This window comes from Neophocaena asiaeorientalis, unplaced genomic scaffold, assembly GCF_003031525.2.
Source record: "Neophocaena asiaeorientalis asiaeorientalis breed wild unplaced genomic scaffold, Neophocaena_asiaeorientalis_V1.1 scaffold67, whole genome shotgun sequence".
In the NCBI taxonomy this organism is placed as follows: Eukaryota; Metazoa; Chordata; class Mammalia; order Artiodactyla; family Phocoenidae; genus Neophocaena; species Neophocaena asiaeorientalis.
This window is the reverse complement of record NW_020173731.1, coordinates 3,918,841-4,063,019: the sequence shown is the minus strand read 5'-3', so window position 1 is coordinate 4,063,019 and position 144,179 is coordinate 3,918,841.

The window sequence follows — 144,179 nt, the reverse complement described above, 5'->3', positions numbered from 1 at the left end:
ATGAGGACGGTACCACAGGAGAAGAAGCCAGCTTGTGGACATTGTCTTGGGGTTCCCCAGAAGCAACTTGGGGTCTCCCCAGAAGTCAGGGAGACTTCTGACAACAGGATTCCTTCACTCCTATGCTCTGAATCCACCAACAGTAATTCATTCCTCTTGGAAAAAAGTCCACAGTCCTTACAAAGACCTTTAATGAGACCCATACAGTCCAGGCCCCTGTTACCCCTATGACTTCATCTCCCTTCTCCAGCTACATGAACTGCCTTACTTTTCCTCAAATAAACTAGATACTGTCCTGCCTCAGGGCCTTTGCACTAGCTGTTGCCCATGCCTGGATTTCCTCCTGCCTTATTACTTTCACCCCCTTCAAGCCTTTGTTTAAATGTCACCTTTTCAAGGAGGTGTCCCTTTACTACTTCTCCTCTCGCCCAGCACTCCTGATTCACCTTCCCTTGCTCTGTCTTTTTCCATGTACTTGTCACCTTCTAATATATAATTTCATTGTTTTTTGTTTATTTTCAGTCTTTCCAGTTACAGAATGTAAACTATAACACAGAATTTCACCCTTTTATTTTCTAATGTTCTCCTGTGCCTAGATCACTACCCACTGTGTGCTCAATAAGTCTGTATTGAATGAGTGAGTGAATAAGAGGGTCTAGATTCATGGTAGGGTTAATCAGCTTTTTATATGACCCTGACTTCATTTGCACTCTTAGCTGGTTATGCTTGGGACATTCATATTAAAATTGTAACCAGGCTCTATCTTCACTTCTGACTGATTTTTAAAGTTCTTCACTTCTGACTGATTTTTAAAGTTATGTCTTAAGGCTCCATTACAAGATGTCTCTATTCCTTAGAGTCTCTGGAAGTAATTCATGGTCTATAAACCAAAATTTCAGTGCCCAGGGGAAGAACTTGGCAGGGAACTTCAGAGTGAGTATCTTTATAAAGGGAGAAATTCCTCTGTAACTTGAACAATTGCTGCCTCCATATTTGGAGCCAAGTAAGTCAACCTTTAGGGAAACAATTCTTGTCCCAGTTTAGGTTTTTTTTTAACCTGAGAAGACAACACATTCTCAGTGGCTGTAACTAGAGTCTCACAGCTCCCCCAGCCTGCTACTTAAGAAGCTGTTAATGGCTAGCTTATTAGCCTACTAGTAACTGCTTTAGCACATTAGTAGACCTTTAAGTGGTACAAACTGCTGGGAGTTCCAGCAGGGTGAGGGTTTGTTGACATCAGTGCGGTGACGGTGACTCATTGCTTTGGCAAATTATCTACGTAAAGGCAGGCTTCCTTATGTGGCATTTACTTGTAATGAGGGACACCTGTACTTCATTCCCATCTGGGGTAGAATTTTTAGGGCAATCATTTGGAAAGGGATAGTTTTGTACTTGGAAACTGTAAACACTCAGCTGCTGATGACCTGACCATTAGCCACCTACCTCTAATTGCCACTCCCTTCCCCTACCAGCTACTTCTACTGACGTAGGAATTAACTAAAAACCCTGGTGATTAGAAGAGATGTGCTCAAACCTGGTGGTGTGACCTGTGTGTAGACTGCAAGGAGTTGGCTTGCCGTGATTCTTTTTATTTTTTTAATTTTTAATAGCTCTTTATTGGAGTATAATTACTTCATAATACTGTGTTAGTTTCTGTGGCACAACAAAGTGAATCAGCCATATGCATACCCATGTCCCCATATCCCCTCCCTCTTGAGCCTCCCTCCCATCCTCCCTACCCCACCCCTCTAGGTCATCGCAAAGCACCGAGCTGATCTTCCCGTGCTATGCTGCTGCTTCCCACCAGCCAACTATTTTACTTTCAGTAGTATATGTATGTCGATGCTACTCTCACTTCACCCCAGCTTTGCCGTCCCACCCATGTCCTCAAGTCCATTTTCTATGTGTCTTTATTCCTGCCCTGCAGCTAGGTTCATCAGTACAATTATTATTATTATTTTAGATTCAATATATATGTGTTAGCATGTGGTATTTGTTGTTCTCTTTCTGACTGACTTCACTCTGTATCACAGACTCTAGGTCCATCCACCTCACTACAAATAACTCAATTTTGTTTCTTTTTAGGGCTGAGTAATATTCCATTGTATATATATGTTCTATCTTGTACCATTGATCTATAATTCTGTTTTTGTGCCAGTACCATACTGTCTTGATTACTGTAGCTTTGTGGTATAGTTTGAAGTTAGGGAGCCTGATTCCCGTTCTTCTTTCTCAAGATTGCTTTGGCTATTTGGGGCCTTCTGTGTTTCCACATGAATTGTAAAATTTTTTGTTCTAATTCTGTTAAGAATGCCATTGGTAGTTTGATAGGGATTGCATTGAATCTGTAGATTGCTTTGGGTAGTATAGTCATTTTCACAATGTTGATTCTACCAATCCAAGAGCATGGTGTATCTCCCCCTCTGTTTATGTCATCTTTGATTTCTTTCATCAGTGTTTTATAGTTTTCTGAGTACAAGTCTTTTGTCTCCTTAGGTAGGTTTATTCCTAGGTATTTTATTCTTTTTGTTGCAATGGTAAATGGGAGTGTTTCTTTAATTTCTCTTTCTGATTTTTTGTTGTTAGTGTATAGGAATGTCAGAGATTTCTGTGCATTAATTTTGTATTCTGCAACCTTACCAAATTCATTGATTAGTTTTAGTAGTTTTCTGTGGCATCTTTAGGATTTTCTATGTATAGTGTTACATCATTGGCAAACAGTGACAGTTTTACTTCTTCTTTTCCAATTTGGATTCCTTTCATTTCTTTTTCTTCTCTGATTGCTGTGGCTAAGACTTCCAAAACTATGTTGAATAAGAGTGGCAAGATCGGACATCGTTGTCTTCTTCCTGATCTTAGTGGAAATCCTTTTAGTTTTTCACCATTGAGTATGATGCTTGCCGTGGGTTTGTCATACATGGCCTTTATTATGTTGAGGTAGGTTCCCTCTCTGCCCATTTTCTGACGCGTTTTAATCATAAATGGGTGTTGAATTTTGTCAAAAGGTTTTTCTGGATCTATTGAGATGATCATATGGTTTTTATTCCTTAATTTGTTAATGTGGTGTATCACATTGATTGATTTGCATATATTGAAGAATCCTTGCATCACTGGGATAAATCCCACTTGATCGTGCTGTATGATCCTTTTAATATGCTGTTGGATTACGTTTTCTAGTATTTTGTTCAGGATTTTTGCATCTATGTTCATCAGTGATATTGGTCTATATTTTTCTTTTTTTGTGATATCTTTTTCTGGTTTTGGTATCAGGGTGATGGTGGCTTTGTAGAATGAATTTGGGAGTGCTTCTCCTTCTGCAATTTTTTGGAAGAGTTTGAGAAGGATCAGTGTTAGCTCTTCTCTAAATGTTTGGTAGAATTCGCCTGTGAAGCCATCTGGTCCTGGACTTTTGTTTGTTGGAAGATTTTCAATTATGGTTTCAATTTCATTACTTGTGAAAGATCTGCTTATATTTTCTAGTTCTTCCTGTTTCAGTCTTGGAAAATTGTATCTTTCCAAGAATTTGTCCATTTCTTCATGGTTGTCCATTTTATTGGCATGTAGTTGTTTGTAGTAGTCTCTTATAATCCTTTGTATTTCTGCAGTGTCAGTTGTGATTTCTCCTTTTTCATTTCTAATTTTATTATTTGCGTCATCTCCCTTTTTTCTTGATGAGTCTGGCTAAGGGTTTATCAATTTTGTTTATCTCCTGAAAGAACCAGCTTTTAGTTTTATTGATCTCTGCTTTTGTTTTCTTCGTTTCTATTTCATTTATTTCTGCTGTGATCTTTATTATTTCTTTCCTTCGACTGACACTGGGTTTTCTTTGTTCTTCTTTCTCCAGTTGTTTTAAGTGTAGGGTTAGATTGTTTGAGATTTTTCTTTTTTCTTGGGGTGAGACGGAATTGCTATAAACTTCCCTCTTAGAACTGCTTTTCCTGTGTCCCATAGGTTTTGGGATGTTGTGTTTTCATTGTCATTTGTTTCTATGTATTCTTTTATTTCTTCTTGGATTTCTTCAGTGATACTTGGTTATTTAGTAGCACACTGTTTAGCCTCCATGTATTTGTAGTTTTTACAGTTTTTTTCTTGTAATTGATTTCCAGTCTCACAGCGTTGTGGTAAGAGAAGATGCTTGGTATGATTTCAATTTTCTTAAATTTTCTAAGGCTTGATTTGTGACCCAAGATGTGATCTATCCTGGAGAATGTTCCGTGGGCACTTGAGAAACAAGTGTATTCTGCCACTTTTGGGCGGAATGTTCTATAAATATCAAGTAGATCTATCTGGTCTGTTGTATCATTTAAAGCTTGTGTTTCCTCATTTATTTTCTGTTTGGATGATCTGTCCATTGGTGTAAGTGGCGTGTTAAAGCCCCCTACTATTATTGTGTTACTGTCAATTTCTCCTTTCATGGTTGTTAGCATTCGCCTTATGTATTGAGGTGCTCCTATGTTGGGTGCATAAACATTTATAATTTTTATATCTTCTTTTTGGATTGATCCTTTGATCATTATGTAGTATGTCTCCTTAACTCTTGTAACAGTCTTTATTTTAAAGTCTATTTTATCAGATATGAATATTGCTGCTCCAGCTTTCTTTTGATTTCCATTTGCATGGAATATCTTTTTCCATCCCCTCACTTTCAGTCTGTATGTGTCCCTAGGTCTGAAGTGGGTCTCTTGTAGACAGCATATATATGCATCTTGTTTTTGTATCCATTCAGCCAGTCTGTGTCTTTTGGTTGAGGCATTTAATCCATTTACATTCAAGGTTATTATTGATATGTATGTTCCTATTACCATTTTCTTAATTGTTTTGGGTTTGTTTTTACGGGTCTTTTTCTTCTCTTGTGTTTCCTGTGTAGAGAAGTTTCTTTATCATTTGCTGTAAAGCTGGTTTGGTGGTGCTGAATTCTCTTAGCTTTTGCTTGTCTGCAAAGCTTTTGACTTCTCCATCGAATCTGAATGACATCCTTGCTGGGTGGAGTAATCTTGGTTGTAGGTTTTTCTCTTTCATCACTTTAAGTATATTCTGCCACTCCTTTCTGGCCTGCAGAGCTTCCACTGAAAAATCAGCTGATAACCTTCTGGGGATTCCTTTGTATGTTATTTTTTGTCTTTCCCTTGCTGCTTTTAATATTTTTTCTTGAATTTAATTTTTCTTAGTTTGATTAATATGTGTCTTGGTGTGTTTTTCCTAGGGTTTATCCTGTATGGGACTCTCTGTGCTTCCTGGACTTGGGTGACTATTTCCCATGTTAGGGAAGTTTTCAACTATAATCTCTTCAAATATTTTCTCAGAACCTTTCTTCTTCTCATCTTCTGGGACCCCTATAATTCGAATGTTGGTGCGTTTAGGGTTGTTCCAGAGGTCTCTGAGATTGTCTTCAATTCTTTTCATTCTTTTTTCTTTATCCTGCTCCTTAGCAGTTATTTCCACCATCGTCTTCCAGCTCACTTATTTGTTCTTCTGCCTCAGTTATTCTATTATTGATTCCTTCTAGTGTATTTTTCATTTCAGTTATTATGTTGTTCATCTCTGTTTGTTCTTTGGTTCTTCTAGATCTTTGTTAAATATTTCTTCTAATTTCTCTATCCGTGCCTCCATTTTGTTTCTGAGACTATGGATCATCTTTACTATCATTACTCTGAATTCTTTTTCAGGTAGATTGCCCATTTCCTCTTCATTTACTTGGTCTTGTAGGTTTTTTTTACCTTGCTCCTTCTTCTGTGACATATTTTTTTGCCATCTCATTTTTTTTTTTTTTTTTAATGAGTGGGATTGTTCCTGTCTTACTGGTTGTTTGGCCTGAGGTTTCCAACTCTGAGGTTTGTAGGCTATTGCATAGAGGTGGGTCTTGGTGCTGAGAAGAACTTGGTGAGACCTCACTCCGATGAATATTCCCTGGGGTTTGAGGTTCTTTGTTAGTTCAGTGGTTTGGACTTGGAGCTCCCACCTGCAGGAGCTTCGGCCCAACCCCGGGCTTGTGAACCAAGATCCTACAAGCTGCCTGGAGTGGGAAAAACAAAACAAAACAAAACAAACAAAAAACAATAACAAAGTAAAAAGTAAAATTGGACTAGGAAACTAACAGATATGTTAGGACGAATATAAAAATAAAAATATAGATGAATCAATAACTGAAAGGTACAACAGTACCACAATAGTAAAAAAGAAGAGTGAAAAAAAAAGGCAGGGGGGGATAGGCCTTGGCTGTGGAGTGGGGCGCCTAAGCAAGGGCAAGGTTTGGGCAGAGAGCGGGGCCAATGCTCAGGACCCACAGGGCTAGAAAAGGCCCTGGGGGCTGTCGGGGGTGGGCTTAGGCTCAAGGAACAGAAGGGGCCCAGGCGTGCCCCCCACCCCTGGTCTCAGAGGGCAGGGGGCCTCACCTGGGAGCCCGGCAGGCTTCCTAGACTCGAGTGGGTGGGGCAAACACCCTCCTCTCCTCTCCTGCTCTTCCGGTCTGGGAGGGCCCCTCCCACCTGCCTTTCCTGATCTCCCTGTCCTCCCTCCTCTGCCCCCAGGACCCACGTGGCCTGGATGGGGCTTTGGAGTGGGGGTACCGGCCTGGGAGCTCAGCGGGCTCCCTGGCCTGAGTGGGCCAGGCGATCGCCCCCTGCTTCTCTCCTGCTCTTCCCGGAGAGCCCCTCCTGCCTGCCTCTCCTGATCTCCCCAGCCTCAGGGGCACCGATCCTGTCTGGCCTCCACTTCTCCTCCCCCCTCAGTCCCCCTACATCCTACTGGTTCACTTTGGGGTTCCTCCCATCTCCTTGGGCATCAGAGTCCCCCCGCCCCCCAGCAGCTGGCAGCCGTCCTAGTTGTGGGGAGATGCTAACTCCACGTCTTCCCACACCACCCCTGCCATGATTCTTGATCTGTTTGGTTCCTGTGGTAGATAGAATAGCGACCCCCCAAAGATGACCATGTCTGAATCCTTGGAACCTGGGAGTATGTTACCTTACATGGCAAAAGGGAATTTATGGAAGTGATTAAGGACCCTGAGATGGGGAGATCAGCCTGTATTATCCTGATGGACCCAATGTAATCACAAAGGTCCTTACGTGTGGAAGAGAGAGGTAGAAGAGGAGGTTAGAGCGATGCTATGTGAGAAGACCTCTTTTGCTGGCTTGAAGACAGAGGGGGAGGGCCATGAGCCATGGAATCTTGACAGCCTCTAGAAGCTGGAGAGGACAAGGGAAAGGATTCTTTTTATAGAGCCTGCAGAAAGGAACACAGTCCTGCTGACACTTTATCTTGGCCCAGTGAGACACATTTCCAACTTCTGACTGAAACTGTAAGGTAATTTGTTTGTGCTGTTTTCAGCCATCACGTTTATGGAAATTTGTTGCAGCAGCATAGGAAACTGAGCAGTACCCAAGGTGGTTGGTAGACTTTGTGACAGGGCAGTTGAAGAGACAGAGAACGTAATCCCTTTTCTTAAGGTATTGGAGTGGCAGGACATGGGACCCAATATTTGGAGAGTACAAACTTAAACCTTCACCCCATTCTTTTTCCTTAATTAAAATGTAGTTGATTTACAATATCATATTAGTTTCAGGTGTACAACATAGTGATTCAATATTTTTAAAGATTATACTCCATTTAAAGTTACTATAAAATATTGGCTATATTCCCTGTGCTGTACAATATATCCTTGTATCTTATTTATTTTATACATAGTAGTTTGTGCCTCTTAATCCCTTATCCCTATTTTGCCCCTCCCCCATTCCTCTCCCTACTGGTAACTCATTTCTTAATATGTTGCTTTAACAGGAGCTAAAAAACAAAACAAAAATAAACAAAAAAACCTCCAAGCTTTCCAACCCAAACTCTGTGGCATGCACAGCATTTTAACAAGGGAGGAGATACACACTGACACCTGAAATAGCTTGGAACGTGAAGCTACATGATCAAGAGCAGCCATCACAAGAACAGAATAATATTGCCCAGAGTGCATGGTGAAGTGGTGCAGTGACACAAAGTAACACCAATACCAGTCCAGCCATCCTAACAGCCGTCAACAAAATACATCCCACGGTGGCCCTTGCTCCCGATATTTTGCACTCAAGTGCTCTGATATGTTGCCATGTCTTCCCTGTTGCTTATGGCTTGTTGACTGTTTTCACCCATTATATTAACTCTCATCTATTTGACTAGTTCTGAGCTGTTTCAGTGGTCTTCTCAATTCCAGTCATTCTTCTGTTTCCTCACTCTCCTGAGAATGCCTCTCATGTTTGGACTTTATTTTGGTCTTAGAGCCATTTTGAGAAATTCTAAGGTTTTTTTAATGACTTCTCAGCATTCTTACACCTGATTTGCCAATTTAAAATCTAACTTTTAACCTTTGATTAATAAATAAGTGCTGAGGGAAGTATATTTTCTTGTAAATAGTCTTTGGCATTGTATTAAGTTCAAATTGGTGATAAGTATCTAATATTGCACATACAAAAATTCTAAGCTTAATTTTATAAAACCTTTGGAAAAGCATGTTGTTATTATAGTGGGTTGAATGGTGGCCCCCCAAAAGATCCACATCTTAGCTTCCAGAACCTGTGAATATGACCTTATTTAGAAAAAGAGTCTTTGCAGATGTAATTAAGGCTCTCAAGATGAGCTCATCCTGGATTATCTAGTAGGCTTTAAATCCAATGACAAGTATTTCATAAGAGATAGAAAAAAAGACACAGATACAGCAGAAGACCATGTGAAGATGGAGGCAGAGATTGGAGCTATGCAGCTACAAACCAAGGAATGCCCGAAGCCACCTGAAGCTGGAAGAGGCAAGAAGTATTCTCCCCTAGAGCCTTTGGAGGGAGTACCACACTACTGACACCTTCATTTTAGACTTTTGGCCTCCAGACTGTGAGAGAATGAATTTCTGTTGTTTTAAGTCACTGAATTTTTGTTGATTTGTTACGGTGGCCACTGGAAACTCATATAGTCATAAAACATAGAGTAAGTACATGTTACCTATTAATGTCAACGTTTATAAATCATCAAGCATGGTTTTCATGAGATCATTGAATCACTGACCACACTCATTGGCCGGAATGGTTGTATGAAAAACCTCACCCAGCTAAACCTTTCAAAATTACCCTTAAGTGTTTTCATATATAGGAGAGCTGATATCAGTAAAGGTCAGAGTGTATTTTCACGCACATGTGCACATGTGTGGCCATGGAGTGGGGGTAAAGTTATTTTAGGAAAGGATGACTGTAGGTGAGTCCTGAGTAAGATGTACATTGTTATATCCCAGAGGGAGAAGAGGGAAATAGGAGTCCAGCTGATCCATTCATTTTATAGGAAAATTTAATTACTGGCCCCAGGAAGCATTTTCTTTGCATTTTATGTAACAACTGCATTCTCAGCAGATAGAGGGAGGCAGACCTTGGGGCAAGCAAATGGGAAAAATAATCTATAAAGTGTGTTCACAAAATATGACTGTTATTCCACCCTGGAACTTAATAGAAATCCTTTGACTGTTGTTCTGCAGTCAACAAGACTCATCTAGTTGGTGACCATGGTAACAAAATCAGGTCATAGGGAGGTTCATGCTGAGATCAAGCGTATGTAGATCTCCTAGTTCAAATATACATAAAGATAAGAACCTGTTGGTAAGAGTCTGAAACGTTAGGTTGAAGATGGGCTCTCCTCCACTGAGCTCATAATACTGAGAAAATGATCATTTGTTTGCAATAGCCATACCTTTTCCGGAAAAGGAAGAGATTTTTCAAATTCACTGGGGGAAAAAATAATTCACAAATGTGAGACCAGAATGAGTGCATATTGCTTCATAGATCTGTGTAATTTACTCCCTGGGGTTTGTAGTGTGTCTGACTTATATTTTAGACATAATTAAGTAATCAGCAGTGTACATTGTAAAATGAATGTTTAGGCTGCTTGAGGTTAAATTTTCACAGCCATAGCAGCTGTGCGGTACTAGCGACCACCCCTCTGCACAGCCAAATCCTCTCCCCTGCATACAGTCAGTTATTTAAAAATCTGTGAATGGGACTAAAATTATTTCCACAGTCACCGTTTTTCAGCAGATCTAAATAGCTACCACATAGTAACCACTGGATAACAGGATTACTGCACTTCATGCTCATAAGCATTCTCTGTTCTGGCTCAGTAGCTGGAGTGACAATAATCGTATCAATTATAGAATGAATAATATGTATACTTATGTAGGCTCTCATTTGATCCTCAGAAAGCCCTACGAGCTAGGAGGTTTCCTCCGTGATCCAGCGAAGAACACTGAGATGATGAGAGAAGTTACAGTTCTGGGAGGTCCCAGGGCTTCTGCTTTTTAAATGCAGAATTAGGGATTGAGATCCTTAATCTTGAGTTAATGTATGTAAAAGGGTCCAACCCAGGAGTCTGCACCTGATGATGGGAGTTGTTACTCTTATGGCTCTTGTGCTCTGTGTCCAAACCCGGGGCTCTTCTGCCAATCTCCTTGGCAGGTGCATCCTCATACCTGGATTCGCTTCTCTCTCACTCCTGAGGGCTCTTGCTCAGAGACTTTTGGAGGGACATACGGAGAGGAGAGGGAAATAGAAGGGCTCTCTTTCTTTCTTTTCTTCCTTTCCTCCTCCTCTGCACTTCCTTCCCCCTCTTCCTTTCTTTAGTTCTCTTCCTTCCTTCTTTTCATCAAACTTAACCCCTAGTCACTTTTTCTTCCCCACTAAATCCAAGAGAAGATGAAAGCAAGAGAGAGGGAAGGTTGGTGGCGAGGAATAATTTAGGATGGTTGTCTACTTGCTCCAAGGAAGCACAAACCTAGGATTAGTTTTTGTTCTGGGTTCATTGGGGGAATTTTAAGGAGATGGGTGGGTACTCTGTCTCTTCAAAAACAAAACAAAATATAAGATTCTTTCATTGACAAAGAAATAGTTACTGGATATAAAAAAAAATTCAAACAAAACAGACACCTAAGAAAAATAAAGGCCTTCTCCTCCATTTCTACCTCTTAGAGGTAACTATTTTTAATAGCTTGATGTATATAGTCTTGGATTCATTTCTGTGCTTAGTGAATTGTATAGAATATACCCAATATATAATATGCATATATGTTTAAAAAGCAAATCATCTTATACATTCTGTTCTGCAATTTACCTTTTTCACTTAATAACATATCTTTCCACATTAGTACATGTAAATCTACCTTGTTATCCATAAATAGCTGAATAGCATTTTATTTCAATAGATGTACCAAGATTCATTATGTATATGTATATGCATATGTACACGTACATGTATATCTTTGTTGACTTGTGCAAGTACTTGTAGGATCAGATCTTAGAGCTGGAATTGCTGGGTCAAACAATGCACACATTAAAAACTCTTTAGAGGTACTCTTGGCCTGGCTCCTGCATCCCAGTCCCATCCTTCACCATGCTCCAGATCGCTCTCAGTAATTCCTTTACTCTGGCCTCTCTTAGACCATGAATTTGTCACACTCACTCCCATCGTGGAGATGGCCCACTTCATTCTTCTCACTTGGAACATTCTTCCTTTTTTTTTGCCTTGTTAGCTCTTTAGCGTGGCAGCCTCATTGTCACTTCCTCAGTAAAGGTTGCCCTGATCTTTCCATCGAGGTGAAATCCCCCACTATATGCTCTCAAGGCATCGTGTACTTCCCTTTGATTGCACTTACAGTTGTAACTTTATACATATTTCTGCTCTTAACTGACTACCGTTTGTCTCTTCCAGTGGACCACAAGCTCCAGGAAGGCAAAAACTGTGCCTGATTTTGTTCAGTGATGTGGTCAGTGTGGTCCCAATGCCTGGTTCCCAGGGCCTGGCCCATTTTTCTGTAGAGAACTTGCATGAGCGAAGGAAGGAATGAATGCTTTGCTTTAATTACATTCCCAACACCAGTGCATTTTCCAGGAGACTTCTAACGGGCCACTGGATAATCAGTACCCCAAGTTTTTTCCTTCATCACTTCAGTAACCCAGAGCCATTGTGGTTTCTTTGTTGTTCATGCTCCTCAGTGATGAGGCTGTTGTGAGGACCCGGGGCAAACACCTGTCCGGCTCTGGGAGAGGAGGCACAGATGAACTGCAGAGTCAGAGATGGAGGAGCCTGGGATGTCACAAGCCAACCTCATGCTACAAATGAGGCCACTAAGGCATGGAAAGAGGAAAACACCACAGTGAGTGGTAGAAGCAGAATGACGGCCGAAGTTTCTCAATTTGGGGCCAATATCCTTTCTATTCTTTTTCCAGATGTCAAGTGGATTCAGAAGGGACTGAGGATAGGCCATGATTTGCAGAATGGGAATGTCCTGAGAATTGCGTTCAGTTTCTATTGAGTAATCTCTACCCTCCCCAGCAGGGTGTAGCTTCCTTAGCACCGTGCTGCCTACTCTTTGAATATATACTCCTCACCTGCTGCTTGTCTGCCTGAAGTCTGGGTTCTAGTTCCATGTGCCCGCAAACCCCATGAGGTGATGGAATGATGATAGGTCTGGGAAGAGGGCTCTGTCACTTACTGGTTCTGGGTCTCTGGACAAGCCTCGGTCTCCCTGTTCTGTAAAGTAGGATAAGCATCTCAGCTGTATTGAGGCTTTCCCCCACCACTCCACCAAAGAAGGCATACAATGACCCCACGCTGCCAAGTGCAATGTTAGCCCTCAGCTCTGTCCCACTTGGCCATCAGCCCCGCGTTGGCATTGATGATCAACCACTCCCTCTGTCAGGAAATCTTTGTTTCACTTGTAGCCTGAGAGACATTTTAAAAAAATTTATCTTATTGAAGTATAGTTGATTTACAATGTTGTGTTAATTTCTACGGTACAGCAAAGTGATTCCATTATGTATATAATGTATATATTCTTTTTCACATTCTTTTCCATTATGGTTTATTACAGGATATTGAATGTAGCTCCCTGTGCCATACGGTAGGACCTTGTTGTTTATCCATTCTATATATACTAGTTTGCATCTGCTAATCCCAAACTCCCAATCCATCCATCCCCCACCGACCCCCCTGGCAACCACAAGTCTCTTCTCTATGTCTGCGAGTCTCTTTCTGTTTCATAGATAAGTTCATTTGTGGCATATTTTAGATTCCACATATAAGTGATATCATATGGTGTTTGTCTTTCTCTTTCTGACCTGCTTCACTTAGCATGGTAATCTCTAGTTCCATCTGTGTTGCTGCACATGGCATTTTTTCATTCTTTGTTATGGCTGAGTACTATTCCACTGTGTATACATACCACATCTTTATGCATTCATCTGCTGAGACACATTTTCTCTCTAGCCTCCTGCCACCCTGGCTGCTCCACAGTAAGTGGTAGAGATGAGATTTATACTCTGGTCTTTGAAATTCCTAAGCCCAGAAAGGGCTTAGTTTTTGGACCTTCTCTCTTTATCCATTCCCAGTCTGTAATAATTTCATCTGACTTCTTATATCCCCAGCTGGTACCTCTCTCTGAAATCCAGACTTTCACATCCAGATACCTAGTTGATATCTTTAGTCGTATGACTAATTTCCCCTGGAATAAGGGACTCCTGGTTTCCTCCCATACCTGCTTTTCTCTTAGTCAGGAAATGGCAACTCCATCCTTACAGTTGCTGAGCGCTGCCCTTTGGGGCTCATCCTTAACTCCTCCCATTCTCTCCCACCCTCACAGCTGATCTTTCAGCAGATAACTGTCTCTCTACCTTCAAAATATATCCGGAATCCAAGTGCTTCTCTCCAACCCTGTTGCTACTCTGATCCAAGCTGCTACCTCTTGCCTGATTTATCATAGTGAACTTCTAACTGGTCTCTCTATTTTCACTTTGCCTCCATAGCAGCCAATGTGACCTATTCATTACCCAAGTTGAAATAATAATCATTATTATTACAGCAAATATTTACTGGGTGCCAGGCATTTTATTTATATTAATCTATTTAAATCTCATAACAACCCTACAAGGTAGGATTTATTATTATACATGTTTTGCAGATGCAAAAACAAAGGCAGAAAATGGTTAAATAACTTGCCCAAGGCCACACGGTAATTTAGGAGCACATTTAGTGCATGGTGACTATGAGAGACTCAAAGTGGGGGCTTTCAGTGCCATCTTCCCAAAATGATTGATTCTCCTTCCCCCATGTAGATCAATTTTATAGTAATAGCCATGCTACTGACCCTTCATGGAGTGCATGTGGTAGACACTGCAAAAAATGCTTTACACGTCATCTCTTTTATCCTCTTGGGAAAGTCTTGTGAGTAGATGGTATCAGCCCCATTTCACAGATGCGGAGGTTGAGGCTACTTCACAGTAAGTGATAGAGATGAGATTCATACATTGGTCTTTGAAACTCCTAAGCCCCGACTTTTCCCATTGGACAGACCGACACTCAGTGGGTGAGGTAGGGACTCGGGTGGAGGCAGGGAAGAGAGCCTCAGGTGTTGCTTCAACATTTTTTTCCTTTCTCAGAAGGGAGGTTAGTGGATGTGCTGAGTCAGAGACTGGCACCGTTGGGCTGGTGCCAGAGTTGGCTGTTCTTTCAGGGAAGTGGTGGAGCTGGCTGACGAGAGCCACGTGACCCTGTCAGACAGAAGTGAAAGCACCGTGGAGCTGGATGGCTGGGGCAGGACACTGACCGTGCCTCCTGGGTGATGGTGACGAGTGGGAAGGGACATGGAAAGTTCTGTTTTTTCCCAGGTTTGGCAGCGTGCCTGGGCTCTGCTGGCACTTAGGTGGCTTATGGATTCCAGATCATGGTGGAGTTGTGCTGGTGTCTCCAGCAGTCATCAGCCTGCTGTGGGCAGAAAAGCTGATTCTCCCAATCTTTTCTCAACCTCACACCCACACAGGAGGGAGCATAGATCTGTGTTTTCTTGCCTTCTGGGGCTTTCTGTTTCCATCTTTTGCCCTTTGGGAATCACCATCTGTCCTGTGGGGTTCAGCTTCTTGCCATGACTTTGGACGTGTCTTGAGGACTTGACACAAGCTGTTTCCCCTGCCTGGAGCCCTTGTCTCACCCACCCACTCACATCCCCTTACTCCCTTTGCCATTGTCAACACCTAAATAGCCCTCAGTTCTCAGCTTCAAGGCTGTTTCCTCAGATCCCCTGACCAAGTCAGGGCCCTAGTTTTCACTCTCAAATCACCATAAGTGACCTCTGCTTATCACTTACTGCTTTTCACAGTTTGAAATGATATTTTCTGTGCTTATATTTCATTACTCTCTCCCCACCTAAACTTTGCAACTAGCAATAATAATAAAGACCATGGTAAGGATAACAATGACAACAACAATAACAGCAGCTAACATTCCCTGAGCCTGCGTTCCGGGCGTACCGCTGCGCTTTCCCACATACACCTGATCTAGTTCTCACAACAACTCTTTGAATTATGTATTACTTTTTATTTATCTATTTTTTTGGCTGCGTTGGGTCTTTGTTGCTGCGCGCGGGCTTTCTCTAGTTACGGTGAATGGGGGCTACTCTTCATTGCGGTGCGCGGGCTTCTCATTGCGGTGGCTTCTCTTATTGCGGAGCACGGGCTCTAGGCGTGCAGGCTTCAGTAGTTGTGGCGTGCGGGCTTAGTAGTTGTGGCTTGCAGGCTCTAGAGCGCAGGCTCAGTAGTTGTGGCGCACGGGCTTAGTTGCTTCACGGCACGTGGGATCTTGCCGGACCAGGGATCGAACCCGTGTCCCTTGCATTGGCAGGTGGATTCTTAACCACTGTGCCACCAGGGAGGGAAGTCCCTGAGTTATGTATTACTTTTTATTCCCATTTTACAGATGGGGAGACTGAGCTTGTATAATTTGCTCAGGTTCACCCAGCTCCTCAGTGGCGTCGCTAGGCTCTGAATGCAGACTTCTTGACTTTAAGCTCCATGGGAGGCTGGGGGACTATGTTTTAGCTCACCATTGATCTCTAGAAAGAGACTCACAGGAGGACTATATTATATGTTTTGTGAATTGACTTGATTTCCTTATGGTGGGTCAGTTCTGCTCTGGCTGTCTTGTAGACATGAAAGCTAGATTCTTCTTGGGATTGGGTGTCCATCCGATCCACTCTGTTCAAGCACCCTTTGTCCCTCTTCAACCTTTTGTCCCCCTTGGAGCTTTAGGGGTCAGTACTCCATTGATAGCCCTGAGGCATCCAGGGACTGTCTCTATAAGAATTTTCTTCCACTTCCAAGATTCACGCCTCTATTCTCATCCCTGGCAGGTCCCATCTCTCTCCTTTTCACCTTGGGAAGCAGGTGGAGCTTTTCCTGTGTATTTTCTTCCAATCATTTTCTACTCTTTCTTTCCTTCTTCACATATGTCATTCAGTGCTTAGGACAGTTCCTCAGGAAAATCCTTTGGGGATCTCTGGCAGATCTGAAAGTCTTTCAGGCTTTCAGCTATGGACTTGAGATCTTATTCCTACACGTGATGTTCCAGCATCCAGGTCTGTCCCCAAGTATGCCATCCAACCTTAAAATCCAATGGGCCACCATTACAGTAGTGGCACGAAACTAGCAGGGTCAGACCAGCCACCCAAATAAACTTCTCACAGTTTCTAATGCAAACAAGTGTGTCTGGGTTAGTGAGACCTTCCATGATGGCCCCAAGCTGCAGTGCATGTGGGTCCTACTCTCAAGGACCTGATGGCAGGAGACAGGCCTGACAGATGTGGTCGGCACGTGAACACCAGCCAAACGAGGAAGGTAGAGGCAAATTAAAGCCATATTTCCCTGGAGCTGTTTGCTTATGTCTTGGTTGGTGCATCCATCCATTCTATCTTGTTTAAGGGTTATTTCAGCTTGTTTATGCCTCTTGCATGGAGAGACTGAAGGCAGGACTCATGCCCGTGTCACCCTCCCTCTTCCCAGCATGGCCATCGGCACATGGCAGGCACCCTAGAATAGCAAGCAAGAAGGTCAAGGATTTGGTGTAGGAGCGTCTTGTGTACATAGGTAGAGTTTCTAGGTAATGAAAATTCACTATGTACTTTCTTTCCTAATTTGAATTTTCCTAAGCAGGCGATGGGATGGTCTTGGTGAGCTGAGGTGGGGACAGAGTACAGAGCAAGGGCTGTTATTGGGGTGAGGAATTGACATGGGAGTGCAGAGATGGAAGGGGCCTTTTAGAAAGGGAACCCCAGTTTCCCTCTCTCCCATTTCCATCTCTTCTCCCTTTTCTCTCCCACTGTGTTTACCTTGCAATCTCTTCTGTTACTTAGTTCCAATGACTTAGTCCTAGACTGACATCTGTAATACCATTTGGCTCCTGTAACGCCTTTCCTATTTGGAATGGAGAATGAAGGAAGACAGGGAATGGCAAGGCACAAAAGGAAACTCAATTTGATGAGCACCTACTATGTGTTAGATACCACACTAGGCACCTGACTTATGTTGTCCTGTCTCACTCTTGTAGTAATCCAAGGAGGTAGGGGAGTTACTGCTATTTTAGAGAGAGAAGCCTGAGGCTCAGGTAAGGTCAGTAACTCACTGAAGATCACTCAGTCAGTTAGTGGAGCTGAGCTGTGAAGCCAGCTCTGTCTGACTCTGGAGCTGGACTCATGTCTTAGCTAGAAAATAGCAATTCTCTGAGACAGGTGAGGAATCGGAGGCCTCCAGTTGCGTTGGACATATCTTATCAGGGTTCAAAGTATTTTAGGCTGTTGGTGGAAAGAACTTTCCTAACCTTAACCTGCCCTTCTCTCTGCATCTCCTCTCTGGCTCGCAGTTAAGGCTTGTCTCTGTGTTGAATTGTGTCTGTGCTGCAGTCTCCCTGCTGGCTACCTTTTCCTTAGTGAGTGCAGATTGTGGTAGGGGATGTATTCCAGGGCCAGACAAAGCAGTTCCAGTGCCGGACACAGATGTGGCCTTGGGTCTGACTGACCAAATCTCTCTAGGTTCTGTCTGTCCCCACAAGGACACCCAAAGATGCTGGTGCTCTGAGAACGTCCTCTCCCACAACCCTTGTCCCTAGCTCAAGTATGCTTTTCTTGGCACTAGAGAGTCAACAGGTGTGAACAAGTGTATGGACCTGGCATGCCAGGGCTGGCACTGCTTACGGCCTTCACTCACCAGGGATGGCAACTGCCACCTTCTGCAGGCTGCCCATCAAAACACATTGTTGCCTGGCACCTCCATAGGCTCCAACCAACTTGTGAGCAGATGCCGTGCCATCCCAGCAGATAGGTTGAAGTGGTGGGGAGTGGCCAAGGCAGGCCCATCCTGGAGGTGCATGAAGTGGAGGTGGTGAGAGTTTGACTGTCACCTGAGGATGTCAGGACGATCTCTCCACCTTAGACTGACAGGACAGGAGTTAAAGGTGGATGAAGTCTATGGTTTCCTGGACCTTGCTGGCTGGGGTTTGTTTTGAGGAGGAAAACGTGACTTGAATCCTATCAAAATATTGTGGCTTTGACTCTAATGGCCTTAAAGGGAATTTGGGAACTCAGAGAACAACAATGAAGAATGTGGGAGATAAAGAAGGACAAGAGAGGCTTCTGAAGAGATTTTTACCTACTCTAACCTCTTTGCCAGCCCCTTCTCCACCACACGCCAACTATCCTAACAGCAGGCTAACCTCCACTGCCCCCAGGCCAAGACTAATCAGGGCTGTGGTCAAGGCTGGAGGAGCCCGTGCTGTGGGTGGTTGGTAGCACAGGCCAAGGGATCCTAGGAGGTAGGAGCAGGCTCCTTATAGCCCTTCAGAGGGAATGCACGCCCTCCTACTGCCCCAGGAACCGTGTCATGATTTTGGAGCTCAAGCAGGTGATTGTCAGCACATTCAAACATCCTGAAGGAGTCACCCAGGTCTGGCCTGCAGAGTCCACGGGAAAGGCCATCGAGGTGGGGGAACAGCCAAGCGAAGGCTCCTAGAGGAGAGAGTATGTCTCAGGAACAGCTTCTAGGATGTCCAGGGAGAGCAGAGGGGAAGGAAGTGGCAGCAATTAAGCCTGAAAGGTGGGTGGAGCCATACGGGACCCTTATATGCCAGGCTGGGAGCTCAGCTTCACTTGACAGACGGGTTGAACCATGGAAGGTTTTGAGTAGATAAGTGCTCCGATCAGAGCTTTCTCTGTGAAACCTAGAAAAAGTGGTGATGTGCCGAAAGACCAAGAGCCTGGAAGTTGGAGCTCAGAGGCTGCCATGATGGTTCATGCCTGAGTGAAGGCAATGGCAATGGGAATGGAAAGAAAAGTAGGGTAGGAAGGCCTTCACCAGGATACAGTGATGATGGGATGAGAACTTAGAGGAAGAGGGAAGAGAGAAAGAAGCCTTTAGAGTAATGGAGAGAATAGAGGGGCCGTCAATGGAGACAGGGGATTTAGAGGAGGCTCTGGCTTGTTGGGAAGATCTTTCAGCTGGGTTATTTTAATCAACATGGCGCATTTTACTTTGTACTGTTTGTGGACTTTCATGGGTAACTAAGTATTGACTTTCACTAATAGTTTATTATTCTTATAGGAACAAAGGTTCCTGGAGAGTGAGAACCCTCAGGCCTCTCTCCCAGGTCCGAGTTTCAGCTGTCCCCTTGTATTTCATCCCAAAGTATATTCTTCATGTGTATACAAGGTTGTTTGTGACTACCCTGGCTTCAAAGCCATCCTTTTGTTTCCCTCAAACGTTCTCTCCACTTCCATACATTGCTATAATCTTTTGGTTATCATGTTGAATAATTTACAGTCTCCGCCAATCTGAAATTACATGTGAGGTTGCTCTGTTTGTGGCCTACCCAGCAATTAGCCACACACCATTTTATCTCTGCAATTACACTGCAAAGGGAGAAAACAGTCCAGTCATTGTCCCAGGGGAAGCTGAGGAATAGCAGAATCTCAAAGCTGTGTGTCTGGAGGGGTCTGTCAGTCAAAGATAGTACCTGGAATGACATTGAAGGTCTTGTCCAGGCAGACTCCCTTCCTTTCCCTTGACCTCCTCACTGGTTTCTCACATCTGTTCATTAAGAATCACAGAATCACAGAATCTGTAAGATAATCTCTATGCAGGGTAAGGAATTGGTTTCAGTTCTTGTGCTGACTCTGAAAGACTGGCAATGGCTGCCTGGAGTATTGCCCTGGGAAAGATTTTGAGGCTATAACTGGACCCAGTAGGAGGGAGTGCTGTAATCGATTAGTGATGTCTGTTATGGGCAGAGAAACTACAGGCAGACCTCATTTTATTGTGCATTACTTTATTGCACTTAGAAGATACTGTGTTTTTGTTTTTACAAATTGAAGATTTGTGGCAACCCTGTATCAAGAAATTCTGTTGGTGCCATTTTTCCAACAGCATTTGTTCACTTTGTGTCTCTGTGTCACATTTTCGTAATTCTCACGATATTTCAGGCTTTTTCATTATTATATTTGTAATGGTGATCTGTGATCTTTGATGTTACTATTGTACTTGTTTTGGATGCCATGAACCATGCCCATATAAGATGGGGACTTCACCCATGAATGTTCTGTGTGTTATGACTATTCCACTGACCGGCCATTCCTCCATCTCTCTCCCTTCTCCTCAGGCCTCCTTATTTCTTGGGACACAACAGTATTGAAATTAGGCCAATTAATAGCCCTGCAATGGCCTCTAGGTGTTCAAGTGAAATATGTGTCTTACTTTAAATCAAAAGCTAGAAATAAGATTAAGCTTAGGGGCTTCCCTGGTGGCGCAGTGGTTGAGAGTCCGCCTGCCGATGCAGGGGACATGGGTTCGTGCCCTGGTCCGGGAGGATCCCACATGCCGCGGAGCGGCTGGTCCCGTGAGCCATGGCCGCTGAGCGTGTGCATCCGGAGCCTGTGCTCCGCAACGGGAGAGGCCACAACAGTGAGAGGCCCACATACTAAAAAAAAAAAAAAAAAAAAAGATTAAGCTTAGTGAGGAAGGCATATTGAAAGCCAAGACAGGCTGAAAGCTAAGCCTCTTATGCCAAATAGTTAGCCAAGTTGTGGATGCAAAGGAAAAGTTCCTGAAGGAAATTAAAAGTGCTACTACAGTGAACACGTGAATGGTAAGAAAGCAAAACAGCCTAACTGCTGATATGGAGAAAGTTTTAGTGGTCTAGATAGAAAGAGGAAACCAGCCACAACATTTCCTTCAGCCAAAACCTAGTCCAGGCAAGGCCCTAACTCTTTTCAATTCTATGAAGGTTGAGAGAGAAGGAGAAACTGCAGAAGGCAAGTTTGAAGCTAGTTCATGAGGTTTAAGGAAAGAAGCCATCTCCATGACATAAAAGTGCAAGGGGAATCAGCAAGTGCTGATGTAGAAGCAGTAACAAGTTATCCAGAAGATCTAGCTAAGATAATTAATGAAGGTGGTTACACTAAAAAACAGATTTTCACTGTAGATTGAAATCTGTTGGAAGGAGATGCCATCTAAGACTCTCATAGCTTGAGAGGAGAAGTCAATGCCTGGCTTCAGAGCTTCAATGGACTGGCTGACTCTTTTGTTAGGGACTAATGCAGCTGGTACCTTGATGTTGAGGTCAATGCTCATTTACCATTCTGAAAATCCCTAGGGCCCTTAGAAATTATTCTAAATCATACTGCCTGTGTTCTATAAATGGAACGATAAAGCCTGGACGACAGTACATCTGTTTACAACATGGTTTACTGAATATTTTAAGCCCATTGCCCAGAAAAAAGATTCCTCTCAAAGTATTACTGTCCGTTGACAATGCACCTGGTCACCCAAGAGCTCTGATGGAGATGTACAACCAGATTAATGTTATTTTCATGCCTGCTAATACAACATTCATTCTGTTGCCCATGGATCAAGAGTAATTTTGATATTGACATCTCATTATTTAAGAAATAAATTTCGTAAGGCTGTAGCTGCCATAGACAGTGATTCCTCTGATGGATCTTGGCAAGGTAAATTGAAAGCCTTCTGGAAAGAATTTACCATTCTAGATGCCATGAAGAACACTCACAGAGGTCAAAATATCAACATTAACAGAAGTTTGGGAGAAGTTGATTCCAACCCTCATTGATGACTTCGAGGGGTTCAAGACTTCAGTGAAGGAAGTAACTGCAGACGTGGTGGAAATAGCACGAGAACTAGCATTTGAAGTGGAGCCTGAAGATGTGACTGAATTGCTGAAATCTCATGATAAAACTTGAATAGATGAGGTTTGCTTATGGACGAGCAATGAAAGTGGTTTCTTGAGAAGGAATCTACTCCTGGTGAAGGTGCTGTGAAGATTGCTGAAATGACAGCAAAGGATTTAGAATAGTGCATAAACTTCGTTGATAAAGCAGCAATAGGTTTTGAGAAGATTGACTCTAATTTTGAAAGCCGTTCTACTGTGGGCAGAATGCTATCAAACAGCATCGCCTACTACGGAGAAATCATTTATGAAAGGAGGAGTCAATCTATGCAGTAAACTCCATTGTTGTCTTATTTAGAAATCTCCACAATCACCCCAGCCTTCAGCAACCACCACCCTTATCAATCAGTAGCCATCAACATCGAGGTAAGACCCTCCACCATCAAAGAGATTACTTCTCACTGAAGGTTCAGGTGATGGTTTGCATTTTTTTCAATAAAGTATTTCAAAATTAAGACAGGCACATTTGTTTTTTAGACATCATGCTATTTCACACTTAAGAGACTACAGTATAGTGTAAACATAACTTTTACATGCACTGGGAAACCAAAAAATTGGCGTGACTCATTTTATTGTGATAGTCCCCTTATTGAGGTAGTCTGGCACCAAATGCACAATATCTCTGAGGTGTGCCTGTAGCGATGAAAAGGTACCTATGTGGCATCTCTCATCTAGTTTGAACCTGACTCTTGAGAGGTGTAAAAATTAATGCCTAGGAACACTGTGACTGGTTAAAGATAATAAAAGCTAATATGAATGTTGATTATGTGCTAGGGAGTATTCTATCTAAATACTTCATATATGGTAACTCATTACATCCTCCCAACACCTCCTAGGTATTTACCCTCATATTACAGAGGAGGAAGCAGGAGACATAGAGATGTTAAATGGCTGCTGAAACACGCAGAGCAGGAAGAGGAGTCAGGGTTCAAATCCAAATAATCTGACTTAAGCTGCGTCCTTCAACTGCTGCTCTTTCGCTCTGCAGATCACGTAACTCCTGTTAGTGGGGCCCAGAGCCCGGGTCTCCTGATTCCAGCCCAGAGATCTTTTCTCCCGTGGAAACAAACTGATATGCTCCCAGTGTTCATAGTTATGTGTGGAAGGAGAACAAGGAATAGTGTTAAGAGGGAAGCAACACTTTATTGAGTATTTAGGGTGTACCAGGCTCTGTGCTAGAAGCTGAGGAGTCAGAAATCCATAAGTCCTGCCCGGTTGCTGTCCTTAAGAAGCTCACACCTCAGAAGAGAAAAGGCCCATCTGAAGTCCCGCTTCATTCACGAAGTCTCCGCCTTCAACAGTTGACCCTGATTTCAGCCCAGCCTGCGTTCCTGGGGCTGCTACTGATGGTCTCCTCTTCTGTATTCTCAGCCTCACTGCCACCCCCCTGTCATGGTTAATCGTCTGATTAAGTTCACTGAGGACATTTTCTGTTGACACTCAGTAGAGTTCTAAACAGTATCCTACTGACCCTGAAAGCTTGACTTCATGGGGATCTGTGTACTTGGCTTTGAGAAAGCCGATCAGCTTAGGTCAGCAGGCTCCATCTGGAGGTTCATTTTATTAATTCCTCTTTAGACACTGGTCCTATGGCTAGGTTATCAGTTCATTTATTTATACCTCATCTCTTCTCAGGAAGAATCTATGTAATGTACGGTAAGGTTAATAGAATAGAAAAATGTAAAATCTTGATTGAGACAAAGAAGAGGGAGAAATATTGCCAATCATGTAGCTTAATACAATTGTTGTATGAAGCAACAGTTTTCAGATTCTGCTTCCTAGCAGCCAGAGCAAGATGGAAAGCAGAGTAATACAGCCATCATTATTGGAAAGGAGACAGCGTAATAACTCCTCAGAGGGCCTCCAACTCATCTAAGTCAAGAGAGATGCCTCTATTACACTTGGCTGTTATGGTATAATACAAAATATATTTGGTGTTGTATTTTTTTTTTTTGGTCTTGTATTTTTTAATGGAAGTATAGTTGCTGTATCATATTATGTAAGTTACAGGTGTACCCAGCAATTCCACTCCTGGGTATATATCAGAAAAAAACAAAAACACTAATTCAAAAAGATGCATGTACCCCAGTGTTCATAGCAGCATTATTTACAATTGCTAAGATATGGAAGCAACCTAAGTGTCCATCAACAGATGAATGGATAAAGAAGATGTGATACACAGACACACACACACACACACACACACACACACACACACACACACACTGGACTACTACACAAAAAAAAAAAAGATTGAAATTTTGCCATTTGCAGCAACATGGATGGACTTGGAAGGCATTATCCTAAGTATATTTGCTCTTTATTCCTGGCTCCTGGCACAGAGCTCCTAAAACCCTTGGAATTCCCTGAGTGATAAGAGGAGGAGTGTTTTTTGTTATTTGTATTGAGCTTCTTTTGATCAGACCTGAGTTTATGCTAATGAGGCTAGTCACTGGAAAGACCAATGAATGTTGATTATGTGATTAGAGGGATGGAAGTTTCATTCCCACCCACTGACCTCCAGGAAACAGGGGTGGAGTGGGGCTGGAAATTAAGCTCTATAAAAACTCTTGAACAAGGAGACGTGATAAGCTTCTCGGTTGGTGAACACACTGAGGTGCTGGGAGGGCGATGCCCCTAGAGAGAGCACGGAAGCTTCGTTTGCTACCCGGCACTATAACGTGCCTCGTGCATCTCTTTTATTTGGCTGTTCCTGAGTTGTATTCTTTATAATAAACTGGTAAACATAAGTAAAGAGTCTTCCTGAGTTCTGTGAGCTGTTCTAGCAAATTACAAACCTGGGGAGGGGAGGTGGGAACTCCTAATTTGTAGCCCAGTTGGGCAAAAGTGTGGGTAAACTGGGGACCTACTACTTGCGATGGGTGTCTAAAGTTGGGGGGAGGGCTGTTTTGTGGGACTGAGCCCTTACCCTGTGGGTCTGTGCTAACTCTGGGTAGTTAGTGTCAGAATTGAATTGAATTGTAGGATACTTAGTGTCTGCCGAGGATTGGCTTTGAGTTGGCTGAATCTCTGAATTTGGGGTCCATCCACCTGGGTCAAGGGAATCCAAGGAAATGGGGGGGTGGCCACATCAGGGGGGATTTAATTCCCAGGCTAGGGCATACTTTCCTGCTCTTTGTGGGAGAAGTATGTCTCTTATTAGGGAATACTCACAGACTCAGAGCTGGACCCAGCATAACCTTGGGTTTAGGAGGACAGAAAACTTACCACGTGACCCCAACCATGCCAAGTGACAGTGTGAATGAGTGTGTGACCGTAGGCTGCAGACAATGTGCTCCCTGGTCAAGAAATGCCTGGCAAAGGAAGATTTTAAGAAGGGATGAGAAAATCATTTCATAGAAGCAGTGGGACTTGAAGTGGCCCTTCAAGGAAGATAGGGTGTAAGTGGCTAGAAAGATGAGGGGAAGGTGTTTTCAGAGTGAAGGAACAGCTTGAGCGGAGTTGTAGATGTAGGAACGAGTATGTCTTGAGGTGGGATGGCAGGAGGGTGATAACAACTACTAAGTATGAGTTTATTCTGTGCATTCCCCACAGTTCTAGATTCCTGCCTACAGAGAGCTTGCATTCTGCTAGAGGAGACAGACATTAAACAAAACAGGAATAGAAACAAAATACTTCTAGAGTATGATAAAGGCCATAAAGGAAAGAAATGGGGTGCTGTGAACACTGTGTTTACAAAGAGTTCTCTTATCCACTGTTTCATCCATACCACAACTCTGATGCGGGCAGGGCAGATATTATGATCCCCATCTTACAGACAAGGAGACTCTGAAAGTTGCGGTGACACACCAAAGGACACAGCCCTTGACTCTTTCCCCTCCAGTTGTTCTGCCTGCTGCAGTGTCAGGTAATTGAAGGTACTCAGTGAATGCAGACTACCCAGCGAGCCTCCTATTCCAGCATGTAATCTGCAAGAGGGCAAGACTGTTTTCTTTATTTGCCCTGGAACCCTCACCTCCGCCCTGACATCCATCCAGCTTCCTGGTGACAGAACCACCAAAAGTCGGTGATCAGCATTTTGTCACACTGAGCCCGGAGAGCGCTTCCATTCCATAAATGCACGATGACATTATAAACGGTTGAATAAATTGGCCTGGTTTCTTTGCAGAAAAATAAGCATATTCAAAAATGATAGAGGCTCCCTGTCAGTAAGAGGAATTATCATCCGTCTCTGTGGTTGGCACTGTTGCCTGACCCGAAGCACAGCGGTTTCTTTATCGCAAGCCATTCCAGTTGGAGAGCAGACGGGGTTTTGGGGGGGTGGGGGTCATCTTTCTGTGGGGCCTTGCTCCAGATCGAGCTCTCAGTTCTGCCTGTGGCATCTCCGCAGAGTGAGATGGGAAGGAGATGAACGCAGGGACAGGCTGCGGTCGTGCCGTTTGGAGCAAGGGATAGCAGAGCGTGATAAAGGGTGGATTGAGTATTGTTCTTACCTAGCATCCCAGCCACCTCTAGTGAAGACAGCAGGAGAGGAAGCGATGCTACTACCAGTAGGCATTGGAGCCCCTAGATCGATCCATTGGATCCATAAGCCCCACTGGACCTGTGATTGCGGCAACATGATGAAGAACTCTGAATCTCAGTTTACGCGGTAAGAAAACGTACACAGTGCTAATTGAGCTTTTAAAATCCATCATGCCTTGACACTGTCCTCTGAGGAAGCTTACAGTTTTATAACAACCCAAGTCAGGTTCAAAGCCCTGGGTAAAGCATTGAGAACCCAGAGTTATAATGGGGCTCAGGGCACTTGTTCAAGGAGTGCTGTGTCCAGTGGGAGAGACAGCTGTGTAGAAGCTAAGACTGGTATGAATCCCCTGCACGAGTATGGTAATAGTGCCTGCAGACAGATGGCACAAATGGGAGGACCTGGAAGAAACGTCACCAGAAAGTGTACCTTTAAATATGTTCTGAAGGCTGAGCAGAAGTTTTCCAGGTAGAGCAGGGGGTCCTGAGTTCTGGGGATGAAGCTTCTTGGACCAGTCACTTACCCTCTAAACCTCATTTTTCTCATCTGAAAAAGAAGAGGCTAGCCAGACCACTTCTGGGGCTTGTTGTGAACACTATACCAGTGGCTATTTTCATTCGTATCCAACAGAGCTCTTGAATTTGCCTGCAGCCATTACCAGCTTCTCAGAAGCAGAGACCACACCCAGATTTGCTTCTGCAGAAGCTTCTGGTGTGTTCAGGCCAGAACAGAGCAGGTAGCAGGGAGAGGAGTGCACAGCGGCACACAAGAGCCTGAGGTCATGGTTGTTTTCCCATTGAAAGGATTACGAGAGTGTGCTAAGCCATCGTTTATATAAACAGGACTCGCTGACAGCTCCATTTTAGGACTTGTGGCTCCTAGTGTTGTCCAGTTTAGGGTCTTGGCCAGAAAGCAGTGGGAGGCACTGGTGTAGGTGCTATGAAGTAAAATGCATGAGTGACATTGTGGTATCAGACCCAGGGAGAGAAGCACTATATATATTTTGTTTCTTACGAAATCCGCTCATAAGAGATCTTCTTTCCTTAAGCAGGTAAACACATTATCCTCCTAACGGGCCTTTTTCTTGTTGTGAGTAGGCCATTTGCTTTTGAGAGGTTCTCTTCTCGGAAGAAAGGTGCTAAAGGACATGACTTGAGATCATTTCAATATGTTAATACATCGTTTCCTTTCCCCAGTGCCTCCTGAGACTACAAACTGAATCTCGCCTTGCCACTCTGTATGCACCAGACCTCCACACCCGAGGCTTATCACAAGCAATTATCTTACCCAAATAAAAAATGAAAATGGAAAAGTTAAATAAATAACGGGACATCTTGATGGAATCGCAGTAATGCTCATCTTGGTTAACATTAGCCCTGACTTTTGGACAGCGAGATTTGTTAATGCGCTTGTCCTTTGTTTAGGCATCTATCTCTGTACATCTCCTGACTTTCCAAAATGATGGATGGCAGCCCTCTCTGCTCTCCCCTAAGAATACATTCTCCAGGAAACTGGGAGAAGCAGAATGGGCACTGTAGCCCTGACCTAAGTATTGTTCAGATTGGAGAAAACCCTCAAAACTGAATTCACCTAAAATGATTAATATTCTCCACAAAAGTTTCAGCCTTCCCTTGTTCCTGGTTTTCCTGCTCTGCATACCTGTACCAGTCTGGCCTCCGTGAACTTGAACTGGAAACTGTAACTTGGCATAGCAGTCAGGATGGACCAGTTTGGGCTTTGGTAGCAAACTAAACCTCGGGGGCTTCATACAGCAGAAGTTTTTATTTCTTCTCCATGCAGAGTCCCCTGTATATGCTACTGGTTTTCCACAGAAGTTGCCCTCCAGATCTCCAGCCTGCATCACAGACTGCTTTGACCTCTCAGGCCCTTCATCCCTCCCAATGTGCACTTCCCCCATGGCCACGGCAGGGGAAGGGAAGCCTGGAGATCCAGGCACTGACAATCCCATGCTTTGGCAAGGAAGTGACGCAGGCCGTTTCCAGGAACATTTCATTGGTCAGAACTGGTCCATGGTCAGCCAAACCACAAGAGGGTGGGAAAGTGCACCCGGAAGTAAATGAGCCGTCCACACGGCTCCACGAGAGAGAAAACTTTTGGACCACTGACAACTGTTTCTCTCTGCTCACCCTGAAGTGTTGGTCACTTAACCCAGATGTCAGCCATCTGGGAGCTCCTGTGGCCTACAGACTTCTGAAGTCACCCTTTTGAAATATAAATAAATAAATAAATTTAAATAGCCTTAATTTTTTTAGAGCAGTCTTAGGTTCACAGCAAAATGTAGCAGAAAGTACAGAGGTTTCCCATATACACTCCACCTCCCCAGCTATAAACATCGCCCACCAGAGTGGTACATTTATTATAATTGTTGAGCCTCCACTGACACATCATTATCACCCAAAGTCCATAGTTAGGGTTCACTCTTGGTGTTGTACATTCTGTGGGTTTTGACAAATGCAAAATGATGTGTATCCATCATTAATGGTATCATACAGAATAGTTTCACTGCCTTGAAAATCCTCTGTGTTCTGCCTGTTCATTCCTCCTTCCCCCTTACCCTTGGCAACCACTGATCTTTTTACTGTCTCCATAGTTTTGCCTTTTTCAGAACGTCATATAGTTGGAATCATATAGTATGTAGCCTGTTCAGATTGGCTTTTACATTTAGTAATATGTATTTGAGTTTCCTCCATATCTTTCATGGCTTAATTAGCTTGTTTCTTTTTAGTGCTGAATAATATTCCACTGTCTGGATGTACCACAGCTAATTTATTCATTCGCCTACTGAAGGACATCTTGGTTGCCTCCAAGTTTTGCAGTTACGAATAAAGCTATAATAAACATCTGTGTGTAGGTTTTGGTGTGGACCTAAATTTTCAGCTACTTCGGGTAAATACCGAGGAGCGTCGTTGCTGGGTCATATGGTAAGAGTATGTTTCGTTTTGTAAGAAACTTCCAACCTGTCTTCTGAAGTGGCTGCACCGTTTTGCATTCCCACCAGCAAGACCGAGCATTCCTGTTGCATCTGGTGTTGTCCTTTGTTTAGGCATCTATCCAGATGTTTTAGATTTTGGCTATTCTGATATATGCAGTGGTATCTTACTGTTGTTTTAATTTGAAATTCCCTAATGATGTATAATGTTGAACATCGTTTCTTACGTTTACTTGCCACTGTGTATCTTCTTTGGTGAGGTGTCTGTTTAGGTCTCTTGCCCATTTTTTAGCCAAGTTGTTTGCTTTCTTGCTGTTGAATTTTAAAAGTTCTTTGTGTATTTTTGATAACAGTTATTTAGCAGATATGTCTTTTGTATGTATTTTCTTGTAGTCTGTGACTTGTCTTTAACGTATTTTTAAAACAAAGTCTCAATTGCCATATGAAATCTAATATTCCCATCAATGCCTCTGAAGATTCTTGGAAGTGGAGGGACTTACATTTTTCTTAGTCACTTCTAGCTAATATTCCTGTATCCAGAGAATTTTTGACCTCTACTCTGAGTACAGTAGATGCAAACATGAAATGTGGCCTCTTTTTTCTTGTAATTCCTTTCATTTCCGCTGCCACTCCCTCCATCCCACCTCCCAGCACCGTGGGTCCACTGAAGGTTTGGGACATAGGAGGGAGGTTACAGCATGGTTCTGTGTAATAATTAAAAATGCAACATTAATTATAGCCATTCTTCAAAGTTTCTCAGCCATACCCAGCATCTGGAATATTTCAGTGGCCACCCTTTCCTCTCCCTGCATGTTGCATTTTCCCCCCACGTCTTTTCTCTCTGTTTGACTTCTTTTATATTCCCCGAAACTTCTCCAGGCTCTGAACCTTTTGGTCTTCCCCCTTTTCCGATAATAGGTACAAAAAATTTCCTCTCATTTCCTGACATAGAGATACTTACTCAGTTCTTTTTTGTTTTGGTCTCTCCTTTTAGAACATACTTTTCGTTCTATCTTTTCATACCCAAATAAGCCATTAGGCATTTCATCCAAACATAATATACTTTCTCTCGTTCAGAATTTCTAGTGCTCACCTTTAAAATATCCCCTCACTCACCTTTGTAGGATGATCTTCCCAAGTGTGATATGGGGATAGGTTAAAAAAAAAGTGTAGAAATAACCTACCTGATATGCCTTTAAGTAACTGTTGGTTGAATGACTGTGTAGTAGACATAAATCAAAAGGAACACTTACTTGGAAAAATAAGGTAATATTTTAAAATATTTAAAATATAATTTTTAAATCTAGCAAAATTGCCATCTGTCATTTATTGCCATCCATACACTTACATGCATACAGCTTTAGAAAGTCTTTAGACCCTGGAAAACCTGACTGTATATATATTTTTAAAGATACTATAGGATTCTTGATAAAGCCTGAGCCACAGAGTATACCTAATTAGGTCTCTGTGGCTACCTGGCCCTTACTGACCTCTATTCTAGATAAGTCTTGTGGGGATAGGTAAAGAGAGTGGATAGGTGTGGAACATTTGGGAATTTGCAGTGCTTCCCCTGCAGTCTCATTAGGGGACACTTTGTTTTAATCAACTTTTCTGAGATTGAGTTTGGCAGGGATAATTTTACTCTTAGGGAGATAATATGAGGGAAGGCAATTTCCTAGCCACATAAAAAAACTAATAACTAGCAACATAGCATCTTAGTGCATTCTAAACATTAATTTATCTATGTTAGTGAATTATGGTCCTTCTGTTTAGTCCAGGAAACCACCCTGTTCTAGATAGAGGAAAGTAAATATTGCCAATTGGGTCACCTCTCCCCTTGTTATTAGCCATGGCTGATCCCACAAAAAAAAAAAAAAAGAAATAACCCACTTGGGCTAGGCTGAGTGAACCCCACATCCAGCTTCAGGGACAGAAAGTGGTATATTTTATCCATGATGGCCCTTCACAACCACATCTATTCATGGAAGAAATCTCATCCTAAAATCAGGTCTTCAGCTTGTTTTAGGGACAGTCTACCCAGAAAGTCTAAGATCCTCCAAAGGGCTGCCACAAAGAAAAAAAAAAGGAAAATCTTGCAATTTGAAAGTGTCATTGAAGAGTCAAACAAACCAGGGGCCCATTCCCCTCATGCCCACCCTCCTCCCTGGCAGCAAGGTCCTTGGCAATTGACGGTTGTTGGCAAGAACACCCGATGGTCCAGCTCTTAGGAAGAGCGGCTGAAGATATCCATCTGTTGAGAACCGTCACACCATGCCATTTATACAATTTAGAATGCTGGGAAACTCTGGGATTGCTTGAATATTTCATGATTGCTTATTTCGTTATTTCTTATTAACGTTTACCAACATTCGGTTGATTGCTAATTGTGAATCGTATATATTTACCCTTTTTTCCTTTTCAGCAAGTCCTGATGCTGTGCTGAGTACTGGGAAATGTGGTTACTCCTAAGTGCACTTACAAGTCCAAGGAGGTGCTATTTTGGATTTGACATAAACTCACTCCACTTAACTCTCTCCAAGTGAAATCAACAGTTTACTTCTCCTCTACCACAGCGTCTTTCTCTTGAACTGTTTTAACCTTGCACCTCTTCTAACCCTGTCCCTGGTTCTCTTACCTTCACGCCATGATCTGGGAATGCTTGGGAAAGCCGGCTATGGGTTTTCTTCATCGCTGTGGCCAAAACAGGATACAAGACTCCGCGTCTTCAGTCTTCTCCCAGCTTAGTCTCCTTCAGAACTCTGAGCCACCACCTGGCATTTTATGTCCTCATTGTTTGGGACGTTATTCAAGACGATTGCAAGAGGACTAGGATAGTTGACACCTTGTAGCTAGAAGATCCAAAATATAATACAGGTAGTTCATTGGATATTTTCACTTTGGGGATAAATATATTGTCTTTAGACAGGGTTGAGATGGAATTTTAAGAAAGGAGCATTTATGGTTTTCATCTCCCTGTTTTCCTTGCCCTGCCCTGGACTATGTGGGGAAGAGGAGGCAGGGGAGGCAAAGTGGGAATGAAAAAAAAGGTGGAGAAATATGCAGAGAATGGGGGTTAGCTGTATTTACATATTAAAAACTTTTAACCTCTTAATGTGAAATGGAAAGAAATAAAGCGATAATAACGAGAATAAATTATTGAGGTGCTCACTATGTAATGATTACGGTGTTAGGCGCTTGGCACCAGCTGTCACGTCTGACCCTAGGAGTTAAGGAACGAGGGCTGTTAGATTTGTGTTGAGGGAGCAGGTGTGCTGCTCCACAGAAGTCGGCTGCTGCAGCGAGCCAGTGAAACTGCGTCAACGGATGGAACTTACAAGAAGGCAGATATTAAGAATATGAAGAAATTGCTGAGCAGTTAGCCTTGTCTGATAACTGAGGAGCCACCCTGGAGGAAAGTGACTTTCGGGCTGCAAATTTAGAAGTTTGTCCTAAGGATTGCTAACAAAACATGCCAGACATTATTACTACCTGAAAACATCTCTCAATCTTTTATACTTTTATGATTAGAAAAAATAATAAATATAATTTAAAAAGGCATCGATTGTCTCGTTGCCCACATGGAGCCATGCTAGGGAATGTGCTGTGGGAACATCCCAAGCACGAAGGCTGTTCCCTCTAGAAACTGTCAGGTTTGGAGGATAACCCTGAGATAGAGGAGGTCATTCATTATTGCCTTCAGTACCTCCTTCTTAGATTCAGTGGAGCTCAGGCTTAATCCACGTGGGTTGGGAACCAAACGGACTTACCTCCTCTCTAAGAATGGGGACACTCTTCTTAGAGAAGGTAGCATGTTTGTAATGGGGTGGACAGCGGAAGAGAGGACCATGCTTGGGTGGATAGGGGAGGAAGAGACACTTAGATCCATCTTAAGAGGTGGCCCAGGAGTGAAAGTGAGTGGCTGACATCAGCACTGCTCTTAGACCCAGCCAGAGGGATGCCCTTTTAGGGCCATGCTTTGTCTGTCTTCTGACTGTGCTCTATGGAGGATGAAGGATCGTGGCACTAGGGCGCGTGTCCACCCTGAGCTCATGCCTCTCCACCTCCACTTTCTAGATCATGCTCTGGGTTGAGAAATTCCAAGGTCTGGAATTCCTTGGCCCTTCAGAGCTGATGTAGCTTTTTTCCTGGGTCAGTCCTCCAGAGCACAGGATATAATACTTTCATGCACACCCTGGGCCTGCAGGTTTGCCAGGGGGGCTGTGGCTTAAAGAAGACATATTTGGGACTTGGGTATGTGGACTGGAGTAACTGTATATGAGAGGCTTGTGCTGTGCAGGACAGGATGGCAAGGGAAAAGGCAGCAGGTCGGAATCCTGGGATTGGCTTTCTCTGCACCTCTTCATCCCAGGCAGAGCTCTAAGGAGTCTGAGAATTCTCAATGCGAAACTGGCCTTCCAGGTTGATCTGGAAGTGTATGTGTAGGGTTTGAGGATAGAAAATATTTTATTTAACAGTTTATTAGCTTGGTACCTATTAGACACATCCTGTGTTGTCTCCATTTGTATACCTGCCTTGGGTGTGCAAATGTTCCCTCTCCTCCTCAAGATTATTGTGAAGGATTTTCCTTCAGAAGTTCATGGGGCGGAAGACAAAGGCAACGGAGGACAAAGGCATCTGGCCTCCTCTTCCCACTGACAAATCGGACTCATTCTGGGCAAAATGCAACATGAGTCCTCACAAGTAAGGCCCATCTCAATGAATTCTCTACTCTGCGCGTTTGGTTTGTCACAAGGCACCAGTCCTTATTTTGTGGAATGCATAAGAGAGGGGTGATGCTCATGTTCCCAAATTCCTCTAACCCTACAATTTGAGGCACTTCCTTCCCTGCCTTCCTCTCTCTACATTCAAGAGACTCCACGGAGGCCTTGCTTCCACCTGTTTGCATCAGCTACAAAAGGGGCTTGCAGAGAGAGTTGCCATGGCACATCTTTGCAGATAACAGGCGTTGGCAGATGTTTTTTAATGAAAGAAATTCAGGTTATGAAAACGATGTCATGGGTAGAGAGAATGGGAACTTGCCAGCCACCAACCCCAATGTGCAGCATCTGCTTCTGGATTGTATTAAATGCCACTGTCAGGAGTGGGAGGGAGGGGTGAGCAGGACACTGCCAGCACTTGATGACCTAGCATGTGGGGTACAGGGCCAAACCCGAATGATCTACATCCATGGAGAACACAAAACAACAGCGCAGCCGAGGGTTTTGACTTCATTCTTTGACAAACTATGCATTGGAGCTTTGTAGGACTTTTGGAGTCTTCTCCTTGACTCTCTCCTTTGTTTTAGGGCCAATGACAGCAAGGAAATGATGTGCAAAGGACAGAGAAGCAAGTGTTTTCAAGTCCTGTCCTTCCGCATAGCTCTCTCTGATTGTTTTTGCCTGCAAGCCATCACTTGTAGGTCTTCAGAAAGGAACTTTGAGGCCTTCTAGTTCTATCCTTCACTGTCATTGAGGGAATGGAAACCCACAGAGGGGAACTGACTTGCTTGAGGTCTCCCAGTGAAATCAGTGACAGAACTGGGTCTAGAACCAGGTCTCTTGACCCATGGCCACCACCATTCCCTTAAGGACTGCTTCCTTCTGAAGTTCTTACAGCCTTTTTGGGCCATGCAGGTTAACCTTTGGTTGAATGCTGTTCTTTGGTAGCCCTCCTATGTTAGTATCTTTTAATAAACCCAACGAAAGTATAGGTGTGACTACAAGAGTCACACAATCGAAATACAGAAGTCAGTGGGTAAAGTAAATGCATAAATGGACCAGGTGAAAAACAATGGGGAGTGGTGGGGCCTGAGGTATACTAGAAGGTACATACCCCTCTTGAAGGCATCTAAATAATAGAGAATTTGAACACTGTCCTGGCCAAACAAAATATTTGTAGGCAGGCAAGCCCACTCTTTGTCCCAGAGGGAGATATTATCTCATCCTTCAAGGTTACTTACTGCAAACACAAATCTGATAAACATTCCATGTAAAAAGCATGAGTGCCTCACATTCTTGGCATACTGCTATAGACTGAATGATTGTGTCCCCCACAATTCATATGTTGAAACCGAGTCCCCATTGTGATAGTATTTGGATGTGAGGTTTCTGGGGGGTGATTAGGTCATAAGAGTGGAGCCCTTATGAGTGGGATTAGTGCCCTTATAAAAATTCCCCCAGAGAGACCCTTCACACGCTTCTGCCACGTGATGACACAGCAGGAAGATGTCAGTCTGTGAAACAGGAAGCGGGCCCTCACCAGATACCAAATCTGCCAACACCTTGATCCTGGACTTCCAGGTGCCAGAACTGTGAGAAATAAATTTCTGTTGTTTAAGCCACCCAGTCTATGGTATTTTTGTTATAAAAGCCCCAAAGATATAACTCATACCAAGCAAAACACTCGGCAGTAAGAGAGGTTTGTGAAGGAGTATCTCCCAACTTCTCCATTTGGACCACCCACATTTCAAGTACTCAGTAGCCACATGTGGCTAGTGGCTAATAAATTGTACAGACGTAGAAACTACCAAATATTTGTTGAGAGGTTGATTGGAAAATTGAGAGTTGAATTCTGTGGCCTTTTATCAAAGTGATTGATACCTTCTCCTGAAGTTTAAAAGCTGTTAATGATGGGGAGGTTGGTCAATTAGTCTGGCTGGTGCCTAGGTGTAGAATTACTTTAGGGCAGAATCTGCTTGTCAGACTCATATGTAACTGTCTACTCACAGATATTATCCTCTAGAGGGGTATTTCTCACCCCCCCTTTTTTTAAATTGTTGCCCCCTTATGGAGCCTTTATAGACTTAAAATTTTCCCCTAGTTGTCTCCTCTCCCCCATGAAATTTTATATACTCTATGTCTATTTATGTGCTGTGGCCCTTTGGAAGGCTGTAAGTTGTAATATTTAAGTATTTTTACCCTCCCAATCAAATTTTGCCCCCTTGGGGGCGATATTGCCCCTGCTGAGAATATACACTCCAGAGAACTAGAGTTATATTCACCAAACTTGCCAGAGGCAGACCGATAAGTTAGGTTGCCACCATATTTCATTTAAGGTAGAATGATTTACTCTGCCATTTGTACAGGGATGCTCTCATGGTATGTCATGTTAGAGCAATGGGATGCTGGGGTGTGCAGATTAGGATCCAGAGAGCTAGACATCCTTGCTATTGTTGCCCTCAGTCCATGTTGCTGCATGAAGTGCACACTTACTTCCCTTTTCTAGACTCTTGTCCTGCCAGACTGGAACCCCTGCTCTAGGGCCTAGAACTTCAATAGAAGACAGGCTTATAGACCAGCACTGTCTCTTCTTGGGGACAGCTCTGGATGAACACTGAAGCATGTTTGTTCTTAGGGTTCCCCTCACCCATCAGTTACACACTCCAATCCCAGTGAGCATCCTCTTATCTCAAGTATTTTGGAGCACTGACAGCCCAATTCAGCTTTAAGACAGTAATTTTGTCCTTTGGAAGAGTGAAAGGGAAATTTTCCACCTGGATATGTCTTCTCCAGGTGACTATGAAAAGCCAAACTTTTCAGGTGAAAGTGCTTTTAAGTTTCTGGAAGTCAATTGTTGGGCAGACAAGCCTAGGGGAATCAAGATTGCACATTCAATATGCTTAGAGGCCAGGTTCTTTCTCTCTATTCTGCGGCCGCTAATTTCACTACTGAAAAGGGATATATTACCCATTTTACTTAGAAGCGTGCTTTTAACATCATCAAATATTTTTTGTAATTAACTTCTAACTTACTTGTGTAATGGTCAAGGCATTTGATCTGTATGATATCAATACTTTGGTATTTATTGAAACTTGCTTTGCAGCCTAGCATATGACCAAGTTTTATTAGTGTTTTATGTGTGTTTGAAAAAAATATATTCTGTAGGGTTGCCTGAAAAGTTCTTTATATGACTTTAGGTAAACTTTGTCAATTGTGTTGTTGAACCTTCTGTGTCATTATTGATTGTTCTATCCGCTTGATTTACTAATTTGAAAGAAGTATATTATCATCTCTTACTGTGATGATGCAGTTTTCAATTTCTTCTTGAATGTCTATTAATTTTTGTTTTGTATATTTCAAAGGTATGTCAACAGAAGTTTGTAAATTTTCTTAGTTTTCTGATGAATTGTTCTCTTTATCATTATAAAGTGTCGCTTTATCTCTAATAATTCTTGAAATCTATTTCATCTGATATTAACATGGTAACACCAGCATTCTATCAGATAGTATTTATCTGATGTCTTTTTCCCATCCTTTCACTTATAATATTTCTATGCTTTTATATGTCTTTTATGCAGTATATATAACTGATTTTTTGAAAAGACAACAAAAAATCTCATCTTTTACTTGGGAAGTTTATTTCATTTATATTTATTGGAATTACTAATATATTTAGATTTATTTCTCCCAAAGATTTTGTGTTTTCCATTTTTTTGTGGTTTAATTTTTTCTTTTTTCCTTCCGTTCCTACTTTATTTCGAGTTGATCAAGCTCTCTTTATACTTTTCACTATTCTACTGATTTTAAGACTGTTCATTTTATTTTTGTTATTTAGAGGCAACCTTAACATTATAGCACATTATATTAGAAGCTGTCATCCAAGATTCTGTTGTACACCTCCAGGGAGTACCAGTAATACTGTTTTCTGGATTGTTAGGTGGTAAGGCCTTGATCGCTGTCCTCCTTCCAAAAATACAAGGAGCTTAAAACATTTTAACATTTAACATTTCCTTCCATCCACCATATTATTGTCCAACATTTCAACTATGCTTTGCTTTTATACCACGAATTAGTGTTCTTAAAATCATTATTGATTTATACTGTCCTTTTTTATTTATATTTACTCATAAGTTTACCAGTTTTTTGGCTTACCATTTTTTTCTTTCATGTTATTTTTCCTTCTGGATTCATAGTTTTTTTTTGAAGGAAAGCACTTTAGTGGTTCTTGAGTTGAGAGTTTGTTAGTTATATATTCTCAGTATTTCATTGCCTAAAAAGTCTTTTTTTAAAAAATAGATGTTTATTGGAGTATAATTGCTTCATAATACTGTGTTAGTTTCTGTTGTACAGCAAAGTGAATCAGCCATATGCATACATATATCCCGATATCCCCCTCCCTCTTGGGCCTCCCTCCCACCCTCCCTATCCCACCTTCCCTATCCCACCTCTCTAGGTCATCGCAAAGCACCAAGCTGATCTCCCTGTGCTATGCTGCTGCTTTCCACTAGCTAACTATTTTACACGCGGTGTATATATGCTGATGCTAGTTTCACTTCACCCCAGCTTCCCCATCCCCACCTCTGTGTCCTCAAGTCCATTCTCTATATCTACGTCTTTATTCCTACCCTACCACTAGGTTCATCAGTACCATTTTTTTTTTTTTAGATTCCATATATATGTGTTAGCATACAGTAGTTGTTTTTCTCTTTCTGACTTACTTCACTCTGCATGACAGACTCTAGGTCCATCCACCTCACTACAAATAACTCAATTTCACTTCTTTTTATGGCTGGAAATATTCCGTTATATATATGTGACATATTTTCTTTATCCATTCATCTTTTGATGGACATTTAGGTTGGTTCCATGTGCTGGCTATTGTAAATAGTGCTACAGTGAACATTGTGGTACATGTCTCTTTTTGAATTATGGTTTTCTCAGGGCATATGCCCAATAGTGGGACTGCTGGGTCATATGGTATTTCTATTTTTAGTTTTTTAAGGAACCTCCATACTGTTTTCCTTAGTGGTTGTATCAATTTACATTCCCACCAACAGTGCAGGAGGGTTGCTTTTTCTCCACACCCTTTCCAGCATTTATTGTTTCTAGATTTTTAAATAATGGCCATTCTGACCAGTGTGAGGTGATACCTCATTGTAGTTTTGAGTTGCATTTCTCTAATAATTAGTGATATTAAGCATCTTTTCATGTGCCTCTTGGCCATCTGTATGTCTTTGGTGAAATGTCTATTTAGGTCTTCCACCCATTTTTTAATTGAATTGTTTTTTTTGACATGAGCTGTTTGTATATTTTGGAGATTAATCCTTTGTCCGTTATTTAATTTGCAAATATTTTCTCCCATTCTGAGGGTTGTCTTTTTGTCTTGTTTATGCTTTCCTTTGCTGTGCAAAAGCTTTGAAGTTTAATTAGGTCCCGTTTGTTTATTTTTGGCTTTATTTTCATTACTCTCGGAGGTGAGTCAAAAAAGATCTTGCTGTTGGTTTGTTAAAGAGTGTTTTTCCTATATTTTCCTTGTAAGAGTTTCATAGTGTCTGGTCTTACAATTAGGTCTTTAATCCATTTTGAGTTTATTTTTGTGTATGGTGTTAGGTAGTGTTCTAATTTCATTCTTTTACACTTAGCTGTCCAGTTTACCCAGCACCACTTATTGAAGAGGCTGTCTTTTCTCCATTGTATGTTCTTGCCTCCTTTGTTGTTGTAAATTAGGTGACCATATGTGCATGGGTTTATCTCTGGGCTTTCTATACTGTACCATTGATCTATATTTCTGTTTTTCTGCCAGTATCATACTGTCTAGATTAGTGTAGCTTTGTAGTATAGTTTGAAGTTGGGGAGCCTGATTCCTCCAACTCCATTTTTCTTTCTCAAGGTTGCTTTGGCTCTTTGGGGTCTTTTGTGTTTCCATATGAACTGTAAAATTTTTTGTTCTAATTCTGTGAAGAATGCCGTTGGTAGTTTGATAGGGATTGCACTGAATCTGTAGATTGCTTTGGGTACTATATCATTTTCACAATGTTGATTCTTCCAATCCAAGAACATGGCATATTTCTCCATCTGTTTATGTCATCTTTGATTTTTTTTCATCAGTGTTTTATAGTTTTCTGAGTACAAGTCTTTTGCCTCCTTAGGCAGGTTTATTCCTAGGTATTTTATTCTTTTTGTTTTGATGGTAAATGAGAGTGTTTCCTTAATTTCTCTTTCTGATTTTTCATTGTTAGTGTATAGGAATGCCAGAGATTTCTGTGCATTAATTTTGTATTCTGCAACCTTACCAAATTCATTGATTAGTTCTAGTAGGTTTCTGTGGCATCTTTAGGATTTTCTATGTATAGTATCATGTCATCTGCAAACAGTGACTGTTTTACTTCTTCTTTTCCAATTTGTATTCCTTTTATTTATTATTGTTAGGTGGTAAGGCCTTGATCGCTATCCTCCTTCCATTGCCGTGGCTAGGACTTGCAAAACTATGTTGAATAAGAGTGGTGAGAGTGGACATCCTTGTCTTGTTCCTGATTTTAGTTGAAATGGTTTCAGTTTTTCACCATTGAGTATGATGTTTGCTCTGGGTTTGTCATATATGGCCTTTATTATGTTGAGGTAGGTTCCCTCTATGCCCATTTTCTGGGGAGTTTTTATCCTAAATGGGTGTTGAATTTTGTTAAAAGCTTTTTCTGCGTCTATTGAGATGATCATATGGTTTTTATTCTTCAATTTGTTAATGTGGTGTATCACGTTGTTTGACTTGCACATATTGAAGAATCCTTGCATCCCTGGGATAAATCCTACTTGATCGTGCTGTATGATCCTTTTAATATGCTGTTGGATTACGTTTTCTAGTATTTTGTTCAGGATTTTTGCATATATGTTAATCAGTGATTTGGTCTATAATTTTCTTTTTTTGTGATATCTTTTTCTGGTTTTGATATCAGGGTGATAGTGGTTTTGTAGAATGAATTTGGGAGTGTTTCTCCCTCTGCAATGTTTTGGAAGAGTTTGAGAAGGATCAGTGTTAGCTCTTCTCTAAATGTTTGATAGAATTCGCCTGTGAAGCCATCTGGTCCTGGACTTTGGTTTGTTGGAAGATTTTTAATTATGGTTTCAATTTCATTACTTGTGAAAGGTCTGTTTATATTTTCTAGTTCTTCCTGGTTCAGTCTTGGAAAATTGTATCTTTCCAAGAATTTGTCCATTTCTTCGTGGTTGTCCATTTTATTGGCATATAGTTGTTTTTAGTAGTCTCTTATAATCCTTTGTATTTTTGTGGTATCAGTTGTGTGTTCTCCTTTTTCATTTCTAATTTTATTATTTGTGTCCTCTCCCTTTTTTTCTTGATGAGTCTGGCTAAGGGTTTATCAATATTGTTTATCTTCTCAAAGTACCAGATTTTATTTTATTGATCTCTGCTAATGTTTTCTTCATTTCTATTTCATTTATTTCTGCTGTGATCTTTATGATTTCTTTCCTTCTACTGACTTTGGGTTTTCTTTGGGTTTTCTTTTCTTCTTTCTCTAGTTTCTTTAGGTGTAGGGTTAGATTGTTTATTTGAGATTTTTCTTGTTTCTTGAGGTGAGATGGAATTGCTATAAACTTCCCTCTTAGAACTGCTTTTGCTGCATTCCATAGATTTTGGGTTGTTGTGTTTTAGTTGTCATTTGTTTCTATGTATCTTTTTATTTCTTCTTGGATTTCTTCAGTGATACCTTGATTATTTTGTAGTACACTGTTTAGCCTCCATGTATTTGTGGTTTTTTACAGGTTTTTTCGTGTAACTGACTTCTGATCTCATAGCGTTGTGGTCAGAAAAGATGCTTGATACAATTTCAATTTTCTTAAATTTTATGAGGCTTTATTTGTGACCCAAGATGTGAACTCTCCTGGAGAATATTCCGTGTATACTTGAGAAGAAAGTATATTCTGCCACTTTTGGTTGGACTGTCCTCTAAATATCAGTTAGATCTATCTGGTCTATTGTGTCATTTAAAGCTTGTGTTTCCTTATTTATTTTCTGTTTGGATGATTTGTCCATTGGTGTAAGGTGGGTGTTAAAGCCCCCTACTGAAAAAGTCTTAATTTACCTATCTGTTACATATTTTCTCTTGTATGTATTATATGAAGTATAACCAAAAAAAACCATTTTTAGTCATTGTTATGTCTTTACTCTTGAATGATAGGTTAACTGGGTATAGAATTCTAGGTTCACAGGTATTTCTTTTTCTCAGCACTTGGAAGATCTTTGTGCCTGTTTTTAATTTCTTGCCTCTCAGCTCCAAATCTACCCTTATTTTTCATACTTTGTGATATCACACCTGAACCCTGTAGATTATGTTTCTCCCTTGCCAGAAGGTTCCATGTTAGGTTCTGCCAAGAGAGGGCACCAGAGGGACATTACAATGCTGGAAGAGGAAGAGGAAAAGGAAACCTTTTTCCTTCTGGTGTTCTGTTTTTTGTCTCAACAGGATGAGCAGATCAAGGTGTAGAGATCCTTATTTATTTGTGGCACCCTCCAGCCAGCTTCTTTGTTACCACACTGGAGGGTGTCACTTAGCTTTAATGGCTCACTTGGTGGTCAGTTTCTTTGTTACCACTTCAATGGCATCCATACCCTCTCCTTAGAGGTCTAAATTTCAGCTCTGCAGGTTCCTGTCCTCTGAGATTTTATTATTATTTTTTTTTATTGACTGTCCTCTGGGATTTTAAATTACTTTCTTGTTCACTTTCCTTCAACCCCTAAGGGTAGCAAGTTTTTTTCTGTAGTTTCTGTCTATCTATGCCTTAGGGTTTGTTTTGCCTGTTTTAGTTGTTAACCACATTTTATTAGTTAATAATTCATTATGTTAAACTTTCACTGCTTAAATTGCTGTTGTGGTTTCTTACTGGACCCTCACTGATGAAATATTATTCTGTTGTTTTCTGTTTTAATTTGCTGCCATGCAAAAGACTGTTGTCAGCAAAAGATTTGAATAGATACTTCATAAAAAATAGACAACTGGCCAGTAGGCACATGAAAAAGTGTTCAACATTATTAGTCATCAGTGAAATGTAAACTAAAAGCACAATGAACTACCACTACACACCCACTAGATTGGCTAAAGTTAAAAAGACTGACAACAGTAAATGTTGACAAAGATGTGTACCAACTGGAACTCTCATACATCACTGAGAATGTAAACTTGTACAACCAATTTGGAGAAAGGTCTGGTAGTGTAATATAAATGCACACCCATTCTATGATCCCAGCAATTCCATTCTTAGGTTTTTACCCAAGAAAAACAAAAAAATACGTTCACAAAAAGGCTTGTTCATGGCAGCTTTTTTCATAATCTCTAAAATGTAAAGAAGTCAGGTGTCCATCAGTAGGAGGATAGAAAAACAAACTGGGGTATTCATATAATGGAAAACTATTTAGAAATAAAAAGGAATGAACTACTGATACAGGCAACATCATGGATGACAATGAAAATCAGTATGATAAGTGAAAGAAGCCTTATACAAAAAATGTAGGAGTTCCCTTATGTGTAATTTCAGAATAGGTAAAACTAATCTATGACAGAAAAAAAAAAAATCAGTATAATGGTTACCTTTGAGGGGATGGGGATGGGGATTGACTAGAAAGGCACATGAGGGAACTTTCTGGGGTGACGGCACTGTTTTATATTTGATAGAGGTTTAGGTCACACAGAAATTTACACTTACTATTTGTGCGTTTCATTGCATGTAAATTTGACATAAAAATAAGGCACCTGTGAACAAAGTTTGAACTCTATTTAATGATATTCTTACTGAAGCATTTAGGGAGAAGTGTAGTCATACCTGTAATTTACTTTGAAATGCACACATATGAGAAACATCCCCAAATGGAATAAAATAACAACAACAAAAAGCTAATGAGGGACTGATGGATGAATACAGAGATGGATAAAGGATAGATATGTGATAAAGCAAATATAGTTAAACTGAATAAAATATAAATGGTAGAATCTAAGTAATGGGAATATAGGTGTTCACTGTAAAGTACTACCAACTTTGCTCAGTTTGAAAAATTCATAAAAAAATGTTGGAAGAGCTGCTGTTCATCTAATAATAATTATTTTTAAAGTATTCTGTGTTTTTTCTATAGTTTTATTTAAAAATCTGTTTTTAATGTTATGCACTTTCACTGTAATGTGTTTAGGTATAAATTAATTTTTATTACACTCAAGGCTCATGAGCTTACATCTTTTTTTTTAATTCTTAAAACTTCTCAGCCCTTATTTCTTTTAATATTGTCTTCCTTTTCTTCTTCTGGAATTCCCATTAGATCTGTGTTGAAATTTCTCATCCTATCATCCTCAAATCTTAGCCTCTGTTTCACATATCTTTGTCTCTCTTGGCTGCAATTTGGGTGCCCTCACTTTGCACCTTCGAATAGCTCATCCTCATATTCATTGTTCAGTTTACTGATTCTCTCTTTGGCTATATCTAATTTTCTGGTTAAACTATGACTGTTTTTCATTTCTAGAAATTCTATTTAATTCTTTTCCCACAATAATCATCATTTTATTGTGTCTTTTAAAAAATTCTTTAATGTATTTAATGATTTTAAACATCTTTGGTTTTTAGCTTAATTCTGATAGTTTATTTTAGGTTAGGGTTATCAGGGGTTAAAATTCTGCTATTTGCTGAACTTGCTGACTTTAGCCCATTGTGGATTGCTTCCTTGTGTCCTTCATACGTTTGGATTGTCACTATGGTAGTGGACATTTATCTGAGGGACTATTCCAGCTTGAGAAAGATTATGTCCCTACAGGGAAATTTTTTTATTTGTTTCTGCCAGGCACATCAGAGTCGTAGGCCTTAATCACTTTCTGTATTAATTTTTCTATATCATGCATCTAGGGCAAAGTTGAACCCCAAACCCATATGAAGGCAAGCCTGTGCTCATGAATTATCAGAGGAGACTATTTCTTTTCTTTATCCAGGCTCAGTTTCAGATAGCTAAGCTACTTGATCATCTTCCTGAGTTTAAATATAGATTTTGTTTACTCCTTCCTACAACTAGGGTAGCATATCAAGGCTTCTGGCTTTCTGTAGGAAGAGGAGGGGAAGGTGTCTGCATTTCACTTCTTTGCATTATATGGACTCTAGGTCTAATCTCCTTGACCTCATGTGGATATGCACACCCAAGCCCTTGCATTACCAAATCTGGCAGCCTTCCCACTGGCAGCTACAGCATCAGCTCAGGGTTTCTACACTGGTTTTCAATTCTCTCTTCATTTTATGTCTCTGGAAATTTCCCTCGCTTTCTTATAAATCCAGTTATTGCTTTAAAAAAGATTTTTATTATAATCTATTCAGTATTTTCTAGGTGTTTCATATTGGGAGGATCTTCAAGTAATCTGATCTTCCATAATACCAGAAATGAAAGCTATGTTAGGCATTTCACATGGATTATTTTATTAATTCTTTACAACAACCCTATAATATACGTACTGTTAGTCCAGGAAATCTAGGCATAGAGGGATTAAGCAGTTTTTCCAGGTGTCACAAGCTGGAAAGCGTGAAGGAGTTGAGATTCCCTCAATGTCTAAATGATTCTGGTGTGTACGCTTTTGTTCTCTTATGTTGCAAGGATAGAGAAACTCACTTCCTGGCCTGGAAACATTGCTTTGCCTGGGTCGGCAGTGTCAGTAGATTAGCACTGTAACAACCTCACCTCTGGGTGTGCATTTGCTATCTTCTTATTCAGCAGCAAGGCCTGAAGAGTATTCTTTGTACCGTAAGAAAAAGGTGTCTTGAATTTCTTCCATTGCCTGTCATGTCCAGCCTGTGGGCCGTCTGAAAGAATGGTGTTTGAGGTCCCATATGAGGCCATCTCAAGTGACCCTGTGTTGCCTGTGACAAGGACACTCAGCCGCAGGAACATGGGACTCCTGTGTCTCAGATAGATTTTTGACTGAGTTTTATTTAAGTCACTTGCTCCTATCTGCAAATCTGAGAAGTTATGAGCTTTCTGTTTGTGTCTGAAACTACCTTGCAGACAGTGAGAGTGACCAACAGCTTTGGTTTACCTGGGATGAAGTGTTTCCAGGGATATGGGACTTTCAGTGCTAATACTGGGTGAATTCTGGGGAAACTGGGTTGTCAGTCAGTGCAGACCACTCTGGGACATTGTTAACCCAGATCAATCCCAGTACTCTGCCATAGGAGGCCAGAGCATCTTCTGGTTTCCAGATTTCCCCAGAGATGAAAGGAAGGGGGTTTAATGGTGAGAAGAGGAACATAGAGGACAGAAGATTCATTTCAAGGACATATGGAATGAAGCAAACCCTCGCCAGGTATTTCCCAGCTGTTCCTAGTTACATCCCAGCAGAAGGTGGAGCAGCTTATGAAGGACAGAAAGTAAGAGCAACAGGGAAGGGAACTAGGATTTACAGAGCCTGGGTGCATATGTCAGGCGTTTGATTAGATTCTTCCTTCCCTCCTTCCTTCCTTCCTTCCTTCCTTCCTTCCTTCCTTCCTTCCTTCCTTCCTTCCTTCCTTTCTTTCTCTCTTTCTTTCATTTATTCATTTTTGGCTGTGTTGGGTCTTCGTTGCTGCACGCAGGCTTTCTCTAGTTGCAGCGAGCAGGGGCTACTCATCCTTGCGGTGGGTTCTCATTGTGGTGGGTTCTCTTGTTGGGAGCATGGGCTCTAGGCGTGTGGGCTTCAGTAGTTGTGGTGCGTGGGCTCAGTAGTTGTGGCACTTGGGCTTAGTTGCTCCGCGGCATGTGTGATCTTCCCAGACCAGGGATCGAACCCGTGTCCCCTGCATTAGCAGGCAGATTCTCAACCACTGTGCCACCAGGGAAACCCCATGATTCTTAGTCTATATCTTAGCATTCAGTCCCGACTGGCATGCTATGAGGCAGATGATATTATGCCCATTTTGAAGAGAAGGAAAAGGAAGCTTTGCAAGATGAAGTCACTCGCTCAATATCACATGATTGCAAATAGTGATCCCTGAATTCAAACACAGGTGGACCTGACCCCAAAGCCAGGGCTTCTTCTAACTTGACCACAGTGAGGGGATGAGGAGTGCTTTTTATGCCGGCACTAATTTAGGGAGTTGGGGGTTGAAGAGGAAGGATGAAAAAGAGGCGGGCACTGAAAAGTGTCATGGGCCTTGCAAACACCACCTACTATTGGGAAGTAGCAGACAGTGGCCACTGCTCCAGTGGTACCATCAGGCCAGAGAGATTCAGGGAAGTGGGCAGGAGAGCACAGGGTGCTCTCTGCCAGTATCCAGCTCCCTTTTCTTTTTCCCCTCCGCAATATACTTCTACCCACTGTCGGCTTTGATGGAGTGGTTGAGATGCTGGGCTTGGAGATAAAAATTCCTTTCCTGTCAGCTCTGCTGTTTGTAGACTGTCATGCAGGCAGTCCCAGCCTGGGTCTTTGCTCCTTGCTGTTGGGTGACTTACTGCCTGGTCTGAAGTCATGAGCTTGGTCTCTCGTGTCCCCACTTGCTCATCTTTAGAAGAACGGCCTTCTCGTTGCCTGTCTGTTGCATTGTCAAATGCTATATCAATACTAAACATTATTAGGGTATCCTTGTCTAACAAACACATCCTAAGGATCCAGTGATCAGGGCTGCTTTTTATTTATTTATTTATTAACATCTTTACTGGAGTATAATTGCTTTACCATGGTGTGTTACTTTCTGCTTTATAACAAAGTGAATCAGCTATACATATAAATATGTCCCCATATCTCTTCCCTCTTGCATCTCTCTCCCTCCCACCCTCCCTATCCCACCCCTCTAGGTGGTCACAAAGCACTGAGCTGATCTCCCTGTGCTATGTGACTGCTTCCCACTAGCTGTCGGTTTTACATTTGGTAGTATATATATGGCCATGCCACTCTCTCACTTTGTCCCAGTTTACCCTTCCCCCCCCTTGTCCTCAAGTCCATTCTCTAGTAAGCCTGTGTCTTTATTCCCGTCCTGCCGCTAGGTTCTTCATGACCTTTTTTTTTTTTTTAGATTCCATATATGTGTGTTAGCATACGGTATTTGTTTTTCTCTTTCTGACTTACTTCACTCTGTAGGACAGACTCTGGTTCCATCCACCTCACTACAAATAGCTCCGTTTCGTTTCTTTTTATGGCTGAGTAATACTCCATTGTATATATGTGCCACATCTTCCTTATCCGTTCATCTGTCGATGGACACTTAGGTTGCCACAGTGTTCAATGCAGCTCTATTTACAATAGCCAGGGCTGCTTTTAAAAGCTCTTCTAATATTTACCTACCCGGCTTCCTTCTATACTCTTAGCTGTGTTTTTCTGAAACAGCTGTGTCCAGGACAGAAGGCTCTTTTGTGCAGACATAAGTCACCTGTCCTTATTTTGTGTATCCAGGGCTGTTACACTGTGCAGCAAGCTATTTTTATTTAAATAGGAGTGGGTATTTGATACAATAGATTATTACATATTCTACATATAAGTTCCTAGGTCTCAGAAACAAGAAATGAGTAATTTTGCCCTGAGGTAATGTTAACAGCTACTGCAGAGTCACTAAAATCAATTAAATAGATCATTTGTGGTCAGAGCAGAAGCATGGAGTTACTACCTCAATAGCATTTAGCAGTCCTTCCCTCATTTAATCATTCAGTAACAGGTTTGGAGAACCCAAGGTGAGTTTGAGACGTTATCTAAGTGGTGGGCAGGGCCACAAAGAAATATAAAACATGCAGAAGCTAACACAACATTGTAAAGCAACTATACTCCAATAAAAAAAATAAAAAGACATGCACACACATACACAAAAACTTGCAGCCTCAAGGAGACCAAAGACTTTATCAAATTCTTTCCATAAAAGGTGAATTGAAGTCATTGCCCTCTTTGATGGATCAATGTAAGCTTGAGGGAAGTGGGCTTCTTACGAAGTGACCGGACATGAAACCAGAAATAGAAGGGGTAACCTGCACAGTTTTGTTTAGGAGAGCATAGAGTGAGGAAGAGGAGGCAACGTGGATCAGACCCTGGAGACTCTGCCTCGAGAAGACCAGTTATGATGCAAGACATATTCAGAGCCAGGGAACTTGGTACTCAGCCCAGCTCTGTAGCTTATTAACTGAATGATTTGGGACAAGTTACTTAACCTCATTGAGTTCCAGTTTTTTCATCTGTCAAAAGGAATAATTGGACTATTTACTGCAGGGTGATTGTAAAGATTAAATGAGATACTGTATGTGAAACGCCTGGCACAGAGTGGGCTCTCAAAAAAAAAAGAATGGCCATGATGCTTGTAGTACAGGCCCACATGAAAGGACTGGGTGCCACTCTTACTGGGGGGATCAGCCCACTCTTCTCAGAAGACAGAGCTGTGAGCATTTAATCCTGCCCTTGCTATTGACCTGTCTACCCGCTGAAAAAGAGACCCCTGTTTTCTTATGGTCCTCAGAGAAGAATCCCATTGTGTGTGAGAGTCACGGAGATGATGGCATTCTCTGTGCAGGATAGAAGACTATTTGCTACCAGTTTTCTCCCTGAGAAATACTTCATTCTTTGCCAGCGAGGAATTTTTCATTTGCCTCTATAATCGAAGTGGAACCTCTGGGTTATTGGGTCAGTATCATCTGGCCTATGAATCATCCAGGGCAGTTGTCCACTTTTTAATCAAGTGAGTCAAGAATGTATTGACCTAGGGCAAATGGTGTGGAGGGTGAGAGATTATCCAATGAATCTGAGTGGTCTAGCCCCACCTCCTACACCACTTCCGGGGACACAACCCCCTTCAACCCTGATCCCACCCACTTCCTTGTCACTGTAAAACCCACCTAATGAGAATGGGTGGACCCCATTGGACTTCTTTAATTAAAGTATCAGTGAGTGAAAGATACTGTAAAGTCACTCTTCTGTCAGAAACCAAAGTCAAAATAATGTCTTACTCTGATAATTAATACTATCAGGCTTGACAGTGGAATATGCTAAATAAATTAGTCTTTAAATGCTTATGTTTCTTTCAATTATAGGTTATTGGTCTAATAATTGCTTCACTGAATAAATGAATTGCCTCAATATTCTGCTTACTTTTGCTTGTAAAGATGTGGCCTTTATAAACCAATATTCAATAGAAATACTTCTTTTCTCCTGGCCTTGATGTATAAAAGAGAGGATATTTTTGGAATGGCAATTCAAGGAACTCACGAGAATGACTTCGATTAGACTTAACTGATTTTTATTGGGTATCCTCTAAGCCTGAGGAACAGGGCCAGCCCCTGAAGGGAACATAGGGACAGAGAAGGGAAGGGGTTGAGGTGACTCTGAGAAAGCCCACATGCAGCAACAAAGACCCAGTGAAGCCTAAATAAATATATTAAAAAAAAAAAAAAAAAAGGAGGCAGAAAGGGCCTTGAGGAGTAGCATCAGAGGAAAACAGCCTTCTCAAAATGCCTTCTCTGGTAGATGGCCAGACCTTGGAAGCAGAGAGGAGAGTGGAAAAGTTTTCTGGGTTGAAGACATGGCAAGGACAGGGAAGGATAGAAGGAAAATCAGGGACCTCAGAGATGGCCATTCCCTGGGCTCTTTGAGGGGCCTTATTACACATAGTTCCCTGAATGTTAAGAATTTCTGGGTCCCTTTAGCTCATTTCTAAGCAGCTCAGTGTCACGGGCTAATAAGTAGAAACCAAAATTGCAAGTTGGGTCTGTCTGATACCTTTGAGCACGTCACTACTGGTTCTTAGACTTAAGGCGCAGCAGATCACTGTGGGCACTTTTGAGACACAGAATCCATGAATTCACTGCAGATCGTCCCCAAAACCTCAGGGTTGGAGCCTGGGCATGTGTACATTGAAGAGCTCCGGGGTAGCGCTTCTCAAAACTTATGTGCACACAGGTTTCCTAAGGAGCTTGTTAAAATGCAGATTCTGACTCAGTAGGTCTGGGGCAGGACCCGAGAGTCTGCATTTCCTACAAGCATCCAGGTGGGGCTGACACTCTGGGTCCCCGGTCCATCCTTCTACTAGGAGGGCCCTGGGTTTCTGAACTGCACTCAAGGTTGAGCATCATGGCACTGGTCTACAGGGTCTCCTGTTTAAGCTTCTCTAAATATGGATGTGACCACAGAGGCACAGAGCCGAGAGGCAGGAGGAAATCACAGAACCCATGCATAAGACGCTCAGAAGGACCCTCTGATTAAATAAATGTGTTCTTAATGTAGGAGGAAAACCCCAGGTTTAAAACTAATTTCCCTTCTGTGAGGCTCTTCCTCCTTTCCCCAGTGTAGATACACATTGATGTTCTCAGAGGAAATAACTGGGTGTCTTGAAACAAACCCACATGAGGGAGGCACATACAGGCTTTGATAGAAAGATGGCCCTCTTGATAGACTCTGGTTCCCAGACTGGGGAAATGTTATTCAGTTATGTTGAAATGAAACACATTTTAAAGTTTTTTTTTTTAATAATGGATAAAGCAGGTAATCCAAAGAAGTGAATGTAATTCCTTTAAACAATTTAAAAAATAAGTGAATTTATTATTTTAAAAAATTTTTAATAAGGAAATGGCTTCATTGTTTGAGTTTAGATATAATTAAACCCTTGATTTGGCCTCATTAGAAAGTGAATGTTTATCAAAGAGACAGAGACACTGTGAAGTGAAGTGGATGGTAGGGAGTAGCAGACTTTATCCAAATACATACTGTTAATTTCTTTATAAAAAGATAAAAATTAGGATTAGTGAATGGCATCGATGGGTAGTGTAGCAAATGTCTTCTTATTTTCCGAAGAGCCCCCATCTTGGCAATATTGTGTTGCTTAGGAACTAACAAAACATGTCTCTGTGTGTGTGTGTGTGTGTGTGTGTGTGTGTGTGTGTGTGTGTGTGTGTGTTTCTCTCTCTCTTTCTTTTTTTTTAATGGTCCCTTTGTGTCCTGATATTTTTCCAAGTTGGCAGCTGTGAGGAAAAACAATGTGATTTGGTGAGATGCAGGCTCCCTCTCTCAAGTCTGGAGCAGAATAGATAAGAACTTGTATGTCAGAATACAAAGTTTACTCAGCACCAGTCAAAAGCTTTTGATGTTGCCTGCCCAATCTGGCCTTGCATCTTTGAAGTTCTATTACACATGCTAGGGTTCCGTCAATAAGAAACAGACCTTTCTTTCCCCTGCTGGTTAAAACATCTGCCTCCTGGAAACGCCCCATATTCAAGCAGGTTACAATAGTTCCAGGGCTAGTGGAGACCCGAGTTTGGTCGCATCAGTGACTAGAAGAGAAATGTTTAAGGAATGGAAGTCTTTTAAGAAAACCCTCAAGGACATGGGGGTGATGATATTTTCCCATTCGAAGATAGGAAGGAAAAAGAGTCAGCTTGGTTGGGTGTCTCATCAGGGCAGTGGCTGACCAGGGTGGTCTCTTCCTATGGCTCTTTATCCAGTGCTGTATTCATGTTAAAAGTCACATGTGATCTACATTCTTTATCTGGGACATTAGCTGTTTCTTGGTGAATAGGACCAGAGAAAACAGGCTCATCGGTCTGTAGTGTCACTCTTTGCAATGTCATTTAAACTGCTCTGCAAATGGCTTATTTGTCAAAGAATATTGCTTTTTCCTGGAATAAAACCCAGTTACTGATTGCTGAAGCCTATGGATATCAGAAATGATATCATGATGCGTTTCTGCTGCTACATAGTGGTGCCCTTTGAAGGGACAGAGAGGAGAGGTGGGGGTGGGAGAGCCTTTGTTCCTGGAAATGAAAGCATCTAAACAATGGATTATCTGAAGGACCTCAGATGCCAGGCTCCGTGCCCCAAACTCTGGCTTGCAGCAAAAGCCTTCACCTCAGAGAGTTCATTTCTGGAAATGTCAGAGGTGGGTGGAGGTCCAAGGAATGTTGGTGAAGGGCAGGTGGGCAGACAAGCAGATGGGCTGCAAACCAATGGCTGGTAGTCCCAGTTGCAAGTCCTGACTCTGTGGCTGTAGATCTGATGCATCAGCTGTTAGGGGAGTGGGGAGTGAAGGTTGGAAGGAAAAAGAACATGAGCCTGCACCTAGGAAATCTTTGCCAAAATGCTGAGCTCAACGAGTCAGTGATAGTGCAGGGGCAAGTTGGTGTGCTATGGGGCAACAAAATCATTGGGCAGATTAGTTGCTCTGCGACCTCACTAGCCTCCCCTTCCTGTGTCTTTTCCTCTCGTTGTTACCTTTCTTTTCTCCCAATTCCTAAATTTGGTGCTTATACTCTTCTGTGCTCCTTATTGTCCTCCCTTCCTTCAAATGCTGATGCAGGATTAGAATCTTTTCAGCTTACCCATTCTAAGAATAATGGCTAGAAATGCTCAATTGGTAACTCCTACTAAGAGCCTATTCATTTTAAGGGAAGAGGGAAGACAAAGTTTAAGTCAAAGAAATGAATCTCTAATGGTGGAATTTTAGGCATTCAAGGGCAGAATTTAATTTCCCTGGAATTATACTAACCTTGCTGAGGAAAGATAAACAGTCCTTTTCTTCAGTCGGTTTGAAAAATAATAGGGAAGAAAACCATAAGAGACCCAGAATTCTTATCTGAAACATTTATGGATAAACCAGGTCATGGTCCTATTATGATATGAATAGTGGAAGGTCTATGATAAGGAGGGCATATGGGCACTTCTAGAAGTGGCATGTGGGTGAACCTGGTGGCAGAGCCAGACAAACCATGCGAAGGTTCTGGACGAGGAAAGGGAGAAGGGGGTCCTGATCCCCATGCCTGGAGTGTGGGACTGGCAGGACCAAGCCATTGTGGGCTCCAGCCCAGAGAGGAACACGATGACATTTCTGTCTGTTGAGAGCCACAGTGCACAGTCTAGACTGGAGGAGGTAATGGGACGGGGGAGATAGGGAGACGGGCTGGGGAAGGTCCTCAAAGGCAGTGAGATGTTGGGAGCACAACTCTACAGCCTGACTGCCAGCTTCAAACCCAGCCCTGCCATCCTATAGTTGGGTGACTTTGGGCAGATTATTTAACCTGAGTCACAGCATCTCTGTAAGATGGGGATGATACTGGTATCTATCTCTCAGTGTTCTTGTGATGATGAAATGAATTTTAGTATATGTATTTTTTATCATGTAAATCATCTGATCTGTGCCTGGCACACAGTACATGTGATGTCAGTGTTAGCATTTATTGCTGTATCCAAATGTGAGGAGGGGAAGCACAGGCCCCCGGTGTCCACCAGGGGTGATGCTGATGAAACAGCCTCATACGACCTGAAATCGGGACTTCACATCCTACACGGGGAACTCCATGGATCTGGCTGAGGAGGGGCATGCTGCCACAGAAGCCCGATGCAGCCTATGAACTGTCAGTGGACATTTTTGTCAGAGTTTAGCACCGAGCTCAGTAGGAAGTCACTGATCTTCAATTCTGTCCTCACATTCCCACCTGGGGAAAAATAGGTAGAAATGGGCTCAATCTGCAGTTAGACACAGGAAGTACAGGCTGCAGGACGTGTTTCCCAAGAGTGAATGGGGAGTGTTAGACCGTCAGTCCCAAGAAGGAAATGGGTTGCCAGCCCCTTGGGGGTGGGCTGGCTGAGGACTGGCTGAAGGGTGGGGTGGGGTGAGTGGGACTGGCTCACTCAGCTGCCTGGTCTCATGTCCCAAGGCAGGGCATGGTGACAACATGGGCCGAGGGATGCTTTCTGCACCTGAAGCCTCCACTTTCTGCTCACAGCTCCAAAGCACCAATGACAGGTCAACTGTCACCCTCTGAAAGAGAACTGTCCTCAAGGCGTCCACTTCTGCTCATCTCTGCCACCTTCCTCCCCCTCCCCTTCAACCACTCCCCACCCCACCTGTCATTAAAATGACATTTTATTGTTGCATTTTTCCTTAGTTGCCAGTCAGAGTCTATCCACTTGTCTACATTGTTTTTGGTCATAAGACAACCTCTTATGGGGCTGAAAAGCCAGGAAAAGGAACTATTTATCTAAGGAAGGAAACAAGGTCCCTTTTCTTTTTCTTTTTTTTTGCGGTACGCGGGCCTCTCACTGCTGTGGCCTCTCCCGTTGCGGAGCACAGGCTCTGGACGCGCAGGCTCAGCGGCCATGGCTCACGGGCCCAGCCGCTCCGCGGCATGTGGGATCTTCCCGTACCGGGGCACAAACCCGTGTCCCCTGCATCGGCAGGCGGACTCTCAACCACTGTGCCACCAGGGAAGCCAACAAGGTCCCTTTTTTTGAGAAATTTTAAGATCGACTCTCTTAGCAACTTTCAAATACACAATACAGTATTATTAATTATAGTCACTGTGCTCTACATTACATCCCCATGATTTATTTATTTTAAAACTGGAAGTTTGTACATTTTGACCACTTTCGCTCATTTTGCCTACCTGCATCCCCCAATCAAGGCAACCACCAGTCTGCTCTCTGTGTCTGTCAGTTTGGCCTTTTTTTTTTTTCGTTTCATTTCCACATGTAAGTGAGATCATATGGTATTTGTCTTTCTCTGTGTGGCTTATTTAGCATAATGCCCTCAAGGTCCATCCATGTTGCCACAAATGGCAAGATTCTTCTTTGTGGCTGAATAATATTCCACGGTATATGTATATACCACATTTCCTTTATCCTTTTATCCATCAAGGAACACTTAGGTTGTTTCCATATCTTGGCTATTGTAAACAATGCTGCAATGAACATGGGAGTGCAGATTGTTTCTTTCAAGTTAGTGTTTTTGTTTCTTTTGGCTAAATATCCAGCAGTGGAATTTCTGGATCATATGGTAGTTCTCGTTTTATTGTTTGAGGAACCTCCATACTGTTTTCCTTAGTGGCTGCACCAACAGTGCACAAGTGTTCCCTTTTATCCACATCTGCACCAACACTTGTTGTCTCCTGTCTTTTTCATGATAACCATTCTGACAGGTGTGAGGTGACATCTCATTGTAGTTTTGATTTGCATTTCTCTGTGATTAGTGATGTTCACCATCTTTTCATGTTCCTATTGGCCATGTGTCAGTCTTCTTTGGAAAAATGTCTGTTAAAGTCCTCTGCCCATTTTTTAATCAGATTAGTTGTTTTTTTGCCATTAAATTATTGCATTCTTTATATATTTTGGATATTAATCTGTTATTAAGGAGTTACATACTGAGGTAGTTTGACTGTCACAGTTGTCCTAGGTGGGGAGAGAAGCTTGAGGGAAAACACAGAGGAAGGAAGTTCTAGATGGTGTTTGCTGAGTAACAACTCGTGCCATTTGGCTGGAACATAATTGATCAAGTACTTTAAATTGGCCTAGCCATTTAGTTCGCTTTTTGTTCACCCTTAGAAACCACCAAAGATAGATATTTTATTGCCATTTTATAGATAAGTATACTGAGTTACAGAAAGTATCAGTAATTGGTCCAAGGTGATACAGCTACTACATGCCCCAAACTTTCCTCACCAGTATACCTCTACTCAATGGTTTGTATCAGGAAATAGTAGGGGAGAAACTGGAAGGATATATTGTGGCAAGATTGAAAAGGGACTTGAAAGGTCAAGTCACCTTAAGGTGATGGCAGCAGGCAGCTAGCAGAGGTTCTTAAGTAGAAGAGGGATGCGGCCAGAGACCTGCTTTAGAAAGGGCAGAGGGGAAACTAACGGAGAGGAGGAGAAGGGAATGGAAGCAGATGGCCAGACAGGTTGCGAGCCTGGCGGTGGAGGGACACACCAATGGCAGAAGTGAAATGGACAGAAGAGGGGTCAGGAGCTGAAGGGTTGGGAGGCGGAGGAGGGAAGGAGCGAGGGATGGTTTCAAGTGTCTGTCTGCAGAGAGATGGCAATCAGAAAGCCACGATCTAGAGTGGAGGCGACTCATTTCAGAGAAGTTCTTGTTTTCTCTCCACGGTGGGGTCTGCAGGGGGCACAGTGAGGGAAAAATGAAAGAAACCCACAAACGGTAAATATAGGCAGCCCTGGGCTATACAACAAAGGCACCAGTGCTGTGCTGTTTTGGTTAGAGACCGAAGCCCAGGGTCCTTGGCTTGGATTCTTAGGTTGGGTTTCCTTAAGCAGTATTCAAGTGATTTGTTGAGGAAGAGCTCTCAGAAGGGACCTGTAAGGGGCTGAAAGAAGCAGGATATGGCTGGAGAAGAAGCCAGACACAGATGTTTCAGGAGCTGTGCAACCCCTGTCTGATCCCAGGGGGCGCTCTGGAGCAAGAATTGCACCAAAGAGGAAGTTGTCCTGTCCAGAGGCAAGGCAGGTTAGCTACTGGCTGTGGGTCTTCCAGAGGTAGGGGCGTCTGAACGCCCAGGCATCTCTAGATGAGGCAGCGCCAATCAGCCAAGGGCAACCTCTAGCGAAGAGTGCAAGTGTGAGCACTTAAAAGCCATACTTTCTCTGCAGCAAGTGGGAACAGAGCAGCTCCCCGTGTTGGGTGGCCACCACCCTCATACAAGGCTTTTACCTGCTGTGGTCTACTTCCCTCTTCACTCCCACCATCAATTTTTTGCATTCCCTGGCTTTAGCAGGCTTTACCAGGCCTTTTCAGGCCTCTGAGCTCTTCCATGTGCTATTCCCTGTGCTCAGAAAGCTTCTTTCCCCTTTTCTCTGTCTGTTGCACATCTAATCATCATTTCAGATGAGGCTAAAGCGTCATTTCCTCCGTGGAGCCTTCCTTACTCCTCCCAAACAAGAGCTGAGCCTGACTTCCTCTGAAACCCACAGCATCTTGCATCTGCCTGTATCACAGCATTACAAAATATTGCTTTTATTTTTTTCTTATGTATCTGTGCTCTGAATACACTTTGAGCTCTTGGAGGGCAGGAAATATATATTTTTTAAAATTCATTTTTGGACCCCCAGTGGCTGTTCTTTGTGCCTGGCACATATTCTAAACATGTGCTTAATGAGAATGCATTAAGTACATGAATGAAGGGGCTGCAACCATAAGGTGCAAGTGAAAGGTGAAGGGAGCCCGTGTTTCCCGCATAGGGTGCTACCCATGTGGGCGTTGTGGGTAAATGGCTTAATTCTTCTGGGCTGTAATGCACTATCCATAAATATGTAAGCCCTTGGACAGCCGCAACTCAGTCCTGTTCTCCAGTGGCTTTGGGATCCTCCTGCCAGGCAAAATGAACCCCAAGCAAACATGGCCTCCGTCTACTATTGGCCAAAACACCTAAAATCCTTCCTGACAGCGTGCAACGCTACTGCCAAACTTTGTCAGCCAGGATCACATGATTGATGGTGAACACGTCCTTAAATCACCAAGAGCATTTAAAAAGTGATATAAACATTTGAACCGTGACACTTACCTATTTATTATAAAAGACAGCTTTATATAACCAATAGGGCTTCTAGAGTTTTAAAGTAGGAAGGATGATTTTAGGGTGAGAAGCACAATGGAATATTGGAAACTACTTTGGATTGGGATAAGGAGAAGGGAACAGGGAAATTGAGTAATTTGGTCAGAGTCACATAGTTCATAAATGATGGGGCTATTTGAACTTTAAAAAATATATAAAATCAATTTGAGTTATAATTCACATACAGTAAAGTGCACCCACTTTAAATGTAGAGGTTGATGAGTTTTAACAAATGCACTCACGTATGTAACACCTCCAAAATCAAGATACAAGACATTTTCATCCCCTTCAAAAGTTCCCTCATGTCCTTTTGCAGTCAGTTCTCCCATCCCTGACATAAGCATCCAGTGATCTGCTTTCTGTCACTAGAGATTAGTTTTGCTTTTTCTAGAATTTCATTTGAAAGGAATGATATAGTATGTAGTCATCCATATCTGGATTTTTTTCCACTTAGCGTATTGTTTTGGGATTCACCCTTTTGTATCAGTGGTTTGTTGGTTTTTCTTGCTGAGGAGCATTCCACTGTGTATCCACATTTGTTCATTCAGTAACCGGGTGATGGGCTCTGGGCTGCTCCAGATTTGGGGCTACTATGAGTAATGCTGCTCTGAACATTTGTGTACAAGTTTTTGTGTGAACATGTTTTCATTTCTCTTGGGTAACTTCCTAGGAGTGGAATTGCTGGGTTGTATGGTAAGGACATGTTTAATTTTACAAGAAACTGTCAAACTGCTTTTCCAAGTGGTTGCACTATTTTCTGTTCCAAGCAACAATATATGAGGGTTTGACTGTGGAGCTTCGCTCTGAGCTGAGGTCCATCTGATTGTGAAACCCAGGTCCTTTTCCCAGGTGTACCAGGTATATTCCCAAACCTGAGTGTATGTATGAATCATCCAGGGAGTTTGTTACAAATACAGATTCCAGGATCCCATCCCTCAGGGTAACCACTTCGGTAGGCCTGGAGTAGAGCTTCGGAATTTGCATTTTTAACAAACAGCCCCAGAAGTTTGGGGTGCTGGTGATCCATAGAACACTCTTTGAGAAAATGTGCTATGTGGTTCACCAGATTTTCCAGAGAAAATCCCCCAAAACAGAGACATCTGGTATTCTAACAGGGAAATGGCTGCAGTTAACAAATGCCAACATCTGGTTCATCCAGCTGTTTCTCTATTACCATTATCTATGGATGCTCTAGATGAAGAGATAAATGACAAAGATTGGTGGATAATTTCCAAACCTTTCTGAAGTGACTTTGAAACGTATGTTTATGCTTATCATTTCTAACGTTCTGCTCTAGGAATTCATGTCAAGCAAATAGAGAGCCTGCATTTTGAGGAGAGAAGTCAGGAATTGTTGGGAAACTGTGTCATCTCCCTTGCTGCTAAAGTGCTCCAGGACACCAACTACATGCTTTGAAAAGATGAGTGGTTCTCAAATGTTCAGTGAGGATGAATCTCCCAGGGCATGTGTTGATATGCAGAGCTTGGAAGGGCTCCCATCAGGAAACTGCCTTTGATTGGCATCCCAGTTACAGCCCATGATGGTGGTGGGCACTGGACCTCACTTTGAGAAACACTGAAATAAACCATTGTTTCTCAGTCTCCCTCCAGGGCAAGAGGAAATGGTCAACTGTCTGGGTTCCAGGGGATTATAGACAAACAGAAGCTTGGTATTTTATTATTATTATTACTATTATTATCTGTAGTCTTCTCAGCTGTTGTTAGGATGTAGTGGGTGAGAAACTGGACCTTAGAATTGGAACTTCAACTCCACCAGTTACTAGGTGTGTGGTCTTGGGCTAGTTCTGTAGTATCGTAAGCCTCAGTTATCGCATCTGTAAAATGGCAATAATAACATCCACTTCATTCACCTTTCTCAATTGTCCATGGCTGTGAAGGTTGACTGAGATCCTACCCAGAGCCTGGCATGTGCTTAGCACTGGGTGAATGTCAGTAGGAACAGCAATGTCACCTGCCTCTGCTGGTCCAGGGTTGCAAATGGTGAATCCTCATTGTGCAGACTCTCCCTCTGGAGAACCTGGGCCTTCAGAGATACACAAGGCTGGCCTTTCTCCCCTTCTGACGAGAGAGTACACGGGCAAAGCATTCATTCCACACCTCCCTCTTCTCCCAGGGGAATGAAAAGTGCCCCCCCCATCCCCCAAGCCCTCAGCCCTGTGGGCCTCAGCCATCTCCCTAGTGAGCCAGAGCTTATTGCTACTTGTCACTTCTTATCTGATCTCCAAATAACACAAAGGCAACTCCTGCCCAGTGAAAGTCTGATTGGAAGTGACCTTCAGACACCCGGGCGTGTGAATGTGTGAGAACAGCCCAGGCTGGCGCAAGGAATCTGTCTTCTCCCAGCTCCGCCTCACTCCGATGATGGGGTCCTGTCCTTCTCCTCCTCGTCGCCTCTGGGGGGCCTCCCAGAGCTGGGCAAACATGCCTTCCTTTCTGAGATTTCCCAAGCCCAGGAGACTGTCTGCAGGTAGAGAGGAGCAGACTTTTCAGGGTCTCTCTACCCAGACTTGGGGGCACAGCTCAACTTGCCCCGTGCAGTGAGTCCCTTGCCAACAAAGAGCGGATGCCCAGGATGATCTTCAGGGCAGGGGCCAGGGGCTGCGTTTTCTCAGGGCTTCTCAGCCTCAGAGGGAGTTGAGACGTGCTGAATTGAGAGCAAGGGGTCCCGCCCTTAGAACTCGACTCTGCCTTCCTCTCTCCAGTCCCCCCCAGACACCAGCCTCAGGTCCCTTTCTTGACAGTCACACCCCCGTCTCTCCAGGAGAACACTCTTTCTCTGGAATTCTTTGCTCCTGCTCTGAAGTGCATTCCCCTCCCCTCCCCTTTGCCATACACAGTGACCTTGGTGTGTCTGCCAACACTCAACATCGTGAGGCTTTATAAACCTCATATCTCAGAAGGGGCTGACATTACATTACAACAGGATCTGTAAACCTCCCCAGGATGACTGATGTCTTTTTTAAACAACAGACCAAGACTTCATTTAAATTAGTAACATGGAGATTAGAGGCACTCTCCCAGCCCCTGGCTCGGCCACGCTGCGACGCTGGGAATATCAGTCACATGAAAGCTGTTAAGTTTGAGATGGAAATAAATCTGGGAGCCTGTAAAAACTGTCAGCAGGTCAGGGAAGTTTATGAACTCTTGCTGTATCTAATCATAAATCATCAGAATAAGCTAAAACTGAGAAGAAAAATGTCCTCTTTTGTAATCTAATGCTGTCTGTTAGGGCAATAAAACTCAAATGAAATGCATGCTTTGCAATTTTTAGCTGATACTTTACATTATTAGCAAAGTGAAGGAAGAGACTCAAAAGAGTGAGACAGATGAGGGGAAGGCCACCATCCTTCTAAGGCTCCGGGCACTCAATCCTTTGGCTTTGTGGCTCTTCTTCCCCTCCCACCTCCTTGGGCCTCAAAACCAGGAAGTAGGTGATACAGATGCCAGGGACTTGGGTGCTGAGAGACAGGTAGTGAGCCTCCTGGTGATGGCCTTGAGAGGTCACATGGCCACTTCTCAGCTCCCAGGGGGATTCCCACACTGCCCTTATTGACCCAGTCGATGTTCCCACACTTTCAGAGGGTGGAAGGTGCGTGCCAACTCCCCTTGTTCCCATCAGCCTGGACGTGTGCCCTATTTCTCCAAACCCTTTGGGGGTGACTCACTTCCAAGCCAATTTCTCTGTATCCCTGGAAACCCTTGGTGATAACTCACGTGTCCTACACCTTTCTCCCATTGTCTGCGGTGTTTGATGTTAGGATCTCCTTCTGCCTTTATGTTTTCTGGGACCTGCCCAGGGATTGACAAAGCCCCAAGCAGGCATGGAAGTTGTGTGAGGAACCGGGCTGTTTTATTTATATCAGCTATTTATTGTGTGCCAGATCTGTCCTGAGTGCTTGAGACCCAAAGGGACATAAGTCAATACTCCACAAGAGGGTGGGGGGGGGGAGGAAGGGGGTGGCAGCCCTGGGTTCCTGCTGTAAATATCAAGTGTGGCATCCAGCTTGCTGTGGCCTCTCATTGATCTTCCTAAACACTGGGAAGGTATGAAAGGCTAAAGATGGAATGGAGCAAGAGGCACAGAGGTGGCACCCAAGATGCCGGGCAAGATGTCTTCAAGAAGACGAAGGGTTTTCATGAGGTAGACGGTGAGCTGCCATCATTCATGCCTGCCGATAACTCTGCAAGAGAAATAGCTCTCCTAATGCTTTGGCCTCTGCAGGCATTAGAGTGTTTCTTAATAAAAGAATGAATGAATTAAATGGGTTTAAGGTAAAGCAATCGAGATTTTTGATTGGCTAGATAGCTAGTAAGCAGCAAACCATGCCTAAAACCCGGCTCTCGTTGCTCTCAGATCATTGTGTTTTCCATTATGTTAAACCACCTGTTAGTCTCATAAGATTCTGTTGGTCATATGGGAGTCAAAGAATTAATGTGAACCAGAAAAGGGAATTGGCCTTGCTGCCCAGAGGCTGGAGGTTATCAGGCAATGGACTAAAAGATGGGTAGTAAGATGGAATTCACATATAGTCTGTGGGTATGTGTTTTTGCCTTATCTTTGTGATGAGTAGAGTGAGTGAGTGAGTATGTGTGTGTGTGTGTGTGTGTGTGTGTGTGTGTGTAGACCAGCAATGAGGGAGAGGGTATAACATTGCAAAATGTAAATCTTTATAAAGGATTAGAGAAACTTCTAGTACTCTCTTGGGAAGACCATTTGCCATACATATCACCTTCTGTTATATTTCCTGGGGCCAAACAAGAGAAACTGATGCTTTACTTTTAGGAAATGTGAAAAATAGGAGCTGTAAAGATCCCACAGCAATCCATTTATGTAGGTGTGGGTGTAGATCTTCTGCTAGTAGGTAGCATCCTGTTATCAGAAAATCCTCTCTTTCAAAGAGCAGTGACTAAGATAAGCTACCTTTACCCTTAAGGATTGGGAGGAAGAAGAGGGGTGTCCAGAGATGGAGGTAGAGGCCATCAGAGAGGTAGCAGGAATACAACATTTGAGAATTAAGGGGGACTTCAAGAAGGAAAAGTCAGCACGCGTCAGTGGCTGAATCTTCGGAGAAGTAGATCCTAAGAAGATTAACATCCAGGAGGATTTTGGAATTAACCCACCGGTAGAAGAGAAGATAAAGAAGCAGAATTGGACAGAGAGAGGCACTGAGCTGTGATGTGACCTTAGCTGAGGTTTCTGATGACATATGGGAGCGCTGAGCTGGGATGACCCTTCAGGGATGTCCTGGGTTGGAGTGAGGGGACTGAGCCTTTATACCCCTGTGCTGGTGAGTCACAGGAAGTGGGCTGCTCTGGGAAGGGATGTGACCCTGAGTGAGGTGGCTCTCTGCAGCTGAGGCCACACCCAGAGGTGACTGCCAGTCTGCTGGCAGCACGCCTGGCAGCTGGATGGTGCAGGTGGTGGCCAGTCCCTTCCTGAAGGGAGGTCTGGGCAGTGCATTACAGTGTCCACTACAGTCCACCCTGTGCCCTTTGGAATCACTGCATATATGTTCTCGGAGCAGCTCCTCCAGGAATCAATGGGAATTTCATCTCTTCCTGAGGAAAATTTGGAAGAGGACAGTTATGAGATAAATTGTAACCCCAGCCACTGCAGCTGGTTTCAGGGCTATAGCTGATACCCCACCTTTCCCCTGCTCCGTCGAGCCCAGATTCCCATTCACCATCATCTAGTGCTTCTGCTGGTCTTGTTGGCTTAGCTGATGCCTTGTCTCTGAGAATCTGAGCCACTGGACATCATGTCTTTCTCAGATGAGTGTTGCTGTATTTGTCCAGTTACTGTCAAAATTGGGCAAGAAAGAACCAAGACATGCTCAAATGCATCACGGGGGCCTAAGCATATTCTTCTCCGTCCCCATTCTGTAACAACAGCCCTACCTCCTCTTGCAGGTCAGGGTCTATTCCCCTTGCCAAGATGGTGACTCCTCTTCTTGCACACACGAAGCCCAAAGTGCCCATTCTCACAATCCAACTTTTACTATCTTTCTTCAGCGCCTCAACTGAACTTCCCAAGAGCCACCAAATTATACTGTTCCCATAATTAGTCTCTCAAATACCTGATTCATAACCCCAGCTAGCGTGTCCCCCTCTACAAGCACATCATCCTATTTCATCAGGTAGGAAATCTCTGACAGTGGCCCTGCAACCTCGTGCCAGGGGCTGTCTGTGCTTGGCCCAACACTGGGGATGGGGTCCTTGCTGCCAGCCAGGTGGTAAGAGATCTAGTCCACATTTTCGCTTCTTATACCAACAGTCATACTTGGGGTCCGCAAGGAGCAGACTCACACGAAGATTATGTGTAAAAATTGATTAGGGGGTGCTAATATTTATGAAAGGGAGGTTAATGAAACAGGGTTAGGTAGAGGGAAGGGTTGGGCTGTGCTGGCCTTACAACCGAGGCCTCCCCAGACCCTGTGGGGAGCTCCAAAATGGGTGTTCCCCTTCAGACATGTCCTGAGTTTGGGCAAGAGAGACAGGACTCTATACCTTTGTGGCAAACTGTCAGTAGACGTGGGCCGCCCACCAAGAAGGGGGCATGGCGTTGGGCAAGGCAGTTCTCTTCAACTTAGATAATACCCAAAGGAGGCTGAGAGCTAAGTGTTGTCTGCAGGCAATGCTCCCAGTAGTTTAGGGGTATAAACCTTCATTCCTGAAGGGGGATCTGGGTGGTGCCTTTCAGCAGCCACTACACGACTGAGGCCAAGGTCTAACATGATCAAAGAAGATGAGGATTGAAATCAAGGGTTATTGGATTTGGAACTCAAAAACCCAATGACTTCTGAGTTACTGAGTTGAAGGAAGCACTAGAAGGGGAATGTGAAAAAGAAAAGAGAAATTATGGGTCTCAGGTGCCCATAATTAAACCAAATGAAACCAAAGGCATTAGAATTCAGAGTTGCAAACTGGTAGGCTAAATAAATCCAGCAGACTTATTTTATTTTGTCTATATAATTTTAATAATTAAAACATTTTATTTAAAAAGTTGAATGTTTAGCTTTTCTTGAAAAATCAAAGGTTCAGGTCACACTAGGCCTGTATTCTGATGAGACCTTAATGATTGGAGCTGAATGATTTTGCCTCTTCTAAATGGAAACAGCACTCTCCTGTTGGACACAGTCCCCACCCCTCCCTACTGTGCCTTACTCATGTACTATTGCCAAGTCTCTGTAAGGACCTGAGTTTGCAACCACTGTTTTATCTACTTTGTGAATTGTGATATTGATTTAGCCCTCAATATATCATTGGGTTTTACCAGCTGTAGGAGTTACATGGGATTTTATATTCATTCATTAATTTGAAATATTAATTGAAGACTTCCATTTTGCTGAGCCTCTGGGCCCTACGGTACAGTAGTGAACAGAAGGGGTGAGCTGCCTGCTTACATCCTAGCGGAGAGGCAAACATTAAACAAGCCAGTCAATTAATGAACATTGATTTCAAATAGTTGTAAGAAAAGATCAACAGAGTTGTAAGAACAGATGAAGAAAATCAAACAGAGAGCTGTGAAAGAGTGTAAGTCTGGGGCTTCAGAGTGGGAGTGGAGACTAATGGGATGTCAGGTAAGACCTCACATATGACAAGACGAAACCAACTGAGCACAGTCTGGGGCTGGGGTGAGCATGAAAGACAGAGGGTCCAACAAGGGTACTGGCCCTGAGGTGGACATGAACTCGAGGTGCTCAAGCAGCAGAAGGAAGTCCAGTGTGGCTGGGCACCTGGGCACTGTGATGGGGGAGGCAATGAAGCCACAGAGGATGGCTGCCCCTGCCCCGCCCCCCCCAGTAAAGCTGTAGAGGCCAGGCTGAGAAATGTGCACTTCGTTTTAAGAAAAGCGGCAAGTCACCAGAAGGCTTTTAGCTGGGGAGATATATGATTATTTGTGTTTCCAACAGGGTCACTCTGGCTGCTGTGTGGAGGGTGGATTTTCAAGGGGGCCAGGGGAGGAAGTAGGGAGACCAGCTAGGAGGCTACTGTGATAGCCCAGGTGAGAGGAAAATGGTTTGTAATGCCAGGGATGCTCTCCTGAAGGGTTTACAGTCAAGTTGGGAACATAGAATACTCGCATGCATGTGTGCGCACACACACACACATACACGCTTAGCAAATAGATGCAAACGCGTTCATATTGCATATAACAGAGGCTTGAGCACACCAGGTTGGAGGGGATGCTGATATGTTCTAAGAGGAAGCTGCTGGGAAAGGCTTCATGATGGAGGTGACTTTGGAGTTGAAGGAGACCATGCATTAGAGGAGGGGAAGGCATTCCCAGTAAAGGGAAAGGTGTGAGCAGAGGCCCAGCATAGGCAGGAAGTAGTGCAGGGGAGTGAGGAGAGCAAGGCGGGGGCCAGGGTGTGCACGGGCCAGGCGGGACGTATGAGGGCATCGGAGGAAGTTGGTGGGCAGCTCAGACCTACCCAGTCCAATACACTGGCCACTAGGCACCCATGTCTACTGAGCACTTGATATGTAGCCAGTGAAACTAAGGAACTGAATTTGAAGTTTAATTAATTTAAATTCAAATTCAAATTTAAAACATGAAGCAATGAGGACCATTTTTTTTTCCCATTAAACAAAACTTCAGTGCTTTGGTAGGATTATATTTGACTTTAATCATTGAAAACCTAGCATCCAAACTGAGGTGTGCTGTATGTGTAGACTATACAGCAGATTTCTAAGACAAGGCATTCAAAAAAGTAAAATATCTCATTAAAAACTTTACACTGATTACATGTCAAAATGAGAATATTTTTGATTCATGGATAAAATAAAATATGTTATTAACATTAATTTCATCTTTTTATTTTTTACTTCAAAAAATGTGATTACTAGAAAATCTAACATTTCTATTTGACAGCACTGCTTTAGAGAGCCAAGGTGAAGAGATCCTGTAGTTTCTCATCCAGTAATTCAGAGTTGACTTTTAATCAAAGTCCTCAAGTAGTGATTGCTTATACCACCCCAGTCTTCATAACAATAATGCTCCATTCATTATCACCTCCTACAGTCCTATTGGTTAACATTTTTAGAATGCTTATTTATATGGTGTGGTTCTAAGTACTCTCCTTATACAGATACATGTACATTTAATCCTCAGTGCAACATGCAAACCCATTAAGGACCCTGGCACGGATGACCCAATAGGATGCATTACTCCTGGTAGGAAGGACCAGGCAGGACCAGGGATAAGTTGCTGGAAGGCAGAGAACTGCTGGCATAGAAGTGAGCAAGGGTAGAGAAGATGTCAAAGTGAAGCCCATTCTGCTTGGAGAAGTGGCCTGGGGCTGGTTTTGTTGAAAAAAATCTTGGCCCTCTTGGCCTCTGGGGGGTGGGGTGGGGTAATCCATTAGAAACATCAACTAGAAGAAGGAAGAGAGTCATTCCAGAACAATACTTCTTTATATCCCATCTTAAGCTGTGAAGAGAGAAATTTCCTGTTTATGAAAACAAAACTGGACTCCATTCTGGGGCTGTGATGACACCACCAACACCAGCTCCCAGACTTTTCCTCTTTTTCGTCTTTACTTTCAGGGTAAAACTCCACCGTGATCTGTATCATAAACGGTGACACAAATGGATGCCTGCGACCTCACCCATAGACCCAGACACAAGCACGTGGGTCAAAGAACTCCTTTGGCTTTCCTGCTAAAGTTTCCACCTCCAGCCATTGTACCCCGGAAGGAATGACCCAAGTTGGGTTAACGACAGCGACTTCCTCTTGCAGCCTCCAAAACACAGTGGACGCTTGCTCTCCAGTCCCCAGCGGGGCATCGGGGCAGAGGAAAAGGTGATGAAACAGCCTCTTGTCCACTTCTCCTCATTGTTGTGGTGAGAGGACATTCCAGCTGCATTTCCTCTGCAAAGGGCAGGCGGGAGAAAGGAGCAGACAGGCACACAGGTGTCCTTTTCCTGACCACGAATGGCCGGGACACAGACCATCAGTCCCCCGACGCTTTCTTCAGCTGCTTTGAGAAGCCGATGGCTTTATCCTGCCAGACCCTTGCTCAGAACACCATGTAACAGTTCTGCTGACTTTTTGCTGGACATGCACAAATCCTTTACTTTAGGAGACACAGTGAAGCCAAATTTGAACAGAGTGCTTATAATATGACATTGAACCATAGGACAGTCTCAATATTCAACCACTTTTGATCTGCCAAAATGGTAATTTCATAGATTTTTAACCTAATAACATCTGAAACCGGAGGGAGGGGATGGGATAAGCTGAGGGTATGGGATTAACAGAGGCACACTACCACATATAAAATAGATAAGCAACAAGAATTTACTGTATAGCACAGGGAACTATATTCAATATCTTGTAATAAACTATAATGGACAAGAATGGAAAGAAGAATATAGATATATACATATATATGCATAACCGAATCACTTTGCTGTACACCTGAAACTAACAGGATATTATAAATCAACTATACTTCAATAAAAATAAAATAAAATAACATCTGAAACTGTGTGTGGGAGCTATCACATTTTATAGAGATTCCTGAATGACATGGTAAAATGCCCAGTTCCCCCCTGATTGTGTTGTATGCAAGTTTTTTTCTTTCTTGTTTTATTTTGTTGTATTTTAAATACTGGAAAGAAAGAAATGTAGAGAGAAAAAGACATGGAAAAATAATTGTAGGAGGTAAATTAATTATAAATGCTAGATAGCTTAAGACTGTCTGAGTTATGGAAATGGTAGGAATTGGCAAAGGCTGGCTCGATCCAAAGGATGAAGACAACGACACTGCAAAGTAAACTGGAAAGCCTGGAAAATTCAGATAAGTGATGAGGAGGGAATAGAGAGGCTTAGGGCAACTTAGTGAAAAGGAGTAACGAGCTTTCTGTCGCTCCTCCATCATGCTCTGGGTGACAGCTCTGGGGGCGCTCTCCGTGGGCTGATGGGAGTCAGTGTGGGAGGGCCCTTCCTGCCTGGTGGCTCCATGGCCACACACGCTCCTGTGCTCCAGTAGTCCAGCAAGAGGTGGTCATCCTCCTGTCTTTGAAGGGCTTTCTCCACCAACCTTATAAGTGAGGTCCAGCTGGGGAAGAAACATTCACCTGTGTTTTCTTCTAGTTAAGAAAATGCAGGATGGGGAGGGATAAATTGGGAGTTTGGGATTAACATATACACACTACTATATATAAAACAGATAAACAACAAGGACCTACTATATAGCATAAGGAACTATACTCAATATATTGTAATAACCTATGATGGAAAAGAATCTGAATAAGGATATATATATATGTATAACTGAATCACTTTGCTGTATCCCTGAAACTAACACAGCATTGTAAATCAACTATATTTCAATTTGAAAAACTGGAAAAAAAAAAAAGAAAAAAATTCAGTGAGCTATATCTCAACCAAGAATTTCCTTAAAAAATGAATTTGATATATTCAGAGACACACAGAAAAAGAAAATGTGAAACTGATATTTGAATATCCACGTGATAACCTTCCAAAGACATGAAGAGATGCAGGTTAGTGCTCAGGTGTGAGTCGGGTTTGGGTCTCATCAGCCAGCATAGGAGTGAGAGAAGCAGGGCCAAGGTCACAGCTGGGAGAAGAAATCTTTCAGCGCATCAAGAGGAAGAAGGTTCAAAGAAGAAGATGGAGACCGACCAGGCAGGAGGACTCAGAGGAGAATGTTGTAGAAACCACGAGGAGGGGATTTGAGAAGAGAAGGGTAAATACATGCCTAGTTTAGCTGCACAGCCCATTTCAGATGAGACAGGAAGAAGAAACTGAAGAACAGAGAGGCTGCATGAGTCATCACTCAGAGGGTCAGTGGCAGTTTGGGACCAGCGCTGGGTGACCGAGACAGCTCTGACTTCTATACGCTTTTTTTTTTTTTGCGGTACGCGGGCCTCTCACTCTTGTGGTCTCTCCCGTTGCGGAGCACAGGCTCCGGACGCGTAGGCTCAGCAGCCGTGGCTCACGGGCCCAGCCACTCTGAGGCATGTGGGATCCTCCCAGACCGGGACACGAACCCGTGTCCCCTGCATCGGCAGGTGGACTCTCAACCACTGCGCCACCAGGGAAGCCCCTCTATATAACTTTTGAAGCTCACTGGTCTGTTTCACCTGAACCTGCTCCTTGCAGAGAGAAGCCAGAGCTACTTCAATGGAAAGACCCAATTACTTTGTTGTTAATTAGGAAATATACATATAGAACAATGTAGGAAATAAACAATGTGAAAACTAAAGGACAGGGTTGGGACCAGGGACAGGTGAACCCAGGGAGCATTTAAAGAGACACTGAATGCCTGCCCTGCTAAGTACATAGATGAGCTGATAATGTGATGATTATAAGCCCAATTCTAAAGGAAGATAGGCTTTAAGAAGTCACTTTTCAAACTCAAGGTTGTTTAAAAAAAAAAGTGACACAGAAAGATAGCTTGTCCCAAGATGCATGAAAACAAACAAAAAACTTCTAGAAACACAATCTTACCTGTGCCAGGAGAATATCCGTGAGGAAGTGTATCTTTGTCCTTCAGAGCTACGGATATCGTTATGACCCATCTTCTGTATTCCCTAGACGTGGATGGGGAGGTGGGAGAAAGAGCTAAGGAAGTCATAACATGTACGTTACCAGCTGGCTTAAAGGATGCACAATCTCATATTAAATAGAATTCTTGCTGTGCAAAGCCACCCCAAAATTGAACTGGCTTTTAACTCACCTAACCAGGGCACTGAGTCATCTAGAGTTAGATCTGAATTCTATTCCCAGCTCTGTAACTGGCTATCTATGTGACCTTGGAAAAGACACATCCTTTCTTTGGGGCCTCAGTTGTCCTACCTATAACATGAGTGGGTTGGATTAAATGATCTTCAGGGTCCCATTCACTTTTAGCCAACTACAGTTAGGGAAACCAAAAGATTAGAAAAAAATTCAGAACTCTCCTGGAGAAAAGGCTAATTTGGGGACTCTGTGTTTCGATCCTTCAAAACAGACTGCATCTTACATTTAGAATCTTGTGACATTTTTAGATTCTTATGATTCCCCAGATTCCGTATGAACAAAATGCATGGTGTTTCATCTGCCCTGCTTGGTGTTTGGCGGTGGAAACGGAGCCAGGATATGAGGGTAGCATGTCATTGTTTTGCACATTTATGATAGCTGGTTGCATTTGTTATAAACAGCTCTGTTCTATTTAGGGAGCTGGTGATCAATAAGGCAGATAATATTTTCATCATATTCAAAAAGACTAATGTTGTAAAGACAGCCTGTTGAGGGGGCCTCTGTTTTCTTAGCAGGTTTACAATTTCCTGCAGACTGTCTCCCATCCAGACTCTTTTCTTTGCTGGGTCTGTCCTCCGTTCCAAGCACCAGAAGAATCATACTCTGTCATTTGTTAACGCTGGAGAAAAAAAGTGTCACTTCTGGTAGAACTAGGGGAAAAAAAAAATTATGGCAAGATTTTCTTTTTCCATATTTCCAAACAGTGGGGGGAAAATACTGGAATGTTTGCCTTGAATTTTGTGTTGCCTTGGCTGCAATGAAGAGAGAGTTTCTTGAAGGCAAAAAATCTGTCTTTTGTCCTATTATTGCCATCTTCAATCACAGGGAAATCTGTTCTAGTTGGCGGTTTTGCATGATTACTTTTTTCCCTCAAATCTGTCGTTTGTGCCAGTTGTGGAGTTTCTTGACTCATATGTGGACTTGAAGCACATGGTAGAGAAAGCAGTTGTGACTCATGAAACAGATCAGAATTCTCTTTTTCTTCTCCCCCATTCCTCCTCTCCACAGCGGGGTCTGGGGAGACCCTGAACTGGCTCGGGATCATAGCTGTGTAGATGAAGGATGCTCAGCCGCATCTCAGAAGCTTCTTTCCATTTGGGGCAGAAAGCTCAGGACGGTCCACACACCGCAGAAGCATCCAGCAGGTCCCTCTCCACCAGTTGAAAATCACTTTTTAAACAGACATAGGGGCATAAAGTATTGTTATCATTTTGGTGATTCTTTTCTGGGAAAATAACTTGTTTTTCTACTCAGGCCTATGGCAGAGTGCACTTGAATCCTTTCTAACTCAGTTCTTTGGACCCTTGAGTCTCCTCTTTGCCTTTCCTTTCTTCCTTATAAAGCCCAAAGTGATGAGAGAGGTGCCTGTTTTAGGAGGTGGCAAAGCAAGAACGTTCCCCTATTCATTCCCTACTATTCCCCACTAGTAAGACACCCACCAGAATTTTGACTGGAATTTCCTGTACTTTTAAAATAAACCATAGTATGTATATTTTTGATAAGATCATTTTCCTTGATGAGATCCTCTTAAATATAATGGCTGGTACATACTAGTTACTCAGTAATGTTTGTTAAATGAATGCATGAATAAATAAATGAGTAAGGGGTAGGGCATTATATGGCTCCACCTGTTGGCTGGTTTTTTGGGAAACCAGGGAAAGATTCATGGCCTCCCAGGCTGGGAGGGAGGATGTGGCAGCGTGCCTTGCCTGTGAAGCACTCCGGGTGAAGCAGTGCTTTACAAGATGGAAGGAAATTGCGAGGCAAAAACAAAGAAGCAGCGAGAGAAGATGGTTGCCTCCTGAGCCCTTGCACCCTGGCATGGGGCCAGATTCAGGGTTTTCAGAAACAGGTGGAAAATTCCACAAAATGAGTTGATTTGCTTTTTCCAAAACAAAACTCTGATTCAGTCGACGTGAATTAAGTTCAAGGCGGTGGTTCACATTTCTATTTGAGTTGAATATGTTTATTTAAAAAGTCCTTAAGACCCATGAAAAGGTCTCAGATAGTCAAGAACTAAGAAGGCGGCCACAGATCCCAGGGCCTTGACTTCTCAGAGCTTAGGGATCAGGATTGAGAAGGAAGCTCTCTTCCATCCAGATGCAGGAGCTGTTGAGCTCACGCTGCTCCCACGCCTGGCCTGGGGCTGGGGCTTCAGGTCTGGGCTCTGAGCAGGCAGCGTGGGGCGCCCTGGGTCAGGCAGTGACTGAGTGTGTAGTAGAAGTGGGAACAGAAAGAGGTTGGGTGGGAGGTGGCTTAGGAGAGAGTCAAAATCTGGCAGGTTGCAGTTTGAGGGAAGTGGCTGGTGTTGGGTGTCTTCCGGGAAGCAAAGGCCGGAGGGAGGATGGAGCAGAGACTCTGGTCTGTTGGGTTAGTGACAGCTTTATTCTGAACCTCATGTGGCTCTCTGAGGGTGGAGTTCCTTGGCTGGGAAGCTTAATAGTTTCTCAGAACTTAATGGTTTTCTCTGAAAGTATTCTGAGAACTCCAAGCCCCCATATTGGATTCTGTCCACTTTTTATGGTTCTTGGTAGTTAAAATGGCCATATCCTTTCTTCTTCTTCTTTTTTTGTTCCTAAGGGACTAGAGAATAATTCTCATTCCTCCAAATAAAACTTCCTGTCTTCATGTGCTCATCATTTATTCATTTGTCTATTAATTCATTCATCTTTCAACATAAAATCTCTGAATTCAATGAGAGAATATTTGATGGCCTCCTTTGAGGCTTCTTAGGAACTCTGAAAGAAGAGGTCGTCTTAGACTTGATCTTTTCATTTAATCTTCTGAGGCTTTGTATTTCCCAGGTCATGACCTGAGGCTCTGATAAAGATTAGGATCATTGGAAAGCAGAGACGTATTGATGTCTTAGTTAGAAATATTGGATGCCAAGCCAACATGACCAAGGGCTTTTGTCATTCGTTTTTCTCTAGCTCTCTTATAGCTTCATAGTCTTGGGACTTTATTCTGTGGAATTTCCCTAATGGAGACAGAAGATTTAATTTACAAGGTAGAGGGCAACTTAACGTACACGATTTAAGAAACGTTCCCTATTTTCACACGGTCTTACAGAACATGTTTTTTTTATCCCTCACCTTATTCCACAGTGTAGTTTTACCATAATTTTTAAAATAATCCCCTACTTTTGGACATTAAAGTTGTTTCTGATTTTCTCCTATTATAAATAGACCACTTCCTCCCAGCTGGTCACTCTCAGCTCTGCTGCCTGTTCTTATAACTGGGCTCCAACTTTGTCCTTTGTCATTGAACCTCCACCCGGTGCCCCGTTTCTGGGAACTGTGTCCCTGCTTGGTTTCCTGCTTGGGGCCTCAGTTCCTTCCAGGGACTGGACTCCTGTCTCTGAAATCCAGTCTCTCCCTGGCCGGGTCTCTGTCACCTGCTGTCAGACCTGCCATGTGGGCTGCCAACACCCCGACTCTTGTCTGCCACCCGACACTCCTGGGCGACCATCTGCCTGGGCCCGCTCCAGTACGCTTGTCACATCTTTAGGTCCTGATTTTCCCTGCTCAGGTGTGAGCTCAGGCCTTGGAGGGAGGGGAGAGAGTGGGGCAGGCACTTGGGAAGGGGAGGGGTATGCAAATGTGTGAGTGAGTGGGCATGGGGCCGCCAGTGGCTGGGTGGAAGTGGTGGCTTCTGGATGGGGGGTGGGGGGGCAGGCGGAGAGCAGGAATCCAGGACATACTAGACAATTTACATTTCCTCTACTGCCCCTGTTCTCTCTCATATCTGGGCCTTGGACATCATGTTACTTGGCTTGGAACATTCTTTCCTCTCAGCCCAACTACCAAATCCTCATCCTTCAGGTCTCAGCTTAGATCAGAGATGCCCTAGCTTTCATGAGCTTTAGGCCAAGAGAAATCCCTAGCAATTATTCTGATTAAGTAATTAGGTCTGAACAATGCAGTATAAGTCATTATACCTTAATGCCTTAGTAACCCTTTGAAAAATGATTCTCACAAATAGAAGGAAATATAGTACTTAAAATTCATTCTTAGGTAACCACAATTACCCACTCATGGGATGTACAGAGCTGCCAGACAGTATCCACCTTCTTAAACTTTAGGATCAGATTAGGCACTGCATTTGATTTTTACGCAAGTGTCTCTTTTATCACAGCAAATGCTGAAAAAACCAGCTTTCTAGCTATATCCTTGAAAGGAGAGCGGTGTGATCTAATGTGGAAATAGATACTATCTCAAGCCAGTAGTTCATGTTGTATCCGGCAGATGGAGGGTAGTACTGTGTGACGCTCACAGACTTCAAATATCCCCAGAGCCCCGTGAGTTTGTTGTGATGGTCTGGGCTCTTCGGGCTCATCGCCCAGCATCCTCTGCTTACCTGTCTCTTTCTTGTTCACTTGTAAGCCCCACGAAGACAGGGAGCATATCTGTCTTGTTTATCTAGAAGAACGCTGGCACGCAGGAGGTGCTCAATAAATGCCCACGCAGTGGAGGAACAGAGCCCATCAATTTCTCATGCCTGATCTCTCTACAAGGCAAGCTTGGAGGGTTTAGAAGCAAACTAGCTGAAGTGCTGGCTTTGGTGAGTGCAAGGACAGCATTCCCAATTTAAAAGGCCTGGTGGATGATGAGGGGAACTAATCAAGGTTATAACAGAGGACATATACAAGGGATACAACGCCATGTGCTAAGGAGGTTGCTGCCGATTACAGAACGAGGGTGAGGGAGTGCAAACCATGATAAGAAAAGCCCAAGGAGAGGATGAAAAGAAGATTGCACAAGAGGTCAAGACAGATAATGAGAAACGCTTCCCATACATAAGGAATGTCCGCTCAGGGAGGATGGTGGCAGTGCCTCCTCTAAGATAGAGCAAAAGCAATTTATTGACAGACACAGTTTCTGAAAATTAAATGAATCTTTGCCTTGGTATGCTCACAAAAGAAGGGCAGAGGACAGACCCCACAAAGACACAAATTTCCCAAGGGACAGAGAAGAAATATCATGGAAGGCAAGAAGAGTGAGTGGAAAAGAGAGGAAAAAAAAAAACCCCTTATTTTCATAGTATGGCTGTGACCTTCTGGGGCTGCCAATTGAGGAAACCGATTTCTTCTCGCTGGCCCTGCTGGCCCCAAAGCTGCCAAGTGTTTGGTGCCCACATCAGTCCCCAGGGACTCATTTTTGTCACTTTCTGTTCCTGGGTCTGAGGTGAACTGCGCCAAACAGGCTTCCTTGCCAAGTCAGGGCAGTGAGAAAGCTGCACTTTGAAGTTGCTGTTAGTGTCTTCCTCAGCTGATTTCTATAAGGTATTGTTTTCCGGTAAAGGAGGAATAAGGGAAATACTTAAACAATAACTGCTCTGAGGGAGTGTGTACAGGGAAATCATTATCTCTTATTGTGCCAATAAGTTCCAAGGCAACAAGCCAAGCTTTTCTTAGGCCGATGGAGCCCGGGTTGCAGCTCTGAGGTCGATACCCCGTACCAAGTACGGAGTTTGTGCGCGACGCCTCCCAGAGACTCCCAAACTGTCGGAGGTGGATTTGACACCAACTGTTTTTCTCCTTGTGGGGATTATGGTTTTAAACTCTGTTCTTCAAGGAGAGAAAAGAAATTCTCACAATGGCAATAAAACATAAGAGCTGATGTTACCGAGCTCTTGTTCCGTGCTAGGCGTTGTAATAAACACTTGTGTATAATCTCATTTAAAACTCATTAAACAGTCATCTCCATTTACAAATGAGGGATCTGAGAGCAGGATTCACCCGAGGCCCGGCTTGTTTGCTAAGCTTAGGTTTTGCCTGGGAAGTGATGCTGAGACCATCCAGCCAGCCCGGTTAGGTTTCCTATTTCCTGAGCACGTATTATGGGTGAACAATGTTTTCAGCATTGAGGTGGCCACGCAGAGGAGAATGACATGTTCTCCTCTGAGCCCTCCCCTCCAGGAATTTACTGGGAAGACAAAACTAACTCAGAAGAAACAAGCATCAAATGAGGGGCTAAACCGGGCAGGCTGGAAATAAGTACAATTTCAGAAAAACTTTTAGAGCGTGGCTATATTATTACAAATTGGAAAATTGATCTCAGCTTTTAGAAAAAAAGGAAATAGGATACAAGCCATATTTAGGCTTAATGATATAGAGGAATAAAGGATTTGGAAATTTAGTATAATCCTTTGTTTTCTTAAGAGGCGGAAATTAGGGGTCCGAATGATTGTCACACGATTTTCCTGGTAGATATCTGTCACTGGTAGTCTGTATTCTAGCATTTACAAGTAACTTCCAGACGGACTCGTGACTCCTGGCCTGGCTGCCAAGAACCGGAAAGCGCAGGGGCTGATGAAGCCCTTGCCCAGAATTCTAAGGTGAGGCTCTGCGTGAGGTGGAGGGCGGTGAGTAGGAGGAAGCCCATACCAGGGGAAATCATAATAGGATGCTAGTCTGTTATTTGGAAGCGTTTCTAGAACACTGATAATGGTTAGAGCAATTACAATAAGAGACGCTCTCTTCTCTGGTCTCAACGTTTAGAAATGTCAGGTCCAGCTTGAGGGCTGGGAGTTCCCAGCAGTTCTCATCTGAATCTTTGTGCTTGATTTCTAGTTTGAGTAAGAGGCGTCTGGGCTCCGCTGGCGTGGCTTCCAGTTTCCGTTTTCTGATACTCAGGGGAGGTCTTCTCAATTCTGCATCCTCTAGGTCTTAGTGGCCTTCGCTGAAAGGAGGTGATTGACATGATTTGGTTTCCAGGTACCAGGTAGCTTGCTTCCCACTGCTGTTCCCAAATGTCTTTACATTCAGAAGTCATGTGTTGGACATCCTGCCTTCGGAGATTCCTTCCCTAGGCTAAGTGTGCCATCTCCCTGTTACAAATGAAATGCTTAGGAGGGTAAATGTTTGTGTGAAGTAATCGATCAGAACTTTTCCCAGGAAGTGAGAGATAATGAAAGTACCTGCATTGTGGAGTATGGGGAGGGAGGGGGTGGCAGTGGTGTGGGGAGCTGCGCTGTATGAAGCGGGATCTTCAACAGCTCATAGAGGCCAGGTTCCCACAGGGAGAAGGCAGGCGGGTCTGCTCGGCTTTTGTAAGAGCTTCCTGTAAGTGTTGCTTCCCTGGGGAGGCCACCCTCCTGGCTGCCCAGGTAAAAGGCACCTTCGTGATTAGGCTGAGGCCCCAGGGCTGCTCTAGGAATCCAAACGTTAGAAGGCACAGAAGGGAAATAGCACTTGGAAAGCAGGATTCCACGGTGGCAACAGGATGCAGGGTTCATTTGTAGATTACGTCAAAGGCCACCAGGGTATGGCTTCCTCATGGAAACACAAACCTGGACGCAGGGACAGACATGTTTAGACTTTTAAACAAGTTCTTCCTGATTATAAAAGTAACCCCTAATCATGGTAGGAAAACCCCCAAAATATAAAGAAAAAAATCCTCGTCCAGGATTTTATTTAACATAAGCATAGTTAATATCCTGGTGGTTTTCTATCTTTTACATATACATATCTCGTATATTTATACGTTAAATTATATTTATACTATATATTTTATAACTTCCTTTTCAGTTAATGTTGTATAGAACATTTTTCACTAAAATTCTTCATCAGCGTAACATGGATTTACTAATATAATTTTAAAGTATTTATCCACATGGTGTACCATAATTCATTTGGCTGTTTCCCCATTGTTTAGCATTTAGGTTATTTTAATTTCTAGATGCACAAATATTTGTCAACATTTCTAATAATTTTTTTAGATTAGATTCATAGACTTGGAATTACTAAAACAAAGAACATCAATTTGTTAGTATACAGTAAAAAATAAAAAAAGAACAGAGGGAGAGATAATAAATGATAGAGAGATAGAGAGGAGGGAGAGGAGGAAGGAGAGAAAGGGAGAGAGTGAGAGAATTAAAATATCCTTAATTCTACTATCCAAAACAGGTCCATCCCTAACACTCTTGTGGTCTGAGGTAAGTGTATAAGCGAAGGTCCACATACCATATTTAGAAAGTTGAGAAAGTCTAAATACTTAGAAGTTATAAACCCAGCTGACAGACTATTAAATATCTTCTATCCTTATGCTTGAAACAATCTGAAAGTACAGGTTCAAATTTAGAGTTCTGAAGTCCAGAGTAAGCGTGTGGTAGCCTGGGGAGAGCTGACCCCAGGCTCCTGGCCACCTCCTGTCTCGTCCCAGCCATGACTCAAGCCTTCACCACGAGGGCCCTGGGGTGCACGTGTGGATGCTGCAGTCCCAGGTGCAAGCACCATCTGCACCCCTGCAGACAGCTCCCTCCTGGCCACCCGTTGCGTCTGGGGTGTGATCACCAGTAACACAATCCACTCGGGGAAAAGGACTCAGGAAAAGCTTGTGCAGCCCTGGAAGTGGGAATTCCAGGGTCTCGGGTTTTAGAGCGTGTACTAGAATGAGAATGAGCTAGCTTCAGGTGGGTTCATCCCTTTTGCCTTGCAGAGTTTCTGCCTCAGGGAGAGGGGCAGATTGCAGAAGGGCCAGAGTGAGACCCTCTGAATGATGGGGCTCTGGGAAGGACCCAAGCCTAAGGGTAGTATAGAGCCAAAGAAAATCAGAACCAGAAGTTGGGAACTTATCCTTCCAAATACATTTCCACACACACACACACATTCCTGCACACCCACAGATAAGATTATTCTGTACATGCTATTTTATTTGGGGTTGGCCAAAAGGTTCATTCTGGGTTTTCCATAACATCTTATGGAAAATCCCGAACGAACTTTTTGGCCAACCCAATACAATCATCTTAAAAACCAGAGACCTTGTGAACATATTTCCAGGTTATTCAATACATACGCATGAACACTCTTACTAAGATTCTGTGAAATGTCTTCCAGTAAGGTGCGTACCAGTTTAAACCACACCCTGGCTCACAGCAAGCATTTAATGTCTGTTTAATTGCTAGTGTGATAAGCAAAATGGTGACTTTTTATTGAGTCGTAGGGAGGTTGAACACTTTTCCATATACTCACGAACCAGTCTTTTTTCAACGCGCTGTCTCTTCACATCCTTGGCCTATGGATTCAAAGGCGTTAGAGAATGCTTTCGAAGCCTGTAAAAAGGAGAGATGGCGGAGGGCTATTAATGGATGAGCAGCTGAGGCACCCCATCCTCACTGCTGGTCAAGAGCTATTGCTTTGCTGAAGAGCACGGAGGCATGGAAGGGTCCCCAGAGGGACACAAGAGGAACCAGGCGTCTCTGTGTAGGAGCAAGAAGGATATTGGGCTGAAGCTCCTACTATCAGGGGCACGAGACCTGCCTTCACAGAGGAAACGCTACTCGTCTCCTGACCCCTGGCCATCTTGGGGCTTCCTATATCATGATTCTGTCCTTCTCCCTCAGGAAAATAGAATTTGGCTTGAGGTTATTTGGATCACAGAAGGTGACTATGTCTGGAACACACTTCCCCGGGTGCAGGAATTGTTTCAGCGCTTCCCTCATCCTGGATTGCAGGAAGACAATACATGACAGATGTCGGCTGATGACCACGTGTGAGGCATTCAGGTAGGAAAACGTCATTCTCTGAGAGTTAATTTGCTTCCTGGGATCCTATTTGTTTGTGCGAGGAGGACTCCACAGATCCATCCTCTGGAGTCACCCGCATTTGCCAGCAGAAGCAGCTTAGGCGCTTTCCTGTTCAGGATCCCATCCGCGGGGGTGGTGCACCAGCCACCTCCACATGTGTAAAGCGTTTCCTGTGTATGACGACTCTCTTCTTGGGTTGCATGTAGGGGCTGACACCATCAGTGCTTTTATGATATCTTGCACTGCTTCCTGCATGAATCTTCCCTGATGGTCTTAAAGGCTCCTTGGGGGCAAGTCTCTGTCTGTTCGATTCTTGATCAGCTTTGTTGGTGGCGGGGCCAGAGGAGCTGTTCCTTCCCCGCCTTTTATGCCCAGGGAAGCTCCATTTGTGTAACACACCTGGCCTCCTTCTGCCTCCTCACTCACTCTTCTCCAGGTAAGGGGGGATGATCCATCTGCTTTGTAAATTTGAGAGAAATTTCTCCCTCCTTCTTCTTGAGATCCAGCTGCCCGCATGAAGCAGGTGTTCTGCTCTGCCCCTCCTCCCCTAACCCCCATGCCTTGGGTTTTACAAGACAGGCTCCCTATGTGTGTCCTTTGGGGAAGGGATGGTTGAGGAGTAAACTTGAAATTGAGGAATTATCCCGTCAACTCCATAAGATCTGCAGCTCACCCCTTAATGGGTGTATTTCCTAATGAGTATTTATCAGAAAGCTTTTACTCCATGAATGATAGGAAGCGTTATCAGGAAAAGAAAAGGAGGCTGTAGTCATGTAAAATTGGCAAGATCTATGTTAAAGTTAAACCAGTCTACATACTGCAGGACTTCTCAGAGCCTTGAGTGTACTAACGTGCGTTTTGAATCATGTGGGGAGGCTGGGGGACTATGGTATGGGATAGAATTTAGCCCCTGGAGCTACTTAGCCAAGTTAGTCCCGCGGCTAAAGCTTGGGTTCCTCATTTCTGCCTTAAAGTCTTTGATGTTTCTCAGAACCTACAGTGAAAGGTAGCAATTTATAATCATAAGCCATCAGGTTGGAATCTGACCACAATGGGGAAATGTCATCACTAGGATAGATATAAAGTATGTGGCAGGGAAGGAGGCCCATGGCATTCATAATACAGGCTCCTTCCTGGGAAAGCCTCAGAAATAGAGAGGCTAAGGGATGAGGCAACAATCTTGTGATAAACCTGTGCAGAGGCCAGATGGATGGACCAGACCACAGACAGATGCAGAGGGAGAGGGAAGACTTAGCTCTGTCCTTCAGGTGCTTTCAGTTGAAAATCCCTAGGTCAGTGGTTGTCCAGGTGTGTGACCTGGACTGGAAGCATGAGTATCACGTGGGAGCTTGTTGGAAATGCAAATTCTCTGGCTCCACCCCGGATCTTCTGAATCCGACACTCTGGGGGGTGAGGCCCAGCAATGTGGTTTAATAAGGCTCCAGGGGATTCTGATACACGCTTAAGTTTGAGAACCACTTGGTTCATATAATACCCAAGTCTGTATCCTGATTCAGTAAGAACCTCTACGTCTCACATTTCTATAATCAACGACTCTGGTCACTACCAGTTTCGAGATGAATTGTGTGAACAAAGGGACCTCAGAAATTTGAAAAACCACATGGCACAGAGGGAAGAACTGAGGGCTTGAGATAGGAGACCCCAATTAAAGCATTGGTTGCTGAGGGCCTCCAACAATTCATTTCATTTTCCTTGTCAATAAGGTCGAGGGATTAAAACCTGCCCTGCATGGCTCACCAGAATGTGTAAAAAAAGGTAATTGAAAAATGGAAGTAAAGTTACTGGACATCTGTAAAGCGCTTCCTGTGTGTAGAGATTGATGTTGGGTCAATACTCTCTGAATCTGATTTAGGCAAAATACAGTCTCCCTTTCCAATGAATAATTATAGTGTCTGTACAAAGTCCAAGGTTGTTATGGATTCAGGCATTCCTTTTACAGTGAGGCTTCACCTTACAATCATCACTTGGGTTTTAATGAGACTATTGGGAGACCTTTCCCTCCAACATCCATCATGGAGGATATTTGCTTTAGCAAGGGAAGGTGTAAAATATCTGTATCAAGTTATTCTTAATGTCATCTTTAGCTTCTCCTTTAGAGAATAAAGAGAAAATGCAGTTTCTCCCCTTTAACGCCATTTTCCAAACTGAACCCTCGGTGATGAAGATGGAGGAAATCAATATATATTTCCCCGGGGATGGTGACCATCATCACTTCTGTGTCTTTTGCCACTGTATAGATTGCTCATGTCATCAGCAACTATAACTGATTCTCCCACCTCACTCTCCCCAGCCACCCAAGAAGGCTTAAATTCAGTTAAGATGGTAACACAGCATGTTTACTCGGCTGGGCATTATTATGGATGGTGGAAATGAGCAAATTTGCCTTTAGTAGCAGGAAGGACCAGGTAGAATAACTACTGAGGTAATTCTCTCTATCCCAAATGGTCCCACCCGCCACACTGTGCTGGACTCTCCGCCACCAGATCATTCCTCCTGTAGGTTAATCTTTGTCACTCCTTACCATCCACCATGAAAAGGTAGCACCGGCACTAGCCCCCTCTTAGAGGGTGTTAGATTTGGGGCTACAGGAAACTTAGAGTGAGAGGAAGGGTCCTGGAGCAGGGTGCAGGATCCAGTTGAGGTGAATTGGGACAAAAAACATGGGGAAAATGTCCAGAAGGGGAAAATGGTGAGCTTTAGACTCCAGCCACTTGTCAAAGTCGTGAAAGACTATCTCTGGCTTTAGGACTGATAGGGTAACTGGTAGCAGACAGTGTTGCAGTAAAGATGTATCTATTAGCCTCCTTTTCTTCTGTCGATGGACATTTAGGTTGCTTCCATGTCCTGGCTATTGTAAATAGTGCTGCAATGGACATTGACTCTTTTTGAATTATGATGCCCTAATTTTAAAGGCAGGGGACCTCTGTTTACAAACAAGGGCTTGTGGAGTAACTGTAAGTTTGCTGCACATGAAGCCCTAGTGCCTCAGTGTCTCTGTGCCAGAATCACATCTCTGGGCAAAGGGTGATCAGGCTGGTGCCAGACAGGAGGTGCCCACTCCACTTGCCCAGGTAGGATTGCTCTCACCCAGCTCTTACCCAGCAAAGCCACCCCTAAGACCAATGTGGTTGGTTCATGTGTGAATGTTAGTTCAAGTTCAAGTCAGCTGTGCTCCATAATCCTTTGTGTTTCACCGGAAAACAGGCATTTCACTGTTTCAGGGAATAAATGTCCCAGACAGCAGGGAACTGGCTTTGATTGGGCTGGGTAGAGGAAAGATCTTTCCATCTTATGAGAATGACCTGTGAGAGTCTGTCTTATCCTCATTCTTTCTGGACATATGTCTGTCCTCAGCCAAGTTCACCAAGTTACAAAGCCATTTACTGGGTACAGTCACTTTTGTCCGCATTCCATGATCATAGCTGAAGGGCTATCTCTCAGAGAGGTGAAAGGTCTCACCCAAAGTCACGGAGCAAAATATGTCAGTCCCTGGGTAAAGTCTAGTCTTCTGGTCCCCATTCTAGTTTTTCTAGACATTGCATAGAAGTATGGATACCTAGAACACGAAAGACTCCCTTCGGCCAAAAGGGGTATCTTTTGAGAGTCCTGTGCACCAGTTTGGCTTTAGAGAGGGTGGGCCATGGAGGGCTAAAAACCTAGCTTAAGGTAAATGTAGGCATTTGGAGGCAAATTGACAGCACATCCCTAGTTCTGAGGGCCACACCTGAGACAGCAAAACTTCTTTGCTGCTTTTGGTAAAACCAGAAGTGTGAGGGTCTCTTTGGTCGTGGGAATGAACTCCTCTCCACCATATTATCAGATGTTTCAAGTATCTTCTTCCAGTCTGCTGGCCTTATTTAAGCATTGTTTCCAATTTATACTCTTGGAGGGCAGCAATCACTTCTTAACCATTTCTTCGTCTCCTACATTCTCATTCCTGTGCCTCACTCTTAGCAGATTTTTTTTTTTTTTTCCAAATGGGGAAGGGAGAGAGGGCTGGTCAGCTTCTTTTTTATTTTTTTGCGGTACGCGGGCCTCTCACTGCTGTGGCCTCTCCCGTTGCGGAGCACAGGCTCCGGACGCACAGGCTCAGAGGCCATGGCTCACGGGCGCAGCCGCTCCGTGGCATGTGGGATCTTCCCGGACCGGGGCACGAACCCGTGTCGCCTGCATCGGCAGGTGGACTCTCAACAACTGCACCACCAGGGAAGCCCCTGGTCAGCTTTGAGGAAGCATCCCATACTGCCTGAGAAGTTCGCCGTGCCAGAACCAGGGTCAAGGGCAAGACTTGGCTCATCCAGCCTGTGAAACAAAGACTTACAAACCTTTGAAATTGTAAGCCACAGGGAAAAGGGCATTTTACATCATTGTGTGTGTGTGTGTGTGTGTGTGTGTGTGTGTGTGTGTGTGTGTAGCAATAATCTAATGAAGCAGTACCATTCCTATGTGCGATGCACTGAGATGGTCTATTCCATTCTATTTCATTAAAACAATTGCTAGCTGTGACCTGGTAAGTTGCCTTGTTCCACCGATGGGTCATGATCCTACAATTTGAGAACCAGTACCACAGAGAACACACGTTCAGCTCCCTCTGAAACAGCCTGGAGGAGGGGGAGGCTGGGGATGGGGGGAGGTGGAACTTTAGACAGCCCAGGCGGGCTGCTTCAGGTGCTCTGGAGCCAAGAGCACATGGAAGGGACAGTACAGGGGCTCTTGCATTGGCCGATGTCCTCGTTCTGTGGATAAACAGAAGATACCAGCCTTCAGTGCCTGCAATCTGCTACCTTTCGAGAGCTTTCCAACTCAGCCTGAGAGAGGAAGAAAGGAAGCCTTGATGAGAAAGAAGAAAGCAAAGCAACCTCCTGTGGCCAACATGCCTCCAGCAGTCACAGGCTGGATGTGGCCCAGGCTTTCTTTCACCATCAGGATGGCTGTTGAGAGCAAGACATCTTACAGAAGGGCCGAGACAGAGGGACACATGATTTGGTGGCGCTCATGCCTCCTCCATCACCACATGCTCCACAGAGAGCATGCCATCTGGGGGCCTTGACGCAGGACATGGCTGGGACTTTGGGAGCTAACTGAGCTGCTGCTAAGACAGAATGTGTCCCTGTGAGAGTATACACTGCGCCCAGGAGGAGGCATCCAGCCCCTTCCCTTTGAGCCTGGCTCTGCCTGTTTCCATGGGGACCGGGGAGGGAGAGACCGATTCTCTACAAGGGGTGACTGTTAGGGGTGGGGTGGAATGCCACCTCTGTGACTGTTCTGGGGTAGGGGGAGGTCAAATGATTAAGAAAAATTAGCTGGTTAGTTGACCAACTCTAGTTCCACACCCAAAGTGAGCAAAGTGCCTTGTGGATCAGGTGCTCAAAGGAATCCTTCTATTTTAGGTGTCCCCTCCACTCTTCACTGCAACAGACTGGAGTTCGGTAAGGATAGGATTGGAAAAGCAGTGTCAGCAAAGTGCAAGGCATGGTCCTAGCTTCTAAGGAGCTTACAATCCAATCAGAAAAAGGATATTAAAAACAGAAAGCTATTAAGGCACAGTACATGTGAGACTGTAAGCAAATGCTAAGTGGGACAGAATGTGAGCACTGCAGGAGTTAGGAAAGGGAAGGTCTGCGGGGTGTGGAGGGGACACTGAGCTGGTCCGGCAGCTCTCATCGAGGCCTTGGTGGAAACGAGGAGGGAGGCCATCTAGGGGGTGGCCAGGGAAAGGCCTGGAGGTGAGGAGAAATGAGAAGCCTAGGGTGATGGGCACTGCAGATGCCTGGTGGGGTCATGATGGAGGGTGAGGCAGTCATTGGAGATCCTTGATGCCAGACTGATAAATGTCCCGAGGGAATTTAAAATCCAGAGCCTTGGACTTCCCTGATGGTGCAGTGGTTAAGAATCCGCCTGCCAGTGCAAGGGACATGGGTTTGCGCGCCCTTGTCCGGGAAGATCCCACGTGCCACAGAGCAACTAAGCCCGTGCGCCACAACTACTGAGCCTGTTCTCTAGAGCCCGCGAGCCACAACTACTGAGCCCACGTGCCGCAAATACTGAAGCCCACGCGCCTAGAGCCCGTGCTCCGCAACAAGAGAAGCCATCGCAATGAGAAGCCCGGGAACCGCAACAAAGAGTAGCTCCCGCTTGCCACAACTAGAGAAAGCCCCCGTGCAGCAACGAAGACCCAACACAGCCAAAAATAAATGAATAAATAAATAAATTTATAAAATCCAGAGCCTTAATCTTTCTGGGACATATGTGGCATGTGCAACAGATATAGGTGGAACTAGGACAGGAAGTGTGTACCTGTGGCTGGGAAGCCACTGCAGGATATCCGACGGAACTGGACTCAAACTTCCAGAGGTTGAGGCCACTGGGAGTCCTTGGCTCCAGGAGGACAGATCTGTGAGTGGCAGCTGGACACGGTGAACAGAAATAGGTCTGGAAGCAGATAGGCCTGTGTTCATACCCTTGCTCTGCCAGCTTCGAGCCATGAGATGTCGGTAACCTCTGTGGGCCTCAGTATCCTTGTCTGTAAGAAGGGAGGCAACACAGTGGTCCATGCAGGAAACTGTCAAAAATGGCAATGTAATGGGTCTGGCATAATCTTAGACCCTTGTTATTATCCAAATGTTTGTGTCCCCCGACCCAAAATTCATATGTTGAAATCCTAACGTGATGGTACTTGGAGATGGAGACTTCGTGGTGATTAGGTCATAATGGCAGTGCCCTCATGAATGGGATAAGTGCTCTTATAAAAGAGACCCCACAGAGCTCCCTCACTCCTCCCACCATGTGAGGACACAGTGAGAAGTCAGCAGTCAGTGACCCGGAAGAAGGCCCTCACCAGAACCCAACCATGCTGTCAACTTGATCTTGGACTTCCAGCCTCCAGAACTGTGAGAAATACACTTCTGTTGCTTGCAAGCCACCGTCTGTGGTATTTTGTTTCAGCAGCTCAACAAACTGAGACGGCTCTTAATAGAGTAATTATTATTTTTATTATCATCAGTATCATTATTATTACTCCTCCTCCTCCTCCTCAATTCCTGTTTCTCTAGCCTGGCTCCTACCTCCTAATGCAAAACGACAGGATGCTACCAAGTTTGCCGTGTCCCAGAGGTCACCCAAGGGTGTGTCACATGAAATCAACACAAGGTGGCTATCAGGCACCATTCCCCTTCTTTGACAGGAGGGTCACCACATCTGCTGGGAACAACAACCATATTCTGCTGGGTCCCAGTAAAGTAACAGGTCTGCATCAATCAAATGTGTGCAACTGACACCAGAGGATAGGCGGGGACGGGCAAAGCATTGACCTGGATGTGGAGACGGAAGGAGGAACGTCAACCTGACCTCGTTCTGTTTAATTTTTTAAAAATGTACTGAGTGCCTTCTCTGTGCTTAGAATGGTTCCATCACTATTTGTCATTGTATTGGAAGCACAGCCATTCAACCGCTGATCAGGTAGTTAACTATTAGAAGCTTATTATGAGTGAGTTAAGAAAACATAAATATTATGCTTTAGATAATCCATAAAAAGAGGATTTTGTTCTTAAGGGGAGCTTTGAGTGGGAAAACTCATGTGCTCTTGTGAGAAATGAAAGCACGTCCCTACTGACTCTGTTGTTCACAGGCATCGAGCGATACCTGCTCTGTCTTCACTTCTAAGGGACCCGTTGAGTAGCTGTGATGAGTGCTGACCACCTGGTCCATGGGAACAAAGACATTCCAGCATCCTAAAGCCTGGGATGGAAGCAAAGAGATGCTCTAAAGAATGAGATTTCTCTTACTGCTTTAGCTCTATGTCTCCATCAAAGAGGTTTTGACAGAGGGGTCTTCTCAGAATGAAAAATGTGCATAGGGCTGGAAATTAGGGAATTGCTATCTGCAGCCTTGTTTCTTTGGGGAATTGGTTCTTCCTCATGATCTATTTTTCCACTTTGAAATATTTCATTCATTCGTCCCACATTTCATTCATGGCATTGCATCAACATGCCACTATGAAAAACTGGGCCAACTTAATTTTTTTTCCTTTAGCACTAAAAAAAAGTTTCCCAATTCAGTCACATTAGGTTCTTTTCTCCTCCAAAAAGTGTTTTCTTATTTGAAATGGATTTTAAAAACAATAAACTGGAACATACAGGGGGAAAAAAGCTCTATAATGATCCCAGCGTAACATATATTTAGTTAGCAGCTTGAATAATACCAAAACGATGTGGCTGATCATACCCACAGCTCCTTTGAGAGCACTGAATGAGATCATGTGCATAAAATCACTTTGACAAGTAAGTATGCATTGCTCAGAAAGAGATTTTGGGGGAGCAAAATGGGAAGAGCCCAGGCTCAGGGGCCAGACACCTGGGTTCTAATCTTGACATCATTATGTACTTGCCCTGTGGCCTTTAGCAAGTTATTTATCCCTGTTAGTTGGGAGTTATGGGAATGGAGGAGTGTTTGGGATATGATGGACTCAGCTAATGGTAACCATTATTATTATGCAAAGGCAAGGCATTACAATCATCATTATAATGATTTTTTAAAAAATTATTTTCAGTCTTAGAATAAGTCATGTGGCCTTTCTGTAACCTTCTTAATGATATTTCATTTGGGTTGGTATCAAAATGAGATTGTGTTCCAGGACTATTACTATTTGTGGGAGGTAAGGCTAAGGAGTGCAAAGCATCAAGAGGCAGTTCTTCAAGGTTAAACCTTGATAGGGGATAAAACCTGAAGTGGCTAAAATTTAATTTTTCTCTAATTGAAAACCCTTGGGTTCACTTTAGTTCATAAAAGTTCATACCGTTTACACTACACCAGGTGCTGGGAATGCAAATAGTGTACCTCAAGAGGTCCCTGACCAGAGGAAGCAGTTGTGTAACCACAGAATAATATAGGAAGTGCAATGATAAGGAGATATATATGGCTTCTGGGTAGAAGAGAGCCAGGGCATAGGACTCCACAGTAAGATGCCCTTAGCCACTTTTAACAGAAAGCTTGACTAAAAATGGTTTAAGTAATAAAGAGATGCATTTTACGTACAAAGAAATCCTAACCTAGGAAAGCCCAGAGCTGGTTCATTTAGTGACTAAACACAGACTCAGTTTTTTTCCATCTTCTCACTTTGCCATCCTCATTCAGTATATTGTCAAGACTTCCCTCATGATCACAAGATGGCTGCAGTAGCTCCAGACATCAACAGTAGCAACAGACTAACACCAAGGGAAAGATAAAGACTTGTTTCTTCCTTATGTATCAGGTTTTTTTTTTTTAATGTATCCGTTTTTAAGAGTGAAGAAAACTTTCTAAGAAGTACCTCTTCCTGAACAGCAGGCTGCTCCTAACATTTCCTAACCAAGTCACCTGGCCACTGGTGAAAAAATTACAGTGAAAAGAAGGGCAATGTCAAAAACAGCATTTAGATTTATTAAAATTTACCAAGTCATGGGGGAAGGAGGAGACCTTAAATAAAACTGGGGCTTTGACAGCATTAAAGAAAATAAAAGTTGGTCTTTAGGCAGTCAGCCAAAAGAATCTTCAACAGCATCTAACTCAGCCTTGGGGTGAAAGAGCAGGAACCAGGAAGGCTTTCTGGAGGAGGTAATACCTGAGCTGAGACTATAACCTTCTCACTCAAAGTGTGGACTGTGGGCTAGCAGCATCAGCATCACTTAGGGGGTTGTAAAAAGTGCAGAATTTCAGGTCTGTCCCAGACCTACTGAATCATAATCTGCCTTTTTTACAAAATGCCCAGGCGACCCCTGTACATATTGAGTTTGAGAAGCACTGATATAAAGCCTGAATAGAAGGTAGCCAAGTAAAAGTATTTGAAAATGGAATGGGGCTTGGAAATGGAAGAGAGAACTGCACTGATATAAAGCCTGAATAGAAGGTAGCCAAGTAAAAGTATTTGAAAATGGAATGGGGCTAGGAAATGGAAGAGAGAACTGCACTGATATAAAGCCTGAATAGAAGGTAGCCAAGTAAAAGTATTTGAAAATGGAATGGGGCTAGGAAATGGAAGAGAGAACTGCCTGAACAGAGATAGTGGAGGAAAAAGTAATATAAGACATTTGGCTGACTATAGTGAGCTCAAAGTTGTGGATTTTTAGATACAGGTTCCAGTGTTTTAAAATATTCATAAAACTAAATCCACCCAATTTTACCAAAACAAGTATGTCCCTGAAGAATTTGGAAGAGTGAATTGAATGCATACTCTGTTGCAAGCACTGTTCTATTTTTGCATATAGGTCATGCTGTATAGTGCTGTAGATATTCTTTCATTTATGTGTGACTAATTAACAACCTACTTGAAAACCTAAAACGTTGAAACAACAATCCTTTTACTATGTCTCACAATTTTATTGTTCAGAAAATTGGGCAGGGCTCTGCTGGGTGATTCTTCTGTTTCAGATGTGTCAGCTGGGGTCATTCAGTGATATTCAACTGGTGATTGAGCTGGTATTCGGGGTCCAAGGTGGTTTGACTCACATGCTTGGTGCCTTGGTAGAGCGGCTAGAAGGCTGGGTTTGGCTGTGTTCCTCTTCCTCTCCTGTAGTCTTACTGCCTCTGCATGGGGCTTCTCCAGTCAGACAGAGATGGTGAATACTACCAGTTCTTCACAAGTTTAGGCCCAGAACTGGCAAATTTCACTTCCGCCCTATTCTGTTAGCCAAAGCCATAATAAATCAGCCCAGAATCAAGAGGAGGGGAAATGAGATTCCCACCTTTCAATGGGAAGAACGTCAAAAAATTTGCAGCAGTCTTTAATCCACCAAATACTAATTTACTTATTCCCCCAACAACCTGGAGATAGTTACAAGTAATTAGTTTATAGATAAGGAAATGGGAGCATGATGTGGTTAAGTAGCTTGCCCAAGGTCAATGTTTAGAAAGAGAGAGTATCAAGATGGGAGCCCAGTCAGTCTGGCTCCAGAAGCCGTATTTACCCACAGTTCCACTATTGTCTCTTCTGAGGAAGGCCACACATACCAAAGAATTTAGAGAGAGTATGTTTCTATAGTTTTAAACCACAAGGAAGGTTATAGCTCCTTTCTCTGAAGAGCCATTTCATGAGCCTCCTGCTGGCTAACTCATTCTCCATGACACACATGTTGAATAGCCCACTTACACTGTTAATACCCTGGTTTGGTCTCCACATTTTTAAAGAGCTTTTGATCTCTTCTTTCTGCATCCAGTAACCCTAGCCTGGGTGTGGAGGATCCAGCAGCAGATTAAATGCATTTCAAATAATAAGAAGACAAAGCCCTGCCTTCACCGCCCCCACTACTCTCCTGGATTGTTGACGGATTATTTACTGTGTTTGCCTTGACTTGAGCTATTTAATTTTTCCAAAACAGATGCAGCCGATTGATTAATGGCACTCCCCACTAAAAGTCAGAAATGTCAGCAAGACGCTGAGAATCAGTGTCATTCTGGATGAGAACAATGGACACGGCTGAGAAACAGGGACTTGTGCCAAGTATTCTTGAGGCTAGGAGGTCATGTGCCACTTTTCTGCTAAGAGAGAGATATGTCTATAAGGGCAAAGGAAGCGGGAGTTTGGGGGTTGGGCATGTGCTAATAATAGGATGGATCACATGACACCTAAGTCACCTCGAAAGAGGCTTAGTTGGTGGAGGTGAATTAAAGTGCTCCGAATTAAGGACATTTCTTCAAATATCCCCCCATGTGTAAAAATAGACTGAAGGAAATACACGTGTGATGAAGAGAGAATTGCGCCCTTCAGAGGGCTTTTGTGATATTCTAGGGAGTAATTAGGAGCAGTTCCCACTCAGAATTTTCGAGGTGCAGTCAAATTACAAATTCAGGGACCACCCGTTTAAAGATTTTTAAGAACATCAAGATGGTGACAGCGGAGCATTGAACAAAGCATGGGGCCCTTCTTAGTGCGGGGCTGTGTGGGACTGTGCAGGTTTACGCCCATGAAGCTGGCCCTGGTTAGGAGAACCCGGAGCCCGATTTATTAGTGGCTCTGACAGTGACCTGCGAGGCTGGCCCCAGGTGACACTGTGCAGGGAACAGTCCGTTTAGGAACTTGTGTCCCCTCTATGACCCCCTCCTCTGCTCCTCCAAGCCTCTTCCCTTCTCAGTTACCCAGGGTCCCCTGACTCTGTCATCCCTGCGCCTCAGAAAACCTGCCTGCAGGAAAGGATCCAAAAAGTTCCAGACACCGAGGTGTAACTGATTGATAATATTTGGAGCGCTCCCCCTACGTGTTGGTATTTTTACAGAAATTTAAGCCTCAAGCAAAGCAATGATGGAATTTCAGGTATTATCTGGTTCATGGAAAAATTATTATTTTTTTAATGCCGGGAGATTTGCCCAGAGCCCTTGAGATCACACTGTTACAGGCACCCACTTATTTTGGCAGTTGTGAAGGCTGCGGCTCTGTGTTCTTGAGAACATTTATCCCTGAGGGTGCAAGTTACATCCTCTTCTTTTGTGAATGGAGCTGGAGTGTCCACCCCCTCCTCCCCTGTCCCTAGTCTGTATAGTAGGACATGCTTAAACACTGTCGCAGGAAACGTCTACAGGCTGAATTCCATTTTGGTTGCACATCTGTAGTCTGTCTCTCTCTCCTCCCTGTCTCCCTCAGCTCTCTCAGAGTGCATGGCTCACGACTTGGTGGGCCCGAGCTGCGCTTCTTTCCTTGACGCTTTCTGAATATCAGCGATACCTCTGGGGTTGGCTGCACCTAGGACTCTGGGCATTCACTCCCCCGAACCCCCAGTGGGCACTAATCTGGTGAGGGTCTTGCTGCTAGAAGGGAAAGGTTGGGGCTGGGAAGTGCTCCCCTGGACATCCCAAACCAGGCTTTGTGTTTCTCTTGGGCCTGCTGTGGATTGCTTGTCCTTTCCCGGGCTTAATGTCAAAGGAAACGCCTTCTACAACCATGAACCACTGGGGCCTCCCTTATCTTTCTCATTGACTTGGCTTCTAGGAATTGCTTGTGGCTTACAAAGCCATGGCATGAGCCCAGGAGAAAACCATTTCAGTCGCACAAGGCCAGACAGAAGCCCGGCCTCACAGAGGAGGTTAATAATAGAGCCCAGCCTAGAGGCAGTCCAGGAAAGCCTTTGGAATTCTCTGTCTTCAGATACGCTTGGACCTGTCCATTCAGAAGTACTTTTTTCTCCAGGCCTGTCTCTGTGGCAACCTGGCTCTAGAAAGAAGGTGATTGCAATTCTGGTTTTGAAACCTCGGGGGCTATGACTGTTTTAGGATTTGAAGCTAAAACATATTGAGCAAATAAAAACCTCTGACTCGCCAGGAATCTTCACTCTTTGTTTTCAGACACATCAATCGGTCTGTCAACAGCATTGACTGAGGGTCTATTCTGTGAAGAACCATGGACTGGGTACTGTGGGGAGACTTGCAGAACCGTGTATTAATAGTTTCATTCATCCATCCATTTATCTGGCCATTTAATTCAATTTAGTGAGTTGAGTCAAATCAGAAATACCCACTGTGCCTTACTAGCCACAAAACCCTGCCTTCGAGGGCTGCCGGAAATATAAAGCTAGTAATGTATAAAAAGTTACTCTCAAGGGCTTACCATCTAATCGGGGTGATGGCAACGGCAAATACATAAATAGATTAGACCAGGCAAAGTATGATAAATACAATGAGAGAAGTTGACCAGAGGTGTTTCAGAGACTCAGAAAAATGACCTGTCACACGGAGCTGGAAGAATTACAAAAGGCAATTCCTTATTAGGAACTCATTATTAGGCATCTTAGGTATTCATTAAGTATGTGTTGAAAATTGCTAAATAAGATGGGCTTGGATACAAGCCTTGGAGCATTGGTAAGAGTCATAAGCAGAGGCAAGAGCAAGGCAAAGACATCGTAGGTGACAGTTACCACTAGTGGCAAGTCTGGTGAGATCTAAAGGGAAAGCAAGCTGTTCTGTTTCTTCACCAATCATCTTTCCTTCATCCCTTCATCCATCCAGGATGTCACACTTGGCTGTGAGGGGCACACCAGGGGTGTGCCCCACCCTGAAGAAGCAGTGAGTAGGAACTAGAAAGTGTTTGCAAACAAAGAAGCAGCATAGTGAGTGGGGCTAACAGAATGGAGGTGTGGAGTTTAATGACAGATGGGGCAAGAGCCAGAGGTAGAACCCAAAATATGGCCCAGAGGCCGGAGACTGGGCAAGCCAATGAGGTGCCTGCATACAGACACCCCAGATGTGGTCACTGAGTTCCTGTGACTCAATCTCCAGAGGGGCACTTAGGCCTGGTGCTAATTATATGTTGATATTAAACCCTTTCTATGTGCTCAGCATCGTGCCAGGTGAGAAAAAGATCTAAGAGAAATACATGAAATGATCTTTATCCAGACAGAGCTTATAATCCAGTTGAACAAATGAGGGTAAATGGAAACAAAACAAGCGGAGCATATACATGTGAGAACAATTGTGAGTATACATGTAAAGTACAAAAAGTTGTGGGAACTGGGAAAGAGCAATTGCAGACCCAGCTCATTTCATAAATGTTGAAGGGGTGCCTGGTTGCTCTAGGCTCTCTCGGGAAGCATGTTGGAGGAGGTTTTTTTTTTTCCTAAAGTATAGTTGATTTACAATATTGTGTTAGTTTTAGGTGTACAGCAGAGTGATTCAGTTATACATATATGTGTACATATCTATAGATTTTTTCAATTCTTTTCCATTATAGTTTGTTACAAAACATTGAATATAGTTTCCTGTGTTATACAGTAAATCCTTGTCATTTATCTATTTTATATATGGTGATGTGCATCTGTTAATCCCATACTCCCGATTTATCCCCCGCCCCTTTCTGCTTTGGTAATCATAAGTTTGTTTTCTATGTCTGTGAGTTCGTTTCTGTTTTGTAAATAAGTTCGTTTCTAAAATATACAAACAGCTCATACAACTCAATAATAAAAGAAACCAAACAACCCAATCAAAAAATGAGCAGGAGATCTAAATAGACATTTCTCCAAAGAAGACATACAGATGGCCAACAGGCACATGAAAATATGCTAATTATTAGAGAAATGCAAATCAAAACTACAATGAGGTATCATCTCACACTGGTCAGAATGGCCATTATTAAGTCTACAAATAATAAATGCTGGAGAGGGTGTGGAGAAAAGGGAACCCTCCTACACTATTGGTGGGAATGTAAATTGGTGCAGCCACTATGGAAAACTGTATGGAGGTTACTTAAAAAAACTAAAAATAAAGTTACCATATGATTCTGCAATCCCATTCCTGGGCATATATCTGGAAAAGACAGAAGCTCTAATTCGAAAAGATACATGCACCCCAGTGTTCATAGCAGCATATTTACAATAGCTAGGACGTGGAAGCAACCTAAATGTCCATCAACAGAGGAATGGATGAAGAAGATGTGGTACATATATACAATGGAATATTACTCAGCCATAAAAAAGAATGAAATAATTCCAAATGTCAAATATCATGTGATATCACTTATATGTGGAATCTAAAAGAAATGATACGAGTGAACTTATTTACAAAACAGAAATAGACTCATAGACATAGAAAACAAACTTATGGGTACCAAAGGGGATAGTGGGGTGCAGAAGGAGAGATAAATTAGGAGTTTGGGATGAACAGATACACAGTACTATATACAAAATAGATAAAGAATGAAGACCTACTGTATAGCATAGGGAACTATATTCAATATCTATATTACATATATATATCTAGCTGAATCACTTTGATGAACACCTGAAACTAACACAACATTTTAAATTAACTATACTTCAATTTTTAAAAATGGTTATAAAAAACAAACAGGGAAACAGTATGGTATTGGTGAAGAGATAGAGGAAGAGATCATTGAAACATAATAGAGTCCAAAAATAGACACATAAAAATATGTCCATTTAATTTTTGACAAAGGTGCAAAAGCAACTCAATGAAGAAAGGAGAGTCTTTTTAACAAATGGTTTTGAAACAATTGCCATCCATATGCAAAACAATAAACCTTGCCCTATACATCAAACCTTATTAAAAAATTAACTGAAAGTGGATCATAGACCTAAATGTGAAATGTAAAACTTTTAGAAGAAAGTATAGGAGAAGATTATCATGACCTTATTACAAAAAGTTATTAGACATGACACCAAAAGCATATCCATAAAAAAAGCTTATAGGTTGGAGTCTTTCAAAATTAAAAACTTTTCCTCCAAGAATGAAAAGACAAACTATAAACTGGGAGGAAATATTTGCAAATCACAATTCTAACGGAGAACTTATATCCATAATATATAAAGAATTCTCAAAACTCAACAATAAAAAAACAAACAACCCAGCTAAAAAGTGAGCAAAATTTTGGACACATCACCAAAAGATATTAAGTTGGCAAATAAAAGATGCTAGACATCATTAGCTGTTAGAGAAATGCAAGTTTAAACCACCATAAGATACATCAATTAGAAAGGTTATAATAAAAAATACTGGCATTACCAAGAGTGGGCTGGTAAGGATGCAGAATAACTGAAACTCTCATACATTACTGGTAGGAATGCAAAATGGCGCAGCTACTCTGGAAAATAATTTGGTAATTTCTTACAGTTAAACACACCCTTATTACTTGACCTAGAAATTCCATTACAGGGTATTTACTCTAGAGAAATGAAAATATGTATTGACATAAGAACCTGTACACAAATGTTTAGAGTAGCTGTATTCATACTTGCCAAAAACTAGCAACACCCCAAATGTCCTTCATTCAGTCAATGGATAAACAAACCTGGTACATCCTTATAGTGAAATACTACTTAGCAATAATAAGGGACAAATTATTGATATTATGGAACAACTCTCATGAATCTCAGGAGCATTCTTCTGAGTAAGAAGCCAATCTTAAAAAGTTACAAACTATATAATTCTATTTGCATAACATTCTCAAAAGACAACACTATAGAGATAGAGAACACACCAATGGTTGGCGGGTGTTAGAAATGAGAAGAGGCTGTCTTAATTTTGTATGCATTAAAATTCATAGAACTGTACACCAAAAGAAAAAAGCTAATTTCGCACTCTGATAATTTAAATACTAGAACTTTACAAGGCAAAAATCTCTATTTTCAAAAATAACATTAGTTATTAAAATAAAAGAAAAACAGTGAGATTTCATTTTTATACCCAACGAGTTAGCAAAAATTAACACATTTGATAATAGTCTTTATCAAGGTAACTGGTTGAGGGAAATAGACTTGTGGGAGACTGAATTGGTAAGTCATGTAAAAAGATAATTTACCTATTAGAATATGAAATATTTATACCTTATGACCCAGTAATTATAATTATTATGTAGAAAAACACTCATATACATGCCCAAGAAGGTTTAGACAGATCTAAATTCTGGCATTGTTTGTAGTCACAAAGAATTAAGAACAACCTAAAGTTCATCAGTAGAAAGATGGCCAAGAATACATACCAGCACTCTGGAATATAATACACCACTTAAGAAGAATGAGATAAATCTATTTGTAGTGGCATGAAAAGAGCTGCAAGACATATTTTCAAGTGGGAAGAAAGCAAATTGCAAATCAATGCATACAGCGTGTTACCATTTGTATATTTTAAAGAAGGATTTCATAAGTACACACACATATAGTAATATAGTAAAAGGCTATGAGATACATAACCAATTAGGAACAGTACTGCCTTCTGAGAATTAAAGGGGATTGGGAGCATCTAAAGAGATTTTGGGTTTTTTCTTTTTTTTACATCAAAAATATATTAATGCATTACTTGTGTGCTAAAAACAGAGCCTGTTACATCCCAGCCTTATAAATGAGAGTGCATAGAGCAGAAAGCCCTCAAACATACCTTTGCTTTTGCTGGTAGGTTTTCTCTGCGTGGAGTTGTCTTTCAGGAATCAAAACAAGAGCTGCTTTCTCAGGAAAACCTTTCCTGATTCTCCATCCACTCCAGTCCTCCTCCTGTGCTCCTGTAGCATCCTACAGATAACTCCATCAAAGCCTTTGCCAGTTTACTTTGCCAACAATTTGTATGTCCCTTTTCCTCACCCCTGTGTCATACTCATCTTTGGGTTCCTAGTGCTGGCACAATGCCTGCCAGGTGGTAGGTACCCAAAAGTGCATGTTTTTTAAAATGAACTCTTGAATTGTTTACTAAACTATTTCAAATAAAAGTAAGATCTTGATCAGAGCCAGGTTGAGAATTCTCCTAGAGTTCGTGATTTACTTCTATCATTCCTATTTCCATCCTTTCTATCATTCATCATTTCTATTATTCTGTCATTCAATCACAGGGGGAAATGGGCCAGGGATAAAGTGTGCTGATCAGTCAGAAATCCAGGGGGAAAATAATTCCCAGATTTGCAGCATTTGCTGATGTCTATGGTGTAAACATTCCCATCACAGTGGATTTCAAGCTACTAACATGATGCTACGTAAAAGTGGGTTGAGAAGAGATTCACAGTATTCGTTCTCCAAAGCCCGTGCGAGCCACGTCTAGCACACCACTGGCCCAGGAGCCCCTTGGACCTGCTCAGCCCCTAAATTATCAAGAACAGCAGGCGGCTGGTGCTGTGAGCAGCTCTGTAGGTCGAGGCAGATGTTTGTGGGCTCGTGCCTCTACTCCCCTGCCTGACCATCTCTGACTGGCCGATTCTCAAAGGCTTGTTCAAAACTCACCTCTTCTGTTTTGTACTATGTTTTAGATTCCACGTATAAGTGATATTGTATAATACTTGTCTTTCTCTGTCTGACTTACTCCACTTAGTAGGATTATCTCTAGGTCCATCCATATAGCTGCAAATGACATTATTTCATCCTTTTTCTATGGCTGAGTAATACTCCACTGTATATACATACTACATCTTCTTTATCCATTCATCTGTTAATAGACATTTAGCTTCATTTAGGTTGCTTCCATGTCTTGGCTATTGTAAATAGTGCTGCTATGAACACTGGGGTTCATGTATCCCTTTAGAGTAGAGTTTTCTCTGGATATATGCCCAGGAGTGGGATCCCTGTATCATACAGTAACTCTATTTTTAGTTTTTAAAGGAACTTCCATACTGTTTTCCATAGTGGCTGTATCAATTTATATTCCCGGGACTTCTCTGGTGGTGCAGTGGTTAAGAATCCGCCTGCTAATTCAGGGGACCCAGGTTCAAGCCCTGGTCTGGGAAGATCCCACATGCCGCAGAACAACTAAGCCCATGTGCCACAACTACTGAGCCTGCACTCTAGAGCCCGTGAGCCACAACTACTGAGCCCACATGCCTAGAGCCTGTGTTCTGCAACAAGAGAAGCCATCACAATGAGAAGCCTGGGCACCGCAACAAAGAGTAACCCCCGCTTGCCACAACTAGAGAAAGCCCGCCCGCAGCAACGAAGACCCAACACAGCCAAAAAATAAAATAAAATAAAATAAACAAACAAATAAATAAATAAACTTCTTTTAAAAATTTATATTCCCATTTAGAGTGTAGGAGGGATCCCTTTACTCCACACCCTCTCCAGCATTCATTGTTTGTAGACTTTTCAATGATGGCCATTCTGACTGCTATGAGGTGATATCTCATTGTATTGTTTTGATTTGCATTTCTCTAATAATTAGCAACATTGAGCATCTTTTCATGTGCCTGTTGGCCATCTGTATGTCTTCTTTGGAGAAATGTCTATTTAGGTCTTCTGCCCATTTTCTGATTGGGTTTTTTTTTTGTTATTGAGTTGTATGAGGTGTTTGTATATTTTGGAAATTAGTCCCTTGTTGGTAGCATCATTTGCAACTATTTTCTCCCTATCTGTAGGTTGTCTTTTCCTTTTGTTTATGGTTTCCTTTGCTGTGCAAAAGCTTTAAGTTTAATTAGGTCCCATTTGTTTATTTTTATTTCCATTACTCTAGGAGACGGATCGAGAAAAATATTGCTGTGATTTATGTCAAAGTGTGTTCTGCCTATGTTTTCCTCTAGGAGTTTTATAGTATCCCGTCTTACATTTAGGTCTTTAATCTATTTCAAGTTTATTTTTGTATATGGTGTCAGAGAATGTTCTAATTTCAACCTTTTACATGTAGCTGTCCAGTTTTCCCAGCGCCACTTACTGAAGAGACTGTCTTTTTCCATTGTATATTCTTGCCTCCTTTGCCATAGATTAATTGACCATAAGTGCTTGACTTTATCTCTGGGCTTTCTATCCTGTTCCATTGATCTAGATGTCTTCTTTTGTGCCAGAATCATACTGTTTTGATTACTGTAGTATAGTCTGAAGTCAATGCATGTGATTCCTCCAGCTCCATTCTTCTTTCTCAAGATTGTTTTGACTATTCGGGGTCTTTTGTGTTTCCAAACACATTTAAAAATTTTTTGTTCTAGTTCTGTGAAATATGCCATTGGTAATTTGATAGGGCCTGCATTGAATCTCTAAGACTGCCTTGGGTAGTATCGTCATTTTTACAATATTGATTCTTCCAATCCAAGAACACAGTATATCTTTCCATCTGTTTGTGTTGTCTTCAGTTTCTTTCATCAGAATCTTATAGTTTTTGGAATACAGGTCTTTTGCCTCCTTTGGTAGATTTATTCCTAGGTATTTTATTCTTTTTGATGCAATGGTAAATGGGATTGTTTCCTTAATTTCTCTTTCTGATCTTTCATTGTTAGTGTATAGGAATGCAAGAGATTTCTGCATATTAATTTGCATCCTGCAACTTTACTGAATTCATCAAAGAGCTCTAGTAGTTTTCTGGTAGCGTTTTTAGGATTTTCGATGTATAGCATCATGTCGTCTGTGAACAGTGAGAGTTTTACTTCTTCTTTTCCAATTTGGATTCCTTTTATTTCTTTTTCTTCTCTGATTGCTGTGTCTAGGACTTCCAAAACTATGTTGAATAAAAGTGGTGAGAGTGGGCATCCTTGTCTTATTCCTAATCTTAGAGGAAATACTTTCAGCTTTTCCCCACTGAGTATGATGTTAGCTGTGGGTTTATCATATATGGCCTTTATTATGTTGAGGTATGTTCCCTCTATGTCCACTTTCTGAAGAGTTTTAATCATAAACGGATATTGAATTTTATCAAAAGCCTTTTCTGCCTCTATTTAGATGATCATACGGTTTTTATTCTTCAATTTGTTAATGTGGTGTATCACACTTGAGTACTGTAACTTTATAGTAAGTTTTAGCATCACGTAGAGTCCTCCAACTTTATTCTTTTCAAAGTTGCTTTGGACATTTTGAGTCCTTTGCACTGCTATACAAATTTTAGAATCTTCTTATCAATAGCTGCAAAAAGACTTGCTGAGATTTTGATTGGCACGGCATTAAATCTATGCATAGATTTAGGGAGAATTTATATCTTTATTGTGCTGAGTCTTCCATTCCATGAACATGATATGTATTTCCATTTATTTAGGTCCTCTGATTTCTTTAATCATTGTTTCATAGTGATTCTGATTCTTTATACAGATTCTGTACATGTTTTGTAAGATTTATACCCTTGTAAGTATTTCATTTTTTGAAGCTATTGTAAATGGTATGGTTTATTTCATTTCAGTTTCCAATTGTACATTGCTAGTATGTAGACATACAATAGACTTCTTTGTGTTGAGATTGTATCCTGCAACCTTGCTAAACTCAGTTCATTCTAGAAGTTTTTTTGTAGAGCCCTAAGATTTTCTGTATAGATGATCATATCATGTGTGAATAGGAACAGTTTTATTTCATCCTTTAAAATCTATATGCTTTTTTTTTTCTTGCATATTGCACTAAGACTTCCAGTATTATGTTGAATGAGAATATTGAGAATAGATATCCTAGCCCTCTTTCTGATCCTAGGGGGAATTCATCTTTTACTATTAAGTACGATATTAGCTTAAGGTGTTTTTTGTTTTATAGATGCTCCTTGTTATGTTAAAGAAGTTCCCTTCTCTTCCTAATTTGATCAGAGTATTTATCATAAATGGATGCTGTGTTTTGTCAAATGCTTTTCTGCATATATTGATAAGATCCATGGTTTTTCTTCTATAGATGGTTAGTATGGTAGATTATATTATAGATTTTTGAATTTTCCATCAGACTTGTGTTCCTGGGATAAATCCCGGTTATTTGTGGTGAATTATTCTTTTTATATATTGCTGTATTTTATTTGCTAATATTTTGTTGATTTTTTTCCATCTATATTCATGAGGAATATGGGTGTGTAGTTTTCTTTTTTGTACTATCTTTTTGTAGTTTGGTAGCATTGTAATGTTGGCTTTACAAAATGAGTTGGAAAGTATTGCCCTTCTCTTTTGTAGAGGAAAGTGTGTAGAATTAGTGTTATTTCTTCTTTAAATGTTTGGTAGAATTTTACAGTGACTCCTATCTGGACCTGGAGATTCTTTTTTGGGAAGATTTTAACTAAAAATTCAATTTCTTTAACGGTTGTAGGATTATTCAAGTTATCTACTTCATCTAGGGTGAGTTTTAGTAGTTTGTGGTTTATAATGAATTGTTCTGTTTAATCTAAGGTATCAGGTTATTGTGCAGAGTTGCTTGTAGTGTTTTTATATTATCCTTTTAATATCTGTGGGGTCTGTAGTGACATTGCCTCTTTCATTCCTGATATGGGTAATTTGTGTCTTCTCTCTTATTTTTTTGTTTGTCTTGTTAGAGACATCAATTTTATTAATTTTTCCTTAAGAACCAGCTTTCAGTTTTAGTGATTTTTCTCTATTGTATTTCTGTCTTCATTTTTTTTTTTTTTGGTTAACATACTTATTTGGGTCTTCATTTTTCTAAATTTGAAGCTATTCAAGATTTCTTTCTTCCTCCTGAAAATGACATTGACCTTAGCACCCTTTAACTTTCCACAGAACAATGTGCCCACATTGTCACTGCTGCCTAGAATATAACTCTTTTCCTTTTTATTCACACACAGTATTTGTTCTGTGTTATTTTTACATCCAATAGTTAATGAAAACTATAAAAAAATTCACACTAAATTTCTGTGTACAAATATTTAATATCTTGTATCTCATTGCCCTCAGGGTTTAATTTTCATCTTCCTGGAGAAAACTGTGTAATATTTCTTACAGTAAAAGGCTATGGCTGGAAAACACTCATAGTCACTGTATGTCTGAAATGTTTTTCTTACCCTCTTCTCCCTCTTTCATGATAATCTAGCTGGATATAAAAATATGTCATCAGTTATTTTCCCTCACTACTTTGAAGATATTTCTGTCTTCATTTTTATTGATTTCTGCAGTTACCTTCACTATTTACTTTCTTCTGCTTGATTTGTGTATATTTTACTCTAGTTTCTAGTTTCTTAAGGTAGAAACTTAGATTATTTGATACCTTTTTCTCTTTATAGCATAGGCATTTTAGTGCTATAAATTTTCGTGCAAGCACTGCTTTAGCTACATCCCACAGATTTTCATATGTTGCATTTTTTTCATGCAGTTTTATTGAAACTTTGACCCTCTTTGAATCATAGGTTACTTAAAAATTTTTTGTAAATTATAGTTGATTTACAATATTATATTAGTTTCAGCTGTACAACATAGTGATTCAGTATTTTTATAGATTATACTCCATTTAAAGTTGTTATAAAATATTGGCTATATTCCCTGTGCCATACTATATCCTTGTATCTTATTTATTTTATACATAGTTTGTACCTCTTAATACCCATGGGTTACTTTTAAGAGTTCTAAATTTCCCAGTGTTTGGAGACATTCCTTTTAAATTCTATCTATTGACTACTAGTGTAATTCCAATATGGTCAGAAAATATACTTTGTATGATTTCAATTATTTTAAATTTGTTAATGTTTTATTTTGTGACCTAGATACAGTCTATCTTGGTGAATAATCCATCTTCACTTGGAAAAAAAAGTGTATTCTGCTGTTTCTGGTTAATAACTAGGTCTAGCTGATGGATGATGTTGGTCAATTCTTTTATTTCTTGTTGATTATCTGTCTACTAGTTCTATTACTGAGAGAGGAGTGTTGAAGTCTGCAACTATAATTATGTGTTTGTCTACTTATTCTTTCATTTCTGTCAGTTTTTGCTTCATGTATTTCTGAAGCTCTTGTTGTTAGGAATACACACATTTGGGATTGCTGTGCCTTTTTTGGTAAATTGATATGTTTAATAATATGTATTATTTTTCTTTAGCTTTGGGAACTTTCTTTGCCATGAAGCTTACTTTGATATTAATATAACCACTTGTGGTAGGCAAACTCTAAAATGGCCCCCAGTGATCTTCACCCTCTTGTATTTGTGCCCTTATGTAATTCCCTCCTCTTGAGGGTAGGCTGACCCTAGTTACTTGCTCTTAACCAATAAAATTCAGCAAAGGATGTCATATCCATGATTAAGTTACAAGAGATTGTGATTTTTGTCTGACTAGCAGACTCCCTCTCTTTTTCTAGCTCTGAAGAAGCAAGTTGTCATGTTGGAGAGGCCTCCATTACAAATAACTGAGGTGGCCTTGAGCCAACAATCAGTAAGTAACTGAGGCCGTCAGTCCAGCAACCACCAAAGATTTGTATCCTGACAACAACTGTAATAGTCAGGACTCTCAAGAGAAACAGAATCAATAGGATATATATAGATAGGAATTGGCTCATGCAATGTGAATATGATTTGTCTGGGTGTGGATTTCTTTAGGTTTATCCTGTTTGGGAAACTTTTGAACCTTTAGGTTTTTGTCTTTTGTCAAACTTGAGGGGTGTCCAGTCATTATTTCTTCAAATACTTTTTCAGAACTTCCCTCTTTCTTATCCCCTTCTAGAACTCTGATCACAGAAATATTAAACCCTTTGTTGCTGTCCCACAGGTCCTTGAGGCTCTGTTCTGTTTTTAAAATCATTTTTCTTTCTGTTGTTCACATTAGAATATTTCTATTGATCTATCTTCAAGTTCACAGACTCTTCTGTCACCTCCAATCTGCTAATAAGTCCATTCAGTTAATTTAAAAATTTTAGTTACATTATTTTTCAGTTCTAAAATTTCCCTTTAGTTCTTCTCTTTATCATCTATTTCTTTGCTAATCCCTTTTTTAAAAAACATTTGTTTCAAGAGTGTTTGCACCACTTTTTAAAGCATTTTTGATTATTTTTATAAGTTTTAAAGATCTTTGTCAGATAATTCCAATATCTGTGTCATCTCCTTGTTGGTGTATTTTGATTATCTTTTCCCACATGAGTTGAGAATTTCATGATTCTTCACACATGATTTTGAATATCAGGTTATGAGACTCTGGATTTTGCTTGAATTATATGGATATCATTGATATTTTTGTTTTTGTTTTCTTTTAATTGATGATTAGATTTAGACCACAAGTTCCCACTTGCCTTCTGTAGGCTGTGGTTACAATGTCAGTTAAGTTTTCATCTTTGCAATGCTATTCAGATCTGTCCCATGAGTGCACCACCAACTGGTCATTCTGGGACCTGGGTGGAAGTCTGTTTGTTAGCTCAGTTCTCAGAGTCTTTAATATGTTTATTAGGATTAGATTCAAGCAAGTGTGGGTTTGGGGTGAGCCCAGAAGTTCATTGGGTTACTGTTTTGAGCTCCTCCCTCTCTGTCATCTCCCAGTACTTCGCAGTTCCCTTCTCAGTTCCTTTTGGTCTTCCAACACTGCAATTGCAGTGTGTCTGTGGCCAAGTGGTAGAAGGACAGAAAGAATGCCAAAAACAAAAAACAATGAAATTTGGCCTTACCTTCATGGAATCCCTACTCCACTGAATGGTGAAGAAAGTTCTTCTCCCTTAGACGTTTGGTTCCTGCAGGCTACCATTGCTGCTGTTATTATTGCCATCCACCATCACCACCACCATAGGATTGCCTGGAGGGTGCAAGAGAATGAAGAAAATGGAGAGGGGAAGCTGAAGAATTTAATAACTGATAGGTCAAGGGCTTCCCTGACAATTTTTCTTTCTCAAAATTGTCCTTACTGTTCCTGGCATTTGTATGAATTTTAGAATCAACAAATCTTTGGGATAATTGATTAGAATTGCCTTTATAGATTAATTTGGAGAAAATTGTCATGTATACAATTTGAGTCTTCTCATCCATGCACATGGTATATACCTTCATTTAGTCAAATCTCCTCTTATATCCTTCAGGAAAGCTTTATAGTTTTTCTTAATGAAGATTTTGCATACATGTTATGAAGCATAAACCCAGATATTTTATAGTTTTGTTGATATTTTGAAGGGTATCTTTTCTATTTTACTTTATGCTTGATTAATTTAGGTATATGGGAATGTTGTTGGTTTTTTATGCTTATCTTGTATTCAGGGTTTTACTAAATGTACTTATTGGTTCTAGTAGTTTTTCAATTAGATCTTTAGTTTTTTTGGTACATGATCATATTTTCCATAAATAATGACTGTTTTTGTATCTTTTATTTCCTCTCTCTCATTCTCTTGCTCTCTCCTTTTTCGTTGTTGTTACGATGATTAGGAATACCAGTATAGAGTTAAATTTAGAGAGGAGAGAAAAGATCTTTATTTTATTGGAAATCCTTCTAATGTTTCACCATTAAGAATAATGCTTGCTATAAATTTCTAATAGATAGCATTCATCAAGTTCAGGAAGGTGTTTTGTATTTATGTTGGCTAATAATTTTTTAAAAATCACAAATAGATATTGAATTTTATCAAATGACTGTTCAGCATGTATTCAGATGTTTGTAAATTTTAAACCTGTTAATTATTTTCTAATGTGGAACTATCCTTGCTCTCCTAGGATAAACCCTACTTTGTCATGATGAATTTCTTTTTTTATACACACCAAGGTTCAATTTGCTAATGAGCTATTTAGAACTTTTGCATCTATACTTATAAATGAGATGGGCTTATAAATTTTTTCTTGTAGTGTCTTTAATCTAGTATCTGGGCATCAAGAGAAGGAGTAGAAATAAATGCAAAAAACTGTATCATTCCTTTTAGAAAACTCACAGGGCTCACATTAGAAATACATCTCAAGGAAAAGCTAGATAAAGTCAATAATCATATTCATAATGTGAGTGTTTCCTATGAGCCTCGTTCAAAGTATTTTACGTAAATATTTTATTTAATCTTAAGAACAAGTCTATGTTCATATGATGCAGACGGGGAAACTGAGGCTCAGACCTCATTAATTACTGAAGGTCAGAAACGGTGAACTGTCATGACTGGAAGTGCTAGAAACCTAAATGACAGCTGCAGCAGGACAAAGAATGTAGTAGTTTGGTTTACAGGCTTTGGGGAGGCAGAGTCAGCGGGCCTTAGGAACGAGTGCCAGCTGATGGGAAATAAATGTGTTTGCCTAGGACAGTCCCCCAGAGACAGCGTGCAGGGGCTGCTGGGAGGTGATGGGCTTCAGCCCCCACTCTGCAGCCAAAGCAACTCTGCTGTCACTCTGTTTTCACATTTAGTTCAACAAAGGTGTTGAGCTGGACTAGTTTGGAAACCATTGGCCCAAAGGTGATAGATTTGATACAATTAGTTCACAGTTGAGCAGAGCAGTCACAGACTTGGATTCTGAAATCAGACAGACTCTCACATTTACCAACTGTGTCCTTGAGGCCGGCTCCTTACTCTTTCCACACCTCAGTATCCTTGTGTGTAGTCGGGATTAATTTCATTTGTAACAAACTCAGATCTGACTAAGACATTTTCTTTGCTTTACTGTAACTGAACATCATTTCTGCCTTGAGCCTCAGCTCTACAGATGGTGAAAACTTTGTCACAGTTAATGGAGAGTAAAATCTGTCATTCATCTTTTCTTCCTGGGTAGCATATGGTTTGGGAGGTGAAGTGGAGCGTGGGTAGAGGTTAGTTATGGGGCATCAGATCATGGGGAAGGTGTGGCCCTCAGTTGTAGTGAGGGCCTGACCATCCTGATACCTGTGACTCCAGACTGTTTCCTCTGCTCTCCAGTGCCAGCCTCCATGCTCCTGGCAGCACAGAGACACCTACAGTCCTGGCTGTTCTCTGGTCTACAGGCTACACCTGTCATTCTCTATCCTTCATATCCCAGCTGTGAGGCCACTTCAGGTCTCTTAGACCTCTCTCTGTCCTGAGTCTCTCTCAAGTACACAGGTAAAAAAAATCTATATCTACCCAAATTCCAAATCTGACTTTTAGGAGTAGGCATAAATTTTGGAGTTCAAATGCTAAGAACACTTGTTTTTTTGTTTTGTTTTCATTTTTTATTTTTGTTTTTGTTATCCTAATCCTACTCCAGGTGCTATGCATGCCCAGGTGTATTTTGGGGGCAAGTAGAGGGCGACTAGGTAAACAAAACCATACAGCTGAAAAATCAGTTGGTAAATATTTCGTAAAATGATTCTGACACAGAGGTAATAACAATAGTTACCTTTTAGGGCCATTGTGAGAAATAAATGAGACAGTGTATATAAAGATGCCTGGACCAAACAGAGGATCCTCAAAATGTATCCCCTATTACTATCATTAGCTCTTGTCCCTGGGGTTGTAGCCCACCTCTGTGTCATCCACTTGCCCTGGGTAAGGTCTGCACCCACCTGGATTATGTATGAATAGTGGTAATGAGGTGTTAGAGGCAGAGGGAGGGGCAGGGAGTTATGGGTTCATGGCAATAGCTCCGTTTTCTTAAAGGCTTCGGTACAAAGCCTCTGATACAATTTGTTAGCCCACCCAACCCTGCAAATTGGAAATTGGGTTTATATTTGATCAATTTGGCTGGGCCACTGAAGCTTCATGTGTCAACAGCAGCACCGACTTATCTCCATAAAGCTCTCCAATGCCCAAACTGCTGCTCCAGCTTCTGGTTCACACCTCCCACGATCTTGAACTAGAAAGAAATGAGTCCACACTTCTGGGTGTTGTTTCTGGGTCTGAGCCTGTCATAGACAACTCTGTCAATCTTTGGAAACAGTGGCATCAGTAGCTTGAGAGAGAAACAAATACAGCAGCATCTGAAGCTGGTGTTTTGAAAAATCACTTTGCTTTTCATCATTTGCTTTTAGTTTGTAAAGCACCCCTCAACCATGGAAAGTTTTGAATATTTTAAGGCAACCCTGTTCCAGGATTTGTAGTAAATGATCAAAACAGGGCAACACCTTGAAGGGGTGTTACAGCTATACTTATAAATGAGATTCAATACCTTCATTAGTTTGGGTGGGTCTGCTTGGGCATGAGAACACAGGCACCAGGACTACTTAGTAGGAATAAATTCTCTAATAATCAGAATGACTGCAATTTGGAATTTTCTGCCTGGGATTAGGGGTTGGACTTTGAAAGAGAAGATGGAATAAATGGTCTAGAGAAAAGGGAGTGGCCTGTGGAAGATGGTGGATAGCTGGAACTGAGGGACCACAGCTAATGAGAAAAGTCCTTGGGGAGGAATGGCTGGTGACTTTTTCAGACAGTGATTCTTAGCATTAAAATTTAAGTAGATTCCTGTTCTGGGCTGTGCCATCAGCCCCCACCATTATTCTGGGTCTGATACAGGTATTGCCTTGGGGAATTAAATGAGAAGAGTTGTACTCCAGAGTTGGAACCATTTGGCCAGACAGTACAGCAGAGAGAACCATGGTGGGTGTCAAGATGCAGAGAGCACACAGCCCTCCACCCAAGCAAGAGGAAGGAACAAGAGGAAGGAAGCAGAGAACCTGCCCTTCGCACCTCCCCGAACTCTCCTGGGCAGCATTAGGGATCTGGAGAAAGGCACTCAGTTCATGGGAGAGGGACTTGAGCTAGTTCATCTGCTTATAAAATAATGTGTTCACATTTGTAATGTTTCTGAATCGCAGTGGACGTGCAGGAGCTAGTGAGTAAGCAGAGCTGATGGCCTACATCTGTGTCCTGTGCACTTTGCTTCTTTTCTACTTGCTTGAATGCCTTATGTTTTAAACACTATCCAAAACTTTGGGGATGAGAAACATTTTAGGAAATTAGCCCTCTAGAATATATAGAATCTACCAATTTCATTTCCAGAACTCAGTTTGACTTGGCCAAAAGAGGTTGCTTTCACATAAGTGCCCCTTGACAGATGAATGGATAAAGAAGATGTGGTATATATTCACAGCGGACTATTACTCAGCCATAAGAAAGAATGAAACAATGCCATTTGCAGCAACATGGATAGACCTAGAGATTATCATACTAACTGAAGTAAATCAAAGAGAAAGACAAATATGTTATATCGCTTATATGTGGAATCTAAAAACATGATACAAATGAACTTATTTACAAAACAGAAATAGACTCACAGACATAGAAAACAACTTATGGTTACCAAAGGGGAAAGGGGTGGGGGGGTTAAATTAGGAGTTTGGGACTCAAATATACACACTACTATATATAAAATAGATAACCAGCAAAGACTTAATGTATAGCACAGGAACCTATACTCAATCTCTTGTAATAACCTATAATGGAAAAGAATCTCAAAAAGAATATATATATACATATATATGTATATATATGACTGAATCACTTTGCTGTCTACCTGAAACTAACACAACATTGTAAATCAACTACATTTCAATAAAAATTTAAAAATAGAAGTTGCTTTCACTTACTTACAGGGTCCTGCAGGAGTATCAGCGAATAAAGGACATGTCAGTTAATAGGACTGGATATCGGTACAGGCTCACACCAAGGAAGAACAGCCAGCACAGGCCTGAGTGTTTTTCATTTCTATAAATAGGATTTTTGAGAGAAAATGAATGAACAGTTTTATTATTATTACACAAATGATATGAGTGAATTAAGCTACTTGTTTTCAGTGGAAGGGCACATTAGACAGGGCAGGATAAAACCAGATTCTAGTTCTTGTCCTACCAACAACTGATGACCCTTGACGATACCCCTTAACCTTGCTTAGCTGTGTCCTCTGTAAAATGACAGAGGTTGTCCTTAGTTATCTCTAAGGTTCCTTCCAACTCTAATTTTCTATGATTTAAGAAAGTTATAACAGATACGCAAGTGTGGACAGTCTGTTAATCCAAAGGTTCTCAAATTTCTCTGTTCACGGCATCCTTAGTGCCTTAGTGATATTTTTCATAGTGCACTGAGGCCAAAAGAAATACCCCCAAATTCCATTTGTTAAGTGGTTTGGTCCAAACAACTTAATAAGTACCTATGTCCTAATAATTTAAGCCATTTGAAAAAATAATAAATATAAATGGAAAGAAAAGGTGATACTTTATTTCATTCCTACATGATCATGCTTACTTACTCATGGGGGAATGTGAGTTTGGAGCACAGCATGACTTCTCAAACCATGGGATCCAGCTGGACCCTAGCATTCTCATTTCTTCTTCCACATTGCATTTCACTCAGTACTTGATTTTTATCATAGCAACCACTAAAACCTAGTTTTTGCAAAGATCCGATGTCATTGAAAGGAACGTAGCACCATCTGTCTTGAAACTGTGAACCTCAAACTAGTAGTTTATGTAGTGCCTAAAAGCTATTGCTGGGTTTCCCAGAAAATTAATAATATCCTGACGCGAGTTCGCTGCATTTCCCTGGGTGCCTAGGCACACAGTCTGGGAAGCATGGCTTCAATCAATGTTTGAGGTCTTCCATTTTCAATGGAACCATATGCATCTCCCCGTTGCAGACATTTTTGGTACCCATGGGCCAAGCACAGAATAAGACGGTTCTCAAAAATTCAGTGCAGTGTCTCTGGGAGTCCTGGCCTGTTGGTAAGTGAGGAATCACCCGGGTGATGATCTTCTCAGTGCTCCAGCCTCAGGTGTGTTGGTGATATTCCAGAGACAAGCAAGTGTCATCCTTGCTCCACCGCAGCCACTGCTCCCAGGCCACACACTGGGCTTTGTCAGCCCTTGGAAGTCACCACTGTTCTCTGGAAGGCCGGTGGATGACTCGGCTGTCACATCCTCCTACACATCAGCAGGCTCAGCCCCTTCTCCCAGCCCACTTGCTGTTTGATGTCAGGGAGATCAGCCGTCTCCTGACTAATTTTTCTGTTAATCTCCCCGGGGAGCTTCACTTCCCTTGCCAGCCCTCTGATCCATCACTTCAGCCTTCCTCTCCCCAGCACCCTCAGTGCCTTTCCATTTGCCCTCCACCGCGACAATCCTGCAAAACCTCATCCTTGCATCCACCTCACCATTTGCCTCATGTCTTCTCTCAACTGAATTCAGAGGAAGTAATCCCCCAAACGGGCATCTTAAGGCCACCCCAGATGTCTGATCGGTGGTCTAAGCTGGGCCCTCAGGTTCCTGGGCAACCCTTGAATATAGCCAAGTTAATTTTCCCAGCTCCCAGCAAAACATTCCACAGTTCCTTTACTCTCTTCTCTCATCCCAGACTATTGCTCAGCAGGTAACCTGCCTTCTAACTCATAGAGCGTTCAAAGCTCTCAGAAAAGAGCACTAAAGCTCTGTCTTCACCCATAAACATTCCCTTTTGCACCTACCCTCTCACTTCATCCCTCCAGGCTGGGAGGAAGAGGTGTTGCCCTCCATGCGTAAGGCTCACCCTTGCTCCGGGCTCCCAATCCCATCCCTTCCCATGACCCATGGTCCAGCATCTGACTCCACTGGGTGATTCCTCTCCCTCCTGTAATTTCAAATTCTTCATCTTTACCGCTTCCTCCTGCGTAGCCTATGCGTGTGTTCAAGTCTCCTACTTGATCAACAGGCTCTAACAATGTCCTTTCGATAACTGATGCCTTATTGTCCTGCTCCCATTGGCAGACAAATGCCCTGAAGAAGAGTCCACACTCACTGCTTCCGTTTCTTGACCAACCACGTGCTCCCCAGCCCCCTGCAGGCAGTCCCAGGCCCCCACTCTCCTCTTTAGCCTGTCCCTCACTCCGCTTGGCCCCTGCCTAGCCCTCCAGCTGCAGGGACCACATGCAACTCTCAGAAGAGTCTGTGCAGTCCATGGCTTTGATGTTTCCCTCGCTCACTTTCTCCCTTGTCCCTCTGGCAAGCAGCACGTACTTCAAAACGTCCTCTGAGAAGCCTTTCTGTACCCTCCCTCCTCTGCCCACCAGGGGGAAATGGTCAGACTTCCTTTGTGTTCTCAGCTGTCCTTCCAGCCACAGTGTCTGTGGCCATTTACTTTCTGTGTTTCTGTGCTTTTCTCCAGCAAATATTGTAAGCTCCTGGAGAGCTGGACTGTGTCTTAATTATACCTGCATTCCCAGGGCCACACATACCCTGTGTTCAGCGAGTGAGTGGACGTAGTTGGTACAGGCAGCGACAACTCTCGGCTACTCAAGGGCAGCGGGTTGGTAACATCCTTGTAGCAGACGTTTGATCTCAAACAATTGCTTCTAGGTTTCTCATTACTTCTGGGCACTTTATAGATGCTATCTTATCTTTCCTCATAGCAACTCTGTAGTACTATAGCCCATGTTTGACAGATGAGGAAACAGAAGCTCAGAGACTCTCAGTACATTTTCTCTGGTCATACAGCTAATAGTGGTAGAAGCAGGATTCCAGCCCAACTCTGGACCCTTTGTACACACCCAGGCACCCCGACATTGCCCAGCTAGTGTATGCTAACTGACTGCCCCCTCATTAACTGTCAGCTTTTAGAAACATAACTAAGACACCAAGTCAGAAGCAAAAGCATTAAGTAAAGCATTCAGCTCCTAAGAGAGCCATAAATGCTTGTGGGTTATCAATGACTGGGGCCAAGAATTTGTGCTATAAATATCAGCTGTCCATTGGCTTTATTCTTGTTAGTTTAACAACTGTTCTTTAACTAACAAATCAACCTTGCCAGCTAAGACTGCATTGAAACCTGGGACTGGGGGTGGATGGATGGGAAGGAACCGTTCCTTCAAGGAAACTTGGAGAAGCCTCTCTTGTCTCCGGGGCCCATGAGTTCAGGCCGTCCTCCCCACCCCATCCCTTTTTGTTTAGTTTGACCTTGGTCACTGATGACAAGGCTTCTTTTCCTGCCAAACCAATCAATAAGCTAAATAGACAGAAGATGAGTATTTAGAATGTGGGAAGCCAAACTCAAACACAGATAGGTTATCAGTCTAGCCCAGAGCAGACTTCTGAGCAAATATTTCATTAACAAATTTTTCATGGCAACTTGCATGTTAAAAAAAAAAAAAGAGGAGAGGGAGAGAAAAAGAACAGTGGTGGTCGGTAGGTGTGGGGGTGTGGCGGTAAAGAGAAAGGCTGCTGAATCTTTGAAGCTGAACTGCCCCAGAGAGCAGGGAGAAGGCTTGGGTGGCAGAGAGAAGCCCCCCAGGAAGGGGAGCCCCAATCCCATTAAAACCCTTCAACTTCTAGTCTCCCTTTCATGGCAGGGCTGCCTTGTGTAATGCATCTTCAGCCATCTCTGGGCGCTGGAGCTGGTTAAGTCTCCTGGATACAGACCCCAGCCTGGCAGTCAGCGGCTGACTGTGGAGGTCTGGGCTGGTCACCCAGTGAGGGTGCTGGGACGGGAGAGGAGATACGGTCCCTTGGGAGCCCCACAGGGGAGATGGGGGGCAAAGAGAACACTAAACATAAACAACTGTAATCAGAGCAACTGTTTTGGGCTCCCACTAAATTTTAGGCACCTGGAAGGCTATTATGTTCCTCCTCATAACCACGCCTAAGACTGTGGTAAACCCTGGCACACATGCCCATTGGTGTCTGTTCTGATTGCTAAATATTTTGAATATCATACCCTGTTCACAACAACTCTTAAAGTGCCTTGGTTTTAATTTATGGCTGAGGAGCCTGAGATTCAGAGAGGTTAAACAACTTGTTCAAGTGTGCACAGCTGGTGAACTGCCGAGGCAGAATTGGGAACTAGGCCTGATTCCAAAGACAAGCAGTTTTCCACTCCTTTCCACTGTTTCCCTAATAGCTTCTTTCCCTAATAGTTGAATACTAATATTCAACTCTTGTAAGCAAGTGCTGAGGGAAACAAAGAATGAGTAGACCAAATTTTCAGTCCCTCGTGTGATGTGATCCTTCCTACCCTGGCTCCTGGAAATCCCTTCCCCGCTTCATCTGAATTCTCGTGCGTCCCATTCAGGCTTCAGCAGTTAATCACTGCACAGGAAATCTTCCCCAAATGGCCTGTGCTATTTGTTCTTATTACTTTCTATTTTTTCTTCAGAGCACTTACAACAATGCTAATTAAATATCTTTATGTACAATTTATTGATGAATATACCCCAGATAGATTGTAGTAGTAGTAATAATAATAATAATAGCAGCTAACCTCTATTCAGTCCTTACTACAAGCCTGGCACTCTCTTAAAGGCTTTACATATGTTAACTTATTTAATTAATCCTCTTGAGGATACTGTGACCACCGTGAAGTAGTAACTGCTACGGTTGCCATTTTATAGATAAAGTAACTGAGGCACACCGAGGTAAAGAAACTTGCCCAGTGCTACTTAGCTAGTGAGTGAATGATTGAGTGACAGAGCAGGATATGAACTCAGGCAGTCTTTGGTTCCAGATCCATGCTCTTAATCATGATGACAGGGCCACAGATTCCTCCCACCTTGGTATGTACACTTCTTAGAGGTGGGGTCTGTTCCACCTCTTGAAACTGAATGTTCCTGTGATTTGCTTTAACCAGCAAAATGCAATGAAAGTGATGCTCTGTGTATAACCTCCCAGGCTAGGCCTTAAGAGGCTTTGCAGCTTCTGCTTTCTCCCTCTTGGAATGCTGCCCTGGGACCATCTTGTAAAGAAGCTGGCCTGGCCTATAGTTGCCCGCAAGGCCGCGTGGAGGAAAACCGAGGCAGCCCAGCCAACAGCCTGTACCAGCTGCCGGACATGGTGCTAGAATGACGCCATCTTGGACCTTGCAGCCTAGCCAAACTTCCAGCTGAACGCAAGCATGTGATTGAGCCAGCCAACCCACAGAATCATGACGATTAATAAGTCACAGTTGCCCTGAGCCACTAAGTTTTGAGAAGTTTTATTGCACAGCCAAGACTAACTTGGCAAGAACTTTCTTGCTCGGGTTATGTCTCTAGTGCCTAGCGGGATGTCAGGTACATAGCACTTTGACAGTAAAAACGTGTTGACTGTGTGAGTAAACAGAAGTAGGGTTGAAGCAGGAAGACCCCCCAAAATATGGCGGCTAACTCTAAGATATTATGGAATTCATTCTATGTGACATACTTCAGAATTTCAGAACAGATGGTCATTTAAAAATACTAGCACTCTTAATTTTCTGTAGATGCTTTCAAGTTCTTATTGACCGAATTTCAGAATACCTTATAAAGTCATTTGTTACAATTTTAATTTTTTCTCCTTTGTGTTCTTTTCTTTTTTGGGCTCTTCAACCATTAACGATATAACTTCATACTTGTTTCTATAATTATTTGATCAATTTAATCTCCCCCCTAGATTGTAAACTCAGAGCAGGGGCCTAAAATGATTTTTCTCACGGTTGTAACCCTTGTTCTGGTTCATACTGTGGGCTCAATAGGTACACACATACCTTGGAGATACTGCAGGCTCATTTCTAGATCACTGCAGTAAAGTGAATATCACAATAAAGTGAGTCACACAAATTTTTTGGTTTCCCAGTACATATAAAATTTATGTTTAAACATATAAAATTTATGTTTATACTATATGGTAGTCTATTAAGCGTATAATAGCATTATGTCTAGAAAAACCAATGTACATATCTTAATTTAAAAATATTTTATTGCTAAAAAATGCTAACCATCATCTGAGCCTTCTTCAGAGTCCTAATCTTTTTGCTGGTGGAAGGTCTAGACTTGATGGTGATGCTGCTGACTGATCGGGGCGGTGGTTGCTGAGGCTGGGGTGGCCGTGGTAAGTTCTTAAGACAATAATGAAGTTTGCGCATGAATTGACTCATCCTTTGATGAATGATTTGTCTGTAGCCTGCAGTGCTGTTTGAGAGCATTTTGCCTACAGAATTGCTTTCAAAATTGGAGTCAATCCTCTCAAACCCTGCAACTGCTTTATCAACTACGTTTATGTAATATCCTAAATCCTTTGTTGTCATTTCAACAGTCTTCACAGCATCTTCACCAGGAGTAGATTCCATCTCCAGAAACCACTTTCTTTCCTCGTCCATAAGAAGCAACTCCTCATCTGTTAAAACTTCATCATGAGATTGCAGCAGTTCTGTCACATCTTCAGGCTCCACTTCTAATTCTAGTTCTCTTGCTATTTCCACCACATCTGCAGTTACTTCCTCCACTGAAATCTTGAACCCCTCCATGAGGGTTGGAATTAACCTCTTCCAGACTTCTGTTAAGGTTGACATTTTGACCTCTGCCCATGAACCAAGAATGTTCTTCATGGCATCTAGAATGGTGAATTCTTTCCAGAAGGTTTTTAATTGACTTTGCCAAGGTGCATCAGAGGAATCACTATCTTTGGCAGCTATAGTTTTAAAAAATTTAATTCTTAAATAATAAGACGTGAAAGTCAAAATTACTCCTTGATTCATGGGCTGCAGAATGGATGTTGTGTTAGCAGGCATGAATACAGCATTAATCTCATTGTATATCTCCATCAGAGCTCTTGGATGACCAGGTGCATTGTCAATGAACAGTAATAACTTTGAGAGGAATCTTTTTTTCTTTTTTTCTGGGCAGTATGTCTCAACAATGGGTTTAAAATATTCAGTAAACCATGTTGTAAACAGATGTATTGTCATCCAGGCTTTGTTGTTCCATTTATAGAGTACAGGCAGAGCAGATTTAGCATAATTCTTAAGGGCTCCAGCATTTTCAGAATGATAAATGAGCACTGGCTTCAACTTCAAGTCACTATCTGCATTAGCCCCTCACAAGAGAGTCAGTCTGTCCATTGAAGCTTTGAAACCAGACATTGACTTCTCGTCTCCAACTATGAAAGTCCTAGATGGTGTTTTCTTCCAACAGAAGATGTTTCATTTACAATGAAAATCTGTTGTTTGGTGTAACCACCTTCAGTGATGATCTTAGCTAGATCTTCTGGATGACTTGCTGCAGCTTCTACATCAGCACTTGCTTCTTCCCCTGGCAATTTGATGTCATGAAGACAGCTTCTTTCCTGAAAACTCATGAGCCAATCTCTCTTAGCTTAAAACTTTCCTTCTCGGGCTTCCCTGGTGGCGCAGTGGTTGAGAGTCTGCCTGCTAGTGCGGGAGACGCGGGTTCGAGCCCTGGTCTGGGAGGATCCCACATGCCGCGGAGCAACTAGGCCCGTGAGCCACAACTACTGAGCCTGCGCGTCTGGAGCCTGTGTTCCGCAACGAGAGAGGCCGCGATAGTGAGAGGCCCGTGCACCGCGATGAAGAGTGGCCCCCGCTTGCCACAACTAGAGAAAGCTCTCGCACAGAAACGAAGACCCAACACAGCAAAAATAAATAAAATAAATTAATAAACTCCTACCCCCAATATCTTCTTTAAAAAAAAAAACAAAAAAACTTTCCTTCTCAGCTTCCTCACATCTCTCAATCTTCATAGAACTGAAGAGAGTTAGGGCCTTGCTCTGGATTAGTCTTTGGCTTAAGTGAATGTTGTGTGGTTTGACCTCCTATCCAGACTGCTGAAACTTTCTCCGTATCAGCAATAAGGCTGTTTCACCTTCTTATCATTCATGTGTTCACTGAAGTAGCACTTTAATTTCCTTCAAGAACTTATCCTTTCCATTCACAACTTGGCTAACTGTTTGGCTCAAGAATCCTAGCTTTCAGCCTATTTCAGCTTTCAATATGACTTCCTCGCTAAGCTTAATCATTTCTAGTTCTTGATTTAAAGTGAGAGATGTGTAACTCTTTATTTCACTTGAACACTTAGAGGACATTGTAAGGTTATTAGCTGGCCTAATTTCAATATTGTTGTGTCTCAAGAATAGGGAGACCTGAGGAGAGGGAGAGAGACGCAGAACGGCTGGTTGGTGGAGCAGTCGGAATGCACACAATATTTATGGGTGAAGTTTGCCGACCTGTATGGGCTGTTCGTGGAGCCCCAAAACAATTACAATAGTCACATCAAAGATCACTGATCATTATAACAAATCTAATAATAATGAAAAAGTTTGAAATGCGAAAATTACCAAAATGTGACACAGAGACATGAAGTGAGCAAATGGTGTTGGGAAAATGGCGCTGACAGACTTGATTGATGTAGGGTTGCCACAAACCTTTAATTTGTAAAAAATGAAGTATCTGTGGATCACAATAAAGTGAACTGCAATAAAACGAGGTCTGCTTGTCCTGTTGAATGGATTGAAGTAAAACTGTGAAGTTCTTTATTTTAATTTCCAGTTTCTTCAGGCTGGTACGAAGCTCTAATCTGCATTTTTGAGTTTTCCTTTTGAAATTCTGAATTGTAAAATGCTAGAGGTGGTAGAGACCTCTTTGGCAGGAACATCAGCTTTAAAGGATAGCATGTTGTTTCCTCATCACACAGCTAGTTTATAGCAGAGCCAGGACTTTAATTCACATCTTCGTCATCCATCTACTTTACATTCTCCCCAACTGGTAGACACTGGAGTCCCCAATGTACAGATGGACAAATTGGGGCAGAACCCGTGCCAGATCACAGATTATTCATCTCTTAGCTGAAGGCTGTCTCTGGGAGTCCAAGCTGACTCTAGGGTTAAGCTTCTGACAGCTCTAAGTATTTTTTCCTCTTTCATGTTGCTCTCAAATATATTTCTATCCCCGTCAGACCATCCCCCTTGTTCCCATTTAACCTGAGAAAGTTAAACCCACTTTTGATCATCATGTGAAAATCTGAGGCAAAGTGCTTCCTTCAAGGCAGATGTTTGGAAACGCTGAGCTGCAGGCGCTCAACTTGTCAAGTAACTTTTCAAATGATGAAAAAAGGGGAAAATGTAGGTCAGGAAGCAATAAACTGTATTCACATCCAATATATCCTTCTGCTTAAGGAGCTGACTTTGAATCTCCACCTTTTACTAAAATGAAACAAAAATCCAAATCCAACCCAAAGCATTACAGCTTTAAGTACTGAAAGTATTTATTATTTCTGTTCAAGTAATCCAAAGGCATAATCTCAAGAACATCTCTGCTCCAGGAATGTCTCAAAACACTGTGGATTTGGTGTGATTCCTTTATCCAGATGTTTGTAGAAAAGACTCTGGATGGCATGTGGGGAATTAAAGATTTATTTTTAATATTTGAGAAAAGTCATATTTCTGATAGCAGTGAGCCTTCTAATGTGTCCTCAATCTTTGCTGCCTCTCTGTTCTTTCTCGTATTGTTGTCTCAAGCAACAGCTCTATTCTTCCGAATTATCAGCCTATGGGTTTTCAAACGTTAATACTTAGATATTGGAAGGATAAGGTCGTTGAGGTACTTTCACTATAACACCGATATTCACATCAAGTTTATTTCAAGAGGCAATTTTCACTCACTAAGGTTTAGCCAGGTCCTACAAAAGATCTCTTTCTGGGACTTCCCTGTGGTCCAGCAGTTAAGACTCTGTGCTCCCAATGCAGGAGGCCTGGGTTCTGTCCCTGGTCAGGGAACTAGATCCCACATGCCGTAGCTAAGAGCCTGCGTGCCACAACTAAAGATCCCACATGCCGCAACCAGAAGATCCTGCTGCTGCAATGAAGATCCTGCGTGCCACAACTAAGACCCGGCACAATCAAGTAAATAAATAAATAAATATTTTTAAAAAATCTCTTTTCATGGGGCAAAATCTCCAACAACCTGCCCTAGTGTCTCAGCTTCGCAGAGTAGTGTGACTTGTCTTTCAAGATTATGGGATGTTTCCAAGTGTCCCTTAAATCTAGAAGCATCTCATCAGAGACCCCCCAATGGTTACTATGTCCCTCCTGTGTCCAGACATCCAACAATAAGATATCTGGTAGTCATGAGCATCTTATTATTGGAAGGTCTCTCCCTCATTTATTATCCCCCTACCTATAGAGAAGGATATTCTAAAACATGGTAGATTTTTTTGCGTTGACTGAGTTTACCTGCTGGAGATGATACATTTCAGGTTCTAGTGGCAGAGAGAAATTTAAAATTAGGTCACCTCATGGTTACAACTTGTGTCTATAACAGAAACTAAAAGGTCTCAGAGATCATACGGATTCTCTGGTTGGGAACCCAAAAGGGACCTACTGTGAAACATTCTTTAATTGGTTTGTTACCCTCAAAAAATATACTGAATATTTCTATGGAAACTGGAGTTTTGATATAAAATAATACAGCTGGGTTAAAATCTAAGATCTGAGCTCTAAGATCCCCACAGGACCAGTGTGTGTGCTTTTAGAAGATGCCAGCCTCTGTGTTGTAATTTTAGGGAAACACAACAGTCCTCCTAGCCTCTAAACCTTTATGTAGTTTATTGTTTCTTGAAACTGATGCATTAGAATTGTCTTTTTTTTTTAATTGGAGTATAGTTGATTTACAATGTTGTGTTAGTTTCTACTGTACAGCAATGTGAATCAGTTATACAGATACATATATCGACTCTTTTTTAGATTCTTTTCCCATATAGGTCATTACAGAGTATTGAGTAGAGTTCCCTGTGCTGTACAGTAGGTCCTTATTAGTTGTCTATTTTTTTTAATAGCTCTTTATTGGAGTATAATTGCTTCCCAATACTGTGTTAGTTTGTTGTACAACAAAGCGAATCAACCATATGCATACACATGTCCCCATATCCCCTCCCTCTTGAGCCTCCCTCCCATCTTCCTTAACCCTGTAGGTCATCACAAAGCGCTGAGCCAATCTCCCTGTGCTATGCTTCTGCTTCCCACCAACCATTTTACATTCGGTAGTGTGTATATGTCGATGCTACTCTCACTTCACCCCAGCTTTGCCCTCCCACCACATGTCATCAAGTCCATTCTCTATGTCTACCTCTCTATTCCTGCCCTGCAACTAGGTTCATCAGTACCATTTTTTTTTTTTTAGATTCCATGTATATGCGTTAGCATACAGTATTAGTTTTTCTCTTTCTGACTTACTTCCCTCTATATGACAGAATTGTCTTTTATTTTAAGATCTGAAATCTTCGAAAACATAAATACTTCTTTTTCCTTTAGCTAACATTCATACAGTACTCACTTCCTGCTAGGTATTATTCTAATGCTCCGTGAGTATTAATTTACTTAATCCTTTCAGGAACCTTCTGACTTGGGTATGAATGTCGTCCCCATTTTGCAGATGAGAAACACAAACATGAAGAGAGGCCAAGTAACACATCCAAGGTCGAAGAGTCATATGTGAGCTCAGGAAGTCTGCATCCAGGGCTGGCTTCACACCACACCATGCAGCCCTCTCATCCCCTTGTGTCTCCATGACATTGGAAGCCTTCCTACTTCTGGAATGTTTGGCGAGGGTGAAGGAGGGTTGCAAATGACAAAACAGGACAGCATTGATGGAAATGAAGTGGGGTGGAGAAAAGAACACAAGGGAGGGTGTGAATAATGAGGACAGAGTCTGCTTATGTTATTTATGGCAGCAGCTGAGAGAAAACTGTCACCATGGACCCTCTTGGATTTGCAGGTGAGACTCTTAATTTTGGAGTTCATCCCTCACTTGACAGATGAGGGAAACTGAGGCTGAGGCAGCAGACAGAGGACAAGGGAGAGAAGGGTGCTCAGATTCCATAGCTAGTTAGCAGCAAAGCCAGGACTGGGGCCGCAATCCTCCATCTTCTGGGTCCATCTTCTGGGTCCAGAGCCCTCTCTTCCTCTGAAGGCAGCCTGTGGGCTCCGAATCACCGAAGGGCTGGAGGAGGCTCAGCAGAAAGGAGCCTTTTTCCTTCTGTGGTTCTCGTTGTAGAATGTCCACTTCCTGGGTGGCATATGGTTTGTTGACAACACATGGAAGGGAATTTTCATCCTACTGTTTACAAGGGGTATTTCCTTATGGACACATTTTCTGGTAAGAGAAGAGCACCTTGTTGACCTCATGTTACTTTTGGGGGAGCAGGTAATGCAGCTGAGGCTGGAAATGGAGTTCATTGTCACTGTCCCATTTCATAAAGGCGCCATGCATTTCTAAAGAGCGTCAGACAGGCCAGGTGAAAGCACATGGGCTGAAGTGAGGGAAGAAATGAAGAACAGCGTTGGAAATGAAAAGTCTTCAAATATAAATTAATATAAACCCAGGGGTCATCTGGCATGCAGTCCCGGCAATAAGAGAATCTACAATGTGGGTGAACAAGTGAAAATAAAGTAATCAAAAGTAAGAAAGAGGCATATGTGAGGCATTAAGCATCAGGTACAGAGACTGCTGGGGAGGATTAGGGAACAAAGTCCAGAGACTGTAAAAAGAGATAAGAAAGGCAAAGGTAGCGAATGAAAAGGGACTGCGTTGAAGGTTAAGAGAAATCATGGGAAAATTTTCCAAGTGCATAAAGAACGCAGGGGTCATTGATGGAGACATTTGGACGGCTGAGACACAGCAAAGAGTAATTTATTGAAAAAAGAGGTAGATGTGGCTGAAAAACATTAAATGATTTTTTTGCCTTGGAACTCTCAGGAAGATGGGGGCAAATGTTAGAAATCTACGTACATTTCCTAAAGGAAACCAAAGAAAGATTGATGAATGGTGAGAACAAGCCATCACAAGAGATTCAGAAATTAAGACTGGAAAACAGAAAACAACATTAGAGACTTCAGTCCAAGGCAGCACATATGCAAACACACTTGAATAGTAAATAACAGGAACTTGAAGTGAGGATTTGAAAAACAAAACTTTGGGGGAACCGCAAGCGCCCTGAGTAGAGGGTTGGCACTGCCCCCAGCTGTCTTGCAACACTAGACACAGCTTCTTTGTTTCTCTCCCTCCCCTTTCCTATTTCCCTTCCACAAATGTAGATTGAAAATTGGCTAAGTGCTAGGTATTGTGCTATATATGGGCAGATACATGGATGAATAAGGTATTGTCTGTGGCCCCTGCCTCTGCGAGTTTATGTTTCTGTAGAGTGGACGTGCTCTGTGAATGGTTATATGACACAGGCTCAGGCTACAGAGCTGGGAGGGCTGAGTGGCGTGGGAAATAGAGACTTGGGAGGTCAGTTCGGTTCGGGACAATCAAATTCCATCTTTATGGAGGAAACGAACGACATGAATGCTTGTTAGAATAATGTAGAACAATTGGCCCAGAGCTTGGGGTTTTCTTTCGTTTCTGGATAATTTTAAAAGGGCTTCCATAAAGTCAGGTGTCAGTGGTGTGGGTTATTTAGGGCAAGCTATTCTAGGAGCCCCTTACATCACATTGTGTGGGTCGCTTCTGCAGACACATTGGGGATCTGTTATGGATGAGACTGCAAGCTGGGTGGCTGGTCCTGGCATCCAGGGCAGGGGCGAGTGGCCCACAAGGAAAAGTTTTTGAGGCTGAGCTAAGCACACTTGTCTCGGGGACCCCTACTCCTGCACACAGAATGAAGGATACCCTGCAGGGGCTGAAGGGCACAGGGCGTCAGAGGGAGGAACAAGTGTGGTCAGGAAGGACCATAAAACTCTGAGTCTTAGAAGAGGAGAGGCGGGTAATTTGATTATCCAATTCAGTGTGGTGACACATAAGGTAATGAGGCTAGGGACAAGAAATTTAGAGGTAAAACAGATCCTCCATGGTCACAGGCAATTGAATGGAGAGGAAGAATCCGAGTACAGAGACAGATAAAATTTTAATGTCTTTGGCACCAGGATCTGGAGCAATAAAAGATATCAAATGTTATTCTGAATCACGTAAATGGAAGGACTGTGAAAAAGTCAAAGGCAATTAGCTCAGAGTTATAAAAGGGAATGGTTAGCAGTGTTTGACCAAGGAAACTGGAGGAAATGTCTGCTAAGATTTCCCCATTCCCTGTCTGTCTTCCCACTAGCTCTTCTCATCACTTTTGTTCACTAAACTTAACCTTGACTGTGGTTCTTTACATTGTTTCCAGCCTTACACAGTTGAGAACAAACATGTATTAGTAATAGGTGCTCATCCAGCCGATATTTTCATAGACAGGCAGGACTGGGTGAGAGTGGGAGGTGAGGAAACTTGTATCATTTTAACCCTCCTCCAGCCTTTGTGATTCTGACATGCTTTGGTAGGAACCCAGTGCCCCACCCTATTTGAGAATCATTCCCTTTCTAATAATATAAAATATAGGTTCAAGAAACCGATGATTGATTTCTTCTTCTCAGACTGTCTTCTTTGACTAGCAGGTGCCAAAGAATATTTTCTCAGAAAGAAATTAATTATCATCAGGTACAACTATATTATTAATGACCAGATGGAAAGTCGCTACAATCTTCAAATTCAAATAGAAACTAGTGACTTCATTGATTTAAGAATTTCTCTTCTATTCGGGTTTTTTTAAACAGCTCCCTGGCATACATGTTCAAGTTTCAATTTGTTACAGCTCTCTTCACATTTATTCTCAAAACAATTATATGTAAATATGCCAGAGATGCATCTATGCCTAGAAGTGCATGCTGTTCACATGACTCAACGATGGATCAATCAAGTTTTAGAAAAGAAAATGATAGGGAAAAGGGAAGTAGTTTATCTAACTGCAGGCAAGATATCTCCTCCATCCCTTGTGTACACCTGAAAATACATACACCAATTAAGCATTTAACTTATTTCCTTAAGGTCAGGTAGCAAAGGAGTCAATTCAAGTTGGAGTGTCAGGGACAATTTCACATGGGAAATCCACTTTATACCTACAGCAGGTGTGTGTCTTGGCTCGGAGAACAAGCTGTCTCAGGTGTAGTGGCTGCCATGTGTTTACTGGGACATCTGGGGTCATTGGCTTAGTATTAGCTCTGGGCCCATCAGCCTGGCTACAGGAGACCCTACAGCTAACTTCTCTCCAGGTGGTAAGTTTATTTTGAAATGGTCAAATATGGGAAGGATATGTTAAGATAATTCATTGAGTTGGATTGGCCAGGAGGAGGAATGGGTTGGGACTGCAGTCTAAATGTAAACCAATATCTCTAGAGAATGTGGAAAATGTCAAGTTCCACATTTGGAAGCCTTAGGGGATTTTGATGCCCGTGAGCTCATTTTGGACTCTCCCCACCCCAACCCAAAGGTCTAAGGTCACATGCCTGGAATGCGGAAGGGAAGAAAGTGATGTGTTTCACCCAGAAGTGCAACTCCGGGATTTCCATTTAGAAAAATATGGTCCATTGAGAAAAAACGAAATCAGTTATTGCTCGCTGGCCCAGTTTAATGTACCACACATTTATTGAGTACCTACCTTGTTCAGAGCTAACTGGCAAAGACTGTGAAAGGTTCTGGGTGGCTCATTTTAAGGCACTTAGGGAGACAGATGCATAGATAAATAGCTCAAATACGCAGAAGGCTGGAAGAGGGAATATAACAGAAGAATGGGTTGAAAGATTCATGCCTTCTGATTGTGGTTTATTTATCCCTTTACTCTTCACTGTATGACACACCGATCTCATAACACAGCTGTGCCTAAAATATCAAGGAGTAACTAGGCAAGGAAAGCAACACCTTTCTCCCCAGTATACATAGGAGGACGATGCAATAACGCAACTAATTTTATCTGAGGGCTGGGAAAAATCATTCTCATTGATTGTGATTCTGTGGCATATTTTCCCAACGTGCAAATTAGTACAGTCTTTGAGTTCTGTGGAAAGACTTTTGAGGTCATCTTGCCTCTTGATCAGAGCAGTGAGGCTCTGTTCTATAATTTGAACCTTGAGAGTGGAAGTTTTCACAGCCTTCCGTGGTTGTCTATTTCAACCTGGACCCATTTTCAACTTGAGGAAATTATTTATGTAGGGCTCCAGTCCCTCAGACTATTGGTTAATTTTGTCCCTGCTTCCAGATTCACGAGTTTAGGCCACCCCTTCTTTCTACCCTGACAAATGGGGAATCCTTCCCCAGACATGCAGCTTTTTTGAAATTACAATTAAGTCAATAACTACAGGACCGACACGTTTACTGGTGCGTGAACTGCCTGAGCCGTGTCCTAGTATGGAAAGCAGAGGCCAGGGTCAAAGTAGGCCAACGTGATGGCAGGGTCTCAGGTAGAGGGAAATTAAAAGCAATCGACTCAGCCGTGTGCTGGGGCGATCTAGAAGGTGGCGGGGTGGAACGGCCTGGGCGAGCCTCCTTGTCATGACTCCAATGGCCCTTTTCAGAGTGTGAGCAGACCTTACAAAGAGGCACTGACCTCGCCTTTCCACATGACTAGCAGCTCACCGTGATAACTAGCGCGGTGGGGATTTCTTTACAGTGATGTATGGTAAAGGTCAGTCTGAATCAGGAAGAAGTCTGAAATGGAGAAGGTGTTTAAGAAATGTGCTTTTATTACTTTTGAGAGCCTATGATAACTCAAGCACACTGACTGAGTCCTGTTTAGCAGCGAAAGAATCTCCTTTAGAAACAAGAGGGATTTCTGAACATCACATCAGCCTTTTTTTTTTTTGCGGTACGCGGGCCTCTCACTGTTGTGGCCTCTCCCGTTGCGGAGCACAGGCTCCGGACGCGCAGGCTCATCGGCCATGGCTCTCGGGCCCAGACGCTCCGCGGCATGTGGGATCTTCCCGGACCGGGGCACGAACCCGTGTCCCCTGCATCGGCAGGCGGACTCTCAACCACTGCGCCACCAGGGAAGCCCACATCAGCCATTTTAAGTCAACGATGCTTGTAAGGGTGTGGAGGGTGAGGATTACATGATGATATTTTACTCTCTTAAATGTGGTAGGTATCCTCTTGAAATGTTTAGACTTGCAATTTGCCCTCGTTTATAGAGTATGGATTTGCTTCAATAAAGGTACATTTTTGCCTAGCCAGTTAGAAGAATCCCAGATTCTAAATGAGTGGAAATTGAATTAAGTGAAATAAAAATATCACTATTTTCAGGTTAAGATTCTGACTATATTCAGAAAATTCTTATCATAGAGGTCCTACTGAATTCACATTCATGTGATTGGAGCTGGACTGAAATTTTGAAGAAAGCATTTACCAAATCCATTACTAGTAAAAGGCTAAATGCAGGAAGAACACAGCGTTTTCAAGATCTTTCCCAGAATCCTTTTTCATTCCCCTCTCTCCTCTCTCAACATAAGAAATAGATCCACCAGATGACGTTGGTGTTGCTGACAGAGCCGTCTTTTTTCCAGGCACACAGACTAGACATTATTTACCCCTTACACTCCTCAGATACCTATGCAATGACTCCTGTTTATTCCTGTGAAGTGTGTCTTATCAATTCCTTTCCCTCCACCTCCTTGGAGCCTTCCTGGTCTAGCGTAGCAGCTTTCTCACATCTTCTTGCCCTCTGTTTCTGCTCTGTCTGATTCATTCTACTTACTACCGACTAATTTACCTTTTCTAAAGCAGGACCTTGATCGTATCTCTTCTGCTTATAATTGTTTGGTGGCTCCAGACTACTACCAAATACAGTGTAAAACCCTCAGAATGGAGATCTTAACGTCTGGTCTAATCAGCCTTCTGATCCCTCTAAGTACCCTCAACTCCAACCCAAACTGGTCTACTTCCCAGTGCCCAAGTTCACATTGCCCTTTACCATCACAGCCCTTTTACGAATGATCCGCCTGGATTTTTGCCCGCCCCCCGCCCCCGGCTTTCCTTTAAATCCAATTCACTTTCATTCATTCATTTAGTCATTTATTGAATTGGGTTCCTTCAGCAAATCTTCACCAATTGTTGGGCACAGCCTCCGAGAACCATTCCCTGACTTCCCTAGCCTGAAGTAATATTTTAGTGCTTTATACTATTCTGAGAAGATTTCTCATAGGCTGCAAGTCAGGTCCTGGCTCTGCCAACTGCATTGTAGACAACCTCTCTTCCCCCATCTGTGAACTAATAGTTCCTTCCTCATGGGGTGGCTGTGTTTTCGTGGGGATTAAATGTGACAGGGTGTGCAGAGTCTTCACCTAGTGTCTGTGCCCTTGGGGTGAACTCTTACTCTTCTTCTTCTTATTTATTGTGTTATTTTACCCCATTTCATTCTCTTTGCAACAAGGCCTATGACTTACGAGCCTTGCATCTTCTCTAGAACCTGTCTTTCAGGCAGTGTTTACTTTCATCATTTAATCAGGTTCATTTAGTGGCAAGATGCTGAGACCTCTCATATTATCTCAAGAGAAGAGGATTGATTGTAAGTCTCTGGACTGGAGTCGATGACTTACTAGATTTCCCAGGTAGCTCTTCCTCTTGCCACGTGTCATTTTCTCTCTCTCCATCTATTCTGTTCTCTCTTCCTTACTAATGGCTTCTGTGGCTGACTTAGAGCCAGGACCTGCCACATAATTTGCTAGGTTCATTGTAAAATGAAATGCGGGGGTCCCTTGTTCAAAAAGGAGGAAAAGAGTGCCGTTAGATGTGAACTAAAATATAAAGTTTGTCCTTTCTTCAAAGGCCTCTTTCTTCCTCTGTCTCTTTTTGTCTCCACCTGTACGGTGTTTTATATTTACTATTTAATACCATCCTTCTTCAGGCATGGAGATACTTGCAGAGCAGTTCAGACCCTCACTGATGCCTAGCGGTGCAGCCCTGTGACTTCACACCTACAGCTGGGTTCCCCTTGCCTGCCATCCCCCAGATGGGAGCACCATGCCCAGGGGAGGGGCACAGAAGTTGAGCCATGAGCTTACTGCCCCAATCCAAGATAGACAGGCACCCCCCAAGGCCCTGTGGTACCGCAACCTCTGCCCATGATAATGCACTAGGTACCTGGATCAGGGGAGGCCAAGAGATTTGCCCCACTGAATTGCCCGCCAAATGAGCCATGGTGTGCCGGCCCCAGGCGGGGACAGCTGTCACCACACCCTATCTCTAGATGCCACAGGTCACAGGAGCCCGACCCTCCCCGACCTAAACTCAGTTCCCTGCTGGCCGGTGAGTGGAGGGGCAGAAAGGACAGTGAAGGGCAGTGAGGAAGAGCAGGTCTGAGGATGCAGGGCAGGAAGGAGCAGGGGGCAGGGCTGTGTGAGATGACGCTACGGCCCCTGGTGCATGTTTCGTTGTCCTATCCACTTCACTAACAAAACCCAAATTCAGAAATAAAATTAAGCACCAAATCCAAGCATGGGGCCCTGTTTGACCACTGGCTGTATGCCCGTGAAGCTGGCCCTGTTGGGAGTTTTGTCTTTTTTAAAACAGCAGCGTACACCTAGAAGAGCATAGCTCTACATTATGACTTCTGGCTGTAACTTCTACTGCTAACGGATTTATTCTTTCAGTTTCCAAAAACTAAATCATAAAAAAGAAATCTGACTGGCCCAGCTCTTTTTCTTTACTCTCTCTCTCTTTTTTTTTTTAATAAAGCCAATGGACTGGCCGCTCTTGGGTCAGGTGTACACAACTGGTCCAATCATTTGGACCAGGGCAAAGTCGCGTTACACAGCCATGTTTTCGGGGGGCTGTGGAAAGGATGGCGATGATTGATATTTTTACTATGGGGCTCAACAGATATATTTGGATGAATGAATTTGAATTTTTAAAATTAAAAATGGTCCCCTGAGACACCTCCAGTGTTAACACGTAGCAGTGTTTTGTTGCCCAAGTTACAGCTGTACTTTATGTATGGAAGGACTACATGTTTTGTTAAAATATATACTCTGGTATACATCATGTTCAAAAATTTATAGTGGCTGCCATGTATTTTTTCTGAATTAATGAGGTTCTGATCATGTAAAATCATAGAACGTTATAAATTATCTTGTTCCTATCATTTCACAGATGTAGAATGCATTAGTTAGCACTTGACAGAATAGGGCAATTAAAGCATGATACCAAAACTGGAAGGAGTAAAGAGACATCCTAATAAATAAAACCACCAGGACAAACAAAACCTCATACACATTTCTCTATGTCAGAATAAGAAAGGATTAATAATGTAACAAAAGTACCTAAGATTTGTACATAAAAGAGTTACTATCCTTAACATATAAAGCATTCAAATAAATAAGGGAAAAAAATCAATAAGGAAATTGACAACAGGCATGAGTAGACAAATGAAAATGACAATGGACATAATTTTTCTCTAAGTTGGCAAAGATGGGAAAGAATGCTAAAACCCAGGGTTGGTCTATGTTAAATGAGATAGGAATACTCCTGGGTTTAGGAGGATATTTTGGAACAGCCTTTGGAAGGTCAGTTTGGAAATATTTATCAAAATGTAAAAGATATATGAGTTCTGACCCTAAATTTTTACTTCTTGGTTCGACTCCAAAGAAGCGCTTACATATGTGGACAATGGTACATGTATAGAATGTTTCATTGCACATTATTTGTAAAAGCGATAACTTTGAAATGTCCAAAAAATAGAAGAAAAGCTAAGTAAATTTATGGTACTTTGGTCCATTTGATGAAATATTAGGTAGCCAATACAAGGAGCAAGGAAGGTCCATCTGCACGTATGTGGAAATATGTCCAAGTTATACTGTTAAAGAAAAATATCTATATTATGAACCCATTTATATAAAAAGTCTGTATATATATTAGTTAATATTTATCAAACATATGTATAACAATATAAAATTGATAATGTTACAGCACAATTTTATAAGCTATCATGTATTCTGCACCTATTTGTGGCTGCATAAAAAGAATGTTATCCACCACCTCTTCTCAGAGGGGTGTTGAATGTTAACAGCACTCTATTCCTGCTCTCAAAGAGCTTAGAGTCCATGAGAGGAGATGAAACTGGCTGGTGACAAAGAATAAACAGAACAGGACAGAATGTTGGTGGGTACTTATCGAACGAAAACACTTTCATGCTCTCAAAAACCCTGAGAAGTAGATGTAGATCCCCATTTTTCAGATGACCAAACTGAGACTTATCCAGAAACACAAGGTGGTGCTAAGTCCGTGATCAATCATTTCCCCATAGTCCTGAGATAACCTGAATTTCATAAGTTCCACACCCAATGTCCCTGGTGGCAGTGGCCCATCACCAGATCCATTGTTTAAAAAAAAAAAAAAAATTAAAACTAACCCAGACATACTCTGATTGCATATATGAAAATCTGCAAAGCTATCAGGAGCATTTCACTTCCTCACATTGTCTTTCTGCTGTAACTTCACAGAAAAATTTTTTTCCCTTTTGTATTTTACTCAGTATTTATAGTGACAAGATCCTCTGAGAAGCCCTGAGTCCCAAGCCTTGTTCAGTCACTTGCTGATTATGGGCTCTGGGCAAACCCAACGGTAAAAGTGTCCCTAACAGACTTGCTTTGTTTGTCCACCTCCAGATGAAACAAGGTACAGATGAGCCCTTTGAACCCTATAAAACAATGAAGATGACAGGTTTCTCCTCCACCAGACTCGGAGCTGGGTTTTTTCCTTCCCATCTCTCTGATTGAAGCATCATCCCACAGAACCAGGAAGCAAGGACATTTTCTGTCTGAGAACCAGCTCACGTGCCTCGCTCTGCAGCATATGGAGATCTTTCTTTGGAGAGCTTGCTCGGCCAGGTGAACAGCTGTTGCTGGGTGCCCTTATGAATAAGCGGCAATAACTCTGATAGAGTGAGCTTAAGACGACAGCTTAACTACTTTACCGCAAGAGCAGACTTGTTTTGGTTTTTCCTTAGCTTGTGTCATGCCTGGATTTATTTCTCCTACTTTTGTGTATTTGGTGATCATGTAAGTTGGCATTCGCTTGGAAAAATGCTCTTTGGGAACTGCAGATATTATAACTTGACAAAATATATGTTGGCTGGCAAAATGTACAGGAAAACAAAATTTTATAAAATATAAGTAGATGGGTAAACGTCAATATGTATCAAATGCCTTAAAATATATCCATCCTTTGTCCCAGTAATTCCACTGTGAGGGGTTTATCTCTCAGATAATATTGGATAACTGGGAAAATATGTACTTTTTAAGGAGGTTCGTTACAGTATTCTTTATAATGATAAAAATGAGAAATGCTCTCATTGTCCAATAATAGAAGATTTGTTAAATAACTGAAGGCACCCCGACATGATAAACAATATACAGTTATTAAAAATGCTGTGGCAGATGTGTATTTTCATACACGTACATGCACATACACAGGTATACGGAGAGGTAGTCTGTGGAGAGGTGTAAAGGGAGTAGTATTACAGGTTTATGGAGGGAGATAAATCAGTGTGAAAAAGTATGGACTGGGTTATGGAGAAGATGGTATTGATATCTGACCTGACTTTGAAGGGTTTATCTAGGCAAAAATGCAGAGAGGGAGGCCATCAATTCCAGGCAGAGGGAACTGCAGGGTGACCAAATGACCCGTAATGCCTAGAGCTGAGTTGTTTCCTGGGACATGGGCCTTTCAGAACTGAAACGGGGACAGTCCTTGGCCAACCGGCATGATTGGTCACTCGATGTTGGAACGGTGTAATCAAGGCAGGAAGATAAGAAAGCAAATTGGGGACATAGTTTGTCCAGTTTAGCTAGAGCATGGCAGAAGAGTAGGGAAACCATGCACGGTAAGGTCAGGAAGGTTAGGTTAGGACTCATTGAAGAGGACCTTGAATGCCAGAGTGAGACTCTTGGACTTGATTTTGTACAAGTAGAAGATCAAAAGGCCCTTGAAATCCTAAGGCTTGACTCCTCCGGCACACATGATCCTCTCTGTCTCTCCCTCTCTCTCCCTCTCTCTCTGTCTTTCCCCTTCTCTCTCCCAAATCTCTTTCCAAAGGTATCCTTACACTCTAGGCTCCTGTCTCTTGCCGTGGTTTCTTCTCCTTATAAAATACACCTCGACTTTTCAAACATCATAATCAAATCCAAGTGAGAACTGCCTTCCCTTGTTGGAGGGAAGCTGCTTTTCCACTGGTGGGTGCGCTGGTGGGGACAGAGTCTACCAAGCCCTCCATCTTCACACCCAGCCCCTGTGACCAGTGACAAGAGTAGGACATGGCTGGCTGAGATTCAAGACAGGGTCGGCAGCATCTGGGGAACAGAGTGCAGGTGGGAGCTCCTAGGGAGTGAGAGCTGGTGACCCTGACCTCATTAGCACCACTGCTGCTGAGTGGGGAGCCACAGGCCACGCCGGGAACATCTGAGGAGAAGCTCGGGGGTTACAGCATCGGGGTCTAACAAGAAGGCCGTTGCCATTCGCATCCTGGGCTCTGTCTGCGCACTATAAAAACTGACAAAAAGGGCCTCGCTGCTGAGGTTCAGACTGAATGTTTAATGCAATTAATGCATATTTCATAGCACAATAACTACCAGCGCTTTGCTCTGCCGTCCTCCCTGGCTGAGTTATTTACACAGCCATTTGGAGCCCAGCCTTCACAGAGGAAGCTGACAAATGAGTATCCATGCAACGTCGGGTCTTTTCCCTTGCAGATCAGAGCCTCACGACTTCAAAATTTCCCTGAGCAGCATCTCAAACCTGCCCCACTCAGCTGGGGGAATATACCTTCCCTTGGAACCACCACTCAAAAAAACCTTTGCCTGTATCCTTCCCTTTTCTCCCCTCCCTGCCCCCAAGAAAAGCATAAAAGGGGAGCTTTACGCTAATATCATCCTGCCCAGAAATGAATCTTAGTGACTTCTCTCGTTACAAAAATCCCTAAAAATGAAGACAGCGAGCTGTCCCCCTGGTCAGTGACTTCATTGATTCACCGATCAGGGCTGACAGTCCTTTCTCAAGGCACTTCTGCCCCTAGGATGCTTTGACATAAATCAGGGGCTCCTCCACTCACCTCATCATGGTTGATGGATCTGGCAGGTTTTCGGGTTCCTGTGAAACAGATCTTTGGACAGGAGAGCCAGACTGGGACTCAGAAGGCAGCATTCAGCACGAGAGGTCTATCGACTGATTCCCATCTCGTGCTGTTTTTCACTTACCGGGCACAAATCCAGCCCTTTGAGTCTTACTTGTAACCTCCGATTAAACATCAAGAAGCTTCAGGTGTACATCTTTTTGTGCGATAGTCATGTTCCTGAAAAGTTGTAGATAATAGGATTTCTTTGGGTCAACGTGATCGTGTGTTTCCAGCGACTCTCCCTGAGAGACATCCCAGGTTGCTCTTTTAACATGTGAATTTTTTCTTCCTCCCTCTCCCCAGCCCAGGCACTTTGTCAAGTATTTAATGAAAGGGAAAACAAAACAAATTTATTAAAGAACAGTTAAAAACAATGCTAAAGCAAATCCTTTTATAATGTGCAAATACTCACCCTTAAGATATCTATTTTTTCATCCTGGATTCTTATTTACCAAGTTTTCCTAAATAGGGGTTCATTTACAATTATGTTCCTAGCAAGTCAAAACAGCCGGCTGTTGTTTTGTCTTCTGGGGTTTTTTTTAATGAATGTTTAAAGCTAAGTTCAGCAAGTTCAATTTGATGAGAAAGGTATTCTTTAAAGTACAGTCTTGTTTAGCAAGTGTTCCTTTATGTACTGCATTTAGTTTCAAAGTCCTTCCATTAGAGAAAATAGGATAGTGGAAAGACTCAGGCCTCAGGGTCAAAAACTGGGTCCAAATATAACACTCAGACACTGAAGAAAATAGGATCTAGGCCCCCCCGGCCAATGAGAGGATTGCATTAGATAAGGAACGGGAAGGTTCTGTGAAAATCTGATGGACTATGGTGACGTGAGGCACTATTATGGTTGTGACTTTATACCCTGAAGTCCTGGGCCTGGGCTGGATCACCAACTCCACTTCCTACCGGCCGTGGGCCTTTGAGTTATTTGTCTTCTTCAAGACTTACGTCCCTAACTGTAAGGTAGGCATAAAGTAAAACCTACCTCTAACGCCATTTTGAGGGTTGTAGGAGATAACACATGTAGGCCACTTAGCACGGGGCCTGATTGTCGTAAATGTTCAAGGACTCCCAGTGTAAACAAGGTAGAACTGTGGTTTGGTCTGTTGTGATCTTCCCAGCCTCTATGTAAGGATGGCAGGACATAGGACATTATCAACCCCATTTTGCGAAGAGGACATTGGAGTCCAAAGAGGTTCAAGGTCTTACCAGATCACATAATGCGTGAAGAAGAGTAAAGGCCAATGAGTTCCAAGAGCTCAAGGATTGCAGCCCTTTAGCTCGCCCCCTGCACTCTGGAAAACGTGGCATAAGATGAAAGTCTTCACTTCCTTCCCAGCACCTGGGTATCCATCCTGACTGGCCAAGGTGGAGAGAAAAAGAGTCAGCTTCGCGCTCCCTAGATGTCAGGCCTCTGACGTCTAGGCTACTCCCAGCCCTTCTCCCCCACGGAAGGGATGCTTAAACAGTAAGAGCTTCCAATTAATGACAGCTTGCTTTTCGCCAGGGGTGGTGCTAAATATTTTACACACATGAGAGCCACCTGTGGCAGGTTTTACAAATGACAGACAAGGCTCAGGGAAGTAGAGGACTTGCTGCAGGGGGGGTAGCTAGCAATGTGTCACGTCATGGCTGGAATCAATTAGTGTAGTCAGTTTGAATCCAAGTAGGACTCTCAGTCCCTTCACTGTGTGGTGATTCAATTTCAGGTTTAAGGTTCCCTCAAGCAGAAACGACCAATCAGAATTGCTTGAGGTGCTTAGAGAATAATGCAGAGTCCTAAGTACCATCCTTGGAGACTGACCCCATAGGTCTGGGTGGAGACCAAGAATCTGTATTTTTCAGAAGCCTCAGGTGAATCTTGTGATCAGCCAGGTGTGGGGAGTCAGTTCAGGGCACGTGTCCCACCGTCCCCCAGAGTGTCTGACTTTACAGATGGGTCAGTTCGCTCTGTGCTTGTCCTATGAGACCATCTTGATTTCCGGTGCTTTCCTCACCTTGAGGCTCAGAGTTTGACTCCATTTACGGGGTGCCTACTGTGAGCATCACACACTGAACCTACGAGACCAATAAGTTACGAGCCCGAGTCCTGCTGGGTTCACAGTCCAGGGGTCGATGTGTATGCGAGCTTCTGGAAGCATGGTTCTTTGTAAAAGTTCTGTTATTTTGCACGTGTTTCTTGTGCTACCTGTTGTCCCAGAAATCAAGAGCCAGTTCCTTTTTATCTGTGTCTTCACAAGACCCCATGCAAATTAATAACACCTAGTACCAAGCTCCATGGCCAATCAAAATGGCTGCTAGCAGGGGTTTGAACAAAACCAAAAACCCCTTCTTCAGAAGGAAGACAGACATCACTAGGTAGGGATCTCTGGTCTGGCCCACTGAACTTCCTTCTAAAGTTTCTTCCTAGCTCCCAACATACAGTAACCCAGCCTTCTTTTTCCTAATTACTTCTCCTCCCAGCCCCTCCCTACACATACCCAATGAATTTGGACAGAGGCTGGGAGAGAGGCAGAGAAGCACTATGGTACATGCGTGATTCTAAACTCGAGCTCCCTATTAGCACCACATGGGGAGATCCTAAAATATTACTGATGCCTGGGTCCCCCAAAGTCCAGTGAAATCAGAACTCTGGAAGTGGGGTCTGGGCAAGGGTTTTTATTAATTCTTTTTAAAGATCCCCGGGTGATTCTAATGCTTAGCCAGTTGAGAACATCGGATGCAGCAGAAGAGACCTAACTGGGCTAGGAATTGGGAGGAGACCTGGGTTCAACTCTAGCCTGTGTGACTGTGTATAAGGGGCTCCCCTTGGCTGAGCTTCCACACCTGTGCAATGAGGCCGCTAGACTAGATCTCATGTGGACAAGGCTTTCTGTTTTCAGCTGTCACATTCTAAGTCTTAATGGTCTGGGGTCAGCTCAGATGAAGAGGGAGGGTCAGGTGGGGAATAACAGCAGAGACCTTGTTCCTTTATGAGGGCCAAATGCACAGAGGGAGGCAGACAGCAAGAGGGAAAGAACAGGAGCTGGATGCTAATTGGAAAGGATAAGGGACATGTCGAGTTGTCGGTTTCACTCACAGGGACACGCGGTCTGTAAGTGCTGGAATGGCAGCGGTGGATCACAGGAAGGATCTTGGGCATGCCAGCTTGTCCCCTCTCCTATCTGTCTATCTGCAGGCACGAAGCTCTGTGGCAGAGGGCCTCTGTTTGTTTTCTTAAGACAATTAAGTCCTTCTAAGTCTCCTTCAGCAGAGCCTATGATTGAAAGTGACAATTGGAGGCTACCCTATTTAAAAGCTGCCACTTTGTATTAGCCGAAGGATCAGCTCAGGTTGGGGGACATTTCACTGATGCATTTAAAAACTTGATCACAGAGAGATGAACAGGTGTGTGAGGGGACAGCATGGGGTGCACAGAAAAGAAGGCTGGTTGGAGAAGAAGTGACATGGCTCCATCTTCAGCTGACAGGGTAGCTCGACACAGGTCAAACCCATTGCCCTCATCCAAAAGGGCAAAGTAAAATGGGAGGCCGGGCAATGAGGAGGTGACTTTGGTCAGTGTGAACAGCAGACTGAGGGCACCTAAGGGTCAACGGGACAGAGGAGTGTGACCACCTGTCCATCGCTGAATCACAGCTCAGCCCTCAACCCAACTTAAAGCAACGTACTCTCAGTGCCTTCCCACCTCTCCCTCTCCCCCATGAGGACTTCTCTTCCCACCCAAGCAGTTCTTTTCTTCTCCAGCCCTTAGAAAAACCTTTCTGTAAGACATTTGCAGAGCACTTTCTCCATGACGGGCATCCTCCTGGGCCTGCGGGCACAAAGATGAGTGATTGGGACTCTCCCAGGGACTCTAGGGGACAGAATGGTAACCAACAAGCAGAGTCCCACATGACAGGTGCTAAGGGGAGGGAACTTGGGGGACTGGGGGCACAGACCACTCGCCAGCTGGGAGAGTAAAGAGGGATGCTGGAGCAGATTTTTGTCATGAGGTAGAAGGAATTTATTCCACAAAAAGAGAAGAGCGTGCACTAAGGTATGGAGGCCCAGATTCACAGGTTCCATTCAGAGAATTGCACGTTTCAATACAGGGGGAGAAGAAGTGGAAGGGAAGCTGGAGAGGAAGATGGGAACCAGATCACGAAAGATGACGAAGGCTTAGTTGAGTTCGAAGTTTATCTGAGAGCTAAAAGGAGTTATTGAAAGGCTTTGGAGAAGAATATGGCATTAGGCATATATTTTAGAAAGATCACTTAGGAGCAACACGCAGGATACATTAGAAATAGGTAAGACTGGAGAAAGGGGAAAAAGAAAACCCTACTTCACACTACCACGTAGAGGGCTATTCTAACGGAGCTATAGGCTGAAGAAGGAGATGTTTTTCCAGGATATTTTAAAACCATGTACATAGACAGATAGTTTCCCTTTCCTGAGCCTCTAGGTCTGGTCCTGGGGTAGACACTCTCATCTCAGAGTTTCTCTGGATGGTGCTTCTCACAGCGCCTGACCTTGACTGGGGACCACACCTGCCAGGGATATGTCTTCCAAGTTTTAGAGTCAAACTCTCATCACTGTCATTTTCTGACATTTGCTGCAGTGCCTCTAGTCTGAGCTTTGTTAGTCTGTCTTGCTCCCAGCTGGCTGACAGATTCATTTCTCTTTTCTTTGGGGTACTGATTGGATTTCCCAACAGTGAAAATCTAGGTGGCTTCTTGAAGAAGCAATGGAATCCAGTAGAATACCTGACTTGTGTGTTCCTCAGAGAAAACTTGACCTAGCTGCTTCTCCCTTTTTCTTCAGTCCCCTCGCAGATGGGAATTTGAAGCAATTTTTCTAACCAGGAAAAATAGAGAAGGACATGTCACCAGGACGCTGATCCATGGTTACGAATCTAGCACGTGAATCCCGGTGGCTGTCAACCCTATGTAAGAACTCTAAATCAGAATCACATGGAAACTTCAGTCTTTATGACTTTGGGCCCATGAAAAGTGCTTAGTGTGGAGTCTTGCAGGCTCTCCCATGGGTAATTCTCTCTCTCTGACCAGAGTTTGTCCATCCCTGTACAGTTTCTGTGGAGGCGGTTCTGTCCTATTCCTGGTACTATAGTCTGAGCAGACTTCTCTAGGATCTTATAGACAATATGTTTTATCAACATTAGTACTTTCCCATCCTGAATGTGTGTCTGACCTAGACTACTATCGCCTGATGCACCAGGGTCTAGTGTCAACCAGGAGAGGTAAAAAGAATGCCTTGATCTGAGCCTACCTGACCCCAATGTCCTCTTTCAAGCTGAAAGGCCTTATTAACAAATTGAGTATCTGTAGGGTCTAGATAAAAATCAATTCTGACCAGTTATTTCTTAGGGATTGCCCCACCCCACCTTAGAGTGTGAACTTATATGATGCATAAATCTGGTAGGTCTTTCCCTGAAAAAAAATTTTCAGGAAACTACATTCTCCCCCAAATTGTAATGTCAATCTTAATGTGGTCTTTTCAATGTTCCTGTGGAAGTGAAGAAACAATTACCCTAGGACATATCTTGCTAATGGATGCACACAATAAATTGAGATAAAGTACAGATGCTCACAGACACAGTTCAGAGCTATGGAGGATTGAGGCTGAGATGCTGAGTGAAGTTCCCAGGGAAGGAACTCGGTGGTGTTGCTCTCACTGCTTGGGGTGCGTGCTGCCTCTACTACAGCTCCTGCAAAACAAATGTTGAACGCTATGGTCACTTTTTGCCTTTTGTCGTAAAAGTGAAAATCTCCTTCAGGTTTCTTTAGGTTAGTGAAAACAGGTACGAATGAAGGTCTTTTGTAAAAGTGAAGTGGCATAAAGTGAACTTTCAAAAAGCAGGGGATACCTGTTACCATTTGGCCAAATGATTGTGGGTTTGGAGACCTGCTGCACTCAGTCAAGCATCCATAAGTGGACTGGTTCCCTGCGTAGAAAGTCCTCCCAAGGGACAGTTAGATATGTCTCTGTCTTCAGTCCCACACAGCTGGGAGTTGATGGGATGAGAAATACTGCACCTTAGAAAATAAAAATTCTAGTTGTCTGTTTTAAAGAAGTAAATAGAGACAGAAGGGAAAGAAATGTATAACCTGGAATACAGGCAGGCTCCTGAGTTTTCCGTAGTATAACCTGACTTTAAACTCTCTTTGAACTACCATACGACCCAACAATCCCACTACTGGGCATATACCCTGAGACAACCATAATTCAAAAAGAGTCATGTATCACAATGTTTACTGCAGCTCTATTTACAATAGCCAGGACATGGAAGCAACCTAAGTGTCCATCAACAGATGAATGGATAAAGAAGATGTGGCACATATATACAGTGGAATATTACTCAGCCATAAAAAGAAATGAAATTGAGTTATTTGTAGCGAGGTGGATGGACCTAGAGACTGTCATACAGAGTGAAGGAAGTCAGAAAGAGAAAAACAAATACCTTATGCTAACACATATATATGGAATCTGAAAAAAAAAAAGGTTCTGAAGAACCTAGGGGCAAGACAGGAATAAAGACGCCGACATAGAGAATGGACTTCAGGACACGGGGAGAGGGAAGGGTAAGCTGGGATGAACTGAGAGAATGACATGGACATATATACACCACCAAGTGTAAAGTAGATAGCTAGTGGGAAGCAGCGACATAGCACAGGGAGATCAGCTCGGTGCTTTGTGACCACCTAGAGGGGTGGGATAGGGAGGGTGGGAGGGAGGGAGACACAAGAGGGAAGAGATATGGGAACATATGTATATGTATAACTGATTCACTTTGTTATAAAGCAGAAACTAACATACCATTGTAAAGCAATTATACTCCAATAAAGATGTTAAAAAAAAAACCCTCTCTCTCTGGCATTGTTAATATCCAGTTTCTAATATCGTGATGGAAATATTCTAGGTACAGAAGTTAGAATGAGCAAGGTTCCATGGAAGTGCAAGGCTGAAAGCTGTAGGAATTGAGACTGGGATTGTATGCACGGGAATGATCTTGGAGGTCCGTAGGAACCTGGCTGAGTGATGATAAGAAAGTAAAAGCCTTTGACCAGGGAAGTGGCACGGTCAGACCTACATTTTAATGGGGTGTGTGTGTGTGTGTGTGTGTGTATGTGTGTGTGTGTGTGTGTGTGTGTGTGTGTCTGTAGAGGATGGATTTAGAGGGATACAATTAGAGGCAGGGAGATCAGTTGGGAGGTTGTTTCGTGTTTATGGGAAAGGGGATGAGGACCTGAAGTAGAAATGGGGTAGGAAAGATAAAAGAGGATGGTGCAGATTTTGAGAATTTCTTCTAGAGTGCACAACTAACAGGACTTAAAGTTTGGTGGTCTTTGAGTAGAGGCGGATGGATTCTCAGGTCTGGCCTGATGACAGGTGGATGGAAATGCCAGCAACTGAGGTTAGGAGTGATGGAGGAAATACTGTTCGGGGATGAGCTGATGAGCTTGTTGGATGTGTTGAGTGTCCATCCAGGTAAACATCTAGCCCACCGTTGGTTATACAAGTGTGAAGCTCAGAGAAAAGTTTTGGGCTGTAAATATTTGAGAGTTATTAGTTTATATGTGAAAGTTGAAACACTCGGAGAGAGTGGATAAGGTTAAGAGTGTAGGATAAAACCCTAGAATGCTTGTAGTTCATGTGTGGGTAGAAGAAGAGGTCCCCGCACAGAAGATGAAGGAGTAATTAGTCAGAGAGACATTAGGAAGGCTAAAGGAGTATGGGATCACAGCTAAGGTCATCTAAAATTTTAAGAAGCATGGCATTTTCAACTTGTCACTTTAGTAAAGGGGTATGAAGAAAAGATTTGAATTGGGCAATTAAAATTTTCCAGCCACTTTGGCAAGAGGACTTTCAGTAGAGTAGTGAGGGCTGCAGCCGGATTCAAATTAGTTTCAGGCCGAGAAGAAGGTACAGACATTGGGTCCCAGGGTATAGACAAGTCCTTCGAGAAGTGGATGAGAAAGGGAGGAAAGAGATTGGGTCTTGGCCAAAGAGGGGTGTGGAGGAGAGTTTCAGTTTGTTTATTTGATAGGATAGGATGTGTTGAGCAGGTTCATAGACTGAAGGGAAGGCTTGACTGTGGAGGAAGAGGTGGAATATGACTCGTGGGGCAAGGTCTTGAAGATGTGGGAGAGGGTGGAGTCAAAAGCATCCTTGTAAGCCTTGAAGAAGAAGAGGGGCTCCTCATGCTTTGATGCTGGGTGGGCGTGCTTAAAGACACCTGTACAGGTGGGGATTGGGGGTGGAAAAGTGAGGAGCATCACTCTTGCTAGCTTCCATTTTCCTGATGATTAAAAGCAACCCGGTTGGCACTGAACGCTGTGGAAGGCTTGGGCTTTCTCCCTCCTTCTCCGTGGTCTCCAGTCAAAGCCGCCAACGATCACACACGAATGGCTCATTCCTGACCACAGAACAAAAGGGCTCTTCCATTGTCCTGGCTGAGCCCACAGCTCCCTGAGACTGAAAAGGACATAAGGTTTGAATCCACAATACTGTTGAGTGACCCTGGCTAAGCTGGGGACCGCCAACCCCAAGCAGGAGGGAAGGAGGGATGCAGAGATGTGCACAGTTCAGCGGGACCATCCCCACTGCAAATGAACGACGGGAAATCAGAGGAGCAGGTGCGCTCCGTTGCTTCCAGGTCAGTCCTCGCCTGGCAGGTGGCAGCCCAGGTGCAGATG